This window comes from Echeneis naucrates, chromosome 8, assembly GCF_900963305.1.
Source record: "Echeneis naucrates chromosome 8, fEcheNa1.1, whole genome shotgun sequence".
Classification (NCBI taxonomy): domain Eukaryota; kingdom Metazoa; phylum Chordata; class Actinopteri; order Carangiformes; family Echeneidae; genus Echeneis; species Echeneis naucrates.
Window position 1 is genome coordinate 10,262,255 of NC_042518.1, and position 121,908 is coordinate 10,384,162.

Sequence of the window (121,908 nt, forward strand, 5' to 3'; positions counted from 1 at the left end):
TTGGACGGTGGGAGGAAACCAGAGTATCCGGAGGAATAATAGGTTCCATTTCCATTTTTCTCAAACTTTTAGTGTGTGTGGCAGATATTGCCAAGACACTTTGTCCACCTTGCATCATGCGCAATGGGTTAATTGCTACCTTATTTTACTCCCGCTGAAACTTGGCTTCAAGGAAAAAAGAAATGCTGCCATGGTTTCTATGGTAACACTCCAACACTTCTTGGCTACTGTGCTGTATTTTTATTCTCGGCGGTTCCAAATCCTAGTTTTGGATGCTTACCACGCATGATCTGTGCTACTTTTGAGTCTCTATGGACAAATCTAAGAGAAACACAACTGGGGCCTTTGTTTACTTCTGCGTTATGGGTATTTTCAAAAGAGAATTATGACTCTTACAGGACACATTGTTTAAAATATTTTTTTGTGAGGTTACAAATTTCAGAAGTTTGCTTCATGTTGATACTGAACTGTTGCTTTATGAGTCAGACTGTGAACACACCACCTGACTAATCATGAGTCAGGCACATTTTAACAGGAAAAGGCAAGAGTCATGCCAGTTTGTTCAGGTAATACTCCCAGCTGTTTAGAGTAAAGAAGCCAAACTCTACCAGGAATAAGGAGACATTTCTACTACTGCCACACAAACACAACCCCCTTCTTCCAATTCAGGCCCCCTTCCCCCACACCCCCTCTCTCACCAGGAGGTAAGTCCATGGCTTCTGGCTGAAATCTGGATAACAATACTATCCCCAACACAACACAGGAGACATACTTCTAAACTGGACTGTTGTACTGGGCCATGTAAAACTAGGGATATTGTGAAAACACGTAAGAGTCCCAAGAACCATGATTCCAGGCTAGACTTCTTCTCAGCTTTTTAACTATGTGCTTCAATGATAATACTTTAAATGTGTGTGATATATATTTTGTAGGAGAGGCTACCTCATCAGACAACATTACCTTTTCACAGAGACTGAATGTGCAATTTTTTCCAAGAGGGCATCCAGTTTTTGAAAATCCAGCAAATCGTTTGACTTGGCATGCATCTTGTAATCCATTTATGAACTCCAATGAACAGAAACCAAAAAAACAAAAAGAAAGCCTTGAAAGAATTACACAGAAGTTTGTTTTTCCCTTTTCTCTCATCCAAAACACAAGAGGGATTTTTTTCTTCAGGCTCCAGTATGTGTACTAAAATCCCGCAGAACACGGTGAGTAATCCTAAACGTGGTCCAAGCAGCGTTGGAGAGTGGCTGTTCCAGGAAAAAAGGCCCCAGCTTGGAAAGAGTGGGTCCAGGCAGGGAGAGGAGGCTGTGGAAGCCTACAGCCAGCAGGCTGTGTTAGCTGTGTGAGCCGGTCCTCTCTCCACCCCATCCCCCTCTCAGCAGCACAACGGCCCAGTTGCCACAGTCTCTTCGCTCCATTGTGTGTCCTATCCAGGGCCTCCCCAACGTAAATGGACACAAGCGGGAAGTAAGCAGTGTACAAGGGGGAGAGGGGAAAGTGAGAGAGGAGAGAAAGCCCCGATAAGGTCCAGGAGGAGTACTTTGTTCCCTTAGCTCGCTCTCTCACCCTCTCTCTAGGACAGGCACACCAGCATGCAGTTACTCAACAGTAAAAATGGCTCTGCTGCTTCCTCATTCAGCAGAGCCTCAGCCCACACACCCCTCCCTCCCTCCCTCTCCTATGCGCTTGCTTGTTCAACCCCTCCTCTCTCTCCCCATCAATAGCTTGAGGTCCTTGCTCTCTCCTCTCTCTGTTACACCTTTAACACCCCACCCCCTTCTTGTCTTTTCCTCCGTCCATTTCATCATGCCCCACCCCCACTCACTCCTTCTTTAGAGGGATCTTGAATATGCCTTTCCTCACAAATTTAAAGGCTCCCTTAGCCACACTTAAATATCATTCACATTTAATATTGTGGCTGGACTATTCCAAAACAAAACGTGCTTCTTTTCAATGAAATATCAAAGAGAAAAACATGTAATAATAGGCTAGATCTGTAAAATGTACTCTGCAGTCCATAAACACCAGAAGTGCTAAATTAAACCAAATTTACTGAAGTGATCACTTGATCCAAAAGGCCAAAACTAGATAAAACCCTGACTGTTGCAGAACATTCAACTGATTCTAAGACTTTATTCAAAAATTATGTTGAATTTTGAAGCAACGAGGCAAAATTATACTTCCAGCATGTAGCCCCTAAAACAATTCTTCTATCTCAGAATCAGCAAGCCATGTAAAAAATATTCAACTTTGTAAACGAATCACACTGTGCAAACAATGACAGGCTGCTTAAGAGTACTAGTAAGATAAAAAATTGGGTAAAATGCATGGCAGTGTAACAGTGAACAGCTGGGAACATGAAGGAAAACCACAATCCTCACAGAGTCACAGAGTGTGACAGAGAGAATTCAAAATAGTGAGACCACCCACAGCGGCGCAGCAGAGCAGTCTCCAGTAATTATGTTCATGACAGTACAGTGACTGCACAGGCTGCAGGAAGTACCAAACTCTTTTAATCAGACGGGCTGAATTGTTTTCAGCATTAATCCGTGCTGTACTTTTTACATGAATCTGGCCCTGTGTGTTTATTTCAGTCAGATCTTAACCAAGCGCTATGATTGATGCAGTAACGCTCCACACTAACAGTCAAGTTCTTTGTTGGACCGGTAAATACCAAGGACAGATAATTGTACTATAACTGCTAAGATTCAGAAGTTCGTGTAATTGCCATCTTAAAAATAAATGCTAAAGGCCATATGATCAGATGTCGTTGTGAAGTGATGGCAGTATCAGGGGAATAAATGCAAGTATATGCAAAAATCACAAGTCCTGATACAATCTTCAGAGACAAATGTGACTTACAGACACCCCGTTCACTTGATACCAGTAATCCAATCTACCTGACAATGCTACTTCTTGACCCCACTAAAGTAACAATACACTTCCAGCCTTCTGTTCACTACGTGCAAAGGGGAAACATGAGTAACTGAAGAGCAACTGCTTGATGGTAAGAAGATATTAAAAAAAACAACAAAATAAAAACCTCCTTAAAACCCAATATATTGTGTTTGAGCCTTGAGTATGTATGACCAGAGACAGTATGACCACTGACCTCTCACATCTTAATAAATTTAAATGGCAGAGCAGACCATGCACATGCAGACCAGTACACACTAATGCAGTTTCAGGAAGTCAGGCATGTTAAGTGTCAACATTTGTGAATGTTAGTATTCCCAAATCAAACAAACAGCAGCTAGTCTGTGGTGCACCCAGACACTGACAGTATCCTCAGAGACCCTCTTCTCCGTCCATGTCCACGTGCCATATGCACCATTCTCAGAGACAATACAGCAGCTGCCAGAGTGACAAAGCTCCAACCTACAGCAATTCAGAGTTAGCCAAACCGATGGCCCTGTCGCTGGGGCGGGGGGTACTCAGACACAGGGAAGGAGGGAGGGACGGAAGATGGTGTGAGGAAGGGGGGACTGCAAAGGAGAGGATTACATTTTGACTGGGGGTTGGGTCAGAGGAAGAGGCAGCAGCACACGGAGATGAGACTGCGAGAAAGTCTGAGGCTGACTCCATTAATCATCGGAGCACCGGAGCAGCCAGAACCTTCAGGGACTCTGAGAGGAGAAAACGGGGAACAGGCAATTTGCCAACTTGACACAGTGTATCATGCACTTGCATACATTCAGTTATGCACTGGGAAAAACATCAGAAAGAATAAGGTTGGTGGTTAAAGGATGTACCATGTAGAGAGAACTAAAGCCTCTTTTCTTTTTTTTGATCATGAGCTAAATCTAACGATGGTTGCTTCTCTAGTTATAAAATCTTGCTTTTCACACAGAGGAAATCATTCTGCCGTGATACGCATAATTTAAGTGTTTCTCAAGCCTTTGCATCATGATTGCAATACACTGAAGAGATTTATGAAGCCTATCCAAGATGATGGAAAACATACCAACATTTTACAAACAAAGTCTGTTTTAAACGGCAAAGCTTCAGAAATTTTCATGTGTAATAACTGTACCCCCAAAGGGAATATTTTGGACAACTTTATAGAATGGATGTGCCATAATGTATTAAATCACTGTTAAGCATCTTTGCATTTATTAAGGGTTTTTCAGGAGCAATTCATTTTAGGCACGGTTTGTTTTTTTTCCTTTCACATCGATAACAATCTAGGCCCAGATTCCCCCCAACTCATACAACTATTTTAACTCAATACTTAATTGTTGTATTCCTTCTCTCAACCAATCTTGACCTTGACATCTATTGAGATCGGTACAAAGCATTTCCAGGCAAAGATCACAGATACAGATCATTTAAATGGAAAATCCATTTTCAAAAATTGGAGATACCTTAACATCAACTCTGAGCAGAATAAGGTAAAAAATATAGAGCAAGAATTCAATAACCAATATTTCAGATCATGCTTAAATAATTAAAATAATCGAAATTGCATGAAACTCATCATTATTCATGAGGCACCTAATCATGTTTTTTTTTTATAACAAAGTGAAAACAATGTAACAATGTTAATGATGGACACAAAGTTATCACTCAAATCTATTGCTCCTCTCGGCTGTAGAGAGCTTTCAGATACAAGACTTTTACAAACCCACTATACATTGCAGGACTGGGCAGAAAAAGCAACTTATATTTTCAGGAGTTTGCAGAAACCAAAAATAGAGGTAAAGCAGTGAGGGTATGGGACTGACATTGAAAAGCTAACTGAAAACATTGAGCCCAAAACATATATTATGTTCACTTTTTTTAATTTCTGGCCGTCTGCAAAAGCAACCGCCTGTTAAGTTTTCCACATGAACTTAAAAGGCGATGCTATGCTCATGCTATTTGCAATCAGTCATCTCCAATACGGAAACTCCCACAGGACATTTGCTTCCTGGGCTTATCTCATGAGCGAGTTTGCTGAATACAGAAACCCGAAGAAATTTCAGTCTTCGCTCCACAACCAGTCTCTCCAGTTATTCAGCACATTTATTCAATCAGTGCAATTTATGTCCAAAACCTGCTTCACTAGACATACTGTCTTATCCCACACAGCCTGGTCCTGTTTACAATGGTAAACAATATGCAGTCTGACCTTAAATGAATAAACTGTCAAAGGAGTGTATACCCATAAACATATATACTTACCAGTTTTTTTTTAAAACATTACATTACAAATAATACATGGGGCTTCCCTTTGCACTTAAAATAGCTTCCATTCTTTGTAGCATGGATTGCAGTCACTGGAAATATTCCTTTAAGATTCAACTTGATGTTCACCTGATTGCATCACATTATTCCCGCAGGTTTGTCTGCTGCACTTTAATGCTGTCTGCTTCTACCACATCCCAGAGGTGTTCTGGGTGACTGGAGAGGTTACAGAAGTTCACTGAACTCATTGTGATGGTAATTAAATCAGTTTGAGACGACTTTTGCTTTGTGGCATTAAGCATTATCATGCTGGAAGTTGCCATTGGAAAATGCTACTTTGTGCTTATCAACGGGTTCCCATGGTCTGTAACAATACTCAGATGGATGGTGGCATTCAAATGAGAACAAATTGGTATCAAGAGACGCGTTTTGTGTGCTTTTAACATCTAATTCTGACTCTACCATCTGCATACCTTGGCACACATTGAGATTCATCAGACAAGGCTATCTGTTTACGGACATTATCTGTGCAGTATTGGTGATTCTGTGCCCTCTGAAACCTAACATTTCTGTTCTTCATTAAGAACTGGTGTGGTCTTTTGTCGTTTTATCCTAGCCACATCAAAGGTAAATGTGATTTGTATTCTGAGATGCTTTCCTACTGACCACAGCTCTAAACAGTGATTATCAGAGTTATCATAGTCTTTCTATCCACTTGAACTACTCTGGTCATTGTCTTCTGGTCTCTCTCTGGTCAATGGCGTGCTTCCATCAACTCGACTGCTGCTCACTGGAATCTTTTTTGTTTTTTCACACAAGGCTGACTCAATTCTAGTGACTAGTGTGTGTATGAGAGTGACTGTGTATGAGAATCAAAAGAAATGAGCAGTTTCAAAAATACTCAACTCAGCCTGTCAGGCACTAACAATAATACCACAGTCAAAGCCACTGAGATCACATTTTCCCCCCATTCTTATGTTTGATGTCAACATCTGCTTTATTTTATGCATTACAGTGCTGCTACAAAACTGGCTGATTCGATAACTGCATGCTGATAAAGGACTCAGAGGTTTATGGAAACAGTGTTCAGGAGTGTATTATAATCTGTACATTTTATATATTGTGAGTCCATGTACATGACAACTTGGATATTTAGGTAAAAATTATTTGCATTAGATCTGATGATTCCAATTACATTTTAATCAGAAATCCTCGCAAATATCAACACCAGCTAAAAAAAAAAAAGACATTAACTAAATATTTTTATGACAAAGTAATAATTATTATCTATAGCATCCTAACATACCACTGTATCACAATATTGCACTATTTTAATGTGAATACAAAGAAACAGAAACTCCATTCAGGACCAGCAAGACCAGGGTTGCTGCAAGTGTTATGACACTGCCAATGATTCAAAAATGATAAATGAAGCACATCCACTCATACACACTGTAATAGATTTTGTTTGTGCGCTCATTTGTTTCCAGTCCACAGTCTCCTTTTCATTCAGAGGTCAATCACAACTAGGCCAAGGATGGTGTTACCATGGAAACTAAACCAGAGAGAATAGAACCAAAAAAGGAATTACAAAACTAAGAAAAAACAACAGGGGTAAGAAAACGATATACTTTTACACAGGACATTATAATGATCAAAGTCAGAGCCAGGCCATATCTAAAACCTAGTTTCTAGGTTAAGCAACACACATGCACAGTTTCCTGGCTGGAAATATTCAGACATTTCGTAGTTTAACAGTTTCAAATAGAAAACAAAGCATAATATTGCATCATTATTGAGCTTATTAGTATTAGTACCTGTATTAGTTGCTATTGTTATCTGGGTGGATTCTGACCCAATTATTACTTACACACTTATGGAACAGTTGTTCAATTTGCCCTTTGACCTAACCTATCCACTTTATTTACACATGTAAATCCCTTTATTCCAAACCACTGACCACTGTTAATCACACAACTGACCTACGGCTTTAATTAAACTACTATAAAATTACTATATATGAGTCCAGTTAAAATACTAAATATTGTTTAGGGGAGATGCCAAAGAAAAGTCACAAGTACACAAGAAATGTTAGTGTACCACTTGTATGTAATCATGTCTACCCAAACAAGCATGTGATTGCAGGTAAGCCAGTGTTTGTCATCAGCTAAGGTACACGTTGATACACAATTAGGTTTCAACTACTACATACAACATTTTCATTTGGGGGGGAAAAAAAAAAGTTTCACGCTTGTAAAATTGAAGATTTCTCTCATTAGAAACACTGCAGGGGCAGTGTGCTAAGTAACGGGGCCTCTGCATGAGTAATCTGAACACACCAGTCGGCTGAATGCCACTGCTTTGTGTCTGTAACACCCAGCCATATTAGTCACACAAACAATACAGAGCCGAACACATCTGCCTGAGATGGGGATCATTACCAGATGCGGCGGATAAAAAAAAAGAAAGACTAACTGCAGAGTAATGACCGCCGGCGAACGACCATCGTCGAGCAGCAGAGATCCTAGCGTTAGGCCACAGGGCATAGATTATTGCTTGGGTTTCGTAATGGACGTCCGCGCAGAGCACAGCGGAACTGAGCGCACTTCGGGGTGTAGGTATTGTCTTTTCCAAAATCATGGCAGAACGCTTCGGAGCGCGTACACAAATCTAGTCTTTTTATTATCTGCTCTGCTGACTGCATTCTCAGAAAATAGCCTCGGTCTGAGTGTGCGCCATCATCACCGTGACGGCGTCACCGTCTCCCACAACACAAGACAGTCGGCGAGCAAAGACTTAGCAATGGATGCCCAACGCGGTGGTCGCAGCGGCATTTGTTGGGCTACTTACAGAATAATGGCGAACAACCGTGGGTGAGATAGACAAGGGATGTCAGACAGACACTCAATGTGGGTACAGTTATTGTGTCTTTTGATAGACAACTGCCAACTAGCTGTAGCTAGCGAGCGAGCTAGCTAGCTAGCCAGAACAGGCCGCCGTGCAAGTGAATGGTCTCAGTGTGCGCCGGACATCAGCGCTTTCTCTTTCGCCTTCACGCCATTGTTACAGTGTTTATTGCTGTATACTCATTCGGTTTGCCGAGACGACATGACAGGCAGAATAATGTTTGAAACAACGGCGTTTACCTGGGTATATCAGGTTGCCAGGGCGCGCGGGATCTTTCTCTCCGAGGATCCTGAACACCTCTCGTTGTCGATTACGTCACGCGTAGGTCTTTCGTTGAGGACGCAAAGAGCGCGTCACTCGGGCCGCAACTTTACCGGCAACAGAGAGCAGATATTTTATCCGTGCAGGGTTCACTGGGACAAGGAGCCATACATATTGAGCAAATTAGACAAGACGTGGGTGAACCAGAAACCATAAATCGATATATGTGAAAGTTAAAATGCTGAGTCCAGGAATTAATACTAATAATAGTAACAAATAATAACGTGAAAAAACAACTATATTAATCAATTAGTTCAATCCCGATATGAACAAGTACCATAGTTGTTCCCGAGAGGTATTATTGTCCACTGTGGGGTCCCATTGCCATTCCAAGCTTATAAGTGTATGTAGCTGACCTATCTTGTGTATTTGTGTTTGTGTATAGTTGTTTCCTCCTCCCAGGCGTGGAAAGTATGTGATCAGTCCACCTTTCCATGTCTTCATGTAGGAAAGGCGGTCATGTGGCTCACGTCCACAGTTGGCGACACTTGGAACTTCGAGGTCCTCGATTATGGCATTGTGTTACATTTAGTGTCACATTTCATTCTTTTATAATATATATTGATCCTTACTATTGTGTATACATTATATCTGTTACATGTATGTTCTCCCCGAAAGAGCGATCAATCCTCCCATGCTCTTTCTCAGGTTCCTTCCATTTTTCAATTTAAAAATGCTGTTTGGGAATCACGCTTGGTGACCTATTTAAAGGTATGTGGACTAGAAGTGTTGTCATGCTGCAGAAATCGTAAAATCGACATTTGTGACACTGGACTGTATTAATGAAATTTTACCTAAAATGTGACACATTGACCCAAATTGTCACCCAACAGTGATCACACAAAAAAGCTTTTTTCAGGTAGTGTTTTTTTTTTTAATCCAATCTTACTGTGCACAGAAAAATGCTAAAAATCTGTGGTTTGCGGCGCCCCTCAGTGGACAGCCACTATTGCCAATATTTATATTAAATCGAAACTCAGCTGCGATTCTCCGATTTTGAGTTTTATGTGTTTGTTGACAAGAGACGAAGAAGTGTATGATAAATAGATTTGTTTAAAATAGACAAATATGTTCGCGGTTCGAACGAACATTGCCCAGAACAGCCCTTGCGCTTGCGTCGTAGCTTTAACATGATTGGTTTGTCTAGAAACCCGGAAGTAGTGTGCGAAGCTCTTGGATAATGGTCGAGGTTTAGGCTACTCTTCCTTTGTACTTGGCCAGGAGCTGGAGTCAAAATGGGGGTTAAAATAGAGGTGTTCAGGGTAGGTGTCAAACAAATGGTAAACAATGGCTGGTAATAGTTGATATATATTGACTTCAAGGTGTATAAGTGTGCGAACCAGTTTACAATTTGTGTTTCGATCTAGCTATTCATGATCACGAAGCTAACTTACAGTTTCTCCACACTAACTCACCGGGTAATTTATTTGTTTTCATTTTGCACAGATGATGCTGTATCTATCATTTCCCGTGGCAATGTTCTGGGTCTCTAATCAAGCAGAGTACTTTGAAGAATACGTAGTAAAGAGAAAGGTCAGTAATGCTGTTTTAGCATTGATCAAACGTGTATACATATATCAGTCCACTCACTCGACCTTGGTGTGTTTTTGTAATCACACGTGTCTCTCTCTTCAATCTTATGGCATACAGAGGGAGATCTTTCCGCCTAACGAAGCAGAGACTGTAAGTGTTTACACAGAGCTTAGCTGTTTATGATATTCACACTGTCGATTTAGGATAGTGTTTGTGGTAGTTACTGCACCCTCAGAGCTCACCTATACGTGTGCATCCCCTTCTTTTTTGAATTAAATGTCATATAGTGCAGAGTTTTCTCATTTTATCACTCCACACAATTACATCCATTGCACAGTAAAACCAAATATAGTTTGTCGGATCACTTTATTGTAATATTTCAAATCAAATATCATATATCTTTGAAGTTAGTGCTTGTTTCCTTTGTTTTTAAATTGGCTTACAGTCATGTCTTTTCATAATGACTATACCTAAACCCCAAAGCATTGTTTCTATTTCGAGTAATTTATCTGTCTTCATGTTTCTTTGGCATTTTATAAAACCTAATCATCTTGAACAATGTTTGCAGTGATGTCTATTTGATCTGCTGAGGATGTACTTAACCATGGTACATTTTCTTTCAGAGGAAGGAGCTGGAAGACTTTAAAGAGCGAATGCGTGTTCGTAAGGAGCAGCGGATATTGAAAGATACTATTGTTCAGTCTGAGAATTGAGGATTATATGTTGAAGAAGCACATGGAGGGTTATCCAGGAGGGAATGAAGTGGGACCACTTCACACTGGAAGTCTACCAAGTTGACGCACATCAAAGGTGTGCTGGGTGATTTTTTTTTTTTTTTTTCCTTGGATTAAATATCCCTAAAAAGCATAATATTATATTTGAGTTTTGATGTGTGAATGCCAGAACTCTCCACTTGTGTTTAAATGACTGATACATTGAGATGCTCTAATTCTGTCATAAAATAAATGTAATTTAAATTGTTTATCCACTTTGATTAATGTTACTATAATGTAATGTTATCATGATTAAGTTTGTGGGTTATTATTGTTATTATTAATAACATTAATTATTAAACCCTTTTTTGTGTATTGAGTTTCATAACATTGTCTCAAAGTGAATTTAATTAAGTATTTTGATATTGAACACCTGGGACTAATATTTTATTACCAACAACATAAAATGTCTGAATTATTCACGCACATAAAAGGTATATAGACTGGTTGCATAACTATTCAGCTTCTTTAATTATATTTTTATAGAGGCACCCGTGGTAATTAGTGCCTTGAGGCTGTGTTTAAACAGAGGGTAGTTTATTGGAAAATAAAAGTTCATATAATTCACAGTTAACTTTAACACAGATTTTTGTCTCTTGCATATTTGCATTTGGCTGCTTTTATGATAGCATCTACCTTAGAAGCCTTACAGTTCCTGCTGCAGATAAGCATCCCCACGCTATGATGCAACTAATATCCAGATATAGTATCAAGCAAGAGTCACAACAACCACAACCGCCATTTTCTAAATGGATGGTTGTCATACTTGGCACCTGTGAGGGTTGGTGCCCCACAGATAAAGTTTTTGTTGAAAAATATTCAACCTACTTCCACTGAGTATCAAATACCATAACTCAATTAATTCTTGGAACACTATCATACCATTAAGGGCTATTTTTCAACTTACTGTACTACCTAAAATAAATTCAGTGCAAGGCTGGTACTATATCAGTGAGCCTGTGCCTTCCTTTATTTGAGTTTCATATTAGCGTAATAAAAAAAGTAAAAGTAATAAAAATTGTTGATAGAAATAAAAACGCTACGCTTAGCGTTCTCACATGCTCCAGATTTACAGCTCATAAGTCATTTTGAATATGGCATGAGCTTTTTCATACTACCACAGTTAAATGTGATCTCAAAGGGAAAGATTGTCCTTGGCTTGTCCAAACAATCTTTAGTCTTGGATCTGTCCTAACAACAATCATGCTTAACAAATTGCTGAACTTATCAGCCATAATGATGTGATGACATGGTGCTCTCAAAGCCCATTAAACGATACCCTCAAATGTAGTTAGCAATGAACGATAGCCAGCTGGATGTCTCACAGTTTGTCTTCTGAGGTACTGGCAAAAGAGAGGGGGTAGTTCCTTTGCAGCTGTGTCTTTCTTTTTATAGTTGTCACTCAATTGAAAGTCAGATTCAAAATATGGTTTAATTATATTTTTATGATGCAACAGACTATTACTACTCCTGTAATGTGTTGAAGGCCATTTAATGATCCAAAATCCAAGAGATCAGGAAGTCTCTTTGCAGAACCTCTGTATAAAATGAAATTTGACTGAAAAGTACAGTACAAGCCAAAAGTTTGGTCACACCTTATCATTCAAATGAATAGGAAAGTGTGTCCAAACCTTTGGCCTGTACTGTAAATCAAGTAATTTTGTGTCTTGTTACAGTGACACAAAGAGGCACAGTACAATTATGACTTATCACAAAATAGTCCAAAGCAGACAGAGAATGAGTACCATGACTATAAACAAAAACTTAAGACACACAAAACGGGTAAAATGAGTGGAAAGAAATGACTGGCATACACATGCAAAAATAGAAAGACAAAAAGTATTCTTGAGTAGACATAAGTGTCTCAAAATTATTTACTTCTCATTTAATCTGTAGGTCCTGCTCATATCACTTCCGTTGATATGATGTGACAAGTTCATTTTTTAATAACGCCAGAAACCTTTGTTAATCTTAAATTAAAGCAGATAAGCAATTTCCCACAACCACCGATTGTGCGTTCGACATGTTGTTGCAGGCAGCAGTATCAGACGGTAGGAGGCAACATTACACTGTTGTTTGCCACACAACACACACACACACACACACACACACACACACACACACATACACACATACACACACACACACACACACACACACACAACAGGCTCTGATAAGGAAGTGACCGACCAGTATTCAGACTGATGTCAAGATGGCACCGGGTGGGCTGAAAGCGGTAGTCGGAGAAAGTAAGTGGCACATTTGTCGTGAGCTGTCTGCTTTTATAAGTTTGTTACAACTACAACGCACTTGTAAAATATTTAAAATGGAGCCGTGGTGTCTTCACAATATACGTGCATGTGACATTAAATGTTTGGGGACTGTCGGTCCAATGAAGGCTTCTTCCTGCTCCGGTCCGACTGTCAGTCCACTCCTAACATTACGGAAATACACACACTTGGTGTTGTTTTTTCATTGTTTTCTCGTGTTGGCATCACAACTTTCTGAGGGGGAATGGAGGCTTGTTTTTGCGACGTTAGGCTGCCGGAAAAAGGGCAAAAATAAACATCGTCGTCGGTAGCAGGTGTAATTGCGGCTGTCCCAAGTATGATGCTAATGCTAGTTAGCTAGCCCAGCAGGAAGTTCCGTAACTTGGATTAAATCAGCCTGAACCGGCTGAAAGAAATAAACTATTAAAACATCCACAGACTCACAACTTCTCCTACGTAGCATCGTGAGTGTACCTGACAGTTTTAATATTTATCATTGTATTGTAAATAAACACTAAATCTAAACGTCACGCAAACAGTGAGGCTTTAAAAGACATTTTAAAGAGGTGTCCGGCGTAATAATGATTAATACATTTTGTGTGACAAATCTCTGTTAAACATGATTCATGTATTTGTCATGGCGTGTTAATTTTAGAATTGAAACACAGTTACCTTGGTCCAGTCTTTGGTAGTGTCAGGAGATGTCACTGTAAGTGTTGTTTGTGTACACACCCTCCCTTAAAAAAGAAAGTATGTACTGGTCATGCTGGAGATAAGGCCAGCATGAACTTGACACTTTTGTGCCTAATGAATTCTACGTTGTGAGGAATAAACCGTATGATTTTGATATATATTCTGTGCATTTGTAGGCCGGATATGCTGAGTCTTATTTTGCTTAATCTGTGGCTAAAAAATGTTGTGGTTCGTTGTTACACTCGAGTTAATGCCTGGGAGTGTGATATAACTTTAGTGGACACCTCCAAAAATAATATTTGTGGTCTTTGCAAATAAACTGAGAGCAGTACTGTTATAATAACAAGTTATAACAGTAATAAGACAAGGCACCCTTCTTTTACAAATAAATCATACTGCCTTAGCTCACCTTTTTGCAAATGTTTTGGTAAATTGAAACTTTAGCATCACAAATACGTCAGCTAGATTAAGAAAGATTAAGAAAGGGAAAATGATACTGGTGGTCATCTTTTCCAGAGAGTACAAGATGCATCAATGTGTGATGAATTTTCCACTGGAGTCTGTATCTCTTATGGAAAAAAAACATTAAATAATTCACCTTCCTATTAAGATCTGTAGAATTTATTTTAAACCTACCTAAAACGTTTCTGACAAACGTTTTTCTGATTTTTAGATGATAAATTCTGCCTTCCCATTTTAATAGTCTTAACCCAGAAACAAATATCTGTCTCCCCAGCTTAAACACAAATTAATATGACGATGATTATGAATGACCTTAACTTACATCATTCTTTTTTGGTGAGTTTTAAGAAGGAAGTTGAGTGAAGAACAAATTGCATTTATGTAGTTCCTTGTTTTTGTCTCTTTCCACACTCCTTTTGTGCATTGTTAAAACACGGACAGACAAGAGTTTGAGGATTTATGATGTAGTTTCAGTGTTTTCCTAAGAGAAACAGAGGCGGTGTCTTCCTCATGTAGTGATGATGGCCAACACAATGGCTGCATTAAAATATAATGAATTTTGTTGTGTAAAACAACACCTTTGCTCTTCTACCCTTGATAGTTAATGTTTGATTCCAGGGCATTTTGGTTAATATAGTCCACCTGCAAGAGATCTGTTATTCTGAGGGTCTTGTATTGTTTGTATTTAGAGTTTTGTGAACCTTAGCTGTAATTACATATTATGTTGTTTGTATGTAATATTATTTCTGAATTGTGTAAGTGGTACATTGCCAGTCAGTGTATAGTGTACAGTGCGTGTTATCTGTTTTACCAGACATGTCTTTGCAATTTGAAATGTTTCAAAGATATTCATAGCACTGTAATATTTATAAATCTGTCTTCACATCCATAGAAATCCTCAATGGGGTCATAAAGAGTGTGAAGAAGGAAGGAGAATGGAAGGTAACAGTTTCCCAGTGAAAGTTAAGAAACCCCCTGATTTTGTTATTCTGAATTTAACTCTTATTATTTATCTCCTTTAGGTTCTTATTGTGGACCACATCAGCATGAGAATTTTGTCCTCTTGCTGCAAGATGTCTGATATTTTGGCAGAGGGAGTGACCAGTAAGTATGCAGATTGTTAATGGGCCTACGTCATATGGATTAGATACACACATGAAAGATCAAGCTTAAAACAATTAACAGATACACATTTGTTTTGCTGCCATTCACAGGGCAGTTTGGGCAGAGAGTTAATGTGACATGCGTTGCCCTGGCTATTTACATAATGCTCATCCTCTTCCCATACTACACCTGGAAAGAAGCAATGTTTCCCAAGTTGAAAATGTACACTCACTGAATTTATAAAAAATAAATGATTTGTGAAAAATAAATGCCAGCATTAATAATATTGTTTCCCTTCATATAATAATAGTGATTTTTAGCAATGTCAGATTGTTTAGATATAAGCATTGTACTCTTCTGTCTTTTATGCTTTTCAGTTGTGGAAGACATCAACAAACGCAGAGAACCCATTTCAAGTTTGGAGGCCATTTATTTGATTTCACCTGTTGAGAAGGTTAGATTTTTCCCTTCTGCTTAGAATTCCTTTTATAATGTCACACATACACACACTAACATATTTATTAATCATTAAAACAAAAATGTTTTTTTGTTTGCAGTCCATTCGTGCTCTCATTAACGACTTCAAAGATGCTGCTTTCACCTACAAAGCAGTACACATTTTCTTCACCGACAGTAAGTTTAGCTTTGTGTGTCTGTATCCTGGAGTTTTGCTTATTTTTATCATTAATTACAGCGTTGAAATCTATTTAAAGGTTTATAAATCATTTGCAAGTGTACTGTGCAAAAGAGTTCCAATATATTTTTCCCCCAGCCTGTCCAGATGGCCTCTTTGCTGAAATTGGGAGATCCAGAGTTTCTAAGGTTGTCAAGACTTTAAAAGAGATCAACGTTGCTTTTCTGCCATATGAGTCCCAGGTAGAGATGATTGTGCATTCATTGACATCGGCGCACTTTAGCTTTTCCCATCCATTGTTAATGTTATAGAATGACTTTTGAACACATCAATTCCTCTCACCCCTGCAGGTATTTTCCTTGGATGACCCGACCTCCTTGTACTCTTTCTATAGCTCAAAGCCAAATGAAAACAAAGACAAAATGATGGAAAATCTGGCAGAGCAGATTGCAACTCTGTGTGACACACTGAAGGAGTACCCTGCAATCCGTTATCGCAAGTATGGAAGCCTTATGCACAGCATATTTAGTCTGTTACTGAATATATTTGCTGATTCTTTGCTTCTCTGTATCTCAGGGGACCAGAGGAGAATGCTAGACTGGCAGAGGAGGTTCACCAACGCCTCATTGCTCACAAAGCTGACAACCCAAGCATGGGAGAGGTGTGAATTCATTAACTACAACAATTTATCCTTATCCCTTTTTGTGCGCTGATTATATACAACTCAAAGTCAAGAAATTATGAGTTGAATTCTTAAACTGATTTTTTTTCTTTGATCCAACTATATACAAAACTAGACATCATTTGAGATTCTGCTGCTTTCAACCTTCACACATTGTTGACGTCTTAGTGGTTTCTGGGTTTTACTTCCTATTGATTATTTTTCTCATGCTTCGCTGGGTCTTTCTCTTTTCCATTCTTCTCTTCTGTCTTTCTCAGCTGAAATTTCCTTGCTCCTGATATGAGTCTCAACAGGCATGTATTACTGATCTCTTTTTGCTTCCACACATCTATGCTGCATTAATATTTACCTCTCTCTAAGAATACTCTGTATATTTTTTTTGCTATCTTTAAAATTGCTACGTCATGCTGCGTCAGACAGTGATACTGAATTAGGGCAGATTAAAGCTGAAAAGACTTTAACTACGTGACAAATTTTCAAAAATGTAATAATCAGCCTTGTACTTCATGTGTACTGTAGCTTAAATTGTCATTTATTAAACATCTGTGATACAAATCTGATCTTCAAGTAATATTAGATGATATCCCTTATGTTCATTGGTCATAGGGTGCAGATAAGGCACGATCGCAGCTACTCATTGTTGATCGTGGGTTTGATCCTATCTCACCTATTCTGCATGAGTTGACCTTCCAGGCAATGGCCTACGACTTACTAGATATCAAACAGGACATCTATACGTGAGTAAACATCTTATTATACCATATTTTGGATGCTGTTCATTTTTTTTTTTTTTTTTGGTCAGGTTAGGGTGTTATCCCAGTTCTCCACAGTCATTCATGATATATGTACTTGCTCTTTTTTATGCTAGTTATCAGACAACAGGCATTGGGAATGCCAAAGAGAGAGAAGTGTTATTGGATGAAGACGATGAGCTCTGGGTACAGCTCAGACATATGCACATCGCAGACGTCACCAAGTAAGTCTCTCACGATGCAATAAGTACATCTGTCACATTTCTGCTTTAATTTGGTTTCCCTGTTGTCATTCTCAACACATTGTGGTCATTGCTTTCACTTCCGATAATGTTAAAAGCTGAAAAAAAAAAACTGTTTTCTCCAAGTTAGAAGATATTTTGTGTGCTTCGCCAGTGAATTTAATTCTTGGTTTGTTGTAGATTAAGTTTTAAAATCATATTCCCCAGCATGAAAGAATTCTTTAAATGCTCGGCTGCCTTTTGCCTTTAACCTAGCATTATTTGTTATAAAGATAAGGATGTATTAATCTAATGAGGTCAGTTTTGATCACTTGAAGTACTGTTTTATCAAATATCAAAATAGATTACACTTAGATTTGCTGTTAATATTACTGTAACTGGTCCAGTGAGGTTGTGCATGAGGTAATTAATCATTTTCCAAACTCGCTGTTGCAGGAAAGTGACAGATCTTCTTCGATCCTTTTGTGAAAGCAAGAGAATGTGCACGGACAATGTGAGTGTTTATGTGCAGTGCTCATTTTGCCTCATTTATTATAGATGTTGGTTGTATAACATTATGTGAATCTTCAATGTAAGATTTATCTATTTATCCATTTATTTATTTGCATTTCAGGCCAACATAAAAGATCTCTCTCAAATATTAAAGAAGATGCCTCAGTATCAGAAAGAGCTGAGCATGGTGAGTAGGATCAAGAAAAGCCAACTTTTCAGCTTTAATATTATCTTATGATAATTGTTATTAAGGAGTACTCTAGAGCAAAATCTTTTTTTTTTTCTTTTTTTTTTTTAAACGCATCTCCTTTTAGAGTTGCCAGTTGTTCATGTAGCTTTGAAAGGGTATTTATAGGTTTTCTGTATAATATTAAGCTTTTGTAACCATTATTTGTAAATAACAGTAAACAGTATTTATGTAATTTCTTCACAGTACTCCACTCACTTACACCTGGCTGAAGCTTGTATGAAGAAATTTAAGGCTTCTCTTGATAAGCTTTGTGAAGTGGAACAGGTGAGTCATCTTGTGTCTTTTGCAGTAGAGATTCATCATGTTTCATTAACAAATTAACCATTTGCCACAGAACTAAAGGGACACACCTTATAAAACAAAAGCATTTGCCATTAAAACATGATAATCTTCTTGATTCCTAGAGAGAAAGGTTCTCATGGCCAGTAAACATTATATTCTTGGACTTTGTCTGCTCACGCATTGTTGCCAAAACATCCTGTCAGTCTGCAGTTTTTTTATATCGCGAGGGATCAGCTAAAATCCCCCACTGCGTTAGTCACTGACAGCAAGTGTCTTTGAGAGAATGTCTGAAATGGAATTAGTGACCTCGCTGTGATACCGTCTTAATTTATACCTCCTCTGTGGTATGCTCAAATGCCTCTGGCATGGCCTGGAAATATTTAATGGAGCGTCATAATCGTAATATTGCATAAGAAGCTTGGGACCGGACATCAACATCCCTATATCTACAGATAATGAAGAAGCTGTTGCACCATTACTGAGTGTAAAGACTTTTAATAACACATACATTTACTACCGGGTAATGTAGAAATCCTACCATCAGCGTGAGCCAGGGATAAAGCCACAGCTCAGAACAGTGTCAAACTCCAGTGTCTTGTTTGTATATGCCACACATGGTTAGTCTTCCCGCGGGTATGTATTCTGCCACATTTTGACCTGGATTTGTTGCGCTACATGCACACAGGAAATTATAAGTTATGCATTGTTGTTCATTATGAAATGCACGTGTTAATGGGGCTCTTTTGTATGAGTGAATCACTTGGCTGCACTAATGGATTGTCAGCATGTCTGAAAGCTGCCTCTTTAATCCAGTGGCCATATTTTGGCTCTAAGATAAACAGTGGGATCCAAACAACACAAGCTCTGTCAGTTTTCATTTGTGAAAGTGTTCTACATTGTTTGGGCAACCCAATATAAATGTATGAGTGGAGCTTTCCAAACTAATTTATGTACTGTATTTCGAGGGCTCTTCACTAGTCACTCTGTAGGATTCATTTGACCACTAAATATATTGTTGTTGATTGGCCTCTAAAGGCTTTGTCCAAATTTATTACAAAGCATGGCAAGAGTTTTAAAGAAGGTCACACAGGGATTGCATTAAGGGAAATCCCAAAGCTAGATGTAAGTTGCACTATTTGCCACTATTTTACACGTAGTTAATGGAAAATAAAATAAAAAGGTACTTTTTTTTTTTTTTTGTTCAGTGACAAATATTTTGAAATGAAAATCAGGTGAATGCAATACCATTATTAACCTTTTTACAAAGTTCAGTTGTTAAGAAATTGCTGTTCTTGGAGACAAAACATGTTCATAAAACAAGAGGTGGTAGAAAACAGAACCTGAAAACATAAGACCTGTGAGTTTGCTGTCAGCTGACTTGAATTGTGACTGGCAAATCATACTCAAGAGGAAGTTAATGGTTAACTCTTGGTGTCTTTCACAGGACCTGGCAATGGGAGAAAATGCAGAGGGGGAAGCTCTAAAAGATGCGATGAAAAGTATTGTTCCTGTGCTTCTCAACAAAGAAATTGAGGTCTTTGACAAAATCCGCATCATACTGCTATACATATTCCACAAGAAAAAAGGTGTGCCCTGATCACAGCTCTTTGTACACATAATCATACTTGTGTGCATTTGTGGCTAATCTTAACAAGATAAGAAGCTGTATTTTGGACTGAAAAGCAGAGAATAAAGTGCTGCCCTAATTGGAGTCTGATTTTGCATGTAGGCATTGCGGAGGAGAACCTTGCCAAGCTCATCCAACATGCAAACATACAAGCTGACAGCAACATCATTACCAACCTGCAGAACCTGGGTTGTAACATTATAGCTGGGGTAAATTTCTTGAATGCAGTTTGGCAACAGTTTAATTGTTGTGTAAATGTATTGCTTTTGTGTATATATATATATATATTTTTTTTTTTACACAAGTCACACTGTTTGTCAGGGCCGCAATGCTGGGAAAACACTGCCAGAGAGGAAGGAGCGCACAGAGAGCACATACCAGCTCTCTAGATGGACACCCATCATCAAAGATGTCATGGAGGTATTAAAGCACTATTAGTTGTGGTGGTGGTGGTGGTGGTACCGTACCTGCTTAGTTTGGCCTCAGCTTCTGACATGTCTGCATTGCAGAATGCCATCGATGACAAACTGGACAGAAAGCAATGGCCATTCATCTCTGATCCTGCTCCAATCAGTACAACTCAGACTGCAGTCAGGTGGGTACTGTCAAAAAGAAAGAAGGAATTATGAATAATGCATGTTCACTTTATAAGACTTCATGACATTCAAATAAATAAATTGTTATATACAGAAGAACATCTGTTAAGTATGACTAGAAATAAACATTTTTCTAATGTCACAAGGATAGTTTGACAGAACAAAGATATTAAGTGGGTGAACAGACAGATTATTGTTGACAAATAAAAGCTTCTATCCCTGAAATTTAGTTGGAGCTCCACTTACTTCTGACAAAGTGGGTTTAAGGTGAAGATGTGAACATAAGCCAGTTTTGCTTTGAATAGTCCATAATCCTACAGGGATACCCACCATGATGATTATACAAACTAAACTGATGGACCTAGGTTCACTTTTAATCTGCATAATGCACAATGCTTGTCTCCTTCCTTTTAGCAAAGTGCAGAATTAAACCTGAGCACTCATTAATATTAACACTAGAAGGTAACTCCACTATATAGGTCTAACCATATAAAATTGGAAATGGCGGTTAATTTGGCCTCTGTAACATTTTGAAACTGGTTGGCATAATAAGACACTTTATTTATATAGCATCTTTCAAAATTCAGTAACAAAAGATAAATTTAAGATGAATCATCAAATAAACAGATACATTCCTTTCATTCATCTTCTACCCCCCCCGGTCGCAGGGGCTGCCACAGCCAATCCCAGCTCACATTGGGCAAGGGGGGGTACACCCCAGACAGGTCGCCAGTCCATTACAGGGCCACTCACACTCAGACCTACGGGCAATTTAGAGTCATCAGTAAAATAATTCATAAAAATGTAATTCTAAAATTACCAGAAGCCAATGAAGAGATGTTAAAATAGGAATGATGTGCTCTCCTCTTTTGAAATCGGTGACTAGTTTTGCTGCTACCCAGGTTGAAAGAAAAGATTGATAATCAAATGTTAATAAAGTACAACTGATTGTTTGTGGCCAGACTGGAGAGAAGCTGTTCCTTTCTTTTGTTAAGGACATTCTGCCACAAGAGCTCCTTACTTTGAGATGTTCACATACTCATTTAATCATGATCGACCACAGAAAAGAACTTCAGGGCATTGTAGCAGTTAATGTTATTCAGTATGATTAATGTTGGGTCTCCAAAAAAATCTGAAACTGGCTGCTTACAAACAGGACTTATTGTTATTGTTATTCTTTTACAGCAGTGCACGCTTTGGACATTGGCACAAAAACAAATCTCCCACAGAGTATCGCTCTGGCCCTCGGCTTATAATATTTGTGATTGGTGGGGTATCACACTCAGAGATGCGCTCAGCTTATGAAGTCACAAGAACCAGTGACGGGAAATGGGAAGTGCTGATTGGTGAGTAATCACTGCAGAAAGGCCGCTCTTCCTCCAGAAATGCAACATTTAAGCTTGCTTGAGATATAAATATCATTTTTTTTCTTTGACAGGGTCATCTCACATCCTGACTCCAACTAGCTTCCTGAATGACCTGAAGAGTCTGGACCAGGTTCCTAATCCTGATTGTTAGTTAGACCCTGACAAGGGAGGCGCACACTGGAATAATGGTTTGGTTTTTCTTTTGGGATGATTGGTTGCTGGTCTTCTGCCACAGCATTTCTGACATCAGAAGTAAAACAGAGAAGAGAAATTTTAGATGTAGCAATGACAGAAAAATTTGTGATTCTTTGTTTTAGACTTATTTTTATTATATGTTATGAGTTGGCATCTATGATTTGAAAAGAGATAAATTATTTAATTGTAACAATATATTGTTTAGGTTGATTGTGGTATTAGTCCCATTTAAATTCCTATTTTTGTTATATAACTGATTTGCCTTATTTTGTACTACACAATTTCCACATAACTGAATCATCTAACGCCAACAATCCACAGGTAAACTGTAGATGTACATAGGTCAATAGAACCATTTCTGATATATTTGACAATATTAAGTGTGTGATATCCTTTTCCCCCCTCTTTAAAATTTAAAATGTTTCTCAACTGCTGTCTATATCACATTTATCATGTACTTTAATATATTGCTGGGGGCAAGTGTGGTGGTTGTTTCTTTGTTGTGAAAAATGAGTAATAAAAGAAACGTAAGATGCACTAGGATTTGTGTCCCATGAGTAGCTTTCCAGAAGAATAGGGCAAACAGTTTTTTTTGTACCTAAAGGAATGTGTGAAAAATGTGTTTAAAAAAGAAAAAACTGCCCAAACTTGTGGTCCTTAAATCAGGACCTAAGAGTCTATACTCTGGATTATTTGAAATCATGGTGGAGTTCTTTGGATTTTGCTGTCTTATTTGGCCACTGTTAATATGGTCTCCTAATATTCATGCCTTTTATGAGAAAATACTTAAATTCATTATATATCTTTTATGTCCATTTTCAGAGTTTTCCTTAACAGACCTCAAACCATTTATTTAAATTAATCAGTACGTGCATTTTTTTTAAATCCTAAATATTCTAAATGTTAAAGCTTTGATCTGATTTTTTTTTTTTTCCAGTAACTTTTCATAGTTAAAATCAAAATGTAAATGTAAAAATTTCTGAATATCCTATTGAGTTCATTACAGTGGCATTTTTATTCATCCCAGACATATGTCCCCTTGCACCATTTAATAACGGTGTGGAGGGTTTAAATGTAAATGTAAAATGTTGGGCCATAAAGATGGATATGTACACCTACCAGTGAAAAAGATCATCCCTCTCCATGCTGAGGATTATCTTTTCATCTGGGATTACAGATGGTAATATTAAGAATGGGACACTGGCTGGAGTCTTAATGGCAATGGGTTAGTACTCGGGACTTAGCTCTATTTAAAAGCCTTCTACAAAGCCATATCCGGAACACGTGTGGACTGGCACCATCAGGAACGTTTCCATCGCGCATGCAGTATTTCTGCAGAAGTGGTATTGAATGGATCCTCTGTTGATAACAAAGGGTATTTTTGCGTAACCATCTGCGCTGGTCACGGTTGAGTGAGGTGTCATTTTGGGATCTTTTGCCTCTTTTGTGCATTTCTCAGCAGCAGCTGATATGGACCCCACATCACAGGCTTCCAACACTTTGGAGGTGGGTCTTTGGTAGCATAACAACTTTCCTCCTTTTTTTTTTTTTTTTGTCTCTTTCTAGATATTTCTTTAATACAGCGTATCTAAACTTGAGAAAATGATTCATAAAAGTAAATATTCTTTGTGTTTGTGCCTCTGGATAGTGCATATTTTATTCCAATTAGTAGATAATGTGATGACATTTTGAGGTGAGCCCTGTATTACATTCATCCCGCAATAAGCTTTTCAATGTTTGCAGTGACATGTAAAGTTTCAACGAATCATTCTCCTTCCAAGATTTCAATTGTGTGTTAATATGATGTTCATTGTTCAAAAGGAATCTTCAGAACAGGAGCAGATGGTGAACATAATGAGTCTCTCACAGCGAGGACGAATGGATGAGCAGCGCTGCACCTTGAGTCCTGTTAAAACTGCTCCAGTCAAATCCACAGGTTGGAACAGCTGACACATAGATACCATATACAATAGATGTGCCCTTTTATAGATTGATTATGGTTTAATCCTTAAATCCCACAGGTTCAAATTTTGAGGTGTCATCAGACAGCAAGCGACTTGATGGCCTGAAGGTGTCAGCGTTTAATGACCAGGTACAGGACCAGGTCTGAATGCAAGTCCCTGCACAGATGCTGTGATGTATAAATGACTGAAGTCCATCCATATTTGGATTTGTTTTCCAAGGGCAACCATCACGACTCTGCACCTCAGATCTCTGTGACCGAGAGCACTCCAGATAGAAATAGGAAACTTCTCACACCAGCCCACCAATTACAGGTTCCCTCTCAGCGTGACGGCTCCAGTTCCATAAAGGTCTCTTCCGTACCCTTATGTCTTTGGCTGGCTGATGTTATCTAATATTGTTCATCACCGTGTATTGAAATTTTTGTCCAACAGATGGAATTACAAGACGAACAACAAGAGTTCATGAATATGCTCAGCCATGGACAGCGTGGGCGCATGGACGACCAGCGCTGCTGCTTGGATCCTACCAAGAGCGCTCCTTGCACGCCAAAATGCGCAGACAAAAAGCTTGCTGCAGGTGAATTAAAAGTCATCATGTCTCCCTGCAGCCCCTTCAAGAAGTTTGCTGCAATTTTTAGGTTCAGACATTGCAGTTTCATTTTCATGAGTACCTCAACAATTTCACTAGTTGCTGTATTTCATCTTCCCAGGCGCAGATGCTGAAATGTTATTCAATCTCTTGGCCAACACTCAGAGTCAGCGTCTCGATGACCAGAGAGTTTCTCTTCCCACGCTACCAGGATTAAATAAAGAAATTGAGAAATCTCCTGAAGGAGGAGAGTCAAACTATTTGTGTTACATGGTCTCAAAAGTGCAGGTCCGTACTTAACTTTTCAAAGAACAAAATATTTAGCATTTTTAAAGGCACTTAATGAATGTTAATGTACTGGCTCGGACTCAAATGTTGCACAAAGAGCTGTGAAAACTGTATTTTAAACAAATCAAGTATAAGTTGTGAGATGCTACAAGAACAGTCATAAATACTTGTGCTTGAGATGTATGATGCTTCAAGCTCAGACAGTTTTCTGCAGTTTCTCTTTCTATCACGTTGCTGCAGGGTGTCAGAGCTTTTAGTGCTAAAAGTGCTCACTGACCAAAAAAAGCCTGAGAGATCCTGACCTCATTCATTTCAGGGCTCCAGGATGGACGACCAAAGGTGCTCACTACCTCAAATCCGAACGCCAGGCTCTTCATCAAAAGAGGCTGCGTCCAGTTCAGGTCCTCTACGCTCAGCCTCTTTCAGCCCCAGCTCAGACGTAGAACGGCCAAAAAGTAAAGATAAAGCTGCTCAAAAACAGGTATATTCTGAAGTCACGACCGTCATTTTTAAACCCCGAGGATCTCCTTTTAAAACTCTAAAGCCTGAAGTTGTTGAATCTGAATATTAGTTTGGTTTTGTACCATTTTACTGACCCAAGTATGTTGTGCACTGTTTTTACACACCTAGGCCGAAGAGGACGCTTTTTTCAACTTAATGAGTCATTCTCAGCGTGGGCGAATGGATGAGCAGCGATGCGTCTTAAATGTTACGCCCCAGTCAACACCGAAGCACAAGCCCAGCCAGGGTGCTTTGCCCAAAGGTTCAATTTATGTTTAGTTTTGTTTTTTTTTTTAAGTTTTTACAATAACAGCTTTGTTATAGTTTCGTGTTGTTCTGTGATTGTATGTCTCCTCTTAGGTCCAGATTCTGAAAAGTTCCTCAATTTGCTGGCCAATTCTCAAGGCCAGCGGCTTGATGACCAGCGGGTGTCTCTTCCTTCATTGCCAGGTATACAGAATGGTGGTACTACCTCCACATCAACTGCGTCAGAGATGGATGCAAGCTACTTGTGTTACATGGTCTCCAAAGTCCAGGTTGGTCCCTCACAGAGCTGGCTGGATTTTATTTCCAGATGTAGATTATGTTTAAAGATGCATCCAGCTGCAACTTGACTGTTAAGATTTTGCTCGTACAGGGGTCTAGGATGGACGAACAGAGATGTTCTGCACCCAACCCCTTACAGAATTGTAATTCAGAGACATCTGAAAAAGCTCCCCGGAGGTCTGCCTCTTTAAACCGTGACAAAGCTTACCAACAGCAGCAGGTGAGACATCATGGTGCCCAAAGCACAGCTTAAAGTTTACCATACATACTTTTCTTATTTTGTATCCTTCGAACTAGGCATGAAAAATTGCACCAGTGAAGTGTAGCGAGGCGCTTTGTTCAGTGTTTTGTCTTTATTATTTTGAAAGCAGCATTTTTTTTTTTTTTTTTTTTTGGGCCAAATAGTTTGTGAATTGTGCCACTTCTTATCTTTCTTAAATCTTTCTCAGGAGGCGCCCTCACCTGAGCAGGAACAGTTTTTCAAAATGATAAGCCATGCACAAGGTGGACGTATGGATGAGCAACGCTGCTCATTACAACCGAGCAGAAGTACACCTGCCACACCCACCCACAATCGAGGCGCTTTAAACAATGTAGCCACAGGTGAGAAAACCAGATAGGGCAGCAAAAATTCAAATGTTTGTACTCTGCCACTAAAATGTCACAAATGCAAACCCTTGTTGTTGTTGTTTTTTTTTTGCAGGCACAGAAGCTGATACATTCTTCAACATCATTGCCTCCAGTCAGGGACGACGGCTAGACGATCAGCGTGTTTCACTTCCTACTCTGCCAGGGATAAGTGGGAACTCTGAAAAAAGAGAAAATGCCAAGTCTGGAACCCCGGTAAGTTACACAGTGTGATTTCAATGACTGGTTGTGTGGAATAAAAGGTGACATGCAGATCTTGACGTAGATTGGGCCAGTATGCAATACGCACATTCTTGTGACAACATAATCATAGCTCCTGACCGAAACAACAAGATGTATAAAACAAGTTCCTCCTATAGAATAGTTCAATTAAATAGACCCATTAAAGGTCAAAAATAAAACATTCATAGATACATAGAAGAAATGAAAAATATGTTAACATAGAAATACTTAATAAACAGCAGTGAACATTCAGAAAGCTGAGATTTGACTGTTTGTGGTTTAATTCCTAAAAGCTCAACTGACTTTTGTTTTTGAAATTGTCTTCTGCAAGGCTTGTCCACCAAAAATCACTGTGGCTGAAAGTACGCCAACAACACCAAGGAAGGGGTTAATGACTAATGCACCATCTGGCTCCCCCAGAGTTATGCCTAAGTCTGCCTCATTTACCCCTGAAACAGAATATCAGAAGAATCTAAACTCAGCTCAGGTAAATTGTTCACCTCGAATATAACAATGATTTTATTAGAAATGTGAAAATGGTGGTGGGGCTTTTAGTGACTGAAACACCGCATTGAGCATTGAGCAATGACTTGGTTTTGTTTTGTAGATGACATTGAGGGTGTCCTTGAGTTTCACACCTCAGCAGGTAAGTTAGGTGGATGGCCACACTTTAATGATCTTGTGCATGAAATTGTTATATTACAGAAGCCAAAAATTAAAGGCCGATATTGCTGAATTGCAGGTGTATAGAGCCAGGTGCTGAACAACAAATAAAAAAAACAAAAAAAACAACAATATAAACATCAAAAGCTATAAGAATAGGAATGAAATAAAAACAACACACAATGCAATGTATACTATACTTTGGTTATATTAAATATCACAAGGGTGCTTGATATTTAAGTCATCCTGCAGTGCATTCAGAAATGTGCAAAATGAAAGTGGATAGTAATGCTAATTTATAGTAAAGTATGATATAGTCTTGTATGTGCAGATGGCAAGACTGCAGTATCAGTTCAGCTGTACAGCTTTGTGTGAATATAGAATGATTTCCTGAAACATTCTTTGTGAAAGGTTGTTTTCCTAATAAAACCAATATTTGGCTCTTTTGTCTTTCAAAGGGATGTGAGAATCCTGATCAGCTGTGCACATTCCCAGAAGTCTTTCTCACTCTAGGAGCCCCAGGAGATAACCTTGTGATTCCTCTGAGCCCAGCACCTGGCAGACCCCTCGCCTTCAACTTAAACCTTGTCCCAAAGGAAAACGTTAGGTCAAGGCATTGCTCTCCAAGCCACGCAACTCCCAGAAAAGGCCGCTCAAGATCACCATCTCCCAACCCTGCACATCCTGTAGCCTCATATCCACATGAACAGGGGAACCCCGTGACCAGGACCATCAGTCCAGATGACGACTGTTTCTCTCTGATTGAGAAGGTTCATACAGCCCAACTGCAGAAAGGGGCGGCTCAAGGAGGGCAAAAATGTAAAGGGGATCCTGGAAGGGGAAGGGAGAAGGAGAAGGACCAAGGAAAGGGAAAGGGGGTGGGAAAGAGAGAGAGAAAGGATTGTGGCACGAAGCAGTAGTCAAATAAATATAGTATTTTTTTATTTATTTATTTTTTTTGTGAAGGGAAACGATAGGAGATGAAATTTGAGGCGTCAGCAAACGTCTGAGATAACAACTGATTTAAAATTCCTAAGATTGTCATTGTGGTTTTTACATGGCTCTATCTGGTGTAGAGCTGAAGTCTATGAAATTGTTTTTATTTTTAGCACAAGGTAGGTTACTTGTTAAGGATATGCTGTATGTAAATATTATTAAGACATCATTTTGGAGGTGAGAATTCACTGCTTTTCTTTTTCAGATGTAATTTGATTATATATAGTGAAAGACAATACTGCTTTAGCTGTCAGTCAAAGAGAGAAACTATAGGTAAGCTACAACAAAGTCCACAACTGTGTGAAACTAAAAAAAATCTGTATAAAAATAAAAACAGTATTTTTCATTAAACCTGATTCTAAGTTCATGTTTATTTTTGACCCCCAAGATTGGCAAGTGAGCCCAGAGCCTGTTTGTAACATTTAACATAACAGATGCTTTCAATGACAACACAACATGGAAAAAATGCGTGACACTGGACTTGGAGTGAACATAGTTGCAGCAATGTTATGAGGGGCAATTTGTTAGTTTGGTCTCCATATGCTGTTTGAAAACAGAATTGCTTATCTATGAATAAGAAAAAGACAAGCCAAGACAATTGGAAGATTTATTGAAGATTTACACAGGAAAGTTTGCAGTAGCTCATATTATATGAACTTGTTTGGTATGTGTCAGCTGGATCTTGCATCTCATTCGGCAGAGTCACTTCCCTGAAAGTAAAACAGATAATTAGCATTTATAGGTCGCAGAAACATACTACAGCAGGAATACAGGCAAAGATGCAAAAAAAAAAAAAAACATTTAATGGAATAACAAAAGCTTAAGTTAATGAGTTAAGCTGGTGATGTTACACAATCAGCAATATACCTGAAAACGGAACAAATCCTCATTTATTGAATCTTATAGGACTCATGATAAAGACGACTAGAATGGGAACGTTACCTTTCCAATATCACGGCTCTTGGCTCTCATCTTGTTGACCTGAGACTCAGCGATGTCGGCACGCTCCTGAGCTTCTTCCATCTCATGCTGGACCTTCCTGAGTCTGGACATGTGAGTGTTGGCCTGTTCCTCCTGTGAAGTGTTTGGTGTTGATTTAGTTATCAGAGAGTTAGTAGTAATGATATTATTAAAATAACTGGCAGATGATGTAAATTACTTACAGCCTCCTCAGCCTGTCTCTTGTAAGCCTTGACTTTAAGCTGCAGTTTGTCCACCAGATCCTGGAGTCTGCTCACATTCTTTTTGTCCTCCTCAGTCTGCACGGATAAAGGATTGTCATGAATGGCATGCTGAAACAGACTGAAAAGATTCTGATGTTTTTTTTTGTTGTTGTTGTTGTTCTTTTGGTAAGGTTCATCACCTGGTAGGTCAGCTCCTTCACTCTCCTCTCATATTTACGGACTCCTTTAACAGCATCAGCTCCACGTCTCTGTTCGGTTTCAACTTCAGCCTCCAGCTCACGCACCTACAATATGATTATTTTTGAAAAAGAGTATTCAACAGCAGAGAAAGAAATGCTGAGATTTTTTTAATGCAGACAATCTAATGTGTGGGTATTTATACACAGCTCATACCCTGGCCTCCAGTTTCTGGAGCTGCTTCTTGCCACCCTTCATGGCGAGGTTCTCAGCCTCATCCAGACGATGCTGCAGGTCTTTGACTGTGACCTCCAGGTTCTTCTTCATCCTCTCCAGGTGAGCACTGGTGTCCTGCTCTTTCTTCAGCTCCTCAGCCATCATGGCAGCCTGAAATGATAAATAGTCTCTAAATCCACTTTCATCTGAAAAAAACCTGGCCGGTACTTATTGAATACAAAAAGCACATGAAGCAGTTTCTCAGACGTAAACTCACGTCAGTGATGGCCTTTTTGGCCTTCTCTTCAGCATTTCTTGCTTCCTGAACAGCATCATCCACTTCACCCTGAACTTGCACAAAGTCAGACTCCAGCTTCTTCTTGGTGTTCAGGAGACTGGTGTTCTGAATGTTTAAGAGGAGTCATGTTTAATATTTAGAATGTATTTTCCAAGGTGTGGCTTCTTCTGAATGAATTACAGCAAACCTGAGAGTGAAGCAGTCCGACACGCTCACTAGCATCAACCAGCTCCTGCTCAGCCACTTTGCGTCCTCTCTCTGTCTGTTCCAGAGCGACTCTCAGCTCCTCGATCTCAGTGATCATCAGGCCATTTCTACGTTCCACCATGGCAACCTGCTCCTTCATGTCCTCCTGTCCTCTGATAGCATCATCAAGGTGCAGCTGGGCATCCTGACATCAGGACAAAAAAACCAATATGAATTCTGCATTCTTCGTACTTGTTGCTTCTAATTAGATGATCATCTAATCCTCACCTTGAGCTGTCCCTGGACATTCCTCAGTTGTTTCTGGGCCTCAGCAGCCTGTCTGTTGGCATGGCTGAGCTGAATCTCCATCTCATTCAGGTCTCCCTCCATCTTCTTCTTCACTCTCAGGGCATCATTTCTGCTCCTGACCTCAGCATCAAGAGTGGTCTGCATGGAGTCAATCACCCTCTGGCTGTTCCTCTTGATCTGCTCCATCTCCTCATCCTTCTCTGCCAGCTTCCTGTCAATCTCACCTTTGATTTGGTTGAGCTCCAGCTGAGCACGGAGAATCTTGGACTCCTCGTGCTCCAGTGTGCCCTACAAGGAAAGTCAGCTAAGTGAGTAACAAACTTACTACACTGTGATGATAATAAATCATATTTGAAATATGATAATGCACTGATATATCAGTAGTAATACCTCTGCTTCCTCCAAGGCGGTCTGAATTTCAGCCTTCTCACTTTCCACAGCCTTCTTTGCTTTTTCGAGCTCATGGATGCTTTTGCCACTTTCACCAATCTGCTCTGTCAGGTCTGAGATCTCCTCTGTATATTTATATATACATACATATTCATAAGTTAATAATTATTGTTCACCTCACAATGAATTGAATTTGATGTTGACATACGCTGCAGGTTCTTGTTCTCCCTCTTCATGGTCTCCAGATGATCCAGAGCCTCCTCATAGGAGTTCTTCATCTTGAACAGCTCAGTGCTGAGAGAGCGAGCCTCCTTCTGGGCTCCCTCCAGCTCTGCCTGGCCCTCCTCATACTTCTGCTTCCATTCTGCCAGGACCTAGATTTGTATCCATTAATGAGATGATTGTTAATAATTCAGGAACGTATGTGTTCTTAGGATGAAATTAGTTTTAATTTCCACTAAAACTTGTTACCTTATCAAAGTTCCTCTGCTTCTTGTCAAGGTTGGCAGCCAGAGCGTTAGCTCTCTCCACATCAATCATGAGGTCCTCCACCTCACCCTGCAGCCTCTGCTTGGTCTTCTCCAAAGAGGCACACTTAGAGTTCACAGCCTCAATACATTCCTCGGCTTCCTGCAGGCGCTGAGCAAGCTTTTTCCTGGAGTGAAGAAAATAATAAGTTTGTACTTAAATATGCAAAAATAGAAAATAAGAATGCATATATTTATAAAGAGGTAAAAAGGATGCAGGTACTTGGCCTCCTCCAGCTCCTCTGTGCGCTGGATAGCATCAGTCTCATATTTGGTTCTCCACTGAGCCACCTCACTGTTGGCCTTGGACATTCCTCTCTGCAGCTCAGCCTTGGCCTCCTGCTCCTCCTCAAACTGTTCTCTGAGCAGATCACAGTCATGGCGTGATGACTGAACAGCATGGGCCAGAGCATTCTTGGCCTGTAAATTCATTATAAAAATCAGAAAATTGTTGATTCAGTCAGTTGATTCTGTGAAAAGGTTTTGTCAAAATCCAATCAGCCATGTCTTAGATCTGGAGATATCATCCATGATGAATGCAGCCATATAACATATTTAGTTAAACATCTTGTACCTTCACTTCCTCCTCAATGTGTCTCTTGAGCTCCTCAATCTGCTGAGTGTAAGCCTGTTTGCCTCTGGTCAGCTGAGAAATAAGAGCTTCTTTCTCCTCAATCTGCCGAGCATACTCACCTGAATGAACAAGAGTCAGAGTGAGTGGCATTTTTCATACCTAAAATACAGTTTTCCATTCACAAGACATTCACATTCACAATTCGCAATTCCCAACACATGACAACAGGGGAAAAAAATAAATACAGGTAACAAAAAACCATTATAAACCTTCACATGTAACTTAAAAAAGAATCATGCCTTTCACAGCCTACATCAGGACCTGGAATAGCATTTACAAATTAACCTAGCTAAACACACACTGTTCAGTTTTGAACAATGCACTACTTGATATATGAAATTTAAAAATGCGCTTATTAATACAGTATTGCACATGTTCTATCTTTGGATACACACCGTTCTCTGTTTGGAGTCTTGACCGTTGTACACTCATGTCATTGAGTTGGCGAACGTTCTCGTCATTTTTGGTCTTAATTTCACTCAATTGATCTTCAACAGTTCGGCACATTTTCTCCAGATTACTCTGTAATTAACGCGTAATTAGTTTGATCATTGTTGGAAATTCAGAAATTTTACATCTTGCATTATACTGAGTATCACTGCATACCTTTGCTTTGGCCACAGCCTCCATGTTGCTGGAGAGGTCATCGATCTCCATCTTGTACTCGCTCTTCTCCTTCTCCAGCTTCTGCTTAACACGCTGGAGGTTGTCGATCTGTTCTCCCAGCTCTGCAACACTGTCAGCCTGCTTCTTGCGAAGAGCTGCTGCTGTAGCTTCATGCTGCAGGGTTGACTCTTCAAGGTCACGACGCAGCTTCTGGAACTCAGCCTCACGCTTCTTGTTCATCTCAATCTGAGCGGCTGTTGCTCCACCAGCTTCCTCAAGCCTCTCACTGATCTCCTCCAGCTCCCTGGAGAGGTCAGCTCTCTGCTTCTCAACCTTAGCCCGAGCAGCCCTCTCAGCCTCAATCTCCTCCTCCAGCTCCTCAATGCGGGCCTAGATTTCATAATAGTGGCATCAGAAGGTCACACATGTGTGGGAGTTCTCATTCACTGAGTTTACTGCTCACGTGAAGTAGTTTTACCTGGAGTTCCTTGATCTTCTTCTGAAGCTGAGCACCCAGGGACTGTTCATCCTCAATCTTGCTGAGGAGCTGGCTTATCTCAAAGTCTTTCCTAGTTGAGGAGATCAAGAATTCTTTCACTGTCATAATCCTGACTGGTGTTGCAATGTAATGTTTGAGAAGATGGAAATAGGACTGATAAAATAGAACAAACAAAAACCTACTTCTTGATTTTCTCATCAGACTGCTGCTTGTCATTCTCCAGATCCATAATGGATTCCTGGGCCAGTTTCAGATCTCCCTCAAGCTTCCTCTTGGCTCTCTCAAGGTCCATGCGGAGCTTCTTCTCTTGCTCCAGTGATCCCTCAAGCTACAAAATAATATGGACATTTTAGACAAAGACACTTTTGTCTATTTACAGAGCAAAAGTACAAAGCCGAAAACAAACTGTTGCTTTCTTACATCGTCCACTTGCTGTTCCAGCTTGGTCTTGGCCTTGGTCAGAGTGTTGACTTTGTCTTCCTCTGCCTGGAGATCATCCAGTGTTTGCTGGTGGGCCTCTTGGAGAGCCTTCTTCTCTTTGGTCAACTTGGCGATGGCCTCATCTTGAGATGCCATCTCCTCAGTGAGGTTTTTCACCTGAAGTTACAGAGGAAGAACATCGTACACTGTGTTTAAATCAGCTCTGTTGACCATAAATATCTATATTATATATATATCTATATAATATTGACCATAAACATGTACATATAACATGTATTTGTGGAGCATTTCATTTGAACCTTGTTTTCAGTGGCATGTTTCTCCTTCTCCACTTTAGCCAGGGTGAGCTCCAAGTCATCAATGTCCTTCTTCAGCTCAGAGCATTCATCCTCCAGCTTCCTCTTCTTGGCAGTCAGCTCAGCATTGATTTCCTCTTCATCCTCCAGTCTCTCAGTTGTCTCTTTGAGTTTGGCCTCCAGCTGGATCTTGCTCTTAATGAGTCCCTCACACCTTTCCTCAGCATCTGAGAGGTTCTCAGTTTCCTATAGTTTGAGCATATGTTTGGAATTATTCTGATTAAAGTCTGTAGTTTGTTTTTGCTACATCCTGGGAGAGACACATTGAAAAGCAAAACAGAATATAGATGCTCCATTTTACAATACATGTATGTTTCGTTTTGTTTTGTTTTGTTTTACAGTCCATAGAATCTAACATTGATTATGTGATTTACTCACAGCAGCCACTTGCAGTTGCAGGTCATTCTTCTCCTGCAGCAGGGAAACCATTTTCTCTTCCAGCTCCTTCTTCTTGGACAGAGCAGTAGCCAAGTCTGATTTCATTTTGTCGTAGTTCTCCTTCATCTGAGCCAATTCCTTCTCAGTCTCTGCACTCTTCAGAAGAGGCTTGATCTTGAAGTAAAGATGCATCCATGGCCAATTTTTGACATTCATGAATGAGCGGATGTTGTACTGAATGGAGAAGATGGCATCCCTACAAAAATGACATTGATAGATCACTGCTCAAACTTCAATATAAAGGACAATATTTTATAGTGTAATACACTCCTACCTCCTCTCCATCATTTTAACAAACTCCTTCCTCATGAGGTATCCTCTGCAGAGAGCCTGAGTCATGGTCACCAGCTCAGCCAGTTTTTCATCTCTCATCTCCTCCAGGGTACCCAGCAGACCAGCTTTGAAGAACACCTATGGTGTCGAGTTAAGTAAACCAACTGTCAGTACACGTGAATGTTGCAGGATGTATACACCTGATCTTTAATGCAGCATTGTACCTTAGTGTGTCCAAACTTGTACTGAGTGTGGTCCACATCAATGGATCCCAGCAGCTTCTCTGAAGCTTTCTTGTTGTCAATGAACTGTCCCTCAGGGATGACACTGGCATTCAAAACTTTGTATCTACAAAAGCAAAATATTTTATTCACATTCAGTAAACTGAATATTGTGTTCAGTTTACTGAACCATAGTGTTTCGACAGATTAATGACTGATACTGAATTTATCCAATTTCTCATGATGAAAAGTCACCTCTGCTTGAAGTCACCGTAGAGGATTCTGCTGGGGAAACCCTTTCTGCAGATTCTGATGCCCTCCAGCACACCGTTACACCTCAGCTGGTGGATGACCAAGTGGTTTGCCATAAGACCTGAGCGTTTCAATTCATACTGTTAATATTTTTTCTTCTTGTTTTGTCTGAAACATTTCTTTAGTCACATTGTTACACATGCTTGTAAAAACTGAGCTATACATTTCTTACCTGGGGTCTTTGATTCATTGGGGATCAGGCAGCGGACAAAATGGGGGTGAGTACTTCTCAGGTTGGTCATTAGCTTGCCCAAATTCTCCTGTAAGTCAGCATCATGATATCGTGAGATTTCAATATTACATTTCTATTGTAATCCAAACACATGAAACAATACATACTCTGAAAAGTGCAGACACAGTCTGGAAGGAACCGCCTTTTTTCTTACCACCACCCTTCTTGCCGCCACCAGAAGCCTCTGCATTGCAAAATATGAATTATCATTCATGAGAAGTTTCTTGAGGTTACTTATTTTTGGATAAGGTCATTTTTAACCAGGTAAAATGAATGAATTCTACTGCAGAGTAGTTTCACAAGGCCTGATCCAAATTTGTCAGGTATACTTTCTCACTTGTAGCTCTTCACTTAATTACTCTGTTTCTTACCATCAGCTGAAGCATGGGATGCATACAGGAAGGACAGCAGTTTGTTTGAAGACTTCTGGTAGAGCTGAACAACTGAGTCATTCAGTGGGTCCTTGTTCTTGTCCAGCCAGCCAGTGATATTGTAGTCCACGGTACCAGCATAGTGAACCAGGGAGAAGTGGGCCTCAGCTTTGCCCTTTGCTGGTTTTGGCTTCTCAAAGGCCTTGGTTTTACCAAGATGCTGATCGTGCAGCTTGTTCTTGAAGGAGGTGTCTGTAGCCTTGGGGAACATGCACTCCTCTTCAAGGATGGAGAAGATGCCCATTGGCTGAAAGGAAATTATGTTCAGATGAATCAACAAGTTATTCTGGAGGTAGTAAACAGCATTTCGGTTCTACATGAAGGCTTTGAAAATGTTCTTACCTTCTCAATAAGCTCAATGCAGGCAGCCAAGTCCATCCCGAAGTCGATGAAGTCCCATTCAATGCCTTCTTTCTTGTACTCCTCTTGCTCCAGGACAAACATGTGGTGGTTGAAAAACTGTTGCAGTTTCTCATTGGTGAAGTTGATGCACAGTTGCTCCAAGCTGTTGAACTGGAATTGCAGAAAGATGTTAAATTCTATGGAAACATTTTGTGGACCTTAAGAAGTGCTCTGATATGTCTCAGCATACTTACATCAAAGATCTCAAATCCAGCAATGTCCAACACTCCAATGAAGAACTGTCTGGGCTGCTTTGTGTCCAGCATCTCATTGATACGGATGACCATCCACAAGAACATTTTCTCATAGACAGACTTGCAAAGGGCCATAGTGGCATTGTTGACCTAAAAGGACATTGAAGCATTACATTTATTCTCCTGCATGATGCTGCATCATTACAAATATGAAAAAGCCTCACAAAGTTCCAGAGAGTTGATTTCCTTCTTTAATTACCTGAGGAACGGTCTGACCTTTGGTGACCATTTCATTGCCGACCTTGACTCTTGGGTAGCACAGAGCTTTCAGCATATCAGCTGAGTTCAGACCCATGAGGTAGGCGATTTTATCAGCCTCTGATTAAGAGAAAAAATGTTTCCATAATTGGTTGGTGCCACTTTGTGACCATTTTCATACATGCAATTTTCCTTTTTTTTATTTCCCCAGACCTTCCTTGTTGCTTCCTGCATGCAAATTCAGATTCAGGATACAACCCCTTGTTGCAGCAGCGTGTGAAATTGTGATTGATCATTGCTAATTAAGTTTTGTAAATTCTGTTTTTTATTGGTATTAATTTTTCAAAATTTTTTGTGAAGTGAAATTTTAACTTGACCTCCTGCAATATGATATATTAATTATGATTTAACACAAACATGTAATGCTACACTACTGATACAATTACTGCACATTACCCTCAGTGCCATCAGGCTCAGCCTGCTCCTCGCGCTGCTTCTGCTTGAATTTCATGTTGCCATGATGCATCACAGCACCAGTGAGCTTGTAGATGGCAATCTTCTCTTCAGCACTGAAGCCCAAGATGTCAATAGCAGTCTGCAATTCAAGCAAAGCAAACCCTTTTAGAAAATCAATTATTCTGACATCCATTTGCAATTATTCTCATCACTATCATCTTACATCTGTAGCAATGAACTCCTCCACATCATTGATGCTTTTGACAGTGATTTCACCCTGGCTGATCATTGGGTAGTCATAGGGGTTGGTGGTGATCAGAAGAGCCTCTAGAAGAAGAGAGCAGAAAATGAATGAGTTTTCTTCCTGATATTTGTTGTAGTTTATAATTTAAAATGAAAGAAGTCCACCAGCATACCCAGCAGCTCAGGCTTGTGGCCAGTCATCAGCTGATAGAAGATATGGTAGCTCCTCTCAGCAGACAGCTGGAAGGTCACACGGGACTTCTCCAGCAGATCTGTGAGTAATTTGTAGATATAAAAGCTTTTATAGTAAATATTCATCAAGCAATACAAGATACTACGTTAATGCACCACTAATTTTGCCAAGTAGAAATCAAAACTTACAAGTTTCAATGTCAGCTGAGGCCAGCTTTCCACTGGAGCCAAAGTGAATTCTGATAAATTTACCCTAAACAAATACCAAAATATGTCAGTTTGTCTCACGATATATGTAAGAAATAAGCATATTCATGAAATGTTTTACTTACAAAACGAGAGGAGTTGTCGTTCCTCACAGTCTTGGCATTACCGTAGGCCTCAAGCAGAGGGTTGGCTGCAATGATTTGGTCCTCCAGCGAACCCTACACGGATTGATTTTGAATTATTATCATAATTCATCAAGCAGCACTCAACTGAAACAGATGAACTAACCAATTTTACCTGCATTTTGCCCGTCTCAGCTTTCTTTGCTCCAGCCACTGCAATTGTTGCAAAGTACTGGATGACACGCTTGGTGTTGACAGTCTTCCCTGCACCGGATTCTCCACTGGGGGTAGAGAAGATGACTTAAGCAATATAGTGATGAAGTTCCTTAAGAGGTCTCGACAGTTGTGTCATACTCACGTGATAAGGACAGACTGGTTCTCACGATCTGGAATACAAACGTATCCATTCAAATTAAAAATTCTTCTTCTTCATCTCATCAACCCAAATTCTAAGGTAACCGTCTTCTTACCTGTGAGCATGAACTGATAGGCATTGTCAGAGATGGAGAAGATGTGGGGAGGAGCCTCAATCCTCTTCTTGCCTCTGTATGCCACAACAACTTGGGAATCGTACACAGGAAGCCACTTGTAGGGATTCACGACCACACAGAACAATCCAGAGTAGGTCTGTTTGTACCAAAGAAAGAAATACCACCTCATTTGACACAAAGGGTTAAAAGCTAAAAGCTCAGTGCATAATAAGATGAAGACTTACGTAGATCATCCAGGAAGCAAAGCGCTCTTTGAGGTTATACAGCACAGAAGGCTCATTGAGGTGGGTCATCATGGCCATGTCCTCAATTTTGTCGAACTTGGGAGGATTCATGGGATGGATATCATCCTCCTTTACAGTGACTGTCTGCATAGGAAGCATAATAAAGCAGAAGAAAATCAATTCAACACTTACTGAAACAATATAAATATATATACATATATATATATGTATATATATGAGTGTTCTACGAGTTATATTAGTGTATATATAAAATATATTCATGAAATAAGAGTAAATGTTATCCAAAGGTGTTGGATAAGTGTTTGTTATGACATGTACCTTTCCTGTAACTGTTTCAACGGTGACTTTGCCTCCCTCCTTTTTGATGACTTTACCCTTGACGTACATCTCATCAGGATCAGTCACAAAGTAGGCAGTTTTGGCATCAAATGGAGTATTCTGAGCCTCAATTCTCTCCTTCTCAGGCTTGCGGAGATAAATGGCCGCAGGCCCATATGTCTCCATCTCTGCGTCTGTGCTCATGATGGCACCTTTCAGTCACTGAAAATGAAGAGAGGACATCACATCAGGTATTTCTTTAAATAAATGTTAATATGCTCTTAGTCACCTTTTCACATTGGTTATGTTTTGGATCACATTTGAGTTGGCAAATTAAACTCCAATTTACCTTTGGTCCAAACAGAAGCTTGAATATTCAGGTCTCTTCTTTAAGCCCTGCTGAGAAATTGTTAATTATAAATGAATCAGTAGAGCTTAATATTGATAATATGTTGTAATATGTAAATATGTAGCTCAGAGTTTGAAAGGTCCGAGCTGTGTGATATTTGCATAGAAAATGTGTAATGCAAATAAATGGTTATCGACCATGATTACATTATAACCAACATTCTTGGAAATGAAAGTGTTAGCAATAATTTCATTTTTCTCTGTATTAACCAGTTGACATTAATGCACTCACCTGAGTTGGAAGCCTACCAGTTATCGACAGAGTCCCAAGCACCCTCTTTTATAGAAGGAGCACTGTCTGTTCGGTAGGTGTGCCTTTCCCAATTTGGTCATGTATTCTTGTCATGTTGCCGCTAATCCTGCCATTGACATTTACAGTGATTATAAATGTAGGTGCTATTCAGTTAGAACTCCTACAGAATAATTTAACACATCAATTAAAGGCAACGTTTGAGATCAAGAAGAAACTGTTTCAAAATCGCAATCCTTTTATCTCGTCTAAAAGTTTAAAATTGTAAAGATGTTGTCTTCATCATTGAAATCTCAGTTTGCTAATCGATTTAAAATATGGAGGTATCGATTCTTGTCATTATTATTGTTATTTTACTGCCACTAGTACTACTACAAATGATAATAACAATAGGAATGAATTCATTTGCTCGTTCTCCACAGCAGTTCTGGAGACGCACCTAAATGTCACTGGTGTTGCAACACACAGACACCTGTCAGATTTGGTTGTCCAATATAACAGGGTCAAGTATTCCATAAAAAAGAGTCAAAGCCATTCCATTCATGCTAACAGATATAAAAAGATTTTAAGATCTTAAGATAATATTTGTTTCGTTTTTTTTTTTTTTTTTACATTTATTAAAAATAATTTACTGTATCATTTTACAGTACAAACATCTCAATTGTGTGTAAGGAATTACGAGCACATTTGTTGGGGCTGTAAGAGTTGCGGTTTCAAGGGCTTACATACTATTCATTAACATTCATGGACAGAGAGATCCGTCACCAACTGGATTCAATAATAAGGTGATCTTAAGTGTTGGTAGTAATGCTCTCATTTGAGCACGTCTTAGCAGACACATGCTGTAGTTTTGGAGAAGCATATGAATGTCACTGGTATATAGTTGCAGGACGACCGCACATCTCAAATGTCTGAAATAAAATTAAGGCTGAGCGCCATGCCTTAAAAGCTGAGGAGGGATTACATATCGCCTTGGAATGGAGCGGCTGAACAGTTGCTTTCTAGTCTGGGATAAGACTCAAAATAGGTCCTGCACCAATAAACAAGATGTTAAAGATGCCAGAACTGTAATAGTAACTTGAATGAAAAGTGCGTCTTGGATTAGCATATGTGTAAATATGAATGTATGTTAAATGCAGGAAAATAGTTTGGAACTAGCCATTTTTTTTTCCTCTTGACTCTTCTGTATTTTAAATGATTGTTGAGTGAAGTTGCTCTTTTGGTTCATACGTTAATTTAACTTTCTTTCTTCAAGGAAGGCGATGACCTTGTAGAATGTCACCCACGTGACCTCAATAGGTAAGTGGACTATTGTACAAACATGTGTTGCACACATGCCATTTAAATGAGGTCAAAGGTCTTCAGCTTTCTTTCAGCCAACCTATGGCATGCACCGTGTGCTATTCAAAATAGGTCTAAGGCCGTCGTTTTTAAGTCAACTTGTTTGAAGGAAGCCTTGGTGAGCTTAGATTTAAATTAAATGCTATTTTTGCGCACGGGGAAAGGATATGCTGAGTCACTGTGATTAGCTGTTTATTCGTCCGCACATACATCAAGAGTGTATGCATTCATCTCGTTCCAAATTTTTACTTTGCAATCTTCCATTTGTACTGTTACAAATGATTAGTCTGGTGTGTCACCTTGAATATGTAGTGTTTTGTACACATTAGGCAAAACTTACCAACTAATCCTAATAAATTTGCTGAGTGGTCAGACTCTGACAGAACAGATCTAATATTATCCCTCCTAATATCCCTCCTTCATTGGAAATAAGTGAAAATAAAATTTGTGTTATTGTTTCAGCAGTGAGTTTCACTCCATGCTTTTTTTTTTATCATTTCCTTTTTTTTTTTCATATGCAAACTCACAATGTTTTCTGTCCCACTTCAGAATCGGAATTTGCAGACCATATAAGAGAATCCTTTATTAGTCCCTCAGTGGGGAAATTTGCAATATATTGTATTTATGTTTTCATTTTTTTTTTTTTTAACCATATTAAGCCGAAGTTGTAACCATTGTTTTCATCCATGTATTTCTCATTTCTATAAGAGTCAACACTAAACTGGACGTTTTGTTTTTTTTTGTTTGTTTTTTTTTTTTGAATTTGTGAGTAGAATAAGAGAATGTTTAGAAGGGGAAAGCAGGCCATAAGTTGGGACAGAGAGTCCTGACCAACTTTGTCCTTTTAATGTCCTTGAGCCTGTCGATGCTTATAGTTGAGCTATTCCACTAAGCCCAAGAACTGAAATAAATCATGCCAAATGTGACTGGAAAGGAGGAGCCTGGTGATGTTTAAAAGGCCGTCACACTCATCCTTGAAAGAGAAAACATGAGAGAACTAAAGGTGGCGTTGGTTAAAGTCTCTCAATTTCACTTTGTTTGATTTAGTTTTATTCATTCTATCACAATAAAGGGCACAGACAGAAAAAGGGGAGGATCTGCAGTGTGTTTTCTTTTCATGTTAAAGATCTCATGAGTTCTGCAGTCATCAGCTTTACCCAGCAGAAAGCACTTTTCAACATTTATATTCTTGTGAACCAATCAGCATGTTTGTGTCCCACAGCACACTTTAAATCAGGAGACGATGACTTAAATCGGAGCAGATCTAACCAAAACTAAATGAGACACGAGACAATATCTAACTGTGTTTATCTTCTTTACAGAATAAGCATGCCAAATCAACGAGTCGCTCCTGAAGGACAAACTGACAGCTGTGTTGAAAGGTAATACCATGGCTTGACTCTGACAATATTACGATATCATTGTCATTATGAACAGGAACAAGGAAATTGTCCACATCAGCTGCATTAGTGCCCATTTCCCCCACAGTTGTCCATAACCACCACAAGACACAAGAGAACTCCTAAAAATATCTTGGCGCTATGCACATGAATGGAATTTGCCCCGGGGTCCAACAACACCTGTGCGTCTGTTAGCATTTGGTAACACAAAGGCACAAGCATCTTTGAATGTTAATTAATGTTTCCTGGCTGTACAATCCTCTAATTTATTATATACACTACATAGTTACATTCATGCCCTTCACATTGCAATAATACATGGGTATTTTGTTCTGTCACATAAATAAACAGTAACTCGTTATGTAAAAGAAGTTTATAAATCAGAAGTTGTTTGTGTTCACCTCCTGCTTTGCAATTAAAATCCACATTTCAACACTCATTTTTTGTTTGAATGGTTAATCCTTTAAAACTTTATACTTTTCCATACTATAGTAAGAACCCTTACACTTCCCAACAGTCCTCATGTTATTCTACATTGTTATTTGTAACTATTTATCATATATAGTGATTAACACCATTGGCTTAATCATTGAACCTTTCAAGACAAAAAAAAGAAAAAGAAAAGTGTTCCATCAAGGACATAAACTTTATTAAATTTGTACATATCACAGCAGGTCATTTGTATGTTTGTTTGTTTGTTTTTAAGCTCTGTGAAAAGTTTTCCAGCAGATGTTGCCTCTTACTCGGCACTCTCTGACTGTAATACAAGAGAACAGAAAGAAAACAATTAACATTGCTCGTGCATGACAATTTTCTTTTCAAATTACACTGCCACACTTGAGTAAGTGCTGCAGACTGATGTGATCTTTATTGTGAGCCTCTTCATTTTAAATCAGCCAGTCAGCACCTTCTTATGAATGGGCTATATTGGCAGGCAGTGACCTACCGGCCATAAATTTAGAGCGCTATTAAGCTTCCCATTAATTTCTACTAGCTGTCACCTCTCCGAACACTCATGGAACTGGGAACACTGGCCAGTAGGTAGCAAAAGGACAGTACTTGAATGCCTGTGATGGTTGTGGGCTTACATTAAGCCAATTGTCATTCCCGAAAAGTGAGTGCCTGGCTTTTACAAGTGTCACTGACCCACTGTGAAGTCGTGCCATGATTTTTAGACTTCAGTTCGTCAGGGGTTTTAGCTTTAGGGTGTCTTCTATAATGTGTTTCATACAGACCCATTCTTACCTAAGGAGGATAACGGCCAAGTGCAATTGAAAAAAAAAAAAATTAACATGATAATACAACCATTCTTCAACTTAGCAGTTAATACAGCATTAAAGTGGCACAACATATTAAATTGGGCGTTTTTAAAATATCGGTACAATTTAAAGTTTAAGTAGAACCTGGATATGGGGAATTATAATCTACGTTTATAACAAATTTCAACGATGTCAACACCAAATATGAAAGGGAATTTTTCCCAGTTCACCTGCTCTCATGTTTTCAACAAAGAGATAGAGTAATAAATTAAAGCAATTACTATATTAACAAAAAAAAAACAAAACAAAAATCTTTCTGTCACTTTAATGCACACATGCAAGCCATATTCCCAACAGGAATCAATTTCATTCAATATTTGTATATGTTATCATGTATTATATGTTCTCTCATACACAGGACGTGTCTGCATGTTTTTGAACAGAGTGACTTTTGAGTTTATGTGTTCTGTTGATTATTTAGCATTATGTGTAATAAGAGACGACAACTACAATATAAACTTAAAATGTTTGAAACCAATTAGTGTAAATCAGAGTTAAGCATGGAACTATTATTAGTCTTTGACCTCAGATGTCTATGAGAAATCAGTGCTGATGTTTGTGTAATATTCAAATGTGTTCTTATCCAACACAGAAGACTTACCTTTCCAATTTCACGGCTCTTGGCTCTCAGCTTGTTGATCTGAGACTCAGCCATGTCAGCACGCTCCTGAGCTTCTTCCATCTCATGCTGGACCTTCCTCAGCTTGGACATGTGAGTGTTGGCCTGTTCCTCCTGTGAAGGGTTTTGTGTAACACTGTCTTAGTTAGGAGACATAATGGCGGAATTCTGTTAACAGCTGATTTGACTTACAGCCTCCTCAGCCTGTCTCTTGTAAGCCTTGACTTTGAGCTGCAGCTTGTCCACCAGATCCTGGAGTCTGTGCATGTTCTTCTTGTCCTCCTCAGTCTGCAAAGTTAAAGTATTGTGTTGTAGGAGAATCCAGAAAAAAAAAATAGGTGAGAGAAAAAGTTTACCTGGTAGGTCAGCTCCTTCACTCTCCTCTCGTATTTACGGACTCCTTTAACAGCATCAGCTCCACGTCTCTGTTCGGCTTCAACTTCAGCCTCCAGCTCACGCACCTGTGAAACATAACCTAAGATACTAAACAATACTCTCAACAACTCATCTGTGACATATAAAATTCATATATCTCATACCCTGGCCTCCAGTTTCTGGAGCTGCTTCTTGCCACCCTTCATGGCGAGGTTCTCAGCCTCATCCAGACGATGCTGCAGGTCTTTGACTGTGACCTCCAGGTTCTTCTTCATCCTCTCCAGGTGAGCACTGGTGTCCTGCTCTTTCTTCAGCTCCTCAGCCATCATGGCAGCCTGAAATGATAAATAGTCTCTAAATCCACTTTCATCTGAAAAAAACCTGGCCGGTACTTATTGAATACAAAAAGCACATGAAGCAGTTTCTCAGACGTAAACTCACGTCAGTGATGGCCTTTTTGGCCTTCTCTTCAGCATTTCTTGCTTCCTGAACAGCATCATCCACTTCACCCTGAACTTGCACAAAGTCAGACTCCAGCTTCTTCTTGGTGTTCAGGAGACTGGTGTTCTGAATGTTTAAGAGGAGTCATGTTTAATATTTAGAATGTATTTTCCAAGGTGTGGCTTCTTCTGAATGAATTACAGCAAACCTGAGAGTGAAGCAGTCCGACACGCTCGCTAGCATCAACCAGCTCCTGCTCAGCCACTTTGCGTCCTCTCTCTGTCTGTTCCAGAGCGACTCTCAGCTCCTCAATCTCAGCGATCATCAGGCCATTTCTACGTTCCACCATGGCAACCTGCTCCTTCATGTCCTCCTGTCCTCTGATAGCATCATCAAGGTGCAGCTGGGCATCCTGACATCAGGACAAAAAAACCAATATGAATTCTGCATTCTTCATACTTGTTGCTTCTAATTAGATGATCATCTAATCCTCACCTTGAGCTGTCCCTGGACATTCCTCAGGTGTTTCTGGGCCTCAGCAGCCTGTCTGTTGGCATGGCTGAGCTGAATCTCCATCTCATTCAGGTCTCCCTCCATCTTCTTCTTCACTCTCAGGGCATCATTTCTGCTCCTGACCTCAGCATCAAGAGTGGTCTGCATGGAGTCAATCACCCTCTGGCTGTTCCTCTTGATCTGCTCCATCTCCTCATCCTTCTCTGCCAGCTTCCTGTCAATCTCACCTTTGATTTGGTTGAGCTCCAGCTGAATACGGAGAATCTTGGCCTCCTCATGCTCCAGTGTGCCCTACAAGGAAAGTCAGCTAAGTGAGTAACAAACTTACTACACTGTGATGATAATAAATCATATTTGAAATATGATAATGCACTGATATATCAGTAGTAATACCTCAGCTTCCTCCAAGGCGGTCTGAATTTCAGCCTTCTCACTTTCCACAGCCTTCTTTGCTTTTTCGAGCTCATGGATGCTTTTGCCACTTTCACCCATCTGCTCTGTCAGGTCTGAGATCTCCTCTGTATATTTATATATACATACATATACACAAGTTAATAATTATTGTTCACCTCACAATAAATTTAATTTGATGTTGACATACGCTGCAGGTTCTTGTTCTCCCTCTTTATGGTCTCCAGATGATCCAGAGCCTCCTCATAGGAGTTCTTCATCTTGAACAGCTCAGTGCTGAGAGAGCGAGCCTCCTTCTGGGCTCCCTCCAGCTCTGCCTGGCCCTCCTCATACTTCTGCTTCCATTCTGCCAGGACCTAGATTTGTATCCATTAATGAGATGATTGTTAATAATTCAGGAAAGTATGTGTTCTTAGGATGAAATTAGTTTTAATTTCCACTAAAACTTGTTACCTTATCAAAGTTCCTCTGCTTCTTGTCAAGGTTGGCAGCCAGAGCGTTAGCTCTCTCCACATCAATCATGAGGTCCTCCACCTCACCCTGCAGCCTCTGCTTGGTCTTCTCCAAAGAGGCACACTTAGAGTTCACAGCCTCAATGGACTCCTCAGCATCCTGCAGACGCTGGGCGAGCTTTTTCCTGTCATTGAGAAGAATTTGTTGTGTTTAGTTTGAGGAATAAAACACAAAAACAGATTCAGCAATGAAAAAGTGGAAAGGATGCAGGTACTTGGCCTCCTCCAGCTCCTCTGTGCGCTGGATAGCATCAGTCTCATATTTGGTTCTCCACTGAGCCACCTCACTGTTGGCCTTGGACATTCCTCTCTGCAGCTCAGCCTTGGCCTCCTGCTCCTCCTCAAACTGTTCTCTGAGCAGATCACAGTCATGGCGTGATGACTGAACAGAATGAGCCAGAGCATTCTTGGCCTGTTGTGGATTAAAAAACATTTTTAACTCAGAGATGAAGAATAAAACATTTATATTAATAAGCATATAACTGAGTTAAAAGGTATCATATAGTTATGTTACTTCATGTGGGTTTTTGGTGTCTTCCAAGATGTTTGTTCATTGTTTAATACCTTCACTTCCTCCTCAATGTGTCTCTTGAGCTCCTCAATCTGCTGAGTGAAGGCCTGTTTGCCTCTGGTCAGCTGAGAAACAAGAGCTTCTTTCTCCTCAAGCTGGCGAGAAAATTCACCTGTAATGAAGATATGCATTAATAATACAATATCATTTAAACATCATCCATAGATTGGGGTTATATGCTTTGTGACTCACCGTTCTCTGTCTGCAGTCTTGCCTTGTGTGCATTAATATCATTCAGCTGGCGAACATTCTCATCATTTTTAGCTTTCAGCTCACCAAGCTGGTCCTCAAGAGTTCTGCACATTTTCTCCAAGTTGCCCTGTCAATAACAAAACACATATTTAAGAAATGAAATGAAATGAAAGCCCTTCCATGAGCACAACAAAGAAGCATGGAAATATGAGGGAGCAGTAAAATCTGACCTTTGCTTTGGCCACAGCCTCCATGTTGCTGGAGAGGTCATCGATCTCCATCTTGTACTCGCTCTTCTCCTTCTCCAGCTTCTGCTTAACACGCTGGAGGTTGTCGATCTGTTCTCCCAGCTCTGCAACACTGTCAGCCTGCTTCTTGCGAAGAGCTGCTGCTGTAGCTTCATGCTGCAGGGTTGACTCTTCAAGGTCACGACGCAGCTTCTGGAACTCAGCTTCACGCTTCTTGTTCATCTCAATCTGAGCGGCTGTTGCTCCACCAGCTTCCTCAAGCCTCTCACTGATCTCCTCCAGCTCCCTGGAGAGGTCAGCTCTCTGCTTCTCAACCTTAGCCCGAGCAGCCCTCTCAGCCTCAATCTCCTCCTCCAGCTCCTCAATGCGGGCCTAGATTTCATAATAGTGGCATCAGAAGGTCACACGTGTGGGAGTTCTCATTCACTGAGTTTACTGCTCACGTGAAGTAGTTTTACCTGGAGTTCCTTGATCTTCTTCTGAAGCTGAGCACCCAGGGACTGTTCATCCTCAATCTTGCTGAGGAGCTGGCTTATCTCAAAGTCTTTCCTAGTTGAGGAGATCAAGTATTCTTTCACTGTCATAATCCTGACTGGTGTTGCAATGTAATGTTTGAGAAGATGGAAATAGGACTGATAAAATAGAACAAACAAAAACCTACTTCTTGATTTTCTCATCAGACTGCTGCTTGTCATTCTCCAGATCCATAATGGATTCCTGGGCCAGTTTCAGATCTCCCTCAAGCTTCCTCTTGGCTCTCTCAAGGTCCATGCGGAGCTTCTTCTCTTGCTCCAGTGATCCCTCAAGCTACAAAATAATATGGACATTTTAGACAAAGACACTTTTGTCTATTTACAGAGCAAAAGTACAAAGCCGAAAACAAACTGTTGCTTTCTTACATCGTCCACTTGCTGTTCCAGCTTGGTCTTGGCCTTGGTCAGAGTGTTGACTTTGTCTTCCTCTGCCTGGAGATCATCCAGTGTTTGCTGGTGGGCCTCTTGGAGAGCCTTCTTCTCTTTGGTCAACTTGGCGATGGCCTCATCTTGAGATGCCATCTCCTCAGTGAGGTTTTTCACCTGAAGTTACAGAGGAAGAACATCGTACACTGTGTTTAAATCAGCTCTGTTGACCATAAATATCTATATTATATATATATCTATATAATATTGACCATAAACATGTACATATAACATGTATTTGTGGAGCATTTCATTTGAACCTTGTTTTCAGTGGCATGTTTCTCCTTCTCCACTTTAGCCAGGGTGAGCTCCAAGTCATCAATGTCCTTCTTCAGCTCAGAGCATTCATCCTCCAGCTTCCTCTTCTTGGCAGTCAGCTCAGCATTGATTTCCTCTTCATCCTCCAGTCTCTCAGTTGTCTCTTTGAGTTTGGCCTCCATCTGGATCTTGCTCTTAATGAGTCCCTCACACCTTTCCTCAGCATCTGAGAGGTTCTCAGTTTCCTGTAAAAGCACACATGAGGATTTATTTTGACTGAATCGAAAAGCCCTTGCAAGGACTGCAAATACTGAGCTCATGGAATTGTTTCATTTTCACTTGATCAAACGTCTTGGCTACTCACAGCAGCCACTTGCAGTTGCAGGTCATTCTTCTCCTGCAGCAGGGAAACCATCTTCTCTTCCAGCTCCTTCTTCTTGGCCAGAGCAGTAGCCAAGTCTGATTGCATTTTGTCATAGTTCTCCTTCATCTGCTGCAGCTCCTTCTCAGTCTCTGCACTCTTCAGAAGAGGCTTGATCTTGAAGTAAAGTTTCAACCATGGCCAATTTTTGACATTCATGAATGAGCGGATGTTGTACTGAATGGAGAAGATTGATTCTCTAAAAAGATACAATTATGTTAATAACCACCACATGTAGTGTTTGAAAATAATGCCTGAAATAATGCCTCCTGTTTAACAATATTCCACCAATGTTTCACACTAGTGCCCAAGTTTTGCAGATGAGTGTGGCAGGCAGGCTTTTTCTTTTTAGGAAACTATAAAAACCTAGAGAATCTGAATAAATAATGTGTAATACACTCCTACCTCCTCTCCATCATTTTAACAAACTCCTTCCTCATGAGGTATCCTCTGCAGAGAGCCTGAGTCATGGTCACCAGCGCAGCCAGTTTTTCATCTCTCATCTCCTCCAGGAGACCCAGCAGACCAGCTTTGAAGAACACCTATGGTGTCGAGTTAAGTAAATTTCTCATCAGTATCTGCAAACCTTGAGACAGCAGAAAATACGATGCACTGCTCAGGTGTACTGATATTATCTAGTTGTACCTTAGTGTGTCCTAACTTGTACTGAGTGTGGTCCACATCAATGGATCCCAGCAGCTTCTCTGAAGCTTTCTTGTTGTCAATGAACTGTCCCTCAGGGATGACACTGGCATTCAAAACTTTGTATCTACAAAAGCAAAATATTTTATTCACATTCAGTAAACTGAATATTGTGTTCAGTTTACTGAACCATAGTGTTTCGACAGATTAATGACTGATACTGAATTTATCCAATTTCTCATGATGAAAAGTCACCTCTGCTTGAAGTCACCGTAGAGGATTCTGCTGGGGAAACCCTTTCTGCAGATTCTGATGCCCTCCAGCACACCGTTACACCTCAGCTGGTGGATGACCAAGTGGTTTTCCATAAGACCTGAGCGTTTCAATTCATACTGTTAATATTTTTTCTTCTTGTTTTGTCTGAAACATTTCTTTAGTCACCTTGTTACACATGCTTGTAAAAACTGAGCTATACATTTCTTACCTGGGGTCTTTGATTCATTGGGGATCAGGCAGCGGACAAAATGGGGGTGAGTACTTCTCAGGTTGGTCATTAGCTTGCCCAAATTCTCCTGTAAGTCAGCATCATGACATCGTGAGATTTCAATATTACATTTCTATTGTAATCCAAACACAGGAAACAATACATACTCTGAAAAGTGCAGACACAGTCTGGAAGGAACCGCCTTTTTTCTTACCACCACCCTTCTTGCCGCCACCAGAAGCCTCTGCATTGCAAAATATGAATTATCATTCATGAGAAGTTTCTTGAGCTTACTTATTTTTGGATAAGGTAATTTTTAACCAGGTAAAATGAATGAATTCTACTGCAGAGTAGTTTCACAAGGCCTGATCCAAATTTGTCAGGTATACTTTCTCACTTGTAGCTCTTCACTTAATTACTCTGTTTCTTACCATCAGCTGAAGCATGGGATGCATACAGGAAGCACAGCAGTTTGTTTGAAGACTTCTGGTAGAGCTGAACAACTGAGTCATTCAGTGGGTCCTTGTTCTTGTCCAGCCAGCCAGTGATATTGTAGTCCACAGTACCAGCATAGTGAACCAGGGAGAAGTGGGCCTCAGCTTTGCCCTTTGCTGGTTTTGGCTTCTCAAAGGCCTTGGTTTTACCAAGATGCTGATCGTGCAGCTTGTTCTTGAAGGTCGTGTCAGAGGCCTTGGGGAACATGCACTCCTCTTCAAGGATGGAGAAGATGCCCATTGGCTGAGAAGAGTTTACATTTTACATACATTTTAAAGTTGATGAACAGAAGTTAGAAAAATGCACTAATGTTTAACTGGGTGGCTGCTCACCTTCTCAATAAGCTCAATGCAGGCAGCCAAGTCCATACCGAAGTCAATGAACTCCCATTCAATGCCTTCTTTCTTGTACTCCTCTTGCTCCAGGACAAACATGTGGTGGTTGAAAAACTGTTGCAGTTTCTCGTTGGTGAAGTTGATGCACAGTTGCTCCAAGCTGTTGAACTGGAATTGCAGAAAGATGTTAAATTCTATGGAAACATTTTGTGGACCTTAAGAAGTGCTCAGATATGTCTCAGCATACTTACATCAAAGATCTCAAATCCAGCAATGTCCAACACTCCAATGAAGAACTGTCTGGGCTGCTTTGTGTCCAGCATCTCATTGATACGGATGACCATCCACAAGAACATTTTCTCATAGACAGACTTGCAAAGGGCCATAGTGGCATTGTTGACCTAAAAGGACATTGAAGCATTACATTTATTCTCCTGCATGATGCTGCATCATTACAAATATGAAAAAGCCTCACAAAGTTCCAGAGAGTTGATTTCCTTCTTTAATTACCTGAGGAACGGTCTGACCTTTGGTGACCATTTCATTGCCGACCTTGACTCTTGGGTAGCACAGAGCTTTCAGCATATCAGCTGAGTTCAGACCCATGAGGTAGGCGATTTTATCAGCCACTGATAGGAAGAAAGAAACAACATATTAGATACACATGAATTTCAGAAGGATTTTCCATACCATAAAATCTGCATGGTGAGAATGGTGTTATTACCCTCAGTGCCATCAGGCTCAGCCTGCTCCTCGCGCTGCTTCTGCTTGAATTTCATGTTGCCATGATGCATCACAGCACCAGTGAGCTTGTAGATGTTGATTTTCTCATCAGCAGTGAAGCCCAAGATGTCAATAGCAGTCTGGAAGTTAAATGAAGGAAACTTATTGGTATCTGAAAACATTTGTCTCAGTGTACTCAGTGTCTATTTCTCTAACTTCATCTTACATCTGTAGCAATGAACTCCTCCACATCATTGATGCTTTTGACAGTGATTTCACCCTGGCTGATCATTGGGTAGTCATAGGGGTTGGTGGTGATCAGAAGAGCCTCTAGAAGAAGAGAGCAGAAAATGAATGAGTTTTCTTCCTGATATTTGTTGTAGTTTATAATTTAAAATGAAAGAAGTCCACCAGCATACCCAGCAGCTCAGGCTTGTGGCCAGTCATCAGCTGATAGAAGATATGGTAGCTCCTCTCAGCAGACAGCTGGAAGGTCACACGGGACTTCTCCAACAAATCTGTGAGTAATTTTAAAACATAAAAGCTTCTACTGGAAATAATTCTGAGGTTACATGACTGTAGTTTGACAATAACCTACACCAGAGTTTAAAACACTACATACAATCAATCGTCCTACAAATACTCCAGCAAAGACTCACTTGGTAATCATTCTAAGTTCTTTGTATTATAGCCAAAACACCTAAAAGACCCCATGCACTGCAGTCGGTTTTCATGAATTTGTCATCTCTTTTCCTTCCCAAAAATATTTGCAACAATCAACTAATCTTCACCACATTATGACATAAAAAATTATAGCAAGCTACCTCTGGTGTCTAAATGGATCCACACCTAGGCTGATGACAGTTCTCCTTTCAGGGAGTACAAATTGCAATCCCACCCATGCACTACATATGCATTGTTTATTGTAGTTTTGAATATATTAATATTTATTGTGCTCTATGATGTGTGGTCAACAAGAATGCAAACATGATGCAAAACCTTCATTTCTTTCCACTTCTTGTAAAATATTCTCACTTTGCATATTTGAGCAGAAACTTAAATTGTAACTTACATGTTTCAATATCAGCCGAGGCCAACTTGCCAGTGGTACCAAAATGGATTCTGATGAATTTACCCTATAAAATCAGATCATAACTTAACTCTATAATATAGAAATCAGACAGAGCTTTCAGGAAAGATGTTGATATGATAAGGCCTACTTACAAAACGAGAGGAGTTGTCATTCCTCACAGTCTTGGCATTACCGTAGGCCTCAAGCAGAGGGTTGGCTGCAATGATTTGGTCTTCCAGTGAGCCCTGCGAGAGAAGATTATAGTTGGATAAACTGAACATCTGTAAGACTCTTCTTTTTAGATCAAACTTGGTACTAGATATGAATTTTACCTGCATTTTGCCAGATCCTGCCTCAGCTTTCTTGGATCCAATAGCTGCAATTGTTGCAAAGTACTGGATGACACGCTTGGTGTTGACAGTCTTTCCAGCACCAGATTCTCCACTGGGGGTAGAAGGAGCACACGTCAAAACTGAGGTTATCATCAAGTTAATTGAAATTTAGCATGGCAATTTTGTGTAATACTCACGTAATCAGGACAGACTGGTTCTCACGATCTGAAATCCAAACATACAGGCATCATAAGAGGTAGACCTTCAAAGCTGCTGCAGTTGACTTAACCGAAGGTAAAGTTCTCCAGCTGCAGGTTAACATTGTAACCTTGATCTTACCAGTGAGCATGAACTGATAGGCATTGTCAGAGATGGAGAAGATGTGGGGAGGAGCCTCAATCCTCTTCTTGCCTCTGTATGCTGCCACGCAAGTGGCGTCATACACAGGAAGCCACTTGTAGGGGTTGACGACAACGCAGAACAACCCAGAGTAGGTCTGTTGAAACACACAGCATTAACAATGTCTCGTCTTCATCACATACACACTTGGTCCGTCAGAATTAACTCCTTAATCCAGATGAATGATTTGCTAAAAAAAAAAAATCACGCAATAATTAAAAAAAAAAAAAAAAAAAAAAAAAAAAAAGTCGTTTCCGGCGTTGCATATAGGCCAGTGAGCCAATGAAGTTTGTCCAAGCGGAGTTGCCGTAAGTCGCTCGTTCCAAGATGGCGGCCGAAAGTCGGTAGTAGTGCTCAGCTCATTCAGGAGATCCAGGTAACATTTTACACAAGAGAAGGTCAGCTCTCCTCTCCGATCAACAAAATAAACAAGTGAGTCTCAGCAGCTAGCTAAAAGATGAATACGAGTGGCACATTAGTGGGGATAGTTGTAAGTTTACAATAAAAAAAGTAAAAGTGGTTACTAAATATGATGTGGTCAGTATTTTTTTTTTCACATTTATATATTGCAATCTGGGCACCACATCTCTTTCTCTCTATATATATATATATACTTTAATGAGTTGTTTTTTTATGCTCCACAAAATCATAATAATATGATAATAATAATGAATGAATATTAAACTTGATTAAATAAATACAGATGAGATTAATCAGATAAAAAATTTGATCAATTTGACAACCCTAATAGAAACCCCAACTTTATCACAAATCATCACATTACATAGACTTAGAAATAGCAAAGCACAAACTTACATATATCATCCATGATGAAAAACGCTCTTTGAGGTTATACAGCACAGAAGGCTCGTTGAGGTGGGTCATCATGGCCATGTCCTCCATCTTATCGAACTTTGGAGGATTCCTGGGGTAGATGTCATCCTCTTTTACAGTGACTGTCTGCATAGTTGGAAATATGTTTTAAAATGATTCCATAATAACAGTATTGCATAAACTGAACACACACAAAAATTCTTTCTATCTACCTTTCCCCCATCAGACTCAACGGTGGCTTTGCCTCCCTCTTTCTTAATCAGTTTACCCTTGATGTAAAGTTCATCAGTATCAACCACAAAGACGGCCGTTTTGGCATCAAATGGAGCAGTCTGGGCCTCAATTCTCTCCTTCTCTGGCTTGCGGAGGTAAATGGCCGCAGCGCCATACTGCTCCATTTCTGCGTCTGTGCTCATGGTGGCACCTTCGTGGAAATCGTTTGAAATAAATGTAAACCTTACAATAATTTGTTTACTTATGATTCAAATGAGTGTTTTGATATGATGTTTTTAACCAAGGATATCGTTTGTAAACCATTTACCTCAATGGATCCCAGATGAAATTAACTGGTATCTTGGGTAAACTCAAGGCACTAGAAAAGAGAGTTAATTGAATAGTTAATAGTATAGTCTTTTAGTGGTAACCTAATATTTAAAGAAACACATGGAGTTGGTTGTTTATGGTAAAATGCAATTGTATTAAATCAATTACAGCAGCAACAGTGTAGTTAATAGAAATTTTAACTGATGGAAATACAATTACAAAAAAATATTTGGCTTCACTCACCTGCGTCCGATGCCTGTCAGTTCATGCAGACATTTGGAGCTGCTGCTTTTATATACTCCAGTGTGCCTGCTCAGCACAAGTTTAATACTCAGTTTGGTCAATTACAGCGGCTTGTCACCTTATTGCTTGACATTGATATGTTCATAGCTTAGACAATGATAAGTATGATTTGTTTCACAATGCTGTCATATTTCTGTAATACAATAGTTAATTGTTTATCTTTAATCACTTCTCTGGCTAAATATGCTGGAAAGTAATGTAATGAAAGTAAAGAAAATTTTATAGGCAGTCTATACATTTGAAATGAGAACATTCAACAGTTATATGTAAAATTAATATATTTTCGTCCAGATACTTAAGCTGAAAGTCTCATTATTGCTAATGAATAATTGTATAAATGTTAAAAATACATGTTGACAGTTGTTTTAAATTATAATGCTATTATATAAGTAGTACATTTCCTAATTTTAATTGTTTTATTGTAAATATTGGCCCTTTAATTGATTCATTAATTACCATGACATGTAATTGCATTTTACTTAATATTGAATAGCATTAGTGCACAGCATAGTTTGTGAAGCATTTGTTTTGATAAATACAGCATATTATTTTAAAGATTAGATTTCAGTTGGCGCTGTCTTTGATGGGCAGTTGTGTCCACGTTTTGATATCACAGCCAGTACGGTCTTAATGTTGGAGAAGCGTCAGAATGTCACTGGTGTATAGTTGCAGGATACGCATGACTCAGATATCTGATACAAATCACACTGCTGCCCTTTCCTTTAATGTTGGAGGAATGCCACATACATCATGGAAATGAAATATAAGAAGAGGTGCCAACACAGATACAACCAAAAATAATAACCTCATAAACTTTCAAGGTTCAGGTGCTTTGCTTTTTTATTATTTTAAGTACTTTTTGCAAAGAGAAGGAGAGCAATGACAATTTTGGGCCAAGATATGATAATTCGTTATCAAATGTCTTGTTATTGTTAAGCTTTGGGAGCATTGCCCGCATCCATTTTGATGAATTAGTTGTTGACAGAACTGGATTTTTTTTTTTTTTTACCATCTTAGCAGCAGATCACAAGGTATTACTGCAGTCAAAAATAAAAGTGAGGGAGTAGGGATTTGTATTTGGCAGAGAGAGGGGGATATATCTGTCAGACTCATCCTGACATGTTGGCATCAGCCAAGTGGTAAGTCCATTTTATTTATGGTCTGGAATATTTACGTTTATGATTGACTTGATCTGTAGTTCTTTAATATAATACATGTGCTTATTAGATTTGTTGTGTATAGAACCTCAGGTAGTATATATAAAACTGAAACAGATTGTCCAAAACAAAGCACAACGAAAACACATCTATTATCTACAGATGTCCTTTTCTACTGTTCATCGTTCGTCTCGCTGATTTAAGTGAAAATCAGTAAAAAGGAACTTTCTGAGGTCCAGTAGGTCCAGTATTTACAGTTGTCAAAGGAAAAACCCACAAAGAGTGTCCTTGAAAGAAGTTGAACTCCCGGTGACCCCCCTATGGCTTAGCAATGGAGTGGGAGGAACCACTCCCATGAGGGGTAGAAATGTTTTGTCATAGGATAAAGGTGAGATGGTTAGAACAAATGAACATGTGGACTCAAACCATGCACGCAAAAGTCCCTGACAGCATAACAGCATAAACATTCAGCTCTCTGCCGTTTACAAGCTTGAAGCATACGTACTAAGAAGCATAACGTCAGGGCTGGTGAAGGTGAACCCAGGTGCAAAAAGGGGAAGCGAGGCAGAGGTACAGAGTCCAGTAAGGTAAGAACTTTAATCCAAATGGAGGCAGTGGGTCATACACAAAAAGCTGGCAATATCAGACAGACAAAACAGGCAAGGAGCAGGCAGAAAAATCCAACGTCAAAAAAACAATCCGGTCTTACACAAGGAGCAAACAACAGGGTACACGAGAGAGCTTAACGCACAGGTAGTAACAAACACAATTTGGAAATGAAGGCCCAGTGGGGCGGGGTTATATACACCAGGAAGCAATGCACAGATGAAACAAAACAGTGATCAACTCATGCTGGGAAAAAGAACAATGTGGGGAAGTACATAGCAGACAACATTATGGAAAATGAGATTTTCAAAATAAAACAGTGTATAAGACAACAAAAACACATTCTGACAAATATGGTGATGGATGACTCATTCGACTTTCCTCACCTCTAGACTTGTGCCTACAGTTTTTGCAACCTGCATATATACATTTATCTTTATGATTATGAACCTGTCAATGATATCCCTCCCTGTGTAATTGTTGACAGACTTTTCTTGATGACACAGTCCAATGCGTTGGCCTTGTGATGGACTGACGACCTGTCCAGGGTGTGTCCTGCCCTCGCCCGTGTGAGCTGGGACTGGCTCCAAATGAGTGAGTAAAAACTGTGTCTAGCAACATTAACAAAATAATTCAGTAGGGTTTATCCAGTATTGTGAGACGTAGGGATTCATTTGTGAAACTGTCGGGAGACAAATTAAGTTTAGTTGATGATTTGGTGGTAATGTGGCACACCCGGTGTCTTAAAATGTTGATTTGAACGATATATTCAATGATACAATCATTATCAGGTATTTTATCTTTGTAGTTGACAGTGAAACAGTTTAAACTGGTTCATCGTTGCTAAAGATCGCTGTTGTCATAAAACCATTTTGAAAAAAATACACAAAGTAAAGAGAATGCAGTGAAATGCTGGTTGTTTATTGACATATTACAGTGTATACAGAATTCAACAGTTGGTTCATATTTTATGAACTCTGTCAAATGACTTCATTTGGATGGGATCTCTTACTCAGCTGTATCACCCTAAAAAAGTAAGTAGAAAATGAAAATATTGAAGTTATTAGAACTTTTTGGAAGATTTTCATATAATTATTATCACAAACTGTTTTATATATATACATATATATGTAAGTGCAAATAAAAGGACAGAATACTTCTGAGCCCAATGAAATTAAGTACACATCTTTACATTTAACACTAAAATATATATACATAATATATATAATATATATAGATGCTTTTAAATATTACCTTTCCAATATCACGGCTCTTGGCTCTAAGCTTGTTGACCTGAGACTCAGCGATGTCGGCACGCTCCTGAGCTTCTTCCATCTCATGCTGAACCTTCCTGAATCTGGACATGTGAGTGTTGGCCTGTTCCTCCTGTGAAGTGTTTGGTGTTGATTTAGTTATCAGAGAGTTAGTAGTAATGATATAATTAAAATAACTGGCAGATGATGTAAATTACTTACAGCCTCCTCAGCCTGTCTCTTGTAAGCCTTGACTTTAAGCTGCAGTTTGTCCACCAGATCCTGGAGTCTGTGCATGTTCTTCTTGTCCTCCTCAGTCTATAAAAATATAAGAGATCGTAAGCGAAAGAGAATACACAAGCCAGGTTTCTGGTTGTTGTTCTTTTGGTAAGGTTCATCACCTGGTAGGTCAGCTCCTTCACTCTCCTCTCATATTTACGGACTCCTTTAACAGCATCAGCTCCACGTCTCTGTTCGGTTTCAACTTCAGCCTCCAGCTCACGTACCTTTAAAGTAATGAAAAATAAGACAGTATTATTTACAAAAGAGTAAGAAGTATATATTCCACACAGGAAACGCTTAATGCACCTGAAAAAATGATGTCTTATAAAGTTTTATACACAGCTCATACCCTGGCCTCCAGTTTCTGGAGCTGCTTCTTGCCACCCTTCATGGCGAGGTTCTCAGCCTCATCCAGACGATGCTGCAGGTCTTTGACTGTGACCTCCAGGTTCTTCTTCATCCTCTCCAGGTGAGCACTGGTGTCCTGCTCTTTCTTCAGCTCCTCAGCCATCATGGCAGCCTGAAATGATAAATAGTCTCTAAATCCACTTTCATCTGAAAAAAATCTGGCCGGTACTTATTGAATACAAAAAGCACATGAAGCAGTTTCTCAGACGTAAACTCACGTCAGTGATGGCCTTTTTGGCCTTCTCTTCAGCATTTCTTGCTTCCTGAACAGCATCATCCACTTCACCCTGAACTTGCACAAAGTCAGACTCCAGCTTCTTCTTGGTGTTCAGGAGACTGGTGTTCTGAATGTTTAAGAGGAGTCATGTTTAATATTTAGAATGTATTTTCCAAGGTGTGGCTTCTTCTGAATGAATTACAGCAAACCTGAGAGTGAAGCAGTCCGACACGCTCACTAGCATCAACCAGCTCCTGCTCAGCCACTTTGCGTCCTCTCTCTGTCTGTTCCAGAGCGACTCTCAGCTCCTCGATCTCAGCGATCATCAGGCCATTTCTACGTTCCACCATGGCAACCTGCTCCTTCATGTCCTCCTGTCCTCTGATAGCATCATCAAGGTGCAGCTGGGCATCCTGACATCAGGACAAAAAAACCAATATGAATTCTGCATTCTTCGTACTTGTTGCTTCTAATTAAATGATCATCTAATCCTCACCTTGAGCTGTCCCTGGACATTCCTCAGTTGTTTCTGGGCCTCAGCAGCCTGTCTGTTGGCATGGCTGAGCTGAATCTCCATCTCATTCAGGTCTCCCTCCATCTTCTTCTTCACTCTCAGGGCATCATTTCTGCTCCTGACCTCAGCATCAAGAGTGGTCTGCATGGAGTCAATCACCCTCTGGCTGTTCCTCTTGATCTGCTCCATCTCCTCATCCTTCTCTGCCAGCTTCCTGTCAACCTCACCCTTGACCTGGTTGAGCTCAAGCTGAACACGGAGGATCTTGGCCTCCTCGTGCTCCAGTGTGCCCTTAAACATTCAATCACAATCCAAAAGTTGCCTTTTTCAGAAACAAACTGTAAATATCTATATCCGCGTTAGCGTCCAGAGGTCTGAGATGTTTTATTTTAAATAAGATCATACCTCAGCTTCCTCCAGTGCTGACTGAATTTCAGCCTTCTCAGTCTCCACAGTCTTCTTGGCTTTCTCCAGCTCATGGATGCTCTTTCCAGTCTCCCCAATCTGTTCAGTCAGGTCTGAGATCTCCTCTATAAAGGAAACAAATCAAAACTGAGTTACACTTGTCCGACTACCTGAGAGCACCATATATATTGGAAATAGGATATGAGAAGTTGTTTGGCGGGATAAAGACTGATTGTCATTGTGACAATAAATATAATGAGATTGACATACGCTGCAGGTTCTTGTTCTCCCTCTTTATGGTCTCCAGATGATCCAGAGCCTCCTCATAGGAGTTCTTCATCTTGAACAGCTCAGTGCTGAGAGAGCGAGCCTCCTTCTGGGCTCCCTCCAGCTCTGCCTGGCCCTCCTCATACTTCTGCTTCCATTCTGCCAGGACCTAGATTTGTATCCATTAATGAGATGATTGTTAATAATTCAGGAAAGTATGTGTTCTTAGGATGAAATTAGTTTTAATTTCCACTAAAACTTGTTACCTTATCAAAGTTCCTCTGCTTCTTGTCAAGGTTGGCAGCCAGAGCGTTAGCTCTCTCCACATCAATCATGAGGTCCTCCACCTCACCCTGCAGCCTCTGCTTGGTCTTCTCCAAAGAGGCACACTTAGAGTTCACAGCCTCAATGGACTCCTCAGCATCCTGCAGACGCTGGGCGAGCTTTTTCCTGTCATTGAGAAGAATTTGTTGTGTTTAGTTTGAGGAATAAAACACAACAACAGATTCAGCAATGAAAAAGTGGAAAGGATGCAGGTACTTGGCCTCCTCCAGCTCCTCTGTGCGCTGGATAGCATCAGTCTCATATTTGGTTCTCCACTGAGCCACCTCACTGTTGGCCTTGGACATTCCTCTCTGCAGCTCAGCCTTGGCCTCCTGCTCCTCCTCAAACTGTTCTCTGAGCAGATCACAGTCATGGCGTGATGACTGAACAGAATGAGCCAGAGCATTCTTGGCCTGTTGTGGATTAAAAAACATTTTTAACTCAGAGATGAAGAATAAAACATTTATATTAATAAGCATATAACTGAGTTAAAAGGTATCATATAGTTATGTTATTTCATGTGGGTTTTTGGTGTCTTTCAAGATGTTTGTTCATTGTTTAATACCTTCACTTCCTCCTCAATGTGTCTCTTGAGCTCCTCAATCTGCTGAGTGAAGGCCTGTTTGCCTCTGGTCAGCTGAGAAACAAGAGCTTCTTTCTCCTCAAGCTGGCGAGAAAATTCACCTGTAATGAAGATATGCATTAATAATACAATATTATTTAAACATCATCCATAGATTGGGGTTATATGCTTTGTGACTCACCGTTCTCTGTCTGCAGTCTTGCCTTGTGTGCATTAATATCATTCAGCTGGCGAACATTCTCATCATTTTTAGCTTTCAGCTCACCAAGCTGGTCCTCAAGAGTTCTGCACATTTTCTCCAAGTTGCCCTGTCAATAACAAAACACATATTTAAGAAATGAAATGAACTGAATGATATGAAATGAAAGCCCTTCCATGAGCACAACAAAGAAGCATGGAAATATGAGGGAGCAGTAAAATCTGACCTTTGCTTTGGCCACAGCCTCCATGTTGCTGGAGAGGTCATCGATCTCCATCTTGTACTCGCTCTTCTCCTTCTCCAGCTTCTGCTTAACACGCTGGAGGTTGTCGATCTGTTCTCCCAGCTCTGCAACACTGTCAGCCTGCTTCTTGCGAAGAGCTGCTGCTGTAGCTTCATGCTGCAGGGTTGACTCTTCAAGGTCACGACGCAGCTTCTGGAACTCAGCTTCACGCTTCTTGTTCATCTCAATCTGAGCGGCTGTTGCTCCACCAGCTTCCTCAAGCCTCTCACTGATCTCCTCCAGCTCCCTGGAGAGGTCAGCTCTCTGCTTCTCAACCTTAGCCCGAGCAGCCCTCTCAGCCTCAATCTCCTCCTCCAGCTCCTCAATGCGGGCCTAGATTTCATAATAGTGGCATCAGAAGGTCACACATGTGTGGGAGTTCTCATTCACTGAGTTTACTGCTCACGTGAAGTAGTTTTACCTGGAGTTCCTTGATCTTCTTCTGAAGCTGAGCACCCAGGGACTGTTCATCCTCAATCTTGCTGAGGAGCTGGCTTATCTCAAAGTCTTTCCTAGTTGAGGAGATCAAGTATTCTTTCACTGTCATAATCCTGACTGGTGTTGCAATGTAATGTTTGAGAAGATGGAAATAGGACTGATAAAATAGAACAAACAAAAACCTACTTCTTGATTTTCTCATCAGATTGCTGCTTGTCATTCTCCAGATCCATAATGGATTCCTGGGCCAGTTTCAGATCTCCCTCAAGCTTCCTCTTGGCTCTCTCAAGGTCCATGCGGAGCTTCTTCTCTTGCTCCAGTGATCCCTCAAGCTATAAAATAATATGGACATTTCAGACAAAGACACTTTTGTGTATTTACAGAGCAAAAGTACAAAGCCGAAAACAAACTGTTGCTTTCTTACATCGTCCACTTGCTGTTCCAGCTTGGTCTTGGCCTTGGTCAGAGTGTTGACTTTGTCTTCCTCTGCCTGGAGATCATCCAGTGTTTGCTGGTGGGCCTCTTGGAGAGCCTTCTTCTCTTTGGTCAACTTGGCGATGGCCTCATCTTGAGATGCCATCTCCTCAGTGAGGTTTTTCACCTGAAGTTACAGAGGAAGAACATCGTACACTGTGTTTAAATCAGCTCTGTTGACCATAAATATCTATATTATATATATATCTATATAATATTGACCATAAACATGTACATATAACATGTATTTGTGGAGCATTTCATTTGAACCTTGTTTTCAGTGGCATGTTTCTCCTTCTCCACTTTAGCCAGGGTGAGCTCCAAGTCATCAATGTCCTTCTTCAGCTCAGAGCATTCATCCTCCAGCTTCCTCTTCTTGGCAGTCAGCTCAGCATTGATTTCCTCTTCATCCTCCAGTCTCTCAGTTGTCTCTTTGAGTTTGGCCTCCAGCTGGATCTTGCTCTTAATGAGTCCCTCACACCTTTCCTCAGCATCTGAGAGGTTCTCAGTTTCCTGTAAAAGCACACATGAGGATTTATTTTGACTGAATCGAAAAGCCCTTGCAAGGACTGCAAATACTGAGCTCATGGAATTGTTTCATTGTCACTTGATCAAACGTCTTGGCTACTCACAGCAGCCACTTGCAGTTGCAGGTCATTCTTCTCCTGCAGCAGGGAAACCATCTTCTCTTCCAGCTCCTTCTTCTTGGCCAGAGCAGTAGCCAAGTCTGATTGCATTTTGTCGTAGTTCTCCTTCATCTGCTGCAGCTCCTTCTCAGTCTCTGCACTCTTCAGAAGAGGCTTGACCTTGAAGTAAAGTTTCAACCATGGCCAATTTTTGACATTCATGAATGAGCGGATGTTGTACTGAATGGAGAAGATTGATTCCCTGGAAAAATAAAAATCATAGATCATATGATTTGTAATGTAATAGGTATTAGCAAATGTGATATCTATGAATATTGAAATATCTATATAGCTGGACAGTAGCGTTTAGAGTCTTGAAATCCTACCTCCTCTCCATCATCTTAACAAACTCCTTCCTCATGACATATCCTCTGCAGAGAGCCTGAGTCATGGTCACCAGCGCAGCCAGTTTTTCATCTCTCATCTCCTCCAGGGTACCCAGCAGACCAGCTTTGAAGAACACCTATGGTGTCGAGTTAAGTAAACCAACTGTCAGTAAACATGAATGTTGCAGGATGTATACACCTGATCTTTAATGCAGCATTGTACCTTAGTGTGTCCAAACTTGTACTGAGTGTGGTCCACATCAATGGATCCCAGCAGCTTCTCTGAAGCTTTCTTGTTGTCAATGAACTGTCCCTCAGGGATGACACTGGCATTCAAAACTTTGTATCTACAAAAGCAAAAATATTTTATTCACATTCAGTAAACAGTTTGTCCTGGTGTGTCGACAGATTAAAAGTGCAAACAGCCACCTCTGCTTGAAGTCACCGTAGAGGATTCTGCTGGGGAAACCCTTTCTGCAGATTCTGATGCCCTCCAGCACACCGTTACACCTCAGCTGGTGGATGACCAGGAAGTTTTCCATAAGACCTGAGATTTACAATTCATATGATATTAAATAAGACTTTTCATCACTGTTTAAACATAATTTAAAAAACCTGGATAAAGAGCTTCATACCTGGGGTCTTTGATTCATTGGGAATCAGACAACGCACAAAGTGAGGATGGGTGCTCCTCAAGTTGGTCATCAGTTTGCCCAAGTTCTCCTGTGGATCATAATATTGCAATAGTACGTCCAACATCATTTCAATCTGAGACATTTAATTGCATTTTGAATCAAAAATATGAAACAATACATACCCTGAAAAGAGCAGACACGGTCTGGAAGGAACCACCCTTCTTCTTACCCTTCTTACCACCACCAGAAGCCTCTGTATTGCAATACATGTAATTTCATGTGAAAGACTGAATAATTGATACTATTGAATTATCTGGGAGTTCCTTTCTTGAACAGGAGCGAATATATAACCAAAGAGCAATCATCAATATCTTCAAAGGATTTTCTAGTTCATGCTTAATCTTAATGCTTACTCTATCCACTCTTGTTTCTTACCATCAGCTGAAGCATGGGCTGCATACAGGAAGCACAGCAGTTTGTTTGAAGACTTCTGGTAGAGCTGAACAACTGAGTCATTCAGTGGGTCCTTGTTCTTGTCCAGCCAGCCAGTGATATTGTAGTCCACAGTACCAGCATAGTGAACCAGGGAGAAGTGGGCCTCAGCTTTCCCCTTTGCTGGTTTTGGCTTCTCAAAGGCCTTGGTTTTACCAAGATGCTGATCGTGCAGCTTGTTCTTGAAGGTCGTGTCAGAGGCCTTGGGGAACATGCACTCCTCTTCAAGGATGGAGAAGATGCCCATTGGCTGAGAAGAGTTTACATTTTACATACATTTTAACGTTGATGAACAGAAGTTAGAAAAATGCACTAATGTTTAACTGGGTGGCTGCTCACCTTCTCAATAAGCTCAATGCAGGCAGCCAAGTCCATACCGAAGTCAATGAACTCCCATTCAATGCCTTCTTTCTTGTACTCCTCTTGCTCCAGGACAAACATGTGGTGGTTGAAAAACTGTTGCAGTTTCTCGTTGGTGAAGTTGATGCACAGTTGCTCCAAGCTGTTGAACTGGAATTGCAGAAAGATGTTAAATTCTATGGAAACATTTTGTGGACCTTAAGAAGTGCTCAGATATGTCTCAGCATACTTACATCAAAGATCTCAAATCCAGCAATGTCCAACACTCCAATGAAGAACTGTCTGGCCTGCTTTGTGTCCAGCATCTCATTGATACGGATGACCATCCACAAGAACATTTTCTCATAGACAGACTTGCAAAGGGCCATAGTGGCATTGTTGACCTAAAAGGACATTGAAGCATTACATTTATTCTCCTGCATGATGCTGCATCATTACAAATATGAAAAAGCCTCACAAAGTTCCAGAGAGTTGATTTCCTTCTTTAATTACCTGAGGAACGGTCTGACCTTTGGTGACCATTTCATTGCCGACCTTGACTCTTGGGTAGCACAGAGCTTTCAGCATATCAGCTGAGTTCAGACCCATGAGGTAGGCGATTTTATCAGCCACTGATAGGAAGAAAGAAACAACATATTAGATACACATGAATTTCAGAAGGATTTTCCATACCATAAAATCTGCATGGTGAGAATGGTGTTATTACCCTCAGTGCCATCAGGCTCAGCCTGCTCCTCGCGCTGCTTCTGCTTGAATTTCATGTTGCCATGATGCATCACAGCACCAGTGAGCTTGTAGATGTTGATTTTCTCATCAGCAGTGAAGCCCAAGATGTCAATAGCAGTCTGGAAGTTAAATGAAGGAAACTTATTGGTATCTGAAAACATTTGTCTCAGTGTACTCAGTGTCTATTTCTCTAACTTCATCTTACATCTGTAGCAATGAACTCCTCCACATCATCGATGCTTTTGACAGTGATTTCACCCTGGCTGATCATTGGGTAGTCATAGGGGTTGGTGGTGATCAGAAGAGCCTCTAGAAGAAGAGAGCAGAAAATGAATGAGTTTTCTTCCTGATATTTGTTGTAGTTTATAATTTAAAATGAAAGAAGTCCACCAGCATACCCAGCAGCTCAGGCTTGTGGCCAGTCATCAGCTGATAGAAGATATGGTAGCTCCTCTCAGCAGACAGCTGGAAGGTCACACGGGACTTCTCCAGCAGATCTTAAATGAGAAATTCAGTTGAATGATTCAAAATGATCCCATTCCAACATAAAATACAGATAGAATTTTTTCTTGAACCGGTTTTATTCATTTTTCAGTTAAACACATTTGCACACTGAAGCAACGTTTGTTCTGTGTTATCAGACCAGCAGATGGCAGGAAGTTATTGTGCAGGTGCATGTAGTACTTGAGTTGTGGTTAACCGACACAAAAACTTCACAACAAGTACAGCTTTGTTTTCCTCAAACAACCCTAACCCTAACCCTAACCCTAAACCCTCAAATTGCTTGTTTGTCAGCTGTCCCATGCTGAACGTAATCCTGAACATAAAACTTGTTCCAACAGGGACATGCATCCATTCTCATTTATTTATAGTGTAAGTCAAAAGGTCTTACCTTGCACATTTATAAATATGTCTTAATACACTTAATCCCCACCCTAACCCACACAGATGACTGTCAAATTACTTGGTGATTAAAACTTACATGTTTCAATATCAGCTGAAGACAGCTTTCCTGAAGAACCAAAGTGGATTCTGATGAATTTACCCTAGAGGGGCAGATTATTAAGCAAGAAAAAAATCTGAATTTGGCAACACGAAGCAAAACTAAACAAAACAAGGTATATATGTTTTCAGTCACTTACAAAACGAGAGGAGTTGTCATTCCTCACAGTCTTGGCATTACCGTAGGCCTCAAGCAGAGGGTTGGCTGCAATGATTTGGTCTTCCAGTGAGCCCTGCGAGAGAAGATTATAGTTGGATAAACTGAACATCTGTAAGACTCTTCTTTTTAGATCAAACTTGGTACTAGATATGAATTTTACCTGCATTTTGCCAGATCCTGCCTCAGCTTTCTTGGATCCAATAGCTGCAATTGTTGCAAAGTACTGGATGACACGCTTGGTGTTGACAGTCTTTCCAGCACCAGATTCTCCACTGGGGGTAGAAGGAGCACACGTCAAAACTGAGGTTATCATCAAGTTTATTGAAATTTAGCGTGACAATTTTGTGTAATACTCACGTAATCAGGACAGACTGGTTCTCACGATCTGAAATCCAAACATACAGGCATCATAAGAGGTAACCTTCAAAGCTGCTGCAGTTGACTTAACCGAAGGTAAAGTTCTCCAGCTGCAAGTTAACATTGTAACCTTGATCTTACCAGTGAGCATGAACTGATAGGCATTGTCAGAGATGGAGAAGATGTGGGGAGGAGCCTCAATCCTCTTCTTGCCTCTGTATGCTGCCACGCAAGTGGCGTCATACACAGGAAGCCACTTGTAGGGGTTGACGACAACGCAGAACAACCCAGAGTAGGTCTGTTGTTGTCGAGAAAACACAATATTTTAATGCTTGAGGATCTATATGATATTTAGATTACTTTGCTTCCATCAATACTTTTCCAAGCAAAATCAAAACTCACATAGATCATCCATGATGCATAACGCTCTTTGAGGTTATACAGCACAGACGGCTCGTTGAGGTGGGTCATCATGGCCATGTCCTCCATCTTATCGAACTTTGGAGGATTCCTGGGGTGGATGTCATCCTCTTTTACAGTGACTGACTGCAAAAGAAACAGAGTTAAAAGGCCTTTTTGTAACAAAGATAAATTCCGATAAAGCTCTAGCGGTTGGATGACCAATTTTCACAGTAATGGTCTATTATTGAGGCACAGTGACAAAATAAAACATTTTAGAAACTACTTTCAAATTGTATAATCAAGCACTTACCTTTCCCCCATCGGTGTCAACGGTGGCTTTGCCCCCCTCTTTCTTCACAAGTTTACCCTTGACGTACATCTCATCAGTATCAACCACAAAGACGGCCGTTTTGGCATCAAATGGAGCAGTCTGGGCCTCAATTCTCTCCTTCTCTGGCTTGCGGAGGTAAATGGCCGCCGCGCCATACTGCTCCATTTCCGCATCTGTGCTCATGGTGGCACTTTAGTGGAAACTGAAAATATTAAGTCAACCATGAATTTATTATGGAACGCTGATTCATCTCTAATACTCTTGTCTTTATCATGTGGACTTTACCTCAACTAAAGTGAACCGATTCTTTGGTGTCCTGTGTACGTCAGGATGCTATAAAAACAAAGTGGGCAGGTAAAATGTAAGTCTCTTGGTTTGTAATTGTAGAAGATTTTTAAGGTATAATTTAACATATATAAAAGCAATTTGAGTTTAGCAAAGTAGATGAAAAGTAAAAGACTGAGGCTTGCATATTGGTTAAAAGTGACACACTATAATGATTTGATTGAAACATGCAATGGGAGCAACTGAGTGCACTCACCTGTCTTAGATGCCTTTCAGTTAAGCCTGATGGCCAGAGCTGCTGTTCTTATATATGATGAGTCTGCCTCCTCAGCATACGTGGCCATCTCAATTTGGTCAGGAATGTTTGACACTTTGTTGCTTGATAGTGATATGCTCAGTGCATTTATACGTATGTTTAATTTTACTTACTTGACTTCTTAATATATAACACTTACATTTTACTTAATTGTATTAAAAAGGCAAAAATAATTGTATCTCATTTATAAAGTATTTTTTTCGTTAATATTGAGAAATAGTGACTTAATTGTTAAGTATGTTCGTATATACTATTATGTAGACTGTACAGAACACAGTGCCAAATTAATTATACTTATAATCTTGATGTAAATATTGTTACATTGATTAATGTATTCATATATTATAGCAATACATATTATTCATATTCAAAACAACACTGTCAGTAGCTAATGATATTATTCACAGGTTGATACTTTTGTATAAATAATATGTTAATTTAAAAAAGGTAAATGAAAAGGGGATCATGTAATAGAAATCCTTCCCTTTCCTACTTCTTTTTGGACCACAATTTTTTTCTTGAAATTTGATCCTTAAATTATTGATCTATTCATGTTTTACAACTTGATTATTCTTATGAATTCTAAGTACACCAGTAATGCCTGCAGCATATTCAATGGCAATTTTCAAAAGTTCGTAGCAATATTTGTGAATTATTTACTCCAATAAATCTAGACAGCGTAATGATTTTCATTTGACACAGTTTATGGGAGGCATCTGTGTCCCGTTTAGTTTTGATATTGCAGCCAGTAATGGGTTTTAAATTTGGAGAAGCATTGAAATGTCACTGGTGTTCAGTTACAGGACATACAAATCTCAGATATCTGAAATAAAATTCAGGCTCATGGTCTTGCCATTAACACTTGACAAGTGTTATGTTTCTCCTGGGAACAGATTTTAAAAAGACTGCCAACTCAAATAATCAAACATCATAAACATGTTCATCCTAAGTACCATTTACAGTTGAACAGTGGAAAAGATGTAGCTTTTAAGTAGAACACTGCTATATTCACTGACTGACTGAGAAATGATTTAATGATGGGAAAATCTAGGATCATTTCCAAGATCAACTTTCATTTCCAAGTTTTGCAGAGACTTGGCTTATTATTTCCCATCATACCAGAAGATCACGAGGCACCACTGTGGTCAAAAATAAACCCAGCTAAGGAAGGCATTAGTAATTCATATTTGGCATGGAGACAAAGGCACAGATATATTTTTAGGACACATTTAGATATGTTGTTAACAACATATCCAAAGTTTAAAGAGATGTATCTTGCCAAATAATACCTTTGAGTAAATGAAATGCTGTGTAGATAATGCAGGGCCATGTCAGTAATTCATTATCTACATTACATTCTGGATAGTTATTGTTGGCCCATCGTGTGGTAGAATTGCCAGAAAAATTGCAGTGTTGACATACAGTATTAAAAAACAACAAACTGAGTAAAGTGCTCCACTCGTTTTTATCCAAAAGCCCGTATTGATGATGCAGTTTAATTTGCAGATGAAGCTCAACAGATTTGAAATAGGGAAAATGGCTGATCCCAAAAGGCCTCCAACTGCTTGTGGAGAAGCACATTAAAATTTGGAGGTCATTATGCCTGTGTGTAGTTTTCTACAAAATATACAAGCTAATTAGAATAAAGGCACTGAAGAGAAAAAGGAGGCCGGCCCAGTGTTAAGGAAGTGTTTTCTAACAGTGACACTGTCAGCAGGGCCAGGGCAGGAAAGCGACATGAAGCAACAGATGGTCAAACAATGAGAAGAAAGATACTGTATTGGACTAGATGCATGTTCTTCGTGTAAATGGCAACATCTTATTAAAAATGCTTCCAAGTGTACAGTATCTTGGCAAAGTGAGTTTCCCAGAAACACTAATGCAGTTTCTACCACTGCATGATTGGAATTTTTGTCATGTTTGTGAGAATCCCTGAGAACCTCCTTGGATTAGCTGTTTTGCACAATGGCCCTTACCCTGGATGACCCTTGTTATAGTTGCATGGTTTTCATTTCATAACCCATTTTAACAAGTTATAGCAGACGCAGGGAAACGAAGGCTGGTCTGTGGGGTCTGATCCAACAGTGGACTTGTAGTTTGTAGTTTGTGAATAGGACCACACGGCCTCTGGTGGGGTGCCCATGCTGATTCCTGACCACAGTCAGGACCTAAAATGAGCTTGTGCACATCAGAACTGGACCACAGAGAAACAGCTGGCTTGGTGTAAGGAATGAAGTTTTCTTTTACATCATGTGAATGGCCGGCTGTGTGTGTTGTGTGATGCCATGTAATGTTTAGTTTGACAGGAACAGCCTCCCTAAACATTGTTGCAGACTAAGACCAGCCCTTCATGGAAAGCCTGAGTCCCTTTCAGCAGGATAAAGCACCCGTTATCCTGCAAAATGGATCAGGAATGGTTTGTGCAACACGACAATGAGTTCAAGGTGTTGACTGGAGCTCCTAATTCTGTAGATCTTAATCTATTTGAGCATGTATGACATTACTTTCTCCAACTTCAGCGATTTTGGAAAGTATTAGAACCATAGATACAAATCCCAACTCCAAATGTGATCTTCTACTAAATATTTTTCTGTATTTCAGCCGCTTACTTTTATAAAATTAGAACATCTCAATCATGGTTTACATTATACATGCTCAGGGTGGGTACGAGATGTGCTGTGGGGGAGATATCAGATTTTATAGAGGCCCCATCTAATTTATTTGATGACTGCCCACTTTTTCAATTAGGTAAAATCTTGGATAGCATGATCAGAAATAGAACGGCATTTGCAAGTCTAGCCTCATGTGTCAGTGAGTATGAACTGATGACAGAGGCTTGCGGACTACATATAAGGTGGTTTATTTGCCTGCGTAGTAGGTTATTTTCATCACTGGTGTGTGGCATTTGTTTACAACCTTAGCTACAAAGCTTTATACCAAAGTAGAGACAATAATATATAGCTGGTGTTTTGGCAGCTTTCTTTCTTGTGGTAATACTGCATTGATACGGTTAATTTACAGTAAGTGAATAGAAGTAGAGGTCAGTTGCTGCCAATGTTTTAAAGGTTATCTAGTGCTCCCAGAGTCATTAGAGACTAGTCAGTTGTATTTTCTGTGCGATTCAAAATGCAAGCTACAAAACCGATGTAAGAAATCTGTACTCTCATGAAGATTCTCTGTGTCATTCCATGAACATTTTTTAATTGTTGTGTGTCTGTTACATTAGCATAACGTTAAATTCCTAATATCTTTACCAGTATTATTAATGTGTGAAATCCCAGGTACAAGTACCAAGATCCAAATTCAACATACTGTACCATCTACCTGACATCTTTATATATTGAAATATTTTCAACTGTGTTTCTTTTCCATATATAAGATATCCTGGGTCACTGAGGGCGTTATTTATGCAAACATCAACAGTTTCATTCAGAACAGATCACTGAAAGCTTTTGGTGATGATAATGTATTGTCCGTCAGATGGCTTCAGTAACAACAATTCTGGTTCTGAAGAAAATCATGAAACAACAAACAAGGTGGTGCTCTGCATCTTGGTCTGCAACTGCCTCCAACTGCAGGCATGGCAGAGTGTACCATTCATGAAATAGTGTTGAATGTGGCTTGCAGCCGTTTACAAATAATATAAAAGTTGATTCATGGACATTAAAGTTTAAACATGTTGCTAATTTTAACAGTCCTTTTCTAAATTTCATGAGTAGCTTTGGAGATTGCTGTTTAAATGTTTTTCAGATTTCATAAATATCAAGTTGCAGACACTTTCACATTTGAAATGAAAGACCATCAACCCCTCAGTGACATTAAGATAATACAGCTGACAGTACACATTATTAGAACAGTGCTATGTATCTCGCGAATAAATGTAGATATAGTTTGGGACAAAAATAAGTCACAATGCTTGACAAACTTTCACAATAATTATACTATATTTGAAACTTGTGCAGGTCTGCTCACAAAAAACTGTGTCTATGACAGTGATAACTAATAGCAAGTAATAACTAAAGAACAGCTATAACTAACCTAACAATATGCTATAAAGTTTGTAACTGGGCTCGTGCACTGTTTGATTAAAATCAAAATCAGCAGACTCTATTAATAGGAATTATATAGAATTAAGAGATAAAGATGTACCAAAAGTGCTCAGTTTTGGAATTGACCCCAAAATGTTTGTGGTCTACAAAAAAAAAAAATCTCAGTACATCTCATATTCCTGTCATAAGAATTAATTCTCCATAATAGTTCAATGCTCAAGTATATTAATATATATCCCCCATAAATGGACATGAAAACAGCTGGCAACTTGGTTGAGATCAGGCCCAAAATAAGTTCCGCCTAGGGCAACAAGAGTGTGTGTGTGCATGTGTGTTTAAGTGCGTGTACATGTTCATATTTGTCTGAGGGTCTGAATGTATGTGGGTTTGTTTTTAGGAGAAAGAGTGAAAAATTATCCAGAGTGAACTAAGTTTTTTTTTTTTTTTTTTAAAGACTATTTGTATGCTCTTCAAATCTATATACTGTCCAACTGAAAAAGGAAAAGGTGCTCTTCACTTAGCTCTATTACTGATATATATTTTCCTTTGGCATTTGGCATTGGAGTTTCCCCTATGGTAGGAAATACCCTTTGTTGAACTGGTGGTGTTGGTTTCCTTTCTTGCTGATACGACATATTTCCCTTCTAACTGTATATTCCTCTCAGGAGGATACGAAAGTGATGTGAAATCTAAATACGTCTCAGAGGAAAGTGGACAGGGCTCGAGGATGAAGGGATATCAAGAGCAGATTCCAAGTCAAGCTTTAATTTCTTCAAGGGAACATGGTGCAAGGAGATGCATACCTTGGCAACACAAAGCATTTGTCGCCTGTGACTTTCCAAATAGAGCATTGCATTAATGCTGGGCAGGCCTGAGCCAAACAGATGAAGAAAAATAGTGGCTATATAATCTCTTATTTGTATTTAAACCAATCTGCCCACAGATAGATTTATGATGATGAGTAGGAAGGCAAGGTTAACTTCAGCTTTTGTGTGGACTCATCTTTTTTTTTCTTTGTCATACAATGTTGGCAATGAGGGAAAAAACCTTTTGGTATGAGTACCAGCTGATATTGAAAGCTTTGTAAGGTAAAATTAAAATGAATTAATAAAAAAAAAAAAAAAAGAAATAAGAAAAAAACAATATTTAAACTAATATTTGGACAATATTTCACATTCCCAAACAATGCTTCCGATTTTGTGCAGCTTTATACTTTCGGTTCATGATATTTAAAATTTTGTACCCACATTAGCATTTTATCTCGGGGCTTTTACAACATACCAGCGTTTCGCTGTGCAACTCAATACATATATCATGATAAAAGGAAATGACAGGATTCAGGATAGTGATGGCAATCACAGTCTTTATTGAAAAGTTAACGTGCCTCCAACAATTTCTTTCATATTTTATGAACACTGTTGAAAGGCATCAACTGGATGGCGACTCTTACTCAGCAGATTCAGACTAAAAAAAGGAGGGGAAAATAAATTAGCAAGAGCAGTTATTTCATTGAAGAGTCAAAAAATACATCAGGCTTATCTCTTTTTTATGTGGAACTTCAAATGTGAAACATTGAGTGGCAATGAGCATTGGTATCTTCAGTGACAATGCACATTTTTAATGAAATTTAATTTCAGTAGATTTGGTACTGTGAAATATCTATAGCTATGTTCGCCTACATCTTTTACGCTACGGACCTCATTAGAAGAAGATGCACACTTTTGGAAAAAAATATGATTGTAAGACTTACCTTTCCAATTTCACGGCTCTTGACTCTAAGCTTGTTGACCTGAGACTCAGCGATGTCGGCACGCTCCTGAGCTTCTTCCATCTCATGCTGAACCTTCCTGAATCTGGACATGTGAGTGTTGGCCTGTTCCTCCTGTGAAGTGTTTGGTGTTGATTTAGTTATCAGAGAGTTAGTAGTAATGATATTATTAAAATAACTGGCAGATGATGTAAATTACTTACAGCCTCCTCAGCCTGTCTCTTGTAAGCCTTGACTTTAAGCTGCAGTTTGTCCACCAGATCCTGGAGTCTGTGCATGTTCTTCTTGTCCTCCTCAGTCTATAAAAATATAAGAGATCGTAAGCGAAAGAGAATACACAACCCAGGTTTCTGGTTGTTGTTCTTTTGGTAAGGTTCATCACCTGGTAGGTCAGCTCCTTCACTCTCCTCTCATATTTACGGACTCCTTTAACAGCATCAGCTCCACGTCTCTGTTCGGTTTCAACTTCAGCCTCCAGCTCACGTACCTTTAAAGTAATGAAAAATAACACAGTATTATTTACAAAAGAGTAAGAAGTATATATTCCACACAGGAAACGCTTAATGCACCTGAAAAAATGATGTCTTATAAAGTTTTATACACAGCTCATACCCTGGCCTCCAGTTTCTGGAGCTGCTTCTTGCCACCCTTCATGGCGAGGTTCTCAGCCTCATCCAGACGATGCTGCAGGTCTTTGACTGTGACCTCCAGGTTCTTCTTCATCCTCTCCAGGTGAGCACTGGTGTCCTGCTCTTTCTTCAGCTCCTCAGCCATCATGGCAGCCTGAAATGATAAATAGTCTCTAAATCCACTTTCATCTGAAAAAAATCTGGCCGGTACTTATTGAATACAAAAAGCACATGAAGCAGTTTCTCAGACGTAAACTCACGTCAGTGATGGCCTTTTTGGCCTTCTCTTCAGCATTTCTTGCTTCCTGAACAGCATCATCCACTTCACCCTGAACTTGCACAAAGTCAGACTCCAGCTTCTTCTTGGTGTTCAGGAGACTGGTGTTCTGAATGTTTAAGAGGAGTCATGTTTAATATTTAGAATGTATTTTCCAAGGTGTGGCTTCTTCTGAATGAATTACAGCAAACCTGAGAGTGAAGCAGTCCAACACGCTCACTAGCATCAACCAGCTCCTGCTCAGCCACTTTGCGTCCTCTCTCTGTCTGTTCCAGAGCGACTCTCAGCTCCTCAATCTCAGCGATCATCAGGCCATTTCTACGTTCCACCATGGCAACCTGCTCCTTCATGTCCTCCTGTCCTCTGATAGCATCATCAAGGTGCAGTTGGGCATCCTGACATCAGGACAAAAAAACCAATATGAATTCTGCATTCTTTGTACTTGTTGCTTCTAATTAGATGATCATCTAATCCTCACCTTGAGCTGTCCCTGGACATTCCTCAGGTGTTTCTGGGCCTCAGCAGCCTGTCTGTTGGAATGGCTGAGCTGAATCTCCATCTCATTCAGGTCTCCCTCCATCTTCTTCTTCACTCTCAGGGCATCATTTCTGCTCCTGACCTCAGCATCAAGAGTGGTCTGCATGGAGTCAATCACCCTCTGGCTGTTCCTCTTGATCTGCTCCATCTCCTCATCCTTCTCTGCCAGCTTCCTGTCAACCTCACCCTTGACCTGGTTGAGCTCAAGCTGAATACGGAGAATCTTGGCCTCCTCGTGCTCCAGTGTGCCCTTAAACATTCAATCACAATCCAAAAGTTGCCTTTTTCAGAAACAAACTGTAAATATCTATATCCGCGTTAGCGTCCAGAGGTCTGAGATGTTTTATTTTAAATAAGATCATACCTCAGCTTCCTCCAGTGCTGACTGAATTTCAGCCTTCTCAGTCTCCACAGTCTTCTTGGCTTTCTCCAGTTCATGGATGGTCTTTCCAGTCTCCCCAATCTGTTCAGTCAGGTCTGAGATCTCCTCTATAAAGGAAACAAATCAAAACTGAGTTACACTTGTCCGACTACCTGAGAGCACCATATATATTGGAAATAGGATATGAGAAGTTGTTTGGCGGGATAAAGACTGATTGTCATTGTGACAATAAATATAATGAGATTGACATACGCTGCAGGTTCTTGTTCTCCCTCTTTATGGTCTCCAGATGATCCAGAGCCTCCTCATAGGAGTTCTTCATCTTGAACAACTCAGTGCTGAGAGAGCGAGCCTCCTTCTGGGCTCCCTCCAGCTCTGCCTGGCCCTCCTCATACTTCTGCTTCCATTCTGCCAGGACCTAGATTTGTATCCATTAATGAGATGATTGTTAATAATTCAGGAAAGTATGTGTTCTTAGGATGAAATTAGTTTTAATTTCCACTAAAACTTGTTACCTTATCAAAGTTCCTCTGCTTCTTGTCAAGGTTGGCAGCCAGAGCGTTAGCTCTCTCCACATCAATCATGAGGTCCTCCACCTCACCCTGCAGCCTCTGCTTGGTCTTCTCCAAAGAGGCACACTTAGAGTTCACAGCCTCAATGGACTCCTCAGCATCCTGCAGACGCTGGGCGAGCTTTTTCCTGTCATTGAGAAGAATTTGTTGTGTTTAGTTTGAGGAATAAAACACAAAAACAGATTCAGCAATGAAAAAGTGGAAAGGATGCAGGTACTTGGCCTCCTCCAGCTCCTCTGTGCGCTGGATAGCATCAGTCTCATATTTGCTTCTCCACTGAGCCACCTCACTGTTGGCCTTGGACATTCCTCTCTGCAGCTCAGCCTTGGCCTCCTGCTCCTCCTCAAACTGTTCTCTGAGCAGATCACAGTCATGGCGTGATGACTGAACAGAATGAGCCAGAGCATTCTTGGCCTGTTGTGGATTAAAAAACATTTTTAACTCAGAGATGAAGAATAAAACATTTATATTAATAAGCATATAACTGAGTTAAAAGGTATCATATAGTTATGTTACTTCATGTGGGTTTTTGGTGTCTTTCAAGATGTTTGTTCATTGTTTAATACCTTCACTTCCTCCTCAATGTGTCTCTTGAGCTCCTCAATCTGCTGAGTGAAGGCCTGTTTGCCTCTGGTCAGCTGAGAAACAAGAGCTTCTTTCTCCTCAAGCTGGCGAGAAAATTCACCTGTAATGAAGATATGCATTAATAATACAATATTATTTAAACATCATCCATAGATTGGGGTTATATGCTTTGTGACTCACCGTTCTCTGTCTGCAGTCTTGCCTTGTGTGCATTAATATCATTCAGCTGGCGAACATTCTCATCATTTTTAGCTTTCAGCTCACCAAGCTGGTCCTCAAGAGTTCTGCACATTTTCTCCAAGTTGCCCTGTCAATAACAAAACACATATTTAAGAAATGAAATGAACTGAATGATATGAAATGAAAGCCCTTCCATGAGCACAACAAAGAAGCATGGAAATATGAGGGAGCAGTAAAATCTGACCTTTGCTTTGGCCACAGCCTCCATGTTGCTGGAGAGGTCATCGATCTCCATCTTGTACTCGCTCTTCTCCTTCTCCAGCTTCTGCTTAACACGCTGGAGGTTGTCGATCTGTTCTCCCAGCTCTGCAACACTGTCAGCCTGCTTCTTGCGAAGAGCTGCTGCTGTAGCTTCATGCTGCAGGGTTGACTCTTCAAGGTCACGACGCAGCTTCTGGAACTCAGCCTCACGCTTCTTGTTCATCTCAATCTGAGCGGCTGTTGCTCCACCAGCTTCCTCAAGCCTCTCACTGATCTCCTCCAGCTCCCTGGAGAGGTCAGCTCTCTGCTTCTCAACCTTAGCCCGAGCAGCCCTCTCAGCCTCAATCTCCTCCTCCAGCTCCTCAATGCGGGCCTAGATTTCATAATAGTGGCATCAGAAGGTCACACATGTGTGGGAGTTCTCATTCACTGAGTTTACTGCTCACGTGAAGTAGTTTTACCTGGAGTTCCTTGATCTTCTTCTGAAGCTGAGCACCCAGGGACTGTTCATCCTCAATCTTGCTGAGGAGCTGGCTTATCTCAAAGTCTTTCCTAGTTGAGGAGATCAAGTATTCTTTCACTGTCATAATCCTGACTGGTGTTGCAATGTAATGTTTGAGAAGATGGAAATAGGACTGATAAAATAGAACAAACAAAAACCTACTTCTTGATTTTCTCATCAGACTGCTGCTTGTCATTCTCCAGATCCATAATGGATTCCTGGGCCAGTTTCAGATCTCCCTCAAGCTTCCTCTTGGCTCTCTCAAGGTCCATGCGGAGCTTCTTCTCTTGCTCCAGTGATCCCTCAAGCTACAAAATAATATGGACATTTTAGACAAAGACACTTTTGTCTATTTACAGAGCAAAAGTACAAAGCCGAAAACAAACTGTTGCTTTCTTACATCGTCCACTTGCTGTTCCAGCTTGGTCTTGGCCTTGGTCAGAGTGTTGACTTTGTCTTCCTCTGCCTGGAGATCATCCAGTGTTTGCTGGTGGGCCTCTTGGAGAGCCTTCTTCTCTTTGGTCAACTTGGCGATGGCCTCATCTTGAGATGCCATCTCCTCAGTGAGGTTTTTCACCTGAAGTTACAGAGGAAGAACATCGTACACTGTGTTTAAATCAGCTCTGTTGACCATAAATATGTATATGTACATGTATTTGTGGAGCATTTCATTTGAACCTTGTTTTCAGTGGCATGTTTCTCCTTCTCCACTTTAGCCAGGGTGAGCTCCAAGTCATCAATGTCCTTCTTCAGCTCAGAGCATTCATCCTCCAGCTTCCTCTTCTTGGCAGTCAGCTCAGCATTGATTTCCTCTTCATCCTCCAGTCTCTCAGTTGTCTCTTTGAGTTTGGCCTCCATCTGGATCTTGCTCTTAATGAGTCCCTCACACCTTTCCTCAGCATCTGAGAGGTTCTCAGTTTCCTGTAAAAGCGCACATGAGGATTTATTTTGACTGAATCGAAAAGCCCTTGCAAGGACTGCAAATACTGAGCTCATGGAATTGTTTCATTGTCACTTGATCAAACGTCTTGGCTACTCACAGCAGCCACTTGCAGTTGCAGGTCATTCTTCTCCTGCAGCAGGGAAACCATCTTCTCTTCCAGCTCCTTCTTCTTGGCCAGAGCAGTAGCCAAGTCTGATTGCATTTTGTCATAGTTCTCCTTCATCTGCTGCAGCTCCTTCTCAGTCTCTGCACTCTTCAGAAGAGGCTTGACCTTGAAGTAAAGTTTCAACCATGGCCAATTTTTGACATTCATGAATGAGCGGATGTTGTACTGAATGGAGAAGATTGATTCCCTGGAAAAATAAAAATCATAGATCATATGATTTGTAATGTAATAGGTATTAGCAAATGTGATATCTATGAATATTGAAATATCTATATAGCTGGACAGTAGCGTTTTGAGTCTTGAAATCCTACCTCCTCTCCATCATCTTAACAAACTCCTTCCTCATGACATATCCTCTGCAGAGAGCCTGAGTCATGGTCACCAGCTCAGCCAGTTTTTCATCTCTCATCTCCTCCAGGAGACCCAGCAGACCAGCTTTGAAGAACACCTATGGTGTCGAGTTAAGTAAACCAACTGTCAGTACACGTGAATGTTGCAGGATGTATACACCTGATCTTTAATGCAGCATTGTACCTTAGTGTGTCCAAACTTGTACTGAGTGTGGTCCACATCAATGGATCCCAGCAGCTTCTCTGAAGCTTTCTTGTTGTCAATGAACTGTCCCTCAGGGATGACACTGGCATTCAAAACTTTGTATCTACAAGAAATTATTGTGCTTTTACTGTCTGTAATACAACGCATTCAAAATTCTGTCATGGCAACATGACAGGTTTTCATCTGTTTGTTCAGTTTAATTTGATATAAAGTGCAAAATATTATCACCTCTGCTTGAAGTCACCGTAGAGGATTCTGCTGGGGAAACCCTTTCTGCAGATTCTGATGCCCTCCAGCACACCGTTACACCTCAGCTGGTGGATAACCAAGGCGTTCTCCATGAGACCTAGGCAATGCAAACATGTTTTTGTTAAAATATGCCTTTGGTTATCGCTTACTGACTTACACAAAATATATAAAGGTCCTTTAGTAACATCTTACCTGGGGTCTTTGTTTCATTGGGAATCAGGCAACGCACAAAGTGAGGATGGGTGCTCCTTAAGTTGGTCATCAGTTTGCCCAAGTTCTCCTGTGGATCATAATAATGTGATAGAGGTCATTTCAATCTGAGACATTTAATTGCATGTTGAATCAAAAATATGAAACCATACATACCCTGAAAAGAGCAGACACGGTCTGGAAGGAACCACCCTTCTTCTTACCCTTCTTACCACCACCAGAAGCCTCTGTATTGCAATACATTTAATTTTATTTCATTGAGGTCCCCAAAAAGAATGCCAACAATGTCACAGAGCCATTGCCTTTGTTTTATCTATCTAGGTTCATATTCACTATATACGTTTTATACAAGATTTATCGTAGTTTTAACTAATCACATTCTTACCTTCAGCACCAGCATGGGCTGCATACAGGTGACTAAGCAGTTTGTTTGAAGACTTCTGGTAGAGCTGAACAACTGAGTCATTCAGTGGGTCCTTGTTCTTGTCCAGCCAGCCAGTGATATTGTAGTCCACAGTACCAGCATAGTGAACCAGGGAGAAGTGGGCCTCAGCTTTGCCCTTTGCTGGTTTTGGCTTCTCAAAGGCCTTGGTTTTACCAAGATGCTGATCGTGCAGCTTGTTCTTGAAGGTTGTGTCAGAGGCCTTGGGGAACATGCACTCCTCTTCAAGGATGGAGAAGATGCCCATTGGCTGAGAAGAGTTTACATTTTACATACATTTTAACGTTGATGAACAGAAGTTAGAAAAATGCACTAATGTTTAACTGGGTGGCTGCTCACCTTCTCAATAAGCTCAATGCAGGCAGCCAAGTCCATACCGAAGTCAATGAACTCCCATTCAATGCCTTCTTTCTTGTACTCCTCTTGCTCCAGGACAAACATGTGGTGGTTGAAAAACTGTTGCAGTTTCTCGTTGGTGAAGTTGATGCACAGTTGCTCCAAGCTGTTGAACTGGAATTGCAGAAAGATGTTAAATTCTGTGGAAACATTTTGTGGACCTTAAGAAGTGCTCAGATATGTCTCAGCATACTTACATCAAAGATCTCAAATCCAGCAATGTCCAACACTCCAATGAAGAACTGTCTGGGCTGCTTTGTGTCCAGCATCTCATTGATACGGATGACCATCCACAAGAACATTTTCTCATAGATAGACTTGCAAAGGGCCATAGTGGCATTGTTGACCTAAAAGGACATTGAAGCATTACATTTATTCTCCTGCATGATGCTGCATCATTACAAATATGAAAAAGCCTCACAAAGTTCCAGACAGTTGATTTCCTTCTTTAATTACCTGAGGAACGGTCTGACCTTTGGTGACCATTTCATTGCCGACCTTGACTCTTGGGTAGCACAGAGCTTTCAGCATATCAGCTGAGTTCAGACCCAAAAGGTAGGCGATTTTATCAGCCACTGATAGGAAGAAAGAAACAACATATTAGATACACATGAATTTCAGAAGGATTTTCCATACCATAAAATCTGCATGGTGAGAATGGTGTTATTACCCTCAGTGCCATCAGGCTCAGCCTGCTCCTCGCGCTGCTTCTGCTTGAATTTCATGTTGCCATGATGCATCACAGCACCAGTGAGCTTGTAGATGTTGATTTTCTCATCAGCAGTGAAGCCCAAGATGTCAATAGCAGTCTGGAAGTTAAATGAAGGAAACTAATTGGTATCTGAAAACATTTGTCTCAGTGTACTCAGTGTCTATTTCTCTAACTTCATCTTACATCTGTAGCAATGAACTCCTCCACATCATCGATGCTTTTGACAGTGATTTCACCCTGGCTGATCATTGGGTAGTCATAGGGGTTGGTGGTGATCAGAAGAGCCTCTAGAAGAAGAGAGCAGAAAATGAATGAGTTTTCTTCCTGATATTTGTTGTAGTTTATAATTTAAAATGAAAGAAGTCCACCAGCATACCCAGCAGCTCAGGCTTGTGGCCAGTCATCAGCTGATAGAAGATATGGTAGCTCCTCTCAGCAGACAGCTGGAAGGTCACACGGGACTTCTCCAGCAGATCTATGTTTGACAAATCACAGACAATATATTTAACTTATGATGTCAATGAGAAAAAAAATTTTTGAACGTAAGATTAAATACAAAAAACTATCATGAATGAACAAAATGTAGAAAACAACTTACATGTCTCAATATCAGCTGAGGCCAGTTTGCCAGTGGTACCAAAGTGAATTCTGATGAATTTACCCTAAACATGTCAAATTTAGGCTCTTAGATCATTGATAAGAGAACCAAAGAACAAATATGGATTTTAATTATTTTTACTTACAAAACGAGAGGAATTGTCATTCCTGATGGTCTTGGCGTTACCATAGGCCTCAAGCAGAGGGTTGGCTGCAATGATCTGATCTTCCAGTGAACCCTTAAAATATATATTTCGTAGCTTATTTACAGTCCGATAACAGACATGGCAAGAATTTAACTGTCTTTCAGCAAAGACACTCATTTTACCTGCATTTTTCCAGGTCCTGCCTCAGCTTTCTTTGCTCCAGCCACTGCAATTGTTGCAAAGTACTGGATGACACGCTTGGTGTTGACAGTCTTTCCTGCACCGGATTCTCCACTGGGGGTAGAAAAGGATAATTGGAGATTTTTTGTTTCTTTGTTTTTATCTGTTTTCCATATCTGAAAATTTCTGATAATATAATTAAGTTTGTATAATACTCACGTGATGAGGATAGACTGGTTCTCACGATCTGAAATTAACAGATCATGTTAAATTCATTCACAACATTAAACCCTATATAGTTGAGTATGACACGTGCCTTGTTAAATGTGACATGTGTCCTCTTTATATATAATATCTTACCTGTGAGCATGAACTGATAGGCATTGTCAGAGATGGAGAAGATGTGGGGCGGAGCCTCAACCCTCTTCTTTCCTCTGTATGCCACAACAACCTTAGCATCGTACACAGGAAGCCACTTGTAGGGATTCACGACCACACAGAACAATCCAGAGTAGGTCTGTTGAAAGAGAGAGGGAAATACACTCTGGTTCTTTTTACCTCTATATTTAATATTTAAACCATTTCAATATGAAAAATAAATAAATTGTAGTCTTGGGGGACGAAAGGGGACAAATTAAGTGTTAAGTTGCATACTCACGTAGATCATCCATGATGCATAACGCTCTTTGAGGTTATACAACACACAAGGCTCATTGAGGTGGGTCATCATGGCCATGTCCTCAATTTTGTCAAACTTGGGAGGATTCCTGGGATGGATATCATCCTCCTTTACAGTAAGTGTCTGTATAAGAAATAAAGTCCATATTTTAGCTTTGTTAATGTTGCTTTTTTCTTTTATAAAGATAACACGTGTAAAGTTTTACCGGTAAGATACAATCTACTTTCACAGTTGAGTTAAGACAACATGCAGACAATTATAGTTTTAGTATAGTATTTCGAAATGTATAATTATCCACCTACCTTTCCCCCATCACACTCCACAGTGGCTTTGCCACCCTCTTTCTTCACAAGTTTACCCTTAAGGTACATCTCCTCAACATCAGCCACAAAGTAGGCAGTTTTGGCATCAAAAGGGGTGTTTTGTGCCTCAATCCTCTCTCTCTCTGGCTTCCGGAGGTAAATGGCCGCCGGGCCATACTGCTCCATTTCTGCGTCCGTACTCATTGTGGCACTTTAGATGATACTAAAAAAGTAAAAGTTGGCAACAGTGGTAAATGTTTTTGCCATTATTTGTATTCGATTATGGAGGCTGTGCTCCTGCAGACATTACTTACCTCAGTATCCCAGCTGAGTGTCACAGGTCCGTTGTTGTTTAAGGATACTTTTAAAGAGAGATTGAGATGGTCAATTAAGTAGGAGTAATCACGACTTGTCTTTTACATTTAAATCTCTTCCATGTTTAGTATTAAGAGTAGTTGAATTCCTTTTTTAACAACTTTGTAAGTAATATTTTTTATCAGTATTATCACTTAATATGGGCCTGACATTAATAACATAATGAAGGGTCAAATCGATAGTGAGAATTATTGACATGAACAACATAATAAAGAGTCACACTGAGAGTAAAAAGTAATGTGACATTAGTGAAATATTCAATAAAATCAAATTTCTTGAGATTAAGCACACAAAGCACTAACCTGGGTGGGATGCCTTTCAGTTCTCAGACGACTCTGAAGCTGCTTCTTTTATAGAGGCTTGGACTGCCTGGTCAGCAGCAGCCTGCCTCTCAATTTGGTCAACGATCCCTGCCATCCCAACCCTCATCAAGTCACATTCCAGGTTTAGGAGGCTTTTTTGCTTCACTTTTAAATAGCAAAAAAACAAGAAAATATATATATTTTTCCAATTCCTAACAAGCTACAATCACAATTTTAATACAGTTTTAAGCAAGACTAAAAATGTAATTGTAAAAATTAAGTTAAAGAAGAAGTCCAGAACTGTTTTATTTCATGAGTAACTGTATATTTGTTAATAACATATGTAACATATGCAAATCAATAATATAAAAATGTAAATAACATGGCAAATAAATAATCAAAATAATATGACATGGGAGCGTTGATGTCCCTTTCTGAATCTATAAACTCTTTGCTATTAGTTACCCCTAAATGTCATTAGTATTAAGTATCATAGTGTCAGCTTGAACACATTTCAAATCTTTCAAATACTGTAAATCTGAATATTATGAAGATTTTGGACTATCACTAACATCAATAAAATAGTAGTAGTAATAATAATAAGAATAATAATTTGTCTTGTAGAGAAGTATTACATTTAACTTCCTCCTGTCAAAATTTGAGAGTGATCGTAATGTAAAAAGTATATGTACAAATCCACAGTGCACACTCTGAATTTTTAACACTAATTTGCTCCAACAAATAAACTGCTTGGATAAATTTAGATTATGTCTAACTCAAGAGGGATTTCATAATTTTATAATGAGGTGTTGTCTGTATTTACCCTCGCAATTAGACATGGCCATAGCCAGGAATGGAACTTAATTTTGGAGAAGCACCCAAGAGTTGCTGGTATACAGTTGCAGGCCCTTGGCACATCTCATATTCCTCTAATAAAATCGAATGTAAGGCCCTTCCATGAAGTTCAAGTCATATCACACCTTGCCTTAAAAGGACGAGAAACATGTTTGCCAGCCAGGCTTAGATAAGACCTATATTAAGTCCTACTTGCATGTCAAAGCTCTTTATCCTTGTGCCACATTTGATTCTAAGTTGTTGCTGTTATGGAAACTCTGTGTCCTTGAAAATTATATGACTCCAGTTTTCAACATTGCATTGCATGGCATTGGCTCCAAAATTAAAATAGCATTCATCATCATAAAAACAACCGATAAGTATCCAAAGGCCTTTTGGAAGCACTTAGATTGATGCATAGTATAATATTTTTTAAATAAATGTTATTACTTTACATTCAACCATATAAGTGTAATCATAACACACTTTTAGAGTTTGGCTGTAGAATTCATTTTAAATATTTGCATCCCTTTGACTAAAGTAGGTACAGCAAGACTCGGGCACTCAGGCATCACTCACAGCTGGTCTATGCAGGTACATTAATATATTAAAAGATCTAATATGATTTGTGAATGCTAATAATGAGGACAAATATTTAATCCTTGCAGTAAAACATGGCAGGCAGGGGCACTGTGTTTAAATATATAGAGACTTGAGGCCATTAAAAAAAAAGTCATAGTGAATGCATTTTGTGCACTGTAAAGTAGAAAGAAAAAGAATGGCCTTTGCGTTTCATATGGAGATATTTTGGCTCAAATATCGTGGCTGTCATATGAGCTGTAATAACTTGTTGCTTCGTTTTGCACCGGGCACAATTTAGCTGGAGCAGTTCTTTCCTTGTGGAGTGAAAGAAGAAGCAGTTCTTCGCTGGGCTTTCTTTGAGTTTAAGACTCAGTGTGTAGCTTGTTTGTAATTCAAGGCTGAAGGAATTGCAAACATATAAACAAATTGCAGGCTAAATAACTTAGCATTTTGGATAGAAAGAGTCACATTTTAATATGATTTCAGCTGGCACGTACGCTAAAACAAACCTACTCTAAATGAATAATTAAAGTTTGACATAGATGCGGCCCTTGTGGGGCTTTCTAACTGTGCATCAACTGCGGACTACAAACGTTCTGACGTTTGTAGTTTTTCGCCCATCTTAACGGGGCGACGTAGTGTGTGACGAAACCGGAAATGTCGTATGAGATTGCACGCTCAGAAGAGTCCGCAACCGAGTGCTAGCTAAAGTTAGCATCACATATTATCATCCAAAGCCTTTACTCCACCATTCCCTCTATAGGAAAATGCCTTCGTTAAACGGAAAAACCAATGTTATGTTTGTAAGTTATACGATACTGTTATATTAGCGTTAGTTGAGACCAAAGATTAGCTAGTCAGCGTTACTGGTTGCGTCTAACTGGAGAAGTTGCATTGTGCGTTAATGTTCTTATAAAGTTAAATATTTATAGTTAGCACCTTGAGGGTTTGAAAATTATATCAAATCTCAACTCGCGTAGAGATATTCTTGATCTGCTCATGGCTGGTTTCATTTGGAAGTTGTTAACGTTGTGGTAACGTCACGCTGCCGCGCTAATGTTAGCTTTAGCAGACACGATGTTAACCAATTGAAAAGTGGTTACGATTGAGCTTCTGTTGACTTTCGTGTGTCTTGTCCTGCGATTTCTGATCATGTTAGGAGGACGACGATCTGCCATACGAAGAGGAGATTATAAGGAATCCATACTCAGTCAAGTGCTGGATGCGGTACATCGAGTTCAAACAAAATGCACCCAAATCCATCCTGAACATGATATATGAGCGGGCTCTGAAAGAGCTGCCTGGCAGGTAACTAACTAACAGGGAAACTTAAATGGGAAAAAAACTACAAATGATTGCATCCTTGTAAAGCTACAATTTTATGGAAACTACTTCACAGTCGTGTTTGAAGCAGCTAAAGTTGATCATCGGTTAAGAATTGTCACCCAAAATGTGACAAACATTGTCATAATAATTGGACACCATTTGACTTTGCTTATGGCCTTATGCCTTGTAATAACAAATGTCCTTTTGCAGTTATAAGCTATGGTACAGTTATCTACGAGAGAGACGAAAACAAGTCAAAGGAAAATGTATCACAGAACCAGGCTATGAAGAAGTCAACAATTGCCATGAAAGGGCACTGGTGTTCATGCACAAGGTAATATCTCAAATAAAACTCCATGATGAACATATTGAAAGAAAAAACATTAATAAAACATTAACATTATACTGTAGTTTAAGGAAGTTGTGATGGAAAATAATCTGTCTTTACTCAAACTAGATGCCCAGAATATGGCTCGATTACTGCCAGTTCCTTGTGTCTCAGTGCAAGATCACAAGGAGCCGACGTACTTTTGACCGTGCACTCCGAGCACTTCCTGTTACTCAGCACCCACGCATCTGGCCTCTGTATCTCCGCTTTGTTCGCAACTTACCCCTGCCTGAGACAGCAATCCGTGTGTACCGTAGGTACCTAAAGGTGAGATCATGACCATTACAGTGCAGAATTTTCGACATGAATGAATGTCTTTAAATTGTGTTCTTTGTGCCATGTAGCTTTCTCCAGAGAATGCAGAGGAATACATAGACTACTTACGGTCTGTTGGCCGCTTGGATGAAGCAGCTGTACGACTCGCAGCTATTGTTAATGACGAAAGTTTTGTGTCCAAAGAGGGCAAGTCCAACTATCAGGCAAGATTTTATTCCCAGCATGTCTTTTGTCATGTTATTATTTCATGGCAAAATACAAAAATGTTAATTTCATTTAATAAATCTTTTTTCTTAACAGCTGTGGCATGAGCTGTGCGACCTGATCTCTCAGAACCCCGATAAGGTGACCTCTCTAAATGTAGGAGCTATCATCCGTGGAGGCCTCACTCGCTTCACAGACCAGCTTGGAAAACTTTGGTGCTCTTTAGCTGACTACTACATCAGGAGTGGCCACTTTGAGAAAGTGTGTTTCTGCTATATAGATAATTTTCGTACATACAATTATGCTCCTGATATACTGAACATTGTTTGTCAAAAATGTTGATCTGTAGTAAGCCTATTAGTTTGATTGAGTTGCCATAACACTAACGTGCATGCTAGTTTGACTGGTTTTTGACCTGAGTGTGATTATTTAGTTTCCGTCTTTCTCAGGCTCGTGATGTGTATGAGGAGGCCATCCTTACAGTGGTAACAGTAAGGGATTTCACACAAGTGTTTGACAGCTATGCCCAATTTGAAGAGAGCATGATTGCTGCCAAGATGGAGACCACTGCTGAGATGGGGCAGGATGAAGATGGTTTGTATGAATTAATCGATGTAAATGTAAGTGCTATATGTCCCTGCTTCCATTTCTCTTCTCAAACATATTGTACTCTTTGTCCCTTTATTCCCAGATGACATAGATCTAGAACTTAGACTGGCTCGCTTTGAGCAACTGATAGCACGGCGGCCCCTCCTCTTAAACAGCGTGCTGCTGAGGCAGAACCCTCATAATGTTCATGAATGGCATAAAAGGGTCAAATTGTATGAGGGCAATCCTCGTCAGGTAAGTAAGAAAGACAGGGCAGTGTACACACTTTATAATGGGAACAACCAACCTATTAAGTAATATTTACCATTTTCTTTGCAGATTATTAACACATATACTGAGGCAGTACAGACTGTGGATCCAATGAAGGCCACTGGGAAGCCTCACTCTCTCTGGGTCTCCTTTGCCAAATTCTATGAGGAAAATGAGCAGCTTGATGATGTAAGTCACAGATGTTCATGGAGTGGGTCTCAATCCCTCTATGTCTCCAATGTGATGTTTTTCTATGTTCTTGATTTGTGTTATATTTACTGACTTATCACTCAGGCCAGGACAATCTTTGAGAAGGCTACCAAGGTCAACTACAAACAGGTGGATGATCTTGCTGCAGTGTGGTGCGAATATGGAGAGATGGAGCTACGCCATGAGAACTATGAACAGGCACTGCGCATACTGAGGGTGAGACAAATGCATCACAGCTTCAGGCATTACTGCGGGTGCAGTCAAGATGTGCATTTAGTAACATCTAGTGGCAGGACTAATAAACTGCAAGAGTATATATTGTCTACTTAACACCTCCTTAACTGAAATAGTGAACTATAGTCAAAAACAAATTTATACTGTAATATTGTTGTTCTTGTTTTTATGGTGAAAGAAAATCAAGTGGGTAGTTTGTGTCTTGGTGATTGTCAAGCATCCATTGAAAATTTTATCTGGGACATCTCTGCTTATTCAGAGATCTTGTACTCACAGCAACAGAAATAATTGGAAAGGGTAGCAACAACTACATGCCCCTCATCATGACTTGTGGAAAATTTGAGAAAGTCGTGAAATAGCCCTTCTAGAGGCAAGTTTTAATATATTTGAACCTTCTCTGATTTAGCTTGTAATTGCCTTATTGATATCATGTATACATTTTTTTCAATGATTTCACTGCAGAAAGCTACAGCCATCCCATCCAAGAAAGCAGAGTACTTTGATGCATCCGAACCAGTCCAGAACAGAGTGTACAAGTCTTTGAAGGTTTGGTCTATGCTGGCAGACTTGGAGGAGAGCCTTGGCACCTTTCAGGTACGCCAACTGTATGCATTATGAGTTTCCAGTGTATCATACGAGTAAACAAAATGTAATAGGTTTAAATCACATGGTAGATGCTATGATATTAAGTGGTGATCTAAGACTCTGTGTCTCTGTGAGGTACAGATGTTTGATGTTTTTTCTCTGATTTCTGTTCCTTTCATCAGTCTACAAAAGCAGTGTATGACCGCATTATTGACCTCCGCATCGCAACGCCACAGATAGTTATCAACTATGCCATGTTTCTTGAAGAGCACAACTACTTTGAAGAAAGTTTCAAAGTAAGACCATGCCAGCAATGAAATAAACCCACGTTTGTTTTCAGCATATGTCCAGAACCCATGTTAAAAACTCTTTAATGTAATTTTAGGCATATGAGCGTGGTATCGCTCTCTTCAGGTGGCCAAACGTTTATGACATCTGGAACACTTACCTCACCAAGTTCATTGATCGCTATGGGGGCAAGAAATTGGAGAGAGCTAGAGATTTATTTGAACAAGCTTTGGATGGCTGCCCTGCCAAGTTTGCCAAGAGTAAGTAGCTTTGTTATAGAAACACTGGCAACCCTTGGATATTCAAGAATGTTTTTCTTCGTAAAAAATACAAGGACACCACATTTACTGCATTCCCCCCTTTTTTTTTTTTTTTCAGCCATTTACCTGTTGTATGCCAAATTGGAGGAAGAGTACGGTTTGGCACGACATGCTATGGCTGTCTATGAAAGAGCAACACAGGCAGTAGAAACAGAAGAGAGACACCACATGTTCAATATCTACATCAAGAGAGCAGCTGAAATTTACGGAGTTACCTATACAAGAGCAATTTACCAGAAAGCTATTGAGGTATAGTAACATTATTTTTGCTGTAATTAATTGAGTGAATATACCTATATTGTCTTTTTAAATAATTCTCTTTTCTGAAAAAGTGAAAATTACATATTGTGTTCTATTAAATAAATGTATTCAGATTGATTCAGATGACTGATTCAGATTTTATTTATCCAGGTTCTTCCAGACGAACATGCCAGGGACATGTGTCTGCGATTTTCTGACATGGAGAGTAAATTAGGAGAGATTGATCGGGCCAGAGCTATCTACTCCTACTGCTCCCAGATCTGTGACCCAAGGGTGAGCTAAATCAGCCTTGATATCACCACTTTCTGAATAAAATGTAATATTTCTATCAATGATGTGCTACTTATTTATGAACTTGGCTTCTCAGGTGACAGCCAATTTCTGGCAGACCTGGAAAGAATTTGAAATCCGCCATGGAAATGAGGACACTATTAGAGAAATGCTGAGGATCAAACGTAGCGTCCAGGCAACATACAACACGCAGGTCAACTTTATGTCCTCCCAGATGCTGAAGGCCACGACAAGCGCCACAGGCACTGGTGAGGAAGCTTCCACAAGCTTATTTGTGTCTGAAAAATGTTTTTTGCACGAGGCTGGTACTATCAATACACTACATAGATTGGATGGGACATCAGGGAAATGTTTGAATTAAATTGATACGGTTACATGTTTACGTACGACCATTTTTTGTCCAGTGTCAGATCTTGCCCCAGGCCAGATGGGAATTGATGACATGAAGATGTTGGAGCAGAAAGCACAACAGCTTGCTGCGGAAGCTGAGCAGGACAAGCCCAAGCCTAAAGAGAAAATTCTATTTGTCAGGTTAGTTGATCTTTTTACTGAAAAAGATCTCTCTCCAAAATGTTCATGTGTGGATTTATTTATTTAAGAAATCGGACATGACAGATACATTAAAGTCATATTCTCCTTGTGTGCTATACAGGAGTGATACTTCTCGCAGTGAGTTGGCTGAGCTTTCCAAACAAGCTAATCCTGATGAGATTGACATTGATGATGATGATGACGAAGACCAAGAACCAGATGGTGAGTGACACAGTGCTTGCCTCCCAAAGCGTAACTGAAAGATTAACATTATTCATATTTTACTCATGACAAATCATGTATTAATTGTCTTACTTTCTTGGCCTTTACAGAGGTGCAGCTCGAACAAAAGAGTGTCCCCACAGCTGTGTTTGGAGGGCTTAAAGATGAATGAAAGGCACATTACTCACAGAATTTTGCAAAGATGCAACCTTCAGACCAGTAGTTTGACTAATCAAAAGACTGTATGTCATAGGCTGACTTATTGCATTTCTATATGTATTTCTTGGGTTTGGACTGGACAGATTAACCTTTTAGTTTTGGCCACATGGTGTCAGTCTTTCTCAAGAATAAACCTCAAGATAAATGGCTATTGAGTTGTTTTCTACAGGGAAATGCCTATGGGAGTTATACAGTAATTGTAAGTGAATAAAATATAGTTGTCTTAGTTATCAAATGTAATTCTGTAAAAAATTAAAAGTGAAAAATCTTTTGTATGCTTAATAAACACTGAGCTCTTTCTCAGACAGGAAGCTCTGCCCTAGAAAACATAGGGGAGGAGCATAGTTTCTACAACAGGGAGCATTCATTTAAAAGAGGAGCTGAGTATTCAAGCCTCATGCAGTCGGCCTCAGGATCAGTAGTTTCAAAGAACAGAGACATCCCAAGACAGAACTCTTTATAAACACATTGCAATCCCATTGTTGAAATCATGCTTTTAATGTATTGCTTGAACATTTGTACACTGATGGAGAAAAAGGCCATATAAAATTTGAAACAACTTGTGGCCAACAGAACTTACTGTAAATGCAAACTAAGAAATGCTCACGGTTCACTGGTTACATTGTTTTTTACAGTATTAAAAATGTGGGTATACAAGATGCTGCACATTTTCTTACTGCCATACTATATAATTTTGAAATATTTATCAAGTGTGTGCCATCACTTTTTGTTGTGTCAGGCTGGCCACTGAATCTCTCTGAATCTTTTCCTACAATTTCTTTAAAATAAAGTCATAATAAAAATTGACTTGCAGAGATCTAGCTTCAACTTAGACGTGAGTTTGTGGGAGAATTTCACTAAAATTCAATTGTTGATGTTGCATGACACACATTATCTTGCAAACTATCTTGATAGAAACAAATACTGACTGGGAAGAAATTGTTTCTTTCATTATTAGATTAACGTAGTTGAGAGGTAATCCTCTTAAAAAGTTACAGCAGTGAGGCGCATGGAGGGCTCTTGGAACTTTGAGCAACATCATGTGATGAGTCACCCTTCAGGTTTCTGTTTTCCAATATGGATGGTGATACTGCAAGTAATACTTCCAAAACTATTGGAAAGAGAAAACTCTAGGATTAGAATAAATGTAAACATTTAGTTTCCCTTTTATTGTATGTTAACTCTGCTTTTGCTTGTGTAGCGTCTTTAACACTGCAGGCAGTACGCTATACCAAAAAAAAAAAAAAAAAGCCCCATTAAATGCAGCTCTTGCACTTTATGTTGATGGCTCCAAATAATGGACTAATATCCACGTTTACATTGAATGATTAAGGGTTTGACCTTGTAACCTGCTACCCACCATGCTTATATCTAAATCTAAGGGAAAATTTCGCAAACTGCGTTAAAGCAATATGAGAGAATATGTGGCAGTACATAAAGACAACAAAGCAACATAAAATAATCTTGTTGATACTTTCAATCCAGTACGGAGTCATTTTTAACGGTGATATTGCAACATAAAAGAAAGATCTTAATGCTTCCTCTTGCATATATCACGACTTACAGTTATAAAATGTCTGATGCAAAAATGAATAAATCAATAATTTGGGGGTCACCTTTGGCTGTTTGACCTTCCCTGTCGGAAAGGTGCACCTTAGGGCGCTCACCTGTGCGCCGGGGGGATGCACCTGTAGCAGCAGTCCCCGCCTCAGCCCCACCTCCGCTCCGCGTCCGCACCGGGAAATCCCGCCCCTTTCTTGGCCAAAGCTTGATTCCTATTGGACGGCGGGCTGAGTGAGTGACGCCGGTGTGGAGCACCTGGTCGTCAGTCATCGGCTGAGGCTCAGTGGAGCTCCGTGCAGCGGACCGGCCACACAGCAATGCGGACGAAGAAGGGCAAAAAACGACGGGAATAGTGCGGTGTTTTCTAGTAACCCGGCCGCTCGGGGCTTCACGAGGTCGTCAGACGTCATTCAGATTGGATTTCGTCTCCAAAACCAAACAGAAAAGAAAGGACTCGGAAGCAGCTCCGGGACGGATATTTTCCCGACCAAACCTTTTTTTCCTCGCTACATCCGTAATCCAAGTCCGGTTCTTGTGGAGCGGTCCGCTGAAGGAGAATGACTACCTGAATATTTTTATACTGTTGTAGCCTCTTTTTTTTGCCAGCACCGCTTCCCATTTTTTTTTTTTACCCACACACTCGCCATGGTGGACTCTCCCACCATGAGGAAGACTTTTGTGGTCCCAGACATAAAGCCATTGGATTTGTATGACTGTACTAAAGCAAAAATATGCGCAAGTGTCGGCTGGCTGCTGGCAAAGTCCTACGGCAGTGCAGGTAGGCTTGAGTGGAGGCTGCGGGCCTGCGGAGTCACAATGTCAGCCGAACGGCACAATCCTTTTGTTTTTGTGTTTATCCTGTTTATTCTCCCTCCACTGGTGCAGCTAAAGGCACATGCGTGTATGGGAACTGCAGTGTGTGTGTGTGTGCGCGCGCGTGCGTGCGTGTAGCTCAGCAATTTCCAGCACAAAGAGCAGCATATGAAAGGAGGGGGACAACCGGGCGCTGCGTGCGTTTTTTTTTTTGTGAGACTCTGACACATGTCATTTGTTCTCAGTCAATGGGTGGTCACATTTATAGGTATGTGTTTATGTCTGTCTGTGTGTGTGTGTGTGTCAGAGGATCAGGCCTCCTCCCTAGGCCTTATCACGCCAAACCATTCTGTCGTATTTCTGGCCGTCAGACGTTTGCAGTCCAGCTTGGTCTGCTTTCTTGCAGTTCCCCTTAACAAGGTACCTGGAGCTTAGCTTAGATGGCTTTCAGTACCAGTCACAGTGTGAGCATCAGTTTTCAAGAATTCATAATTATCTGCGCGCCATAGCTGGCTGTGCTGTGCTGTGAGTAGAGAAACTGAGCAGACCTTTGCAATTTACCAGGGCTGCTGCCCCTCCAGTAGCTTCAGTCAACAAACCTCAAGAGGCGCCTGTGAGGAGCCATCCAGCCACTGTCATGCCAAACACACCCACCTAGGAAAGAAAATAAAAAGTCATTCTGTTGGATAGACCACAAATCACAAGACAGCGGTTGGTTTCCTGAGACTTAGGACAGTGTCAGCTTAGACCCTGAGGTGATAACAAGTCTGGTTTGTTTTTGGTTCCCTATCTGGGAAAGATGAGACCTTGGAAAAGAAGACTCTGATATAGACCTATATGAAGTAGACTTGATGGTGAGCTCCTTTTTTTTTTTCTTGTTGCGTTTGAACCTTTTCAGTAGAAGACTACACAGGTCAGTGTAATGATAGAGCATTGTTTTTCATATAAACTTTCACCAATTTACTGTAACCACTGAAGTCATGTAAAACTAAGAGGACACATTCATTTTCCTCAGATGTGCCAGTAAATAAATGCTTGGGCTGAAAGTTAATGGTCAAGGTTTCAAACACAGACTTATTTTAACTTTTGGCTGGAAAGGGTACAGGGTGAACTCTATTTTACTTTAACAACATGACTTGCATGTTACACAATCCCAGGCAAGCCCAAGGCTCAGGCTGCTCTGTGCACTCTGTTTAGCACCTCAACCACACCCTCTGGTCAAAGTCACCCTCCATGCTGAGCTACATGAATATAAAGGCTGAGACTGTGTCGATGTGCAGTTTTGTCTTCATCAACTCAATGGCCCTTGTGATTGTTTCCTGCAAGATGGAGGTGACATCATCAAGTCTATTCCCAGAAACTCAGCTGTGCAGTACAACAGATAGCACAGCGGGAGGGCATCTGGTCCCCAGCTCTTCCAGGTCAATTAAGATAATCATGACAAAAGGTGATATTTTTAATCACTGAGTCTTTGTGCAAAATGAACTTTCATGTGGACTATGTGCTATATGTCTCAGATCATTATTCAGAGAAAGTAATCATCTGAAAGCTCTTTATAGGCTTTGACTGAAATAGCAATATTTAAACAGTATGCAGAAACATGTTGCAGCAAAATGCTAACCCTCATCTCAAATAACCAAACCCATCATGTAAAGGTAGCCACCTCTAATTGTTGTAACACATTACCCAATATTGCTCTCTAAATGCTAAATAAGAGACTGCAACATTCAATTCCTGTCTACTCTAGCCAAAGAAACACAACACTGTCCTTTAAATAATTCTTTGTTCTAGCAACAGACTGCAGACAAAGTAGGTTTTCCTTATAGACTTTGATCTGCCCATGTTTGGAGTTTCATGATAATATTGTTAAGAAGCAGCATGATACCTCATAATTGCATGTGAGATTACATGCTCTTATGTACTGAAGTTAGCTGGTTTATATTTATCAGACGTTCAGACATGCTGTGTAATGGGCCTTTGTAATGCCCTGACATATTATTTCTATGTAATGTTTTCTATCAAAGGAGAAGGAGAAGGAGCAATGACGCAATGACGGATAATTTGATGATGAATTTAACTAGTTTGTGCCTTTGTATTGGAATAGGTTATGAAACTGTTGAATCACTGGTTTGCTGAAATGGTAAATACATTCCTATAAACCCAACTTGTTCATATTCATAAATGTAAATGTGTGTGTGTGTTTGGGCCTCCTTTTGAGAAAATCCTGCTTCTGTAATTTATGTGTGTTTTAATTAGTGTGCAAACAATCTAATTGGCACTTATGAAAAGATTACTTCCTCAGCTTTCATTGAAGCATTCCAAGTTTGGCCCATCATTGTCTTTGGGGTTTTGTTTTGTTTGTTTGTTTGTTTGGTTTTTTTTTTTTTTGTGGTGAAACCAAACCACCCTGTTGCTGCAAGTTTCAAAAAACATTTGTTTCTTTAGCGTGTTAGCCTCACCTAGCTACAAAGCTGTTTGCATCAGATGAAATCCTATTGGAATGATTACTCATCCTCTCCCATTCAAGGCTACTATGGTGAGTCAACAAATGACAAGGACGTAAGGAGGATGTTGTCTTGCTCTTATTGTTTACTCAAAAAGGAGAAGTTCTATTGGTGCACCATATGAAACTGTTTTGTTTTAAGTAAACAGTTTTAAGTAATATGTCTTTGTACAGTTGAAAAGTTAGCCCAGAGCATAGAATGTTTAAAAATAATTATTACATTATTGTAAGAGAAGTAAATTGCCACACTACACAGAGAGGTCAAAGGTCAGATAAACTGCAATACAGTAAATGCAGATCTGCTTGAATGTTGAAGACTAACTTCACAATGCTTCGGCAAGGTACATGCATCCTACACACTTGGCCAGTCCAGTAGCTCCCTGTTACATTTTAATTGCATTAAATGTTAGTGTCTCTATAGGATGTGCTTTTGTTTGCACTGAGCCTTTAATGCAATTTCAAGCTACTGTGCTTGTGTCATACAAGAGTGCTGCCTGTGGTAATGTGTTGCGGGGCGCACAGGATTCGTAATGTCTTATTTATGGTAAGTGGACCTGTGAAGATGGGGCACCTCATTTGTAGAACTTGAAGTGTTTCCTCTTTCCTTCTGAAAATACACTGTCAGATGTTTGCCTATTGATCCGATGTGCATGTATGTTTCTCAATCCAACCAACTGAGCAGATGAATAGAGTCCAATCAGGTAAAAATTTATTGATGATGATCATATGATAAATATAAATGTATATGAATGTTTCATAGCATGCTGTTAGAATGTGCTGAAATTAGGGAAAAAATGTCATTGCAAGTGGAATAGAACAATCTTAAGGTGTAGGTAGGTCAAATGAAGTCTTGTTATTTAATGTTTTTGTTGGCATCAGAATTTTTCTCTGAACTAGTGGTCACATGCTATGTAGAGTGTTACTTTTGCCCCTCTCACCCCTGTTAGATTTAGGGGCAACAAAACAGTGCCTACTTTGTTCTAAAATGAGCCTATAATCATCTGTGTTTGATCCTTTCCATCACATGATGAGGATGTTTACACCTTAATTTTCCAATGAGGATCATGAAATTGCAGCAAGTAATCAAAACACTTTTAATTCTTCGTTATCAATTTTTGGAAAGTGTTCCCTGCAAATGGAAGCATGAAATAAAATTAGTGAAGCAACAACATTTAGGAAGGCATGGACTGATGCCTAAATTTGACATGTGGGTGGAAAATATGTCCTGCTCGTATTCAAACCTTGCATATGTCTGCATATTTGAGCTGTTAGGAATTGTTTAAACTGTTCCAGTAAGATGCCTGATATTGAAGATTGTGTAATCTTCTGTGCTATGTTGTCACTGGTGAGAGCTACTTAATGCTCACCATTACTGTGGCAACCTTCAAATCCAAGCATAATTGTTACACTTAAATGTAAATTGGTGGTGAGCATTGGGTTTGTCTGATGTTATACTTCCCAGGCCGCCAGTTTGGTTTAAACTGTGATTGATTTCCAATTTTTCTTTAAATGTGTTCATGTTGGTTTGTTGATTACTCTCAGACACGTGTGCTTATGTGACTCCGACATGACCAGCATGCTAGCTCAATCAGTCAATGAGGTAGAAGGACACATGGCTCTTGTTATCAGCAGGATAAGCCATGCAGGTCAGTACAGAGAGGAGCTAACACTGTGGAACAGGCTGCACCAATGCTAAATACTAGACTAAATGTTGTTCATACTGGCTGGGTGAAAAGGTGCTGTTGTTTTTCTCCATTGTCCTTTTGTTGTCATAATAACAATGGGACGTGGATGGGGAATAATTATTTTGCTTTCATACTACACAAACAGGTAAGAAGTGAGGGTCAGCTCCAACACAGAGATCATACAGATGGTAGGGATTAAAACTGAGTCCAAATCTGCAGTAGATGGCAAATTCATTGGTGCTTTAAGCTCATGATTTGAAGAGTGATCTACCTGCCTGCACAATATGAATGTGTGGTAGCCTGTTAATAAGCTTTGCACACTTTAGGCATTTTACCCAGTGTTAGTAGATAAACACTGACCCTTTAACTTCAGAAAGTGACAGAGCCTTTTGCCCGAGTGTATGCAAACACAAGTTTGTTCTCAGTTTGTTTCCCCTGAGGTTGTAGCGATAAATAACATTAGGCTTTTCACTACTTTTTGGCTTGCAGCTGGTCATTCTTCTGGCTGTACCGTATTTAATTTTTACTTTTCTCACAGTAGTTGTTCTGTCTTTGTCCAGTTACTGGTGCTCTTTATGATTTGCTGATACCAAGCTTTGGGAATTTGTGTATAGATTTTTCTTTTATAAATTTGTCCCACATTTCCTTTGTGATATACTCTGTGAGACACAAAGTCATTCATGGGCAGACTGTCTCATAGGAAAATCATGCATATATCGAGCTTTCTCATCTCACTGAGTTGAGTTATTTGAATCCTGCTTTGCATTCTGGTGAAGTTATTCTTTTAGTTCATATACGTCATCGTTTTTTTTTTTTAGTTCTATTATTTAAAAACTTCAACCAAAGAATAAAGGTGTAGTGCACTTGTACTTTTGGCACACAGGAGCATATTTACAGCAAAATGGACCATATGGCGTGACTGAAAATATAGTGTAGCATTTATAGTGACTGTGGAGTGAGAACAGGGCATTGTCTCACCTCTGAAGCTGGCTGTTTTATTTTGTTGCCTGATGTAACCTACCTACATGACTTTATAATGATACAACCATGTAGTGACACCTCCCTTGTAATGACCCCTTTTTTTCTGTTAAGTACAATCTTAGGCAGTTATAAACACACATTACTGTCAACTTTGCCTTTTTGTCTTTTCAGGAAAGCTACTGGTTTTTGAGCTTGTCTACTTTTTTTCCTCTCAATGTCTGTTTAAAACAGTGATATGCTTATTCTTGTGTGTTTACACAGTGACACAGCCTATTGAGTTTGCTGTTAGCTTGATCTGAATGCAGAGAAACCAGTTTCGCTGAGGGTGTGTCAAGTGTGTTGTTTTTTGCTTTTTTTTTGGATAATTTTCTTCAAACTGTATCGACTTTAAAACTGGAGAACCAGTCCAAACAGATTATTTAGCAATCTTCCATCCATCTACATTGACTTTCTACACTTTTATCTGGGGCGAGACAGATTTTTTGCCTTTGATATTTTTCAGGTTGTACACCTCAATCGGAGATCTACGCATCTCAAGATTAGTGCAAAATTGAAATGACAGATGTTTGTTTTTTGTTTTTTGTTTTTTTTTTTTTTTAAAGAATAAGGGAAGAAACAAGTGGCAGAGCATCTTGTAATCTGCAGATGCCAAGCTCTGATCTCATCATGGCCCACTGACCTTGATGCGTGCTTTCCTCTACTCACTCATATGATTATAGTCCTAGTGAATACACCAGCTGTCCTAATCTGCCACTAAACTGGCAAAATGCAGGTTTCCTAATGTTGCTAATGGGAACTTGCTCTAATTTTCACAGCATACAGAACTGATATCCATCATCACATTTTTAAATTCCACACCCAATGTTCTTGTAACCCCACTGCTTTAAGAACCCTATTAACCCTGTTTATGTTTTTCCTCTCGGTAGAAAATGTCCCTCCAGAGCTGCGTGACCCCTTCTACTGCGACCAGTATGAGCAGGAGCACCTTAAACCGCCAGTTACACGTCTTCTGCAATCCTCAGAGCTCTACTGCCGGACCTACAGCCTGTTACTGCAGGGCACCGGACCTGAGGCGCAGCCCAAAGACAACAATGCACTGCTGGAGGTCCTTGGACAGAAAGGCATGCTCTCCAAAGCTGACGACAAGCTAGTGACTGACGCAGATCTGCGGCATAAACCCATCAAAATGGTAATGTGTAGGTCATAGGATCATTTGCTTGTGTTAAAGCACAAGTGATGAGACTATACTATTCTCGCAAGCAGTTTTTGTAGGTAGTGACCTGAATGGCTGGTGTTTTTGGGTAGGAATAGCTTAATGTAAGTCTGACCCCCTGTGAACCAGATGCTCTGCTATCCAGGCGCCCGCAGAGAACAGGGGGAGTGGGACTGGTTGTTGATTTAGTAGCTTGTTTATGCTGTGATTCAAGGGATTAAAAGGCATCAAAAAGACCCCCACCCATTCAACTCAGACCCCACCCCCTACCCTGTCCTCGCTGATCTGAGAGGATGAGTGGATCCAGCTGCTTGGGCTAGGGCAGTCCCAGTGACACACAGGAGGACTACTTTAATTTCAGGGTTTGAGAGGGAGAGAAAATCAATACAATAAACAGGCCATACCAGAACAATGGCTTAACAGTTGGGATGAAACTTTAGATACTATGTTCAGAGAGTACTGCTTGCTGGTCCAGTGAGTTAATTCAGGAGGAACTGGTTTGTCCTCTTAGTCCTTGACTTAGTCTCTCTCTTTCTCTCCCTCCTGTGTCTGCATGTTCTTCAGCCTGAAAATCAAGCGAGCTTGGCTACTTTATAAGGAATCACAACACTCTTAATGAAGAAGGGAGCTTTTATGTCTTAAGAAACATGTACTGCTTTTAAAATTAGAAAACTATTACTCACTGTAACTGAATTCCAATAAATCCTCCCTTTCATACTGGTTACTTTGACAAACAGTAATATGAATCCATTTCCCTAACATCTTGCTCCATGCTTGTACAAGCTGGTTTTTTTTTGACATGCATAGAAAGTCTCTAGGGATCTGTATGGGTGATTTTAGTGGAAAATTGTTTGACACGGTGGTGTTGATACACTGAAATCCTTGAAAGGTTTGGCGTTTCACATCGTCCAGATAGCAAAGAAGTTAGCGGTAATTGGAGTTGGCCTGTTAATATTTCGAAGGTGAGTTCGAATGCTTACTAATGCTTGCACATAGCACAACAAAATAAGTATAAATGTAAAATCCAAGCATGACAATTGCAGCCTTCACCATGCCCTGCTTTGTACCCCTGGGGGATTTTCCGATGTTCAACCACCTGCCCTGACAGATGTGTCAATTCACACCAAAGTATCCAGCAAAGCCCTCAACGGCAAAACATTTTGAAAGAATAAGCAGATTAAAAGTTTTAGTTGAAGTGGCAATGACTGCAATTTACAGCATCAGCAATCAGGATCTAATAGCAAAGTCAATCTTTTTCATGCATGCTGTTGTCTTCATTTATGTTTGCATGAAGTCTATTTGTGTACATGCCAGCTCTGGTTGTTGCTCCTTTGGCAACATTGATCCATCTCAGCTTTAAATTTGAATTGGGAAATTTTTATTTTGGCTGTTACTGTGGATGTTGCATGTGCTGTTAGTGCAGATGCTGTATGAGTCCTGCAGCTGCTCGCCCTGGGCTGCTTTCAACAATTGTCTGCCACTGACTGGCTCTGTACCTTCAGTGTGGCAAACAAGGAAAGTGGGTCATGCTGCTGCAGCTTTAGAAGGATGGAGCATCATTGTGGGTCTTGGCCAGTAAACGGCTTTGGAACGACAGGAATCTGCTGCAGCACTGCTGCATGCTACAACTTCACTTCAACTTCATGTGTCAAACAAGAGGATAACATGGAAGGCATTTTGATCAAAGTATGTTGAGTCATGCTTGATCTCACAAGTACCGACTCCTGTCACGCACCACACAGTTTATCAGTAACAGTTGTGACATTTGGCTCATCTAAAAATCCTGGGATGTAGGTTTATCCTAACCCATAGAGATGCTCATGCTGGCTTGGGTTGATGGACTAATGCCAGTGTAGGGTGCCTGGGACCTCCTGGTGCCATGATCAATGTAGGGCAAAAACAGATATATCAGAGCCCACCTAAGTATTACTGTAATAATTCTCTGCCAGAGACTGTAAACTGCTGCTACAGGATGAAAAAGCTTTTCCTGTTTGGGCCTACTGCTAGACCTTGAAATTCCTTAGTTAATAGTTAGATCCAAAAACATTCAGGAAGAAAATGAATGACATGAACTGTGTGATCTAGACGATTGAAAGCCAGTGCCAGCTTCCTCTTAATTGTATGTAATGAGAGGTTCAACTCAAGCTTTTAACCAAATAAGCTCAGAAGATGCAAGAAAGGCTGTGTGTTTACTGTCTCAGACTTGTTTTTTATTTATCTTTTTTATGTTAAGTTATGAAATACTATACGAATATGAATTAGTTAAATACTAATTCTATTCAGTTAGTTGAGCTTTATTAATGATGGCCAGAACAGTTTGAATATGCCTTTTTCTTTTATTTGTACAATTTTTTAAATCATTAATTCAATATATATTGTGTGCTCTGTAAATTTGTGTATACTGGGTATTTGGGATATTTACAATAATTCTATATGCTATATATACTATAGACTGTAGCTTTTTTTTTCTTTTCCCCCCAATTATGTTATGTTGCTCACACAGCCCATGACTGCACCAGTGTATTTACCAGCTGTGTCCTTTCCTGAAGGGAAAGCTTTGTAGAGGTACATCCTGACTGCCTTACTGATAACTTGCTGTATCTTAATGGTAACTGTCCTTCTGGTGGTATAGCCCAACCCCCATCCCTCATGAGATTGAGGATAAAGATCTGTAAAGATTAGAGATAATCTGCCATGCAGACTGAACGTCATCATCCACGACTGGATGACACGCCAGAGATGACCACTGACTCACCATGCACCTAATATTTCTCATAATCAAACATGTTACTAATATGCTACATCCACTATTGGTTTGGATATTAGAATATCGTCAAATTATCTGTGTAAAACAAAGTGAAATTGATTGCACTGTTAAGGAATTGTTCCCACAGTCACAAAGTAAGTCATTTAGTAAGTCCGTGTTGGTTTTGGATCGGCACTGACACTTAGTCTTAAATCATACTGCTGTGTAAGCAGGTTTCTGCTCAAGTGAGCATGGGTCAGGAGCTTAGTTGAAAACAGAAGTGGCAGACTATCAGAAACACTAACCATCATCTAACAGTATTTGTTGTGCTTTGGGTCTGTGTTGATGGGAAACTGATGTTGAGCAGTAATTAATATTCACCATATGTTTAATGAGTTTGGCGTAAAACTATTCTAGACAGAGTTTTCTTGCTTATATATATACAGCTCCATGTAAGCATTCATATGACAGTATAACCTCCTGTCTAAAATCCCATGCTGGGCCCCAGACCTCCCTGATCCCTGTTTTTCTCCTCCCTCAGTAGACACCAGGCAGGGTAAGGGGATGGGGTTAAGTCATATTTCAGACATAATCAGATTTTTTTTTCCCCAATCATAATTTCACTTACTGATCCACTAGGTACTTTGGAACATTGTTCATACTATTATGTAAGCAGATTTACCAAATAAGGCCATGAAGGTTTCACATAGATGGGGTTAATTGACGGGGTATTAATTTTTCCTCTTAGTGTCACATCAGTTGGGAGATTGCTAACTGTTGGCTGGCTGGATGTTTCCGAGCACAGGGCCAGTGCTAAGCCAGGAGCATGAAGCAGGGCTGCGGTTGGGCTTGTGTTGAGATGCATTGTGGGTCAGCTGGTTGGTTGTTATGGTGATCTGGCAGGGTCTGCGCTGTGTGTTCATGAGTTGCTCCTCTTTCCCCTCTCATTAGGCAGACTTGTGATTTAGCTTAGTGAGCTCTCCTGCAAAGAAAAATCCACGAGCAGCACCCCCCCTCCCCCTCCAGTCCTTTCATTCTGCACTTTAGTCATGAATTATGTGAATAATTACTGTACACTGTGACAATAAGGTTGACCACTTTCACCAAGTCTGCCAGTGTCTTGTGTGCATTCCTTCTTTTTCTATTCATCTGTTCTCGTTTCACACTGTGATGATGACTCTTACCTATGATTAGTTGTGGCTGAATGCAAAAATGTGTTCCTACATTCATTTTGTTTTGAACATAGCAAAGACAGAATTAGTTCAGTTATGTTAGTAATGTTATTTAATCCGTAAGTAATTGACTTTCTTCTCGTTAGTTAGTTTCCATCAGACAGAACTCTTCACACATACAATTTGCACAGATGCCTTATTTTGGTCTACAAATGTTCATAGCATGATATTACAATAGATTTGTGTATTCACAAAATGAAAGTTGATAAATGATACAATTTAATCTAAATACCCTTTGTTTGATTAATCACTCCTAAATATTTGTGTTCTGAATGAGTCAAATCTTGGGTAGCTCTTTGAAACTCAAGTTGCTATGTCACATAATTTGTCCCACTCTGTGCTAAAGACACTGAAACTTAGCATACACCATATAAGCAGCAGTTCTTGTCTTGGCAACAGTGTTGGGAGGGCACATCAGGCAAAGCCACATGGCTCTTGGTGTCTGACTGCAGCACATCCAGAGTGCTTGGCCCAATGCTATCTGACAAGCCTTTGCTGGCATAGCCTGTCCTGCCTGCCCCAGCGCTGGGTCTGTCCAGGTCAGCACTTTGCATCAGGGTTGAGTAGGCAGACATGCAGACAGGGCTCATGCACGCAGCTGGACTGCCATCAGCCAGAGGGGCAGGGGCAACATAAGAGGTTAGAGTAAGAATGTCTGGCCCCTGAAGTGGAATCTGTAAGTAGTAAAAGGGAACAGGCACTGATTTGCACAGATTAGGCTCAAAACCAAAGGTTGAAGATTGTAGGAGTGGACCCATGACAGGAATGTGTTGTTTGCGACTTGCCTGCCCCCTCTGCAGATCAGAATTAATTATTATGACAAGGAGCTTGATTCAGTTTGCAGTAGTGAAGAGAGAGGGGGCCCCAGTGCTGCTGTGGGATGGAAGCTACAAGGTGACACAGATAGAGGAGAGAAGGATAGAAGGATCATTTGTTAAATATACTGATAAAGAAGGCAAAGGACAGGTGTGCTATCATGACGAAACCCAGGAATAAATTAGTCATCTGTCATTATGAAAGAAAGGCCGAAGCACATAGTTTGAGTATCTGAATCATTTAAATACTCTTGGCTTCTACTTTATGGCACAAGTGGAACACAACTTCTAATGAGCTAACCGGTTTAGAGAGTTAAGAGATTCTCTCTGACTGAGCTGATAATGTTGTTGGTGTGTTTTAATGGGCTCTGGCCATTAGAGAGAACACAGTAACGGTCTCACAACTATGACAAAATGTCTGTTGGATAAAAATGCTCAGGAATAGAAAATCTATGTAAGCCAGACTGTTTTTTGTTTGCTTGTTGTGTATGTGTGGGGAAAAACCAGATGTGTAGTAACTAGGTTTTTCTAGCAAATACACCAAAACTGCAGAAAAAGATATGGGACACCTGTTTCTTACAGAGAAAGCTGCCCTTTGTTTTGCTTCCTGGTGATCTAGTTACGATGCGTCATTTTATCCTGCAGTCCCATACACATGAGTCATACAGCAATATTTTACTGCGCAAAAGAGTCGGGAAGTGCACAGGATAGAGAAGGAAAATGAAGGGAGGGCAGCTAAGCAATGACAGTGTGGGAGCACACATGTTGCCACATTACAGAACCACTGGCTCTTTAATGGTTTAATGATTGTACAACCATAAGTCCAGAGGTCACTCACATCCACTGATGTTGTGTTTGCATGCTGAGAACGCTTGTTAATGTTGCTGCTGACTCACAGCTGGCTTATGAGGACCTCTAGAGGATACTGCTTGTAAGATGATTTCTGTTTTGCTGTGAGCGATGCACTCCTAGAGCAGTAGAACTGCCAGCATTGCCCAGCAATATTGTATTAGCAGTAATTGATTTATGCTGTTGGGCTGTCTGGCCTCCTCTGTGACTTGTCTCCACTCTGGCGGTTCAACATCTCTCTCCCGTGTGATTGGTGCAGAGTGCTCACCTGGCAGTGATAGATGCCCTGATGGCTGTGGGAGCCATGGAGATGGTGACTGCGGTGAACACATGTGGCTCTGCTGAACTGCTGGGTGGAGCTTCCAGCTGGGAGGATGCTCTTCTTCATTGGGTTAATGCGGTAAGGAGTAAACCAGAGAGAAACAGTGCTTGTTCCAAGCACACATATTTATTGTGTTCTCGCATCGAACACTTAACCGTCATGTTGTAGATGACCCAGTGTGTATTTAGCTTCTTGGATTAGGATGCTGTCATCTTTGAATAAGTATGTTTTATTAATGTTACAACACATGGCACAAATCATTGCTGAATGTTTATAAACATGTGTATCTTGTTGCCCTGTCCTCAGTTAAACCAGAAGCTGAGGGAACTTAGTGAGGGATCCAAGAATGACTCGTCTCAGGTTGTAACGGAGCCTCAACCAGTTCAACCCTCTGTAAGTCCTGCATTTTAAATAATAATAATAAAAAAAATACATATATCTATTGGGTTTATTGAGGACTGTGCTGCACTGCCAGGACTTTACTCTCAGGTAGTCTGCAAGCACAAGAAATACCGGTTGACAGAGTACATTAAGAACAGCATCACTACTTTGTCAACATGGCACTCTTGTCATGTCAAGAAATTAGCGTCATCACAACCCGTTCTCTTCCTTGTCTAGTTCCTCCACTGTAGGCTTAATACCTGTCCTTGTGCTCCTGTTCTCCACTTCCTCGTCTTTCTCTATTTCCTATCCCTCCTGCTCTCTGACAGTGTCCTACTCGCTGGTACTGGAAACTTGTTCCTGTAAGTTTCTTCCTTTCCTCTGCTCCTTCCCCCTGCCCCTCCATCCCTCCAGTGTCTTCATCAAATTTACCAGCAAATATCTGAGAGTCTGAAGGTGTGTTTTTAATTTCTCCATATGCTGGTGTGAAAATACTACTCTGCATCACATAGTAGTCTGCACTAAATTGCACGTCACAGAATAAATGTCATAAGCAGGGGCATGACAGGCATTGTTGTTAACACCCAAGTGGTGCATGAACCATCACAATTGTTATTTGAAGCCATGAAAGTGTACACTGCACAACCGGTTCCTCTGGTTGTCTGTGTGTAAGAGGTGTGTTTTTGTGTGTGGAAGACTTCAGAGACAGGCTTGAAGTCAGCTGATCTCTGATACTGTTTTGTTTTTCTATATATATTGGGCATTCCTCAAACAACTTTTAAAATTTCTTTCTCACTTTCTCTCCTCCCCCCACTCTCTGCCTCCTGAGACTCTCATTTGTCCCACTTTTCCCTGACAGAACCTTCCCTCTTTCTGCTCTGATTAAGTTACTCGATTTGCCTCAGTCATATGTCGCCTAAGCCATCTCTCGCATGACCTTCATTTTTCCTATTTCTTATGCTTTATATACACTTTTTCTCTAATATTTTCTTTTATGTATTACTTGCATATGGACTCAAAATAGTTGATGGATAACTTGGTCGTTTTGATGGTTTTTAACACTAATATCCCATAATATTTTACTTGTTTGTCTTTGCAGTATTTTATTGACATGTTCATCTATTGTTGTGTTTTTTAGCTCCGTTACAGGAAGGATAAAACTCAGTCCAAACAAAATCCCATCTTTCCAGTGGTGAATGAAGTCAAACATTTGTCCAGTGGTTGTGCTATTGCAGCTGTCATACATTACTATTGCCCTGGCCTGCTAAGACTTGAAGGTACCAACGAACACTGTAACACTTTAGAAGAATTCGAGCCCTTGGCCTAATTTATTAATAATAATAATAATAATTATTATTTGTAACACCTTAATATTCTTTTCTCTCTCTGTAAGACGTGTGTATGAAGGACTCCATGTCTGTAGCCGACAGTTTGTACAACCTGCAGGTCATTCGTGAGTTCTGTGACAGCTGTTTAAAGTCCTGCTGTTACTTAGCACTGGAGGACATGCTGTACACACCGCAGGAGCTTCAGGTAATTGTTCTTACACGCCTGATCATCAACTAACTGAATAACACATTAACAAGAAGTTGTCTTCTGTATTGTCTACTTATTGCCGGATTTCATTCTGTTTGATATGTTTAGCTCAACTTGATGAGTTTCCTGGCAGAGCTGCTGAGCTGGTTTGAAGTGCGAAAGCCAGAATTTGTTCAGCCTATTAACACGTTAGGTAAGTGTTACTAATTTGGTGTTGTTTACCAAATACTGTATAATCAAGTATTTAAATATGTCTCTTGATGGTTTCCTTTTTTATTAGATGGATCTACACCAGCAACACAGAGTAGCTTGAGTTGTAACAGGTACAGAAGCTCTCTCAGTACTACTATTCTTTTGTGTCATCTGATGTACTCTTTGGATCCACTTGTGTGAACTGAAAAGTTCTTTATTCTCCCTGCAGTACCTCCCCTTCAATCTTCAAGAAGCCTTTCCTACCAATCTCCTCTCCTGCGTCAGGTAAAATTAAGATTTCCCTCTCATTGTTACTTCACCTACATTTATTTCTATAATTTCACCTCTTTCTCCCAATGCTTGTTTGTTTCAGTTGTTTCATGTACTCTTGTTTTCTCACTTGTCCCAATATTTTCAAGTTTTTGTACATATCCTTTTCATTATTATTTGTATATTGTTTGCTTGATTATGTGCATCCTATATGTTGTGCATCCCTGTGTGGTGTGCATGCCTTTACATGTCTGTGTGTCCCCCATTGTACTCAGGACCTTTGACTCAGTCTACCTCAATGTCTCATATAGAAGGAGTTGGAAAGTCATGGAGCAAAAAACCCCTCAGGTAGACCTCATATATTTACCTACATTTAAAAACTGTGTAATGCACTGATTTTTATTGTCTAATTATTGTTTTCTTTTTCTTTCTTTCTTTCTTTTTTTTTTTTAAACTTCCTAGCCGCCCCTTGTCTGCAGTGTCCTTCAGCATTCCTTTTGGCCTGGATAGTGATGTGGATATTGTAATGGGCAACCCTGTGATAACACGCTCTGTGAGCTCAGATCAACTCAACCCAGCAGGCCAAAACATTACCCGAGTTCCCTACACCCCTCCTGAAGACCTTAGCCATTTGCTTAATAAACCCCAAGGTCCCAACGGCCCGCAGAGGGCTTCATGGGCCACCCAGGCTCCTAGTGTTCCACGGGTGGCAGAGGAGAATGGGCTTGCAGGGACTGAAACAGGAGAGCTGCCAACCATTGAGGAGGCTCTTCAAATTATCCACAATGAAAGCAAGATGGAGCCTCGTTTACACCCTGATGGTGCTCCTGATGGCTTCTACCTCCACTCTCCTGATGACCCTGGTAGCTCTAGACATAACAGCAATTTAGCAGCCATTAGCTGCTCCGCCCCTACTCGCTCAGGGATGATGTACCGGCCCACAAGAGAGTCCAGGGAGCCCACTCGCACCAGGAACACTTCTGAATGTTCACGAGATGACGACTCAGTTTTGAGAGATGGCAGTGTAGACTCTGATGCGTCTGAAGACATGCCTAAGGCTCAGTCCACTCCATCCACACCAGCTGTGGGTGCACACTCTGCTAGGGGAAATGGCAGAGGGGAGTCTGACAGCGGGGTGAAGATGACCAGCTTTGCTGAACGTAAAAAGAAGCAGACTCCAGACTCTCCAAAAGTCAGCGACTCTTCTCCTCAGATGACTACATGGGCTCAAAAGTCTGAAGAAAGCCCCAGCAAGAGCCCACAGCTCAATAATGAAATGTCTGAGCTGGGAGCTCGGCTTGAAGAAAAACGCAGAGCCATTGAGGCGCAGAAGAAACGCATTGAGGCCATTTTTGCAAAGCACCGGCAGAGACTGGGGAAGAGTGCCTTTATGCAGCTAAAGAGAGAGCAGCGAGAAGGCGAAGCTGAAAGCGAGGGAGGGAATGGCCAGGTCAGCACCTCATCCACAGAAGAAGACCTCTCTCATTTGACATTGGAAGAAAGACTTGCTCGTATGGAGGAGGAAGAGCAACAGGAACAAGATCAACAGCACCCCCAAGTGGAGGATGATGGTAATATTAAAGGGGGACTCTTCAACAAGCCGGTAGGTCACTGCAAAGAGAAGGCAGGAACACCAGGAGATAAGGGCCCCCAGGGGATCCCAGGGGAGAAAATGATGGCTCCACTAGGGGACTATAACAATGCTGTCTCAAAGCTGACAGCAGCTCTTAGCTCTTTGCAAAGTGACATGCAACGGTTGACTGAGCAGCAAAACCAGCTAATAAACAAAAAGGCTGGAACTCCCAACAAGTCCTGGGTTATTCCAGCGAGCCCTAAAACCCCCCCCCAAGCCCGTCCCTCTGCACGCATGTCTCGAGAATCGACTCGAGATTTAAATTCTGCCTCCTCATCTCCGTCTGCATCACGCAGAATCGCAAACCACACCACTCCTCCTAAATCCCCCCATGTCCAGCGTAGAGCCCAATCTGTCCCACCCAAAAGCCCTAAACACCACCATCACAGTCGTCCCTTAGATATTAAGGTCCCAACACTATCCAGAGTTCTCACCCCACCCCAAAATGTGGACCGCATCCCCCACCTTCGACGTGTAAACCCCTGGCAATCCCAAGTCCAGACTTCATCCTCATTCTCTCTTGGCGACTCTGGCAGCTTAGATGAGCTGTGCTCAGCTGGAGCAACTCCTGTTCCCACACCAGCCATAACCCCCTTACCAACACCTACCGCAACTCCCCGTCCTACTGCTGATGACGCCCTATCAGAGGTAGGCTCCATTGATGATCACAGTATATTTAGCATGGACCTGGAGGCAGGATCCCTGCATAGTCCACTTCCTAAGAAGGAAGGGCAAACAGGTGGGGGCTACAGCTCTGGAGCCCCGTCAGAGTGCTCCTTTGAGAGCGATGCCCCAGCAGGGATGCCCAACGGCAAACGCAGTAGCCTGATCGAAATCCCCCTGTCTGCTCTGCGAGATGGGGAGGACGATGACGTACCAGCTGATGCCTTCTCTGACTCAATGAGTGACCGGACGGAGCCAGAGCTGAAACCAGGTGTTGGGTTCTTCTTCAAGGTAGGTGATTAATAATTGAAACTGTATGTTCCATTCTAAAAATTTTGTTTTTGTTAGGTCCACACATACATGTCTCTTTATTTGATTTTTTTTTTTTTTTAAATTAGGATGACAAGGAGAAACCGGAAGATGAGATGGCCCAGCGAAGAGCAGCTCTGCTGGAGAAACAGCAGAAGAGAGCAGAAGAGATGAAACGGCGCAAACTGGAGCAGGAAAAAGAAAAAGAATCTAAGTGAGATCCTTTTCTTTTCACCTGCATTTCTAACCAAATCAAGGCTGTGTCATCTCATGTCTCGCATTTGGCAACATATAATTGATTATTATGTTTCATTTATTTACTGTCCCATCTTTGGTAAATTGTTGTTGTTGCTTGGTGGACCACCTGTCTCCTCATTGCCTTTGGTTTAGCAATGGCAGAGTGAGCCACTGAAGTTTAATGCATTATCTTTATTATCAATATCTTCTCAGCAAACCTCAGTGGATGATAATTGAGGGCTGGGGGAATAAGAGTGAGGACAGACCCCAGACCCCTGGCACACCTCCTGCATCACGCACCCCACCAGTAGAGGGAACTCCCCAGCGTAGAGGAGATTTCACAAGGCAGGAGTATGAACGGAGACAGCAGCTGAAGATCATGGAGGACTTGGACAAGGTTCTTAGGCAGAAACCCACCACGGTTCGTGGTGTCAAGAAACAGAGACCTAAGACTGTGTTCAGAGATGACTCTGTACTCTCTCAAAGCCCTGTCAAGGGTTTCATGGGTAAATAGTTCTAACGTTAACTCACTCAGGTCTTCATCATATCCTCTCATCAGAAATGCTCCTGGTTTCTCAATACCATTTTTCCATTCTATCCTCTAGGCACCAAACTAAACAAAGTGTACTCCCACTCAACCATGAACCTGTCATCTATGGCTAATGACTCTGGTGGCCTGTCTGTTAGGAAGTCTCCGAGGTAACCTGGACACTGACATTGGCTTCTTCTTAGCTTATTCTAACCCTAACCCTTAAAATGTACTATCCAATCAAAAACACTGCAGGGAATATTTAAAGTCATAAAGAACGCCAACATTTCTTTTACACCATATTAGTTTACTATGATGATGAGTTTAGGAAATGCATAAGTATAATTGTATAATATGAATAATAAGTATAATAATTCATTAATAATTAATAATTACCAGCCGCAGGTCCTGTAGAGCAAAATTTCTGATTGGTGTTATTTGGGGTAAAGGAGCATGTACATACAGTCCCAAAATCTATTTATGACTTTTATTTTCAAAATATGTCTTTGACTCCCTCCAGCCGTTCCCACTCTCCTTCCCGACTAATGTCACCAAGACGAACAAGTTCTCATAACGGAGACAGGGATTGGGAGACTGGCTCAACTATTTCCTCCCCCGCATCAATCCCAGAATATACAGGTATTTGATATGATTTGATTGATTTTCTTAGTTAATCCATCACGGGGTGTTTTGTTGGGTCCATGACTTTTAGAAATGCTTTATCTTGTAGGACCAAAGCTGTACAAGGAGCCTAGCTTTAAGTCCAACAAATTTATCATCCATAATGCTATTACTCGCTGCTGCCTGGCTGGAAAGGTCAATGAACCACAGAAAAACAAGATTGTGGAGGTAAGCCTTCATGTTGCATCAGAGTCTATTAAGGAAGTGAAAGAGCTGCCCTTACTAGGTATTTTTGTGTCTGTGGCTCCCTCTTCAGGAAATGGAGAAGAGCACGGCCAATCATTTCCTCATCCTCTTCAGAGATTCCAGCTGCCAATTCCGAGCAGTTTACACCATGAATCCAGAAACAGAGGAGATGGCACGGCTCACTGGCATTGGTCCCCGTATCATTACAGCTGAGATGGTAGAATCCATTTACAAGTACAGCTCTGACCGCAAGCAGTTCACGGCCATCCCGTCCAAAACCATGTCCATGAGTGTTGACGCCTTCACCATTCCTGGTCACTTTTGGCAAAAGCGACCAGGAACTCCGAAAAAGCTCGGCACCCCCAAATAAAAGACTCAACATGGGTAGAGATGTGACTATTCAGGGAACTGACTCAGAAGTTAACTCGTGTTGTCCTGAATTTTGGCCAGTGAGACACTTGACATCGTTCACTACCCAGATCAGCTACCAATGAACAGCATGACAGAGCTTATCAACCTGGACCCCAAGAACAATCCAGTCAACTCTACATGGCGAGAGAAAGAGCCAATCACTCACCCATTCTGCCAACATAGTTACAGAAATTTCGAGAGCCTCTGATTGGCCCTAGATTGTAAAATGTAATGCAACTGATTCTCTCTCTCGCACCCTACCTCCCCATGCCTTACCTTACCCTGCCCCAGAGTCATTTTTGCGACTCTTTGGTAAGAAAAAGAGGAGACAACCATACTGCCTTTGCCCACACAACGGCATTTTGGGCCAGAGTAGTTCCTGTCCCTCTTAGTTCTGCTTGCTTTTCCTTTGGCTGCTTTTTTCTTCTTCTTTTTTTAATCTTCCTTTTCTTCCAGGGCTCATTCTCTCTCCAGCCTACCAAGAAAAGTGGCTCATCTCAGTTCTGATAGGAGATCTCAGCTGAAAATGAACAGCAGGTAACTCTGCTATATGAATGTAGGGCACACACTAACCACTGATTCCATTCAGGGTTGTTTTTACTGGTTAGTAAGGACCAGAAAATACCATAGTGGGTGGTTCCTCTGTGGGCTGCAGTGGCGGTGACTACTGTGGTTGCCAGTGGACTTGCACACCAAGAAACTGCCTGTGCCCCCACAGTCAGTGCACTCCACACCACTCTCCTTCAGCTGTAGACATCTGGATGTTTTGTTTTCTTTTTTTATACTACATTGACATGTTTTTGCAGGACAAATCGCTTCAGCCTTTCAGAGCTGGAAAAGAATGAAATTAATGTTTTTGGTTTTTTTTCCCCCTCTTAAAACTGCTTTCTTATTTTAAACGTGATGAATTGAAACGATATCTGAGCTTATCTTGAAAAAGAAAAATACTGGAGACATGAAGGAGAGCTTTATCATGTTTATTATTACTTGGATATAGCTCTGTGTGAAAATGATAATCAATGCTAATTTAATATATACTGAATGCTGATTATTTTGATTTATTTTTTGTTTTTGACAATGATTTGTAAAAGTATGTTGACCTTTGTAAGCTATGAATAAGCTAGCCTGCTGCTTGAGCATTAGTGAGATGTGTGTTTGACATGAGAATGAGTGAATGAGAATGAAGAAATTGTCAAAAAAAGATGAGAGTTGCGGAAACCTTTTGTCTAGGGATTAATAAATACATTAGGTCACTAGGACTCTGTTTCTTATTACATGATTCCCTGTTTATGTCTCTGTTTCGAAGCAGTTTTTATAAAGGGTAGTACTGTAACATCTCACCTTCTCTCTATTCTCTCTATAGCCGGGAAAAGTGAATGCAAAACTTTTTTTTTTTTTCCCTCCCCTGGCAGTCCACACTATTAGAAAAAACACTTGACCTTGGATTTTTCTTGGAGTTGGTTCAGTATCACCCCACGATCTGAAAGACATTATCCCTCTTGCCCACCTTTTGAGCCTTTAGCACTACAGCAGCTGTTGGGTTGCAGCTGTCTTCTCTGAAATTACTGACTGCCTCCAACAGTTGTATTGTTTGAATGAGATTCCAGTGCGAAAAAAAAAAAAATGTCAAGAGCAGTGTTTATTTAAAAAAAAAAAAAAAAAAAAAAAGCAATTAAGATGATTGGTTGAAAGTGTGCGTGGAGGAGTGCATATGTAATAACTGGATGTTTGTATTTATGTGTTTATAAAGAGTAGCATGTGGTAGTTTAACACTATTTTGATTCTGTGCAATTCTCCCCTAGAGATCCTCACATCACCCAGAGACGTATTTATTTGGTTTGCATTAGATGCGTTTGATGTTTAGTTTCAGTTTCTACAGTTGAATGGCTTTTTTTTGGTTAAGGTGGTGAGTCACTCATTCATGTCATAGAAGATGTCATAACATTTATGTTTTTTTTTTTGTTTGTTTTTTTTTTTTTTTTCCTCTATCTGTGCCAGCACATTATGTATGTTCATTTTCATAAATTGACTATCATGTCGCAACTGGACCAGACAATTAAAACTTTTTAAATCATCTATGTTTTCTTCATTCCCATGTTTATTTCTCCATTTGCATTATTGCTATTGTTTGTTTATTTATATATATATATATATATATATATTTAATATATTTAATATATAAAAAAAACTTAGGCATGTACAAAACCTTTGGGATTTTTTTTTTTTTTTTTTTTTTTATTCAATGATGCTTTCTTCTTTGAACAAGAGCTCTTCATGCTTATTAAAAACACCATGGTGGTGCTTGGATCTGAAATCTCACTGCAATAGTGACAACCCCCCCACCAAAAATAACAAAACATGCAAGGTGGTGTGGCTGTGGTAACACTTATTATAACGGGAACTTGGACAAACTATGGCACAGGTAAAAGTAAATATCTCCCATTGCTGATCTTGGGTGTCATCACTTCTGTGACTAAAGTCATGAGAGCTGTTACAGACGATGATCCAAAGCACAGAGGACGCATGTATCTGAAAGTCAGTGAACGTTTCCTGCACCACCTGCTCAGTTGTGCTTGGTGTGGAGCATCTCAGAGAGTAGAGAGTTGCAGGGCAAATCTCCCAGAAGATGGCGCTGGTATAAATACTCCTCAACCTGCAGGCTAATGCTCCGTACCTCAGGCAGCCGGAGCAGCAGCTGGCCAAACTTGTCTGAGTGCCCTGGATTTGTCCGCTGGGTGTGCTCCATCAGGGCCCTGTTCACCTTTTCCTGGGTGCACTCCACCTGCCTGCGGCCGTGCACTGACTTCACATCTAGACAGGTGCATGCACATTCATCATCAACACATGCTCCACACATTCATATACATTCAATTTGCCAATCAGAAGTCGTAGTACCAGGGGGAAAAAAAAAAGTTAAACTAAAAGGTGAGTGAAATATCTATATGTCATATGCTACTTCTGAAGAGGTGTTAATTTTCACTCGATATTAAAAAGGAAAAGCTCACCGGGGTTGAACAGCACCAAATATTTGAGACATATGAACTCGTGTCTGTCTAACTGGAGTGACTTAAGTTTGGACACCAGATCCTGGGTCCTCGATACCAAACTATTCAGGGTCACTCCTGCCTGAGAGATGATTGTTGACACCTCAATCTGCATTACAATAGAGAGAAATATAACAAGTGCATCACCACACTGACTCTAATATCATAAGAATATAGTTTCTTCTATCGAAAGTGTTAAAATGTACCTGTTGTCCCGTAACCAGATATATGCAGCCCTCTTTGCCGTAGATCACCTGTCTACAGAGGTGGTCCAGGACCAGCAGCTCACTCCAACAGCTCTGCAACAGCACCATCTGGTCCTCCACCTGTGGGGAGGCATAAATGGTTCATCTGATGTCACTTCAAATTACAGCAGGCTACAAGCTCTGACCTCACGTAAGCATCCATCACATATTAAAATGGAAATGCTAGAGTTCTGCTCACGCAGTTAGTTTGAAGTTTCTACTTTTGTAAAAAAATAAAAATAACAAAAGATTTACCTTGAGCTCCTTGAAAAGTGCAGCATTCCTGGCCCACTCTACGAGCCCAAACAGAGTCTGGTCGGCCATTTTACACATGATGCTGAATGTATTGAGGCAGTCATGCTTTCCTCGATTGGCCTGTTCCCTCTGCAGGCAGGCAAGGACTTTGGCACACAGCTGGCTCTCATCCTGATCCCCCTCCAGGAGTTGTTCCAGGAAGCTGGTGGTGATAGTGGATGTTGATGGAGTGTCTGGAGTTTGGATGAGCACCTGAGGGAGAGGGGTGGTGGACCTTGGCGTTGATCGAGGGGACGATGCTGGCGTGCTTCTTGGTGTAAGTGAACTGCTTGGGGTTGGGTGGATTGGATAGTTTGCAGGAGCTGGCGGGCTGTAGCTTAAATCCATTTCTCTCCTCTCCGGGACAAATCCAGGAAATGTGCGGTGGTGCAGTCCAGGACAGGGCAACGATGGAGAGGTAAGCCCCCTGTCTGCACTCATTGTGTAGTCCAGAGGCATAGATACTCCTGATTGCCCCATACTGGAGGGAAGCACGTGGTACTGATGAAAAGCATCAGAGGACATAGAAGTGCTTGTGCCACTGCTCATTTGTTGGGGGTCATTTGGAGCTGTAACCTTGTTTGTTTGCGTAGTTTCCATCTTGATCCTGTGGGGAGCAGTGTTTGCCTGATGATTCACCCTTTGCTGTTTCATCTGCCTGTCCCATCGATACAGAGGGCCAAATTTATTCCTGCCACCTCTCATGCGATCTGCTCTTACAGCTGTTGAGAGGACATGAAACAAATTAAAGCTTTTTACCATAAGATTTCGAAAAATACTAGAGATGATTGAAAATATGTCCACTCCGCTTTGAGATCTGGGCTTAGCTCAACAATACAAAGTCATTGTGTCCAGGTCGTAACAGGCAGTTCAGGTTTATAACTCCTTAGATAAGTCATATGACAGAGGAGACCATGGTGTGTTTCAATGAAGCAAAAGTGTACGTTTGTGTAAGAGATTATTTGTGTTTGTTTCTGTTCAGATGGGTTCATATTGTCGGTGGGTACCTTCTCTTTTCATGCCCACTGCCAAACACTTCTGAAAGCGACAGGAGGGGCAGCGTTTCCTCTGGGAAAGGTCCATGGGGCAGCTCTGTTGCTCTGCACACGTGTAATGCTTGTTATTCTGCACAGAGCGCTTAAAGAAGCCCTGTAGAGAGAGAAAGAGAAGACTGAGGCTGTCACTTCAATTTCTGCACATTACAGGAGAGCCCTGTTTGACTACTGAAAACACCATCATGTTACAGAAATAATAGAATTTAATCCAACGATATGTCACGATGGCCATTTGCTGAATGCTTCTTGGCTCTTATTTAGAAAATAAATAGTCTCTGACCTTGCAGCTTTCACATGTGAGCAGTCCATAGTGGTATCCTGACACTTTGTCTCCACACACCGGACAGCTTTCCACTGACTCTGGTCTCCCTTCAGGCTCTGGCTGTAACTCCTGAGCTGGAGAATGACACCACAGTTACCATTAAATAAAATGTCCAGTATGACACAAACGTTCGGCCTCCTTCGGTGTCACCAGGGAGTTTTTTTGTTTTTTTTTAACAAACAATGACAAAACACCATAATCTGGTTTTGCAGATGTGCAGGTAATATTACAGGAGAAGCCGGATTGCTAAGATGCTGACATGGAAGTGTGCCATCTGATGAACTTTATTGCTCAGCTGTTGAGAAAAAGAAGAACCTTATCACAATGCATGATTCGCTTGACAATGATCAAAGATATGACCCTTACATAATTCATCTGATAATAACTGATTGAGAAATTCACAGGAGCCTGGTCAAATGAAAACCTGTTGCAGCGTTAAACTGCTTTAAGTGCGCCTTCCTTTTTTGTATTTTCATGTAGAGGTGCTGAAGGTCTACGTGCCACAGCATGACCAAACATTTCCAAACGCTGGTTTATGGCCACACTTTTAAAAAAAGATATCTAAAATGTTCGTTCATTACACTGAACAAGTTCAAAGAAGCTCTTCCGACACTTACCCAATAGAGCACTATCTACCCATAGTGCACTTACATCTAGCACTCACATGTTGAGGATCCTTCCAAATTGAGCAGGTGGTCCGGATGGCTGGCAGGGTGGTGAGCAAGAGTGTGGGGCACCTGTGGGTGATGCCCAGGCAGGTCCATTCTGGTCGGTGCGACCTGAAGTCCGCAGTCAGTGAAGCCTGATCTTCATTGTGGCAGAGATCAGAAGATCAGACATACACTGCTGACAGGCCAGACGGCCCCAGTGGACTGATGGTTGTTTGAAACCCACAAGTGGACTTTGATCTATAGTGAGTGTCATAAAACCTCTCCTGTGTGGCACTCCTGTCCAACCAGTCAATCAGACAGCAGGCCAGCCAGCCAGCCCCTCCACAGCAAGCGGGTCAGATAGCCACCTGCTGGATTCTTACTGAAGTGAAATCACTTCTCTATCTTCGGTCTGTCCTGGAGCACAGAGCCATCCAATTTTCATGTTGTTGCCTTTGTTATTATCACTATGTGATGGTGATGGGCCAAAGTTTCAAAAGTGAAAGTAGTCAGCTAAATGACATGACATTTTTAGAGTTAATACTTATAATATATATACTTATAAATGTGTGTGTGTGTGTGTGTGTGTGTGAGGAATGTCAGCCATCCAGGCTTGGGTATCTCTGGGAACTAGGCCTATATGAAGACCCTCTTAACCTTTCTCTCTCTAAATGCAGCCATTTTAATGATGACTGAATAAATACTTTAAATAAGCCATAACTCATGTCAGAGGTACTACGAAGATAACGTATGACAATCACCTACAAATGCAATCAAAACAGGGAATTTCACGTAGGTGTCACAGGCCAAAATGTTTGTGTGCATGTCTTTAGCAACATGTTTTATTGTATAAAGACTTTTTAGAATTGGCATTCATATTAGTGTTTTGTGTAAAATGTGGTGTAAATCAATTATTAACTAAAGCTGTCATAATTGTAATGGGACAGAAGAGGCAAAGTGACTCATGGGGGAAAAATGGACATTGTTCAATTACATGTTAACAGTAAATTCAAATTACCCCAATTCAAAAAACCCCAAACCAACACAACTTTTGCTTAATCAGAGTAGTAATCACAGAGTCGGGTTATATTGTTCCACATTGCTGTTGCGCGATGTGATAAGGTCCAATTCAGCTGCCCAAAATGGTCAGGTAGCTTCACCGAAAGTGCAGTTCAAGGGTGGTTACGACACCTGCACATTGACTTGGAAATGGACTATGGCATTCATTCAATAAATACCGTCTCCATTGACACATTTCCCTTTTACATCATAGGGAAATTGGCCAGCAATTCCGAATTCATATCACTGAAAGGCCCTGAATTGCAGGAAATTGCAGGAAATTTGGTTTTGTTGAAACCAGAACAGAGCCATCTGGTGGCACTGTAGAATAACACTGTCCCAAATTA

At 40.4% G+C, this 121,908-nt stretch overlaps 10 protein-coding genes across 13 annotated transcripts in view; 4 read left to right on the plus strand and 6 right to left on the minus strand.

Annotated features, from left to right (window-relative positions):
• Nucleotides 1-1,602, minus strand: part of brd4 (bromodomain containing 4) — a 19,937-nt gene extending 18,335 nt beyond the window's left edge. Inside the window, exon 1 of the mRNA XM_029508640.1 lies at nt 961-1,602. Coding sequence (XP_029364500.1) covers nt 961-1,058 — 98 coding nt within the window. The 5' untranslated portion in view covers nt 1,059-1,602. The remainder of the gene's footprint in view (nt 1-960) is intronic.
• A 7,932-nt stretch (nt 1,603-9,534) lies between these two features.
• Nucleotides 9,535-11,377, plus strand: pet100 (PET100 cytochrome c oxidase chaperone). The gene is made up of 4 exons (XM_029508717.1): nt 9,535-9,662; nt 9,847-9,933; nt 10,051-10,083; nt 10,557-11,377. The coding sequence occupies exons 1-4, from the start codon at nt 9,636-9,638 to the stop codon at nt 10,644-10,646; spliced, it is 237 nt and encodes a 78-aa protein (XP_029364577.1). The 5' UTR covers nt 9,535-9,635; the 3' UTR covers nt 10,647-11,377.
• Nucleotides 11,378-12,877: 1,500 nt separating this feature from the next.
• On the plus strand, nt 12,878-22,897 carry stxbp2 (syntaxin binding protein 2). Of its 2 annotated transcripts, none has more exons than XM_029508661.1 (19): nt 12,878-12,955; nt 15,024-15,073; nt 15,154-15,235; nt 15,613-15,689; nt 15,793-15,868; nt 16,008-16,111; nt 16,220-16,368; nt 16,446-16,530; nt 17,158-17,288; nt 17,420-17,527; nt 17,981-18,038; nt 18,159-18,224; nt 18,471-18,551; nt 20,014-20,155; nt 20,299-20,405; nt 20,518-20,616; nt 20,706-20,791; nt 21,978-22,138; nt 22,231-22,897. In XM_029508661.1, the coding sequence occupies exons 1-19, from the start codon at nt 12,919-12,921 to the stop codon at nt 22,308-22,310; spliced, it is 1,779 nt and encodes a 592-aa protein (XP_029364521.1). In that variant the 5' UTR covers nt 12,878-12,918; the 3' UTR covers nt 22,311-22,897. The 2 variants fall into 2 exon arrangements, with proteins under 2 accessions (XP_029364521.1, XP_029364522.1); XM_029508662.1 differs by having other exon boundaries at nt 12,919-12,955; nt 21,981-22,138.
• A 6,563-nt stretch (nt 22,898-29,460) lies between these two features.
• Nucleotides 29,461-39,833, minus strand: LOC115047599 (myosin heavy chain, fast skeletal muscle-like). The gene is made up of 39 exons (XM_029508639.1): nt 39,630-39,833; nt 39,291-39,434; nt 39,046-39,202; nt 38,934-38,961; nt 38,751-38,856; nt 38,579-38,671; nt 38,436-38,499; nt 38,228-38,326; nt 38,035-38,138; nt 37,812-37,950; nt 37,357-37,475; nt 37,098-37,247; nt 36,844-37,014; nt 36,442-36,748; nt 36,178-36,254; nt 36,011-36,098; nt 35,782-35,899; nt 35,530-35,653; nt 35,307-35,443; nt 34,973-35,228; nt 34,538-34,780; nt 34,218-34,394; nt 33,980-34,125; nt 33,777-33,867; nt 33,299-33,688; nt 33,088-33,214; nt 32,633-32,751; nt 32,282-32,478; nt 32,003-32,186; nt 31,740-31,905; nt 31,532-31,656; nt 31,121-31,429; nt 30,834-31,037; nt 30,626-30,751; nt 30,349-30,519; nt 30,135-30,239; nt 29,935-30,030; nt 29,714-29,845; nt 29,461-29,481 (listed from the first exon to the last, which is right to left on the minus strand). Exons 1-39 carry the CDS (start codon nt 39,831-39,833, stop codon nt 29,461-29,463), a joined length of 5,814 nt encoding a protein of 1,937 aa, XP_029364499.1.
• Nucleotides 39,834-43,767: 3,934 nt separating this feature from the next.
• LOC115047598 (myosin heavy chain, fast skeletal muscle-like) lies at nt 43,768-55,599 on the minus strand. Its single transcript, XM_029508638.1, has 39 exons — nt 55,396-55,599; nt 55,166-55,309; nt 54,290-54,446; nt 54,148-54,175; nt 53,951-54,062; nt 53,771-53,863; nt 53,619-53,682; nt 52,966-53,064; nt 52,773-52,876; nt 52,548-52,686; nt 52,334-52,452; nt 52,075-52,224; nt 51,821-51,991; nt 51,425-51,731; nt 51,161-51,237; nt 50,994-51,081; nt 50,765-50,882; nt 50,513-50,636; nt 50,273-50,409; nt 49,811-50,066; nt 49,449-49,691; nt 49,129-49,305; nt 48,891-49,036; nt 48,688-48,778; nt 48,212-48,601; nt 47,982-48,108; nt 47,783-47,901; nt 47,434-47,630; nt 47,160-47,343; nt 46,897-47,062; nt 46,689-46,813; nt 46,278-46,586; nt 45,991-46,194; nt 45,783-45,908; nt 45,506-45,676; nt 45,323-45,427; nt 45,159-45,254; nt 44,949-45,080; nt 43,768-43,785 (listed from the first exon to the last, which is right to left on the minus strand). Exons 1-39 carry the CDS (start codon nt 55,597-55,599, stop codon nt 43,768-43,770), a joined length of 5,817 nt encoding a protein of 1,938 aa, XP_029364498.1.
• A 3,093-nt stretch (nt 55,600-58,692) lies between these two features.
• LOC115047597 (myosin heavy chain, fast skeletal muscle-like) lies at nt 58,693-69,471 on the minus strand. The gene is made up of 41 exons (XM_029508637.1): nt 69,458-69,471; nt 69,202-69,249; nt 68,896-69,118; nt 68,586-68,729; nt 68,325-68,481; nt 68,184-68,211; nt 67,987-68,098; nt 67,807-67,899; nt 67,647-67,710; nt 67,063-67,161; nt 66,870-66,973; nt 66,645-66,783; nt 66,431-66,549; nt 66,172-66,321; nt 65,918-66,088; nt 65,522-65,828; nt 65,269-65,339; nt 65,087-65,174; nt 64,881-64,998; nt 64,675-64,798; nt 64,452-64,588; nt 64,072-64,327; nt 63,710-63,952; nt 63,390-63,566; nt 63,152-63,297; nt 62,949-63,039; nt 62,471-62,860; nt 62,227-62,353; nt 62,028-62,146; nt 61,679-61,875; nt 61,405-61,588; nt 61,142-61,307; nt 60,872-60,996; nt 60,449-60,757; nt 60,162-60,365; nt 59,954-60,079; nt 59,677-59,847; nt 59,447-59,551; nt 59,268-59,363; nt 59,047-59,178; nt 58,693-58,818 (listed from the first exon to the last, which is right to left on the minus strand). Exons 3-41 carry the CDS (start codon nt 69,097-69,099, stop codon nt 58,801-58,803), a joined length of 5,811 nt encoding a protein of 1,936 aa, XP_029364497.1. The 5' UTR covers nt 69,100-69,118; nt 69,202-69,249; nt 69,458-69,471; the 3' UTR covers nt 58,693-58,800.
• Nucleotides 69,472-74,909: 5,438 nt separating this feature from the next.
• On the minus strand, nt 74,910-85,606 carry LOC115047596 (myosin heavy chain, fast skeletal muscle). Its single transcript, XM_029508636.1, has 41 exons — nt 85,514-85,606; nt 85,151-85,197; nt 84,837-85,059; nt 84,514-84,657; nt 84,216-84,372; nt 84,075-84,102; nt 83,858-83,969; nt 83,676-83,768; nt 83,531-83,594; nt 83,309-83,407; nt 83,116-83,219; nt 82,891-83,029; nt 82,677-82,795; nt 82,418-82,567; nt 82,164-82,334; nt 81,768-82,074; nt 81,539-81,609; nt 81,365-81,452; nt 81,152-81,269; nt 80,903-81,026; nt 80,680-80,816; nt 80,300-80,555; nt 79,938-80,180; nt 79,660-79,836; nt 79,422-79,567; nt 79,219-79,309; nt 78,741-79,130; nt 78,497-78,623; nt 78,298-78,416; nt 77,949-78,145; nt 77,675-77,858; nt 77,412-77,577; nt 77,142-77,266; nt 76,719-77,027; nt 76,432-76,635; nt 76,224-76,349; nt 75,947-76,117; nt 75,717-75,821; nt 75,538-75,633; nt 75,317-75,448; nt 74,910-75,030 (listed from the first exon to the last, which is right to left on the minus strand). The coding sequence occupies exons 3-41, from the start codon at nt 85,038-85,040 to the stop codon at nt 75,013-75,015; spliced, it is 5,811 nt and encodes a 1,936-aa protein (XP_029364496.1). The 5' UTR covers nt 85,041-85,059; nt 85,151-85,197; nt 85,514-85,606; the 3' UTR covers nt 74,910-75,012.
• A 1,991-nt stretch (nt 85,607-87,597) lies between these two features.
• On the plus strand, nt 87,598-93,291 carry xab2 (XPA binding protein 2). Its single transcript, XM_029508654.1, has 19 exons — nt 87,598-87,732; nt 88,089-88,237; nt 88,466-88,589; nt 88,713-88,910; nt 88,988-89,122; nt 89,220-89,384; nt 89,573-89,717; nt 89,815-89,966; nt 90,051-90,170; nt 90,276-90,407; nt 90,888-91,019; nt 91,193-91,306; nt 91,396-91,558; nt 91,677-91,867; nt 92,030-92,152; nt 92,247-92,418; nt 92,575-92,701; nt 92,823-92,923; nt 93,034-93,291. Exons 1-19 carry the CDS (start codon nt 87,697-87,699, stop codon nt 93,093-93,095), a joined length of 2,541 nt encoding a protein of 846 aa, XP_029364514.1. The 5' UTR covers nt 87,598-87,696; the 3' UTR covers nt 93,096-93,291.
• A 1,693-nt stretch (nt 93,292-94,984) lies between these two features.
• Nucleotides 94,985-116,560, plus strand: camsap3 (calmodulin regulated spectrin-associated protein family, member 3). 3 transcript variants are annotated; one of them, XM_029508642.1, is made up of 17 exons: nt 94,985-95,483; nt 101,614-101,876; nt 107,802-107,942; nt 108,171-108,257; nt 109,384-109,522; nt 109,639-109,778; nt 109,890-109,974; nt 110,062-110,104; nt 110,203-110,258; nt 110,519-110,591; nt 110,706-112,830; nt 112,938-113,062; nt 113,299-113,591; nt 113,691-113,784; nt 114,135-114,253; nt 114,345-114,463; nt 114,552-116,560. In XM_029508642.1, exons 1-17 carry the CDS (start codon nt 95,351-95,353, stop codon nt 114,849-114,851), a joined length of 4,335 nt encoding a protein of 1,444 aa, XP_029364502.1. In that variant the 5' UTR covers nt 94,985-95,350; the 3' UTR covers nt 114,852-116,560. The 3 variants fall into 3 exon arrangements, with proteins under 3 accessions (XP_029364502.1, XP_029364503.1, XP_029364504.1); XM_029508643.1 differs by having other exon boundaries at nt 110,555-110,591; XM_029508644.1 differs by lacking the exon at nt 94,985-95,483 and adding an exon at nt 96,234-96,372.
• Nucleotides 116,561-117,331: 771 nt separating this feature from the next.
• On the minus strand, nt 117,332-120,616 carry nr5a5 (nuclear receptor subfamily 5, group A, member 5). Its single transcript, XM_029508663.1, has 7 exons — nt 120,517-120,616; nt 119,811-119,926; nt 119,483-119,624; nt 118,437-119,197; nt 118,143-118,262; nt 117,898-118,045; nt 117,332-117,703 (listed from the first exon to the last, which is right to left on the minus strand). The coding sequence occupies exons 1-7, from the start codon at nt 120,614-120,616 to the stop codon at nt 117,456-117,458; spliced, it is 1,635 nt and encodes a 544-aa protein (XP_029364523.1). The 3' UTR covers nt 117,332-117,455.
• Nucleotides 120,617-121,908: the final 1,292 nt, after the last annotated feature.

Excerpts from the sequence above, each read along its gene's own strand:
- LOC115047596 (XM_029508636.1), bottom strand. The coding sequence starts at position 85,040 with ATGAGTACGGACGCAGAAATGGAGCAGTATGGCCCGGCGGCCATTTAC. Across the intron at positions 82,568-82,676 it reads AAGGTCAGACCGTTCCTCAG|GTCAACAATGCCACTATGGC; the intron begins GTAATTAAAGAA and ends ATGTCCTTTTAG. Across the intron at positions 79,837-79,937 it reads AACATGCCACTGAAAACAAG|GTGAAAAACCTCACTGAGGA; the intron begins GTTCAAATGAAA and ends CTGTAACTTCAG.
- pet100 (XM_029508717.1), top strand. The coding sequence starts at position 9,636 with ATGGGGGTTAAAATAGAGGTGTTCAGG. Across the intron at positions 9,663-9,846 it reads TTAAAATAGAGGTGTTCAGG|ATGATGCTGTATCTATCATT; the intron begins GTAGGTGTCAAA and ends CATTTTGCACAG. Across the intron at positions 9,934-10,050 it reads AATACGTAGTAAAGAGAAAG|AGGGAGATCTTTCCGCCTAA; the intron begins GTCAGTAATGCT and ends TATGGCATACAG.
- stxbp2 (XM_029508661.1), top strand. The coding sequence starts at position 12,919 with ATGGCACCGGGTGGGCTGAAAGCGGTAGTCGGAGAAA. Across the intron at positions 16,369-16,445 it reads CCTGCAATCCGTTATCGCAA|GGGACCAGAGGAGAATGCTA; the intron begins GTATGGAAGCCT and ends TCTGTATCTCAG. Across the intron at positions 18,552-20,013 it reads AGCTTTGTGAAGTGGAACAG|GACCTGGCAATGGGAGAAAA; the intron begins GTGAGTCATCTT and ends TGTCTTTCACAG.
- xab2 (XM_029508654.1), top strand. The coding sequence starts at position 87,697 with ATGCCTTCGTTAAACGGAAAAACCAATGTTATGTTT. Across the intron at positions 89,123-89,219 it reads AGGGCAAGTCCAACTATCAG|CTGTGGCATGAGCTGTGCGA; the intron begins GCAAGATTTTAT and ends TTTTCTTAACAG. Across the intron at positions 91,307-91,395 it reads ACTTTGAAGAAAGTTTCAAA|GCATATGAGCGTGGTATCGC; the intron begins GTAAGACCATGC and ends ATGTAATTTTAG.
- LOC115047599 (XM_029508639.1), bottom strand. The coding sequence starts at position 39,833 with ATGAGCACAGACGCAGAGATGGAGACATATGGGCCTGCGGCCATTTAT. Across the intron at positions 38,139-38,227 it reads CCACAAGCCTGAGCTGCTGG|AGGCTCTTCTGATCACCACC; the intron begins GTATGCTGGTGG and ends CTCTTCTTCTAG. Across the intron at positions 32,479-32,632 it reads ACATTGAGGAGGAAGTGAAG|GCCAAGAATGCTCTGGCCCA; the intron begins GTACAAGATGTT and ends ATGAATTTACAG.
- nr5a5 (XM_029508663.1), bottom strand. The coding sequence starts at position 120,616 with ATGGACCTGCCTGGGCATCACCCACAGGTGCCCCACACTCTTGCTCAC. Across the intron at positions 118,263-118,436 it reads CACTTTTCAAGGAGCTCAAG|GTGGAGGACCAGATGGTGCT; the intron begins GTAAATCTTTTG and ends GCCTCCCCACAG. Across the intron at positions 118,046-118,142 it reads ATCTGGTTACGGGACAACAG|ATTGAGGTGTCAACAATCAT; the intron begins GTACATTTTAAC and ends ATTGTAATGCAG.
- LOC115047597 (XM_029508637.1), bottom strand. The coding sequence starts at position 69,099 with ATGAGCACAGATGCGGAAATGGAGCAGTATGGCGCGGCGGCCATTTAC. Across the intron at positions 61,876-62,027 it reads ACATTGAGGAGGAAGTGAAG|GCCAAGAATGCTCTGGCTCA; the intron begins GTATTAAACAAT and ends AATCCACAACAG. Across the intron at positions 61,589-61,678 it reads GAGGAGCTGGAGGAGGCCAA|GAAAAAGCTCGCCCAGCGTC; the intron begins GTACCTGCATCC and ends TCTCAATGACAG.
- LOC115047598 (XM_029508638.1), bottom strand. The coding sequence starts at position 55,599 with ATGAGCACAGACGCAGAAATGGAGCAGTATGGCGCTGCGGCCATTTAC. Across the intron at positions 52,877-52,965 it reads CCACAAGCCTGAGCTGCTGG|AGGCTCTTCTGATCACCACC; the intron begins GTATGCTGGTGG and ends CTCTTCTTCTAG. Across the intron at positions 49,037-49,128 it reads TGGAACAGCAAGTGGACGAT|CTTGAGGGATCACTGGAGCA; the intron begins GTAAGAAAGCAA and ends ATTATTTTGTAG.
- camsap3 (XM_029508642.1), top strand. The coding sequence starts at position 95,351 with ATGGTGGACTCTCCCACCATGAGGAAGACTTTTGTGGTCCCAGACATA. Across the intron at positions 113,592-113,690 it reads CCCTGTCAAGGGTTTCATGG|GCACCAAACTAAACAAAGTG; the intron begins GTAAATAGTTCT and ends TCTATCCTCTAG. Across the intron at positions 114,254-114,344 it reads ATCAATCCCAGAATATACAG|GACCAAAGCTGTACAAGGAG; the intron begins GTATTTGATATG and ends TTTATCTTGTAG.